A 144,179-nucleotide genomic window follows, 5' to 3' on the forward strand; every position below is an offset into this window, starting at 1 on the left:
CAGGTCTCCCTGCAGCCTCCCAGCCAGCTGTGTTGCAGCAGCAGCAACATCAGTGGCGTCCTCTGCAATTCAGTCGCTGGTGCTCAGCTGTCTCCCACCCAGACAAAATGTAAACAGGCACAAATCCCCGCTGAATGGTCGTGAATGTGACGAACCGGGGACTGTTTGTTAACCTCCGTGAACACGCACGGGAAGAGCTGTAAATGAGCGAATGATTCGATTGACACCTTCGCCACCTCTGATCACTTCACTCAGCCGCATGTATATTCAGGCTGAGCGAATCACCGCGCTTCAAAGCGGGGCTGCTCACGGCGGAGGCATGCTGGGAGTTTGCGCTGCTGCACAGGTGAAGCCGTTTCATCCTGAATGAAAGCGTCTGACTTAAATAAACTAATTAGGAGGAGATGTATCGATCACTGCGCCGAGTGTCGGCAATAAGCAAAGTGGAAGGATCAAGACTTTGCACCAGGGCCTTGCGTAAATACCAATAAAAACGACATTTTTTTGTTTTTTTGTTATGTTTTTTTATGTGTTTCATTATATATATATATATATATATATATATATATATATATATTTTTTTTTTTTTTTTTTTTTTTTTTTTAATATTATTGCACGGATACATAAACAGCATTTCAGATTGCTGGTCTAATTATGTGTTCAGTCTACAGATATAAATCAAAATAATATTTATTCGTTTTGCATATTTATTCATAAAGTTTTGCAGTCCATAATTTGCTGTAATTATCAGCCAGTGGTGGAGGAAGTATTCAGACATTTTACCAAAATAAAAGTAGCAATAGCCTACATCAGCGTGAAAACACTCCATTGCAAGTAAGAGTCATGCATTCAGAATCCGCATACAGCAAACTGTAAGCAAACATACACAACAAACACACTTTAGCCTGGATCACAGGATTATTGTTGATGATGCTTGGAAGTAGCATTGTTCCGCCGAGCTGCAGCTGAATTACAACATCTTTTGCTAATTGGTGAAAGGTTTTTTTTAAATGTCAGTTTCTAAATTGTAGGCCCCAACTACAGCTGTAAGATAAATGATGTGAAGAGGGGAAAAAAAAGTACATTTCACTTAAAAAAAAAAATAAAGTAGCATAATGTCAAGCGTGTACCTATAAGTAAATAGTAAATATAGTAAATGTATAGTAGCCTATATTAGAAAATATGTTGCACCAATCTAATTCGGCAGGTTTTGTGTACATGTCAGTAACATCTTAAAAACAAAGCTATAAATGAAAAAAACAATTGTAGAAAAAAGGATAAAAAAAAAAAAATATCCAAAATGTTTGCATGACTTTATATAGCGCACGAATTTAAACTCAGAGGAACGATTCCTGAGAATTAAGCTTGATCAATCGAAAAGAGCAGAGCGGCTGAGAGGAGGCGGAGCTCCATCCGTGTCCAAAAGCAGAGCCGAGGAAAACTCTCGGGAAGCGTGATTGCATTTGCCGGTTATTAAAAGTTTCAGACGCGATCAAGCCTCTCTCGCTCTCGCTCTCTCTCTCTCTTTCTGTTTTGTCCGTGTGATTGATTGGAGGAGTTCACAGGCTGGCACCCCCACAGTGCTCGCAGCGGCTCGCGCTCCTCATGATTGGTCCGCCTCCTGCAGCCGCAGCCACCAGAAGCGCCTCCTCTCATAAACCTCGTCAGACCGCACCAGCGTTTCCCAGTACTTCCAGGAGAAGCGGCGGCTCACTGTTAGGAACTCTGACTGCGACCTATGGCACATAACTAGCAGGTATGTGGTGAAAAGCGACCGGTGTCTCCTCTTTTACCTTCTGAGTCTCCTGTCTTTTCTCTTGTGCGGCAAACAGCTGGATTGTGGTGGCGAGCGCAGCTGGACCTAACTACTTTCAGGGTATCGTTTTATCGCTCCAGCCTGCCTCTCGGTCCTTATCTGTTTTGGGTCTTATCAAACGGTTATCTCTTTTGCTGTGAAGACATATTGCGTTTTGTTTCCTATCTGTTGTGTGTGTGTGTGTGTGTGCGTGTGCGTGTGCGTGTGTGTGTGTGTGTGTGTGTGTGTGTGTGTGTGGGAGGACAGAGATTTGACACGGATGGATCCATGCTTCTTAAGAGCTCTTGATGGGAGTATGGCAATCACTGTGGACTGGATGCGCTTTATTGGAGTTAGAGATGATGCAGTTAGTCCGCATGCTGTGAGCTAATGTTCAGACTCGGAGTTTACTCTGTTTTTACTGGGGCTGCTACTTTAAGGATGAAAACGCACTGTAAGATCAGAGGTGGATTTGCGCTTTCTATCCAGATGTTTTTGTGGCATATTTTAAACTCAGTTGCCCAGAACTTCACATAGGACCTAAGTGTATTTCCCCCGATTTCCCAACTGTTCCCACTCATTTTCTCTTTTTTTTTTTTTCTCACAGGGTGGACTACTCCCTGACCATTTTTATTAACCCCTACGGTGTATGGAAAGTGCTCCTGGATGGACCTGGGCGAAAACAGCTGGTCCATGGTCAAGCGAGAAGTATCCAGCAGCCCAGGGTCACCGGCTGAGCAGACCTACCTGCCCGGTGACAGCAGGAGGGACGGTCCCACCTCGGACGAGCTGAGGACACCTCCGAGCGAGCTTGACGCACTGGGTCACCGCCGCTCTGACGGCAGATCACTACACTCCTACGTTCACTTCGGACACCATAACAACACCCTGACTACTGCCGAGGACATCCCGCTGTTTACGGATTTAGACCAAGGCAGCAAACTCGTCTTCTCCAGCGGAACGCACAAGGCGAGCTTGCTGGTGGACCCGGCCGACATGTACCAAACAATCGCCATCGCCGCAGCCCCGAGCCAGACTGGATATGATTCCTCCTCTGGTGGTTATATGCACTCCAACCCCAACTCTCCCGTGTACGTGCCTAGCTCCCGGGTGGGCCCCATGATACCCAGCCTTTCTTATCTGCAGGGCAGCGGCTCTGTGCAGCCCAGCCACGCCGTCTCCAGCCACTCGGTCTGGTCGCAGTCCACCCCGGAGAGCCCTTCATACAGCACCGGGAGCCCGCACACCTCCAGCCGGTTCCACTATCCTCCGAGTCCGCCCATGAATAACGGGACACCGAGAGACAGCGGCTACAGTAACACGCTGAATGTGAGCAACAGAGACCAGTACGGCCTCTCTCGACCCCTCGGTGGGACCTACCCGAGTCCATACTCTCCTTATGTTGCACCGCAGCTTTCCCAGCTGCCCTCGCCTTGGACCGGGGGACACTTCGAGAACACGATGCTGCACACCTTGCAGAGCAGAGGCGCGCCCTTGATCCGAGGACCAAACGGAAGTGAGAAAAAATGCGAAGTAGACAGGGGGGTGTGGGGGGGGGGCGGCATAGTGATGGAATAGTTTTCATTCTTACTGTCTGGGATGAAATTAAAAAAAAAGAAAGATTAAAGAAAAAGTCGTTCAATCAAGCATGTGTCCTCTAAAGAGGCTTTAGACAAGGCACCGAAATTGCAGCTCCAAGTATCAAAATTAATTTACCCAAACTAACCTAACTGAAGTAACCACAGAAATATTCCTCCTATGTTGGAAATTGTGCTGGATTCGGCCTGAGGGACCGTGTGTGTGTGTGTGTGTGTGTGTGTGTGTGTGTGTGTCATCCCTGCAAGAAAAATGAGGCCTATTTCTGCGGGCGACTCAACAACTGTCCAAAATACGCAGAAGCATAAAATATAAAAACAAAATCCCAAAGGTATCCGAGCAACATTTTCACAACGGTATAAATAAACTGAAATCTTCTTTTTGATACGATCCAGCTTGTACTATTGAAATAATTATTTCACTCGATGAAATCTGTGGATGTGACTTGATGTACTTCACCTGACATTTGTCCGAGGAACGCGAGCTCTCACGAAAACAACGCCAAACAGGCATGTCCATGTGGCCGATAAAAGTGGTGCCTTCTGTTTCTGATTTTGATTTCACAGTTTCAGATATTCTCGACGACATGGGGGAGAGCAGAGAGTGCGTCAACTGCGGCTCCATCTCCACGCCGCTCTGGAGGCGCGACGGCACAGGCCACTTTCTCTGCAACGCCTGCGGCCTGTACAGCAAAATGAATGGGCTGAGCAGGCCATTAATTAAACCACCGAAACGGACGGTAAGCAGGGGACCACTTATCCGCTCAATTTCCTGCCTAATTGTTTCAAACAATGGCTGGAGGTGGTCGGGCTGATGGGTGATATTCACTGTATCTAACGATTTACCTTCAGGCGACATATCGAGCCTTTCAGATTTGATTTGAATGCTGGGTATTTGTGCCATTTTGTCTGTGATTCATCGTGTGAAATCGCCAGAAGTCACAAAGACTGTGACACAATTTAGCACATTCACCAATAATATTAATAAACCAACAATCATAGAAATGACGCTGATGCAAGATTAGAGGAAAGAGGTGCTGGCCTGTTTCTCATGATTTGGTTTTCAACGGAATCGGAGGAACTGATTTAATTGGATCAAAGCCACCCAAACACAGAGGGCCTTTGTTAATGTAATTAGTTGGGCACTTAATCTGTCACTCAGCCTATTCAGTGGCTCTGTTTGGGTAATTTAATCTAGGTAGTCGACATGAGGGCAACTCTTTTCCTGGTGCCATTACGCGCAGCATTACGCACAGTTTTTACAAGGAAATCAAATGTCACGTATGGACTCCTTGAAAATCAACATCCTGTAGAAATTCGTGCGTAAAAGCCATGTAAACGGAGCTCATAATAGGAGCTGTATTGTTGTTAGGAAATAGCATTTGAATGGACGAATCCTAATTCAATTAGTGGAGCGTGGCTTTTACTTAGGCCTAAAAAAAACTTTTTTTCTTAGCTTGTGAGGAAGACTCCCAAATTATTTCATCTCGACAAATCTGTGAATTTCAGTTTCTTCTTTGAAATGCTCAAATCGGACCATAAAGACTGAATTTATGTTGTGTTTCTATCACCAGTCAACGTCCAGAAGAATCGGCCTGTCCTGTGCTAATTGTCAAACCAGCACGACCACTCTGTGGCGCAGAAATGCCGAGGGAGAGCCGGTGTGCAACGCATGTGGCCTCTACACAAAACTCCACGGGGTGAGTGGAGATTTCAGTTCACATTTATCTTTAATTTCAAACTCGGTTTTATTAATCTGGGCCTCACGAATCAAAAATAATAAATGGTCTCCAAAAATTATCCCACCTGCAGGTACCTCGGCCACTCGCTATGAAGAAAGAGGGAATTCAGACGAGAAAAAGAAAACCGAAAACATTGAATAAAACTAAGGGATCCTCTGGTGAGTTACTGATCATTCTTACTCCTTTGCGTGTGGATGAATGTCATCAGCCCTGGCTTTTTAAAAGACCATCTTAACAACATATTTTATGTTTTTATAGGAAATAGCAACTCTATCTCCATGACTCCCACATCCACTTCTTCATCCAATTCTGAGGATTGCTCAAAAACCAGCTCTCCCTCTGGACAGGTCTCAGGGGTAAGAATTTTATTTACTCATTCATTTTAATATTAAATTCACATTTTTCTGTTCCTTTTGAATTCAAGGCACCACATAAATTATATGTACTGGAACAGGAATTATATTTTTTTTTCAATAAAGCCTGATATAAAATCAGTAATTTGGAAATACTATCCTCACTTATATTTTAGATATCAAACTCTGTTCATGATGTATCCTCAGTGTTGAACATTTTGTAATGAAAGTATTGCAACCTTTGTTACAGCAGGTGTTTTGTTAAAATGGTCACATGTAGTCTGACTGATGCTTTGTGGTGATGACTGCTGTTAACAAATGTGTCACTTATAACATTACAGTAAAATGAGATTATGGTGCTTTTTTCCCCTCACTTGTGTAATGCAAAACCAAAAATGAATCACACTCTGAATCAGGGCCAGTGCATATTTTATACAAGAAACGGCTGCTTTTTGAACACATGCAGGTTAATAATGCAGTTTTATTTTTTTTTTTAATTTCCCCACAGGTGAGTTCATCTGTGCTGTCCAGCTCAGGGGAGGGAACAGGCTCGGGCTCAGCAGTGAAGTTCCCGGCACAGGACGGCCTGTACACCAGCGTGGGCCTGACCCAGCCATCAGATGTAGCTTCAGTGAGGGGTGAACCATGGTGCCCCATGGCTTTAGCTTGAACATTTAAATCTTTTGGGAGGACAGCAATCTCTGGCCCCTTCTGTCTGGATGCTGTGTAATGTGGAAGTATTTGGGGGCAATGTTTGTTTCCTTCCTCGCGGCTGATGCAAGAAGAGTTGGACGGGGGGGGGGGGAGAAGGGTGAAACCACCTTAGGTCATGCTGCAAGCTTGAACCGAGATTGGAATATCTGGGATTTGTTTCCAGATTGGTGTGGGGATCTTGTTGCCTTAAAAAAAAAAAAAAAAAAAAAAAAAGAAAAAAAAAGAAAAAAAGAAACTAAAGGGAAACGCCAGGCCAGACGATCAATCAGGTGGCCTGATGTGGATGGTTTCTGGACCTGCCGTGCACTCGATATCTCTCCCATCCATGGCACAGAATCAGATCTGGGTTCTTCAAAGAAAGCCATCGTGTACATAATGGATTTCCTCTCTGAAGAAAAAAGCTGTTGATTGGATACAGGCGCTTCATGAAGCGCCATACTCTTTAAGGACGTTTAGATTTTCTTTTTCTTTCCACAACTGGAATCATGCCACAAGTGACGAGACAACTTTTATGAATCAAAAGAAAAAAAAATATTTATAAATCTTCCATTGTTGAAAACATGGCTATGATTGTTAATAAAGATATCAATATAGAGTAGAAGTTAAACCATTCTGATGTCTTCTTTTCTAATTTTTTTGTCTTTATAAGTGGTTGTTAGTAGTACGGTAGTGTTGAATCTGCACATGTTTTCCACTGAAAGCTCTTACTGTATTTGACTGATACTAGTTTGGTTTAAACAGGGTATGTCATCTAGTGTTTTTGTTTAATTATTTTACTAAAAAAAAATTGCAAACAATCAACTCCTTCAGACTAATTTTTGATACTGAAACCTTGTCAGCTGTTGGGTAGCATTAAGGTACTTCTCTTGAAGAAGAGCTACAAAAACTGTTTTCCATGTAAAGCAGCTCGTGGCTTGTTTGAACAAAGCACACCCAGAATAGCTGTGAGCCTACTGACCTTTATGTTACAAGACATAAACTGCAAAAGAAGACTGCTGGCTGCACTACCTGACTCACTATAAACTGTATACCTTTCACCATGCAAGCATGTACTGTTGCATCATTTTTATACCAGAATTAGACCAAAGTGGAGGGTGAGGTCACCTCTGGACAAATTCATGTTACTTTGATGACTTTGACTAATCCCAGTGAGGATCAAAAGGAGTGTGACGGCCCAGTTTAACATGATGAGGTGTTAAAGTGGACAATGAGAAAAATAAATGCAGAAGTTTATATGACATTATTATAATATTTTCTTTGAAATGTGCCCTTGTTGTGTTTAAGTATTTGAACTCACAGCAGAATGGGTGGCATGCAGAGTCAAAATTTGAGGTATATTTGATTCTGCACCTTCTGTGTCTCCATGTCCTCCAGCAATTTTGTGGGCGGGGTCTCGAAAAGCCATTTCAGGCCACAAAACAACCATGGAGAGATTCAAACCTGATGAGTTAGGTGTGAAACTTGGCGTAAAGAGAGGTTATTTCTTATTTTTATTTTCAATTTTTTTTTCTTTCACAACTTGCTTCATCCAAAAAAGGGCATGTTATTCATTCTTCTGGACTTATTTATTTTTTGAAATATGAAACATGTTTTGTTTTTTTTTGGAACATTATAAGAAATTATTTTTATTTAATTTCAGTCCAATAAATTGTGCTGGTGATGCAAATGAATTTACAGTCAACCTGTGTTTTAAAGGAAGAGTATTAGTTTTTTGAAGGTGTGGAAAGAATAGTGTTCTTGCATAATATTAATATTACTCAGGCATACTTTTGTATGAGGCAATCGCAGCTATGCTTTAACATCCCACCTCTCCCAGTTCTAAGGAAGACTGAAAAGCCTCTCAGATATTTTCATGCATGGTAGGGGTTGGGGGGGAGGGAATTAAGATCAGCTAATGCACGGTGAGCATTTCCTGGGCAAGGCTGTGCAATGAACAATAAAATCCATGCTTCATTTTCAGAAAGACACATCTCCCACCTAAATGTTTCAAAAGATGACATCTCAAATCAAACTATTTCAGTGTTTTCTGGGTGGTGTGATTCTACATTCTGCTTATGTTTCATTAAAGCGAGTCTTTATTCTTCTTCACAGCTTTTTTTTTTTTTTTACTTAAGAGTTTTGTTCTTTTCTAGCAGCCCCCGAAGGCTCAAAGCACGATCCACTTTCCTGTGTCCTCTTGAACCAGCAGCTCAAAGTACCTGTCACAGTGTTTACTGTACTTAAGCGAATATGGCCTGTGAGTAATAGCACATGAAAAGATTTTTAGAGCTGGTTCAGATTTATGCCCGGGCTTAGAGTTATCTGTCTGTTCTCTGTCGTATTGATTTAGCTGAGTTTATTGAGTGTGGAGGAATGTGCTGCACTGCACAACAGCCACATCCACAGTTGGGACATAAACACTGTTATTGCGCCTATTTACTTCTGTTGCTTTTGCAGACGATCAAACTTTTTGACATTTGGCTGGAATGGTACAGTCGCTGACATTTGTTTCAGCAAAAGATTGTTCATCAGACGCTTTTATTATTTTTTTTTCAGTGTTAGTGTTATCAGTGGGGAAATGTTTGGCATGTGGTCATTTTGTGCTAGGTGTTATATAAAACCCAATTTGTACACCGAGACCACCAGGCATTGAGTCCTCGAGCTTCCAAGCAGATAAATTACAAAACCGCCCTCAGATATGTAAATGCAAACTAGTGTTAAATTAACAACATGAGCAAATATTTATGGGTGTCTTAATTTATGATGTGGTCCTACCTTGGCACTGTCTGACTCGTATCCATGGTGCTGCGAGGGAGGAAATATAAACACAACAGCGCAGAAATCCTCCCTGCGCTCTCATCTGGATAGATGCTCACAAAGCTGAGGGTCACATCATCCACCATGCGATGCAAACTGTGATCTTACGGTTGTTATCTGAGAGAGTGATGGAGAGGGACATGAAGGATGTTTGTCACAGAGTTGCAGCTTTGGAATAGAAAAGGGTTTCTCTGCAAATAGGTGATCATAGGTTGGATAGAGGGGGAAAGAGATAGGACGGCTGAGGCAGGCGTAGACACACAAAGAGGGAGAACGCAGAGATCTTGATGGCTGCGCAGGGTTGAAAGTCCTCCCAAAGTAAACAGTACAGGCAAACCCAACAGCAGCAGCAGACTACAGGCCCCAGGGCTGTTTGGCCATGGGGCAGCAGCACAGTATGGCCCAGTGGCTCCCTCAGGAGATGCCTGTTGATCTTTCCATGTTGCGTTTCAAAGGAGAGCACCGCTGGCCCTGCCTCCGGAAGAGATGGGATCTCTGACTCAGCCCTTTTGGGTTTCCTCGACAGACACGGGGGCACATTCTGGGAGAAAAAACACTTAAAAACATGATAGCTGTGCTACTTGTGGAGTCTTTTTAGATTTGGAGTACCATCAAAAGATCTCTAATGGAAAGTGTGTTTGTGTGTATAAACCTTCCATTCTTCTGGATTATTATTCCTCGCTTTATTCACCCTGTCAGATTCATAGAAAGCCAAACTGTGCTTTCAAAGCTATTTGCCCTCTCAGTTAGCTTTAGTAAACACATCCACAACTGTACAGGAAAGAATAAAGGTGCCTCCTCCACGCTTGTCATAAACCCTCAAAGTCTTTACTCACATGAATTACAGCTATATATATATACATATATTTATTTATAGCTCTGCATAGCCAGTGTTACTTATTACAGAAACAGTGGGAGTGTGTTCAGGGAAGGCAGGGTGTTGGAGCGAATGACACTTCTGGTGGAGAAGAATGAAAATCACAGGGCGGGACACAAGTCCTTGGTCCAACTCTGAGTGTATATGAGTGTGTCTGTGTATGAGTGTGTGTATACACGTGTGTGCGGGAGGATTGCCAGGAAGTTGTCATGGGAGGAAATATTGAAAGCTGGAAGTGGGGTAAAAGACAAAGGGAAAGAGCTGTGTAATGATGAAAAAGGAAAAGTTCCTTGACAAGCTGCAACCCTTTAGCCTGAGAGTGAGTCAGAAGCTGCAGCAGTCCCAGTATACCTGAGAAAAAAAAGTCACACTCAAAGTGTCACATACTGGATTCCTTTAAACCCTCATTTCTCTTATGAAATCAAAGAAATGGCTTCAGATGACATTTTTATATCTTAATTGTTGATATGTTTTGATGCCGTCCTCATAGAATTCAGCTGTTAATAATAAGTTTACAGATTTTACACCATGACATCTATCTAATAACTGTGAATATATAAGGCCAACTGGGCAGTGATGCAATCAATGAACAAACTGTGCTATGATAATATGTAATTTTGGGGGGTTTTTTTCACATCAGTGTCCATATTTGTCAGGTTTTTAAAGTAATGGATTAACCAACCACAGACATTCCTGTCATTCTGTAACATATCATCATATATATCGATAACGCCATATGATAAAGGATTTCATCCCTATCGCCCACTTCTACATGTCACATTGCTGATTTGACCAGCAGACTTCTTTTTTTTTTTTTTACATTTCTCCGACAATAGAACCTCTGTAGCCCACCTGCCCTCCATCATCAAACAATTAAAACTAGATGCTGCAGAGAAGATACGGGGGGAAAAAAAACATCTCTCTACTTGAACATGTCTGCTACTGCAGGCACAGTAAATAAAGCTCTACTCTGATATGCAAACATTCAAGACAAATAAAACAGTGTTGGGATTAAATGCTTGTCCTGCCAGTGAAAAAAAAACGGTCACATATTTTGTTTGTTCAATCTGTTGTTCCTCCTAAAGGTACAAGCCACTGGGAACTTTCTGCTGTGAGTAGTGTGCCAACCGCGCACTTAGGCACACACAAACACTAGTTTCTGAGTTCCTCTGTTTATCAGCTGGTGACAGGGAGTTGCAGAAACTGATTCCTATGAAAATGTCATGAAAATATTATTATTCTGAGAAACTTTGTTGGCAGAGACGTGCGGGTTGAGACTCAATTATGATACAGAATGTTCGAAGCCATGTTGCTACTTCTCTGGGGTTGTTACTGCTCAGCTCTTCAGTAAACTCCTCCTCAACGGCAGAAACGTCTCTTTTCATGCGGTGTGTGGAACGAATCAAATATATGTAATGTCTGTGACAGGCCCGGCGCAATTTGACTATCAAATGAATCCCTGGTTTCTAGACAATGCATTTCCAGTTTTGTCAGGTAAGAGTTCTGTTAATCTCTAATGGAAAAGTTATTTCATTACCAAGCCCTCTGCCCAAAGGAGTCTGGGCTTTGAAACTCAGCCACTAAATCATGTAACTCGTGTAAGTATTTTCTGCTGTGGCGATCCAAGGAGTATGCTGAGATTCTTGTGAGTTCAATTTAAGGTTACAGCTATCTCTCCTCTCCTACTAGCCCAACAGTCAACCTTGGTTCCAAGGCGTTTTGAATTAAGTTCAGCGCGCTCGTGTATGGGAACCCAAGCTCACCGCCAAATGCAATACTTCCCGGAGTATTTCTGTCAGAACCCCAGCCTTTAAAAACAAAACACAATGAAATCACAGCAGGCCTGTTTTAATCAATTAAACATATGTCAACAAGCAATATGCTAATCATTGTCTTGACAGGGAGAGCACATTCTCTCCTGGTGATGTATGATCAGAAGTCAATCATGATTGTGAAAGGACAGCACAGACAAAACTGGGTTCAGACTCAGCTTTTAGTTAGATGACATAGTCACATTTTGTAAAAATATGTGGCATAAATCTTAAAATGCCAAGAAAATGTTATTATCTTTAAGGCATTTTAAGTGGTAACTTTATAGTTCAGGCTGGTGTGAAACAGACAAAACAATACAGTGAGTCAGTGACAGGGTGATTTCCATGCTCGATTTTGTACAGCATGTTGCATGTTTGTGTTTGTGTTTGACTGTGTTTGACTTGGACGAAGAGGGCGGAGGGACCCATTCCTTCCTGGCCAGTATCAGTCACTGAGCTCAAAGTCTCCACGCTTCTAGAGAATCCACATGGAGTCATCGCTTTAGTCATGTGGGTCAGCAGTGGGCTATGAAGTTTTGATGGGATTTTCACAGCCCTCCTACCCAGAATGCAATGCAGCTTCTCAGACTTCAGGACCCGCACTTTCTCAGAATGAGGTATGCTTGTGTAAACACCATTTGGCTCACTGAAGCCCTGAAATGTAATAAATTTTCATCTAGAGCTCAAGATAGCTGCAGCGCCACATATGCTCTATGTGAGGACGGGGGATGGATTGCAGGATGCAGCAGCCTGATGGAGGAGAAAAGTGAGGCTCCTCTCTTGTCTGCTGATTGGGCAGCTCTCCGCTGAGACCTCTTATGAACACCCCTGATAAGCAAATGAGCATCTAAAATAAATAACAGGCTGACGCATGGCAGGCTCCCAAACAGAAGATACAGCAGCCCATTAAAACCTCACCAGTCCTTGTAGTTAAACAACAGGTTATCATAACTTGTTTTTTTTTGTTTTTTTTTTCCATTGCTTCAGCCATCACTTCTGTCACAATTCTGATTACACTGTACTCAAGTCATTGCTGAGATCACTGAACGTGCCGACAGAAATAGGTACAGCAGGGCTACATATGCAAGTGGCCAGACAATCATACAGGTTGTGTACAAATACTCAGCTTAGTCTGATTTAGTTTGAAGAGAAAATGAGAGCAAACAGTTAAATATCAACCCTAATTGTCTGTTGTAAGATCAGCCGCAGCTCAGGGGAAACTCTCAAAGGACTGCTACTTGCTGCAAAGCGAATGCCACATGACCGATGAGGGTAAGTGAGCTAGCGCTGCCACTAGTGAGCTTATCTGCTTGCATGTTTTTTGCAAGTTTTTTTTCAATGTGTTAAAACTTTTATTATCCATTATTATTATTTATCTACGACAATAAAATTGAGCTGTCTTTCTTTTCAGTATCTAATGTTCTTTTAGCCAGACGTTTTGGACAGAGTCCTCTGTTGGATCAAAACCCAACACAGTGAAGAAATGAGGACAGAAATTTCTGAGAATATTGCTGTAATTCAGAAAAGTTTTCAAACCTAGATTTTATGTTTGTATAAATGTTCATATTTTGGAGGCACGTTGGCTTGAAACAAGTCTTTGTTTCTCGCTTTGTTTTTTACATTACATTAACAGTGATAAATTGCTGCGTTGCCAAAAATAAATATAGGTACAGAATAAGGACTCACAGCACATTGATTTTTCAGGGACTTGTGTGTTAGCGTACTTCCTCACTGATAACCTTGTTACAGTACGAGAAGACAAATTAGCACGGCTACCAACAACTAGCCTGCTGATGCCTTCGACTGTCTTTGTTGATCAGTAAGAGTTTTCCTGTGCAGTGTCCGATTTTTAGAGGCATTACATGCTTGCTCACTCTATCACTTTATCAGTGCTACCTTCAAATAAACTGGTAGCCAATCTGGCCAATCTGGTCATCTTGTTTACTTTCTGTAAATTTGAACACATCATAAGTAATAGAACTGATGGCCAGAGCAACAAAAATAACACCCAAGTTGTAATATGCTGTGGTTTTCCTTTTAATAAGATCACAAACATAATTTGTTTTAAGTCTGATGTGAACCCAGTGACTGAGCACAACAACAGAGCTGCTTCCTTGTGCTCCCTTGACCAGGCAGACCCTTCGGCTGAGGCGTCCAATTAATTATAGACGTGACTTTAAAACTTCCTGTTTTTCCCCCCTTAATGAAGCCAATCTGCCCTGCTGCTCTAAAGAGAGGAAATACCTCAAAATAGTTCCCAATTTCAGCACATTCAATTATTTTGTGCCGAGCACAGATTGCATCAGTCGTGTTAATGTACGTACCAACAATGTTTGATCACAGGGAAATTATGTCTGTCATTTCTTCCTGCTTCGCCTCCGAATAATGTGGGAATTGTGGGGAGGGTTGGTGCCCGGGATGGGCACTGCCCGCGCACGGATTAGCAACTACGTGCCCTTAGTCAGGCCCATCCAACATCAATCTCTGCCTGAGATGTTTATTATTACACCAATGTGGTCACTTATTCTGAGGAGGGAGAAAAAAAAAATCCCTGATTTATGCCTCCACTGTTACTCTTTCCTGTCCTCATTTGTAAAAACAAAATTCCAGTGAATTCCTGCAGTATTAACACTAAGCAGTTATGAGGTCAAGCTTTCACTTACACTGCACAATTCAACTGGCCAGCCACAGAGCATGCATGCACATTGTGCTCTTTGGTGCAACTGTAGCTTTGTTTTTGCCCTGTAAGTACACTGAAGGAGTCAGCACACGAACGTACAAACTGACCTTGACAGCAGACACACTCCATATCTCACTCTGCCTTTTTTTTTCTAGTTACACTAAATCTACAGCCGGTGCTCAAGTCAACCCAACTGTTATCACAAATGCACCACACTTGTTGAATACCTGCCAGTGTTTTTCAGAGGTGCCCTTTTAAACTCTGAACTGAAACCCACCTCCAGGCTTAGCCCTCTGCATTTCTCACTTGGAAACAGGAAAAAGGAGAGAAGAGCGAAGACATACATAAATACAAAACCAAGGTTGGAACAGTTTAAAGGGTGGAATTTATGTGGAATATTTGTAGTTCGTCAGAAAAATATGGAGTTTCCCTAATTTAAGAATAGTGGGAAGTGACAAACTCTTTCATTAGCCATAACAGGTGAATTCCAACTATTGTTCTCTGCTGTGGTATCTTTGTGTCAGATCAATGAGCATAAGGATCTATTGCGAGTTTCTGAAGTGAAAAACTTTATACAATATATATGCTCAAGAGAAATATATATAATTATTCTCATAGGTTTACCTCATCAGAGTTTATTTGTGTAATTTACCTGAACAGTATTTAGATTAATAGTGCATATTCCAAATCTCACAGTTTTGAATACAAAGGTATATCAATGTAGTATATCATTACACTGCATATAAATATATTTTGAACATCAGCTTTTAAAAAAGTCCAGTGAGGCCACAGAAAATGAGCTCCACAGATGGCTTTTAAAGAAGCTATATGTAAGTTTTTGTTGTTGCTACATAGCTAACATTAGCATTAACAGCTATTTACTTACCAGTCCAGAAGCAAACTTACTAAGAGCCATCTTGTTGGAAAGCAACAACAATGTTGACTCTTATTTTGCTTCTATTTCTATCACATCTTTCCTTCTATTAACTTTAGCATGCTAACTGGCTAACCATCTGTCTTGTCACTCTTTCACAGATAGCTTGTCGCTCTAGTGTCCAGTCTGTCAGTGGGCGTATTATAACCTCTTGTTGTGAACGCAATCATGGCTGAAGGTCGTTGCAAGCGATCATCATCACCGGCTCCTGGCAAGACACCATGGTTGGCAACCAAGAGAAAACGCACATATAGTATATACATACATATACATACATATAGAAGCCCAGTCATAACACAGGCATCAAAAGATATTTGGATGTATAAAGTTAAACTGGCTGACCCAGATGCTAGATGACGCATCTATATCACCATGTACCGTGTTCATGCAGAGTGCAGGTTTGTTCTTAATGGGACATGACACACACAAAAAATACTGCAGCTAAAATGTGTTGGTTGCACATTGTTCCTCAAGTGGTTGAATTCCTGTCATTCTTCTGAGTATGAAGAAAGTGAAAACATACTGTTGTAATTTTTTCATTTAAACAAAAAGGAAACAGACCTGCTGACTTGTGACTTATTTGGCATGATTAAGAGGATCCTGGCTTTGAATTCAGGGTAAATCTAGGATTGAATAACAGTCATTCAGCATCAACTACGACAATGTATTTCTTCAAAACTGGACCCTTTACACACAACTGTAAAAAGCAATAGCCGACAACTTTACTGAAGAATATTTGCCTTTTAATTTCTTGCATCACCATCTATGCAATACTACACAACTTGCTTTCCATGGGTGCTCTCACATTGTCACACTATTTTATTTATTCAGAATGATTCTTCCAAATTTGGCAATGTATGAGGGCTGATTGGGAGTAAATGGTTGCCTGATTTGGTGGACTGGCCGAATGATATCATCAAAGAGGAAACCCAGGCAGGCCTACTAGCTGTCCCGCTAGAGGCCCCTCAATAAACAGGCTGGTTATCACATCACTAACATTTGCTTAACCCCTCTGCAGAAGGTGTTCTGTTGGAGGGTGTGCAGAGGAGGGAGCTGTTACCAAATCTCTTTGGCTGACCCGTTACCAACCTTAAGTTATATCCTATGTGCTTGCAAACACACAGGCCCATGCAACAAAGCCCTTGAAGATTCATATGTTAAAACATAGTACAGAAACAAAGTTGCTGTCTTCTCTCGGCCATTAAGTGTTTTAGACTGCTTTCAAGACATCCCCCTGCTTCTTTGAACTCCACTTCTCTCCGTCAACCACTTCATCCAGTCCTCCCAAGTTTTGGCTGTCTCTCTTGGACGGCGGACTGAAAACATGACTTCAGCAGAGAGAAAAAAAATGAGAGGATGAGAGCATGAAAGGATGAGGGAATGCTCCTATCCTTGGATACCTCGCACCCACCCCAACCCCCCTGACTCCATTCCTTTCCCGTTTGCAGTGAGATGGTGCATGCAGCTCTCTCCCACACATCTCCACATCCCAGCGCCAGGCCCTGTGTTTTCTTAATTCATTACTTAAAGGAAAGAAATGTAGCCCATACCAAAATAAATACGGCTCTCTTGGATCGGACCATGTGTCATAGTGCGATAGCTCCTATGAAAAGGCTGTTGTTTTAACCGGAGGAGGATGGAACTTTTTGGCTCTGCAGAGCGTCTGTCACTCTGCTCTCTGTCTCCGTCACACAGCACAGCCCAGTGGCATGCAGCCTTATCGTATGATTTAGACCTAAATACATTATTTCAAAGAGGGCTGGCTGCTGTCTCAACACTCAGCAGTGAAACTAGATTCACTGGGTGTCACTGTGGACTTAATGAACTGAGACTGAGCTTTTGGTTTCTATCCTTTATTCAACATTTGGGCCTTACAAGGTTCTAGGGATGGCAATGTCAGCTTGGTCGTCAGTCAGATGGTCAGTCACCACTTTGGTCCGGACTGGAATATCTCAATAACTATTTGATGGATTACCATGAAGTTACATACAAACATTCATGGCCCTCTGAGGATGAAACTTAATAACTTTGAGGTTGATATATGTTTTTTTTTAGCTTGGCAAGCCTTGGCAAGCCCGACTGAATGGTCAGATAGAATGGCTAGCTATGGCACAGACAGTCGTATCCCACTCAAGGATGAACTGCAATAACTTTGGTGGCTCCTTAACTATCACACCTGGTGCCACTATCATGACAAAATTTCTCCCTATTTGTCCAACATTTAGGTTTGATTCATTGTCGATACATGGTAAACAACATACCTGCTGAACATCATCGTGTTAGTATTGTCGAGGTGAGCATGATCCAATGCTTTGTTTTACCATTTGGTTTAAACCATCACCGTGCCACCCAAGTGCAGCCTCACATACTAGCATAGCTGTGGACGCAGTCTTCTCCAAAGGTCATATTCATATGATGCACCATTTTCTCACCCTTCAAGCTTTAATTCTATGAATATTTGGAATACTTGTGTATTTTTATATATTTAGGGATAATTGACCCTGGCACAAGAAGTTTATTCTATATAAAAATGACTTTATTTTCTCTTGATGAATATGGCACAAACTTGTTCTCACACTACAGTGACCTTAGTTTACAGTGCTCGTAAATTCCAAATCTTTGCTTTGAGTTTGCTTAAAATGGCCAAAAATGTATTAAGATCAGGGCTTGAGCAATTACTTTCTCCTATTTACAGTTTCTGGCTGTTTGTTTCAGCCCAATCCAAGCACTTGTCATTAGGAGTCTGTGGCTGTCTTCACCGAGCGTTCACTTCGGGTGAGGTCTGTTAAATGGCCAATTGAATGCTCTGTCAAGCAGAACCTTCCTGTGACCCTAACTCACACACATGCACGCACCCACACACACACACACGCAGATGCACACACAAACATTTACTGCACTGGCACAGTCTAGCACAATCCTTTGCGAGAACATCAATAGTTTGTTTATAATTAGCCCTGGCACCTCTTGACTACTTAGAGAGAGTGATTGTTTTTGAAAATGGCCCCTTGGGTCCTGTTGACTGATTGGCCTGAGGTGGTTGGGGGTGGGGGGGGTGGGGGGGGGGGGGGGGGGGGGGGTTGAGGGTCTGCAGTTGCAGTAGTGGGTCTGTTGGCCCACAGTTGTAAGCTGCATTCCTCTCAAGCTGCTCTGGACCCTGGTCTGACAGCCACTGCGATAATATCCCAGTCAGATAGAGTCGCAGGGCCGGCATGTCTGAGCCCTGTTCTGAATCACTCAATTAGTGCAGCAGAGGGAGGAGGAGGAGAGGGAGGAGGAGGAGGAGGAGGAGGAGGGTAGATCTGAAATCGCTTTGTTCCCCAAAACCCCCACCATACAAAGAGACATACACAAACAGCGTGAGCTTAATTAATAGTAGCAGCGTTTATGCACAGAAATGCGAGGTGTAAATACAGTTTGTGTGGTCTTGTGGCAAACACGCTGTTGGTGGAAAGAGGTGTGAGTGTGTTTGTGTGTGTCTGTGCTGACTCTTGTACTGTTTATATAGAGTAACACCACCTTACTTTACCCCACATGGGTGCCAACACCTGCTGAACTGAAGTGTCAACCCGAATTTGAACACATACCTGCACTTGCATCTTGCATGACCGAAAATATATTTTTGAAAATACGCAATTTACAGCATTTGCAAAGTTGCAAAGAGAACATGGCTTCATGGAGCCAGTTTCCATCTGTAATAGTGTTAAGGTCATTTAAAAAAAAAAATTATCCCATCAACATAGCACAGTGCGAATACTTTGTCACAACGTTAAGCCATAAGAAAATTTGTAAAAATGATGCACTAAATGCTTTCAAACATACAGTATGTTTCATCAGGTAATCTTAACTCAATGATCACTTACTTCCCTGTTACAAAGGTTTCAACTGCATTTCATGGTCTCTGGAGTTGTCGTAGAGCATGTTACTTTAACACAATGCCTCTACCAGAACACCCAAAGCAAATAAATCACTTCAGAGTTTCAAGGAAACGTACACAATAAAAAGATCAGACAAGTTGTAAACAAGCATGATGACTTGATTTTCTAAAGGTAAAACTAAAATTACACCTAAAGGTAAAACAACAATTGCACCTAAAACGTCAGTAATAATTCCTCATTGTACAGGAAAACTGTCTGCACACGACTGCAGCAAGTATGGCGGGGAAAGGTTGAAACAGGAAGTCAGTCTGTAATGTGACGGATGTTTAAAACTGACAGTTTGAAGTTGTTTTACAGTTCGCCTTTGTTTTCTGTTCTGATAGAAATTTGGCTACAGCCTGGAGCTTTGTTTAAAACCTTAAGGGGTGCTCTTTAACTTGACTGCTCTTAATCTTGAACTTGGAAACTATTATCAATAGAATTGATAGCAGGAAGCAAATTCATCAGTTTTTAATTTCCCCAAGTGTCTCTGCGATTCTGCAGAGCATTTCTTTATTACATTGGTGAGTGTGTCTCTTAATGGGTTTCTGTTTTATTTATTTGCTTTGCTTCCCAAAAGTTGCCTATGTGTTGCCAAAGTGGTGAATTTTTTTTTTTTTTCATTTGCATGTGTTATGTCTGTTTGCAGATGTTAACTTTTGTTACAGTACCGGACTGACCGCTGTAAAAAATAAGTTGTAATATGCTGGAATTGTCCTTTGTGATCTATGATTTTGTAAAACTGGATTTTAAAAATTTCACCTGAGGCACCTGTAAATCTAAATTGAGCCACAAAAAAATGAAAAGAAAATGTAATAAAGGACGAACTGGAAAGACGCCACAGCTAAGCAAAGAATTAAGAATAAATAAGTGAACAAATACGCAAAGAATTCCATCTCTGGGATTGTGTGAAACATGCAGGAGAGCTGTGGGAACAAAAACCTCTCTTGGTCTACATGTCTGTTATGTTAGTCTGCGTATTCTTGTCTCTTTTTTTAAATCACAGGCAATTTATATTGATATAGGTTACATACTTTAGGTTACATTCTTCACGTGTAATGTGTATAAGTTACTATAGTGGAGACTTTCTTTCCTCTTGCCCATTAGACAAATAAGTTGCAGGAACAGTGTCTCAACGTGACTGCCTATGTCAGACCGACAGGTTACTCAGCCAGTCCTTTGATGAATACGTCTTGTCCACTTTATCGCGTAATGAGCGGCGGCGTTGTGTGTGAGGGCATTTTTCATCCGGCACATTGGGACTATCTGGTTTTAGAGGGCAACGGTTTAATTTCGGTTGAGGTGGAGGAGGTCTGAATGGTAAAACTACGAACTCCAACCAGCTTTCTCTTTCTTCATCTTGTTGGATTATTTTCTCCGTCATTTTCTCGGCCTGCGACTGACCCCTCACCTCCCACTGACCCCGTTACCTGCAGACACCCTCTGTGGCTGCCTTTGATGTGGTGTTTACTCTTGTGTACAGTAGGGGTTAATCACACACCTTGAGAGAGCAACGTGGAGTTCCATACAATGGGTCCGCTGGCCTGTGTTGTCTGAGGGCTAAAAGAGGGATTAGAGATTAAAGGGCAGCCAGTGTGTGAGGTAAACAGCAGAGGACAATATTTTACCTACTCCACATTTAGTCAGCGGATGTTGATGTCAGCCGACTCTCTTTCTAGATATTGAGCTTTAACTGAAAGGCTGGGGGCTGCCAGGACTGTGTGTATTCAGTTTGTTCTCTCCTTGTTTTCACTTTTGACCTGGAATTTCCTGTAGTTAGAAATAAACTAGCAGCAAAATAAGGAGTATTTTAAGCTCTGCAGAGGAAACTATAAGAATACACATGGCCTAGGTTATGTCACTAATTGTTTTTCATAATTGTTGGCGTCATTATAGGTGTAAGAATTAGAGTGGACCTGACAGATATTGCCTCATATGAATGTATGACAGCTGGACTTAAAGGTGGTGGGAACTTTGAGGTCTGGTTCAGCTTCTTCAACAATATTAATATGGGGCATTCAAGGTTATTTGATTTTGAATTAATTTGATTCACATCATTTAATGTTTATATATTTTAGTCTGGCATTTGCTATGGTTTCATATTCAAATTACACACATAAAAAGGATATTTGTGGCCTGACCTAGCCTGGTCTCAGTGAAAGTAATATTTCAACGCATACATTAGGTTACTTTGTGCTCCAGCTACCATGTTGTGCTGCTTCATAGAGTTGCATGTTTTTCGGGCTATCAACCATTTATGGTAACCTTTTATCCAAATCAAACAAAGATGTATTTTAGTGAAGCTGTAGGACAGCTTAGCCATGACCACAACAAATACGCCATATCTGTCACACTAATGTTCCTCTCCCAGTGTTTTAGGGGAAAAAAAACAACTTTAACATCATTGATCATCTAATCTGGGAAGTGACCCAACATTTTTGTAATATTCATTCAATCTCTTTGCTTTGTTGCAAAAACTTGCTCCTGCTGAAAGATAAGCTCCCAAGAACAGAAAACATATTCCCTGGACCGATGAGCGCCGTGCAAAGGAATGGTGCGTTAATTGTAACAAGACCCTCCCTCAAGAACATGGTCATTCACATGTTAATTGAAACTGAAGCTCGTGAGTTATGGCGTAGCAATTTCTCATGAAAAAAAGCAACATACATTTTTGTGACAGCAGGAAACAAACCAAACTAGCAGTAGATATCTCGCAGGAAGATGTAAAAGACACACAAATTAAGCTTTTCACCCAAAAGACCGAGGTGACACCACATTTATATTTGCATATATGCTGATGACAAAACCATGCTCTGATCCTCAACGCCACCAGAGAACTTAAGAGTTAGAGGGTGAATCACGTTATGACAATATTTACCCTGAATCACAGTCTTTCACATGTTGTGCAATGCAACAGGATAGGGAGTGTGGCTGCACACTACATTACGTCTGCTGTTGTACTTAGACCACAACACCTGATGAGCAACGTCACTGACTTTGTCACCTCCACACGGTGCTTTTCAACTGGACTGATCTGCCCGCGTGACCGACAATAGCACTTTCTTTCTCGTTGAAATGCAGTGGGAATGATGGTGATGTTTGCCAAATAAATAACTCATGACATGAAAAATTCAATTTTCTGGTGATTCAAAATGTTAGTCACTTAAAAAAATAATCATTTGCTTTATGTACACAGATAAATACACTGTATGACCTTTGGATTCACAGACCTGGATTGTGCTGTATGACTTTTTGGAGATGATCATCACTGAGTTATACATTCTTACTGTGACTTAACTTCTTACAACTTCTTAACTGACATGGTGGCCTACATATTGGACCCTGACCAGTCACAGCTTGACATATCTTTAAAGGGTCAAGGGGCAGCTTGCAGTGTTCCACCCCACGGCACCAACAACAAATCTTTACAAATGTACTCTTTAAACCTTTGCTTGTTGGATGCCTTTTACCGGTTGGTGGAAGGTGGTTCATTTGGAATCACAAAAACATGCAGTCAGACATTCAGATGGCTATGAAGCTCTTATGATGTCAGTGTGAAGTGTTGCACAAAATTTGGATAAAGCCCAGCTGAGAAATTACACACCTGGAAGTGACTGCCTTGTGTAGACCATCTGTTTTGTTCTAATGCCGTTCTTATTAATTTTTGGAAATTATGCTTGTTTTCAACACAGCCACATGCGAGGGGTCTGCTTTCAGTTGTTTTTTTCGTTTGTTTTCTTTTTGTTTTTGTCATCACTGTGCTGGAGACAAAGACCATGAGGTCAAGGCTCATTTTGTGGTTGCTGGATGACTTGAATTTGACATTTTGGGAAATACACTTATTTGCTTTCTTTGCCAATAGTTAGATGAGAATATTCACATACTTTTTTATCTGCCCATTCAAAATTAGGCTAGAGCCAGGAGAGGGTTTGCTTAGTGTAACTGCGCTTAAGCTGCACTTTACTGGAACTAGCACTGTAACCCTAACTCTTGCTTATCTTTTCTGTGCCACCGTTTATTGTCTGGACACAAGCAGAATATGCACAGATCAGTCATTCAGTTAGCTTGTTAGAGGTGGCTCTCACACAGCTCACTAGTTAGCAAGTTATTTTAGCAGAGAGGCTAACTGCCTAGCTTAAAGAGTGCGATATGCCAGTTTTTTGAATATTTCAGCAATTAAAAAGTACAGCAACCCACTCGTAACTCTTCTTATAAACATTTCTACAAACCACAGTGCACATATATGTTCATAGGTTTTACATTCGGACATTATTACACGATATTGGCACGCTGAGCTCAGCAACTCACCTCGCGTACATCTCTCATGAACCGGTGTCGTCTTAAAGCTGCCAATGGCGTATAACTACTGCTTCCGAGAGAAGGAGCCATTGATGACTAATAAATCCATACAGATATATAAACATAAAATCATGAAAATTTCAGCAAGTTGAATCGCATACTATATAAACTCTGTTACATTAGCATAGCTTAGCTTAAAGACTGGAAACCTGGGATTACAGCTAGCTCTGGATAGCATCAGAATGCGCCTACTGACACCTCAAAAGCATTATTAATTAACACATTATATCCCATAAGTCTAGAAATCTTCATTTTTATGTGGTTTTATGTGCATTCAGATTTTATGCTAAGTTAAGCTAACTGGCAGCTGGCTGCCTCATATCGACAGATAACTACCTGAGCTATCTAACTAGCAAGAAAGTGAATAAGTGTATTTCCCAAAATGTCCAACATAACCTTTAAAACCGGCTGAATCAGCATTGCCATACACTCAATTTTCTCTGGAGACAAAGCAACAAGAAGAGGAGTGAGAGTACCAGAAGACATGAAGCTGCTGGTTGAAATGGGAATTTCTGATGAGATTTCCTAGAAGAGGTGTCAGTAGGAGTGAGATGTTGCCTGTGAACAGGCCTGGTTGCTCTTTGCACAACGTCTTCATCCCTCCCTCCCACTGGAATCTGATGACAAACTAGGTTTAACCTCTCAGCTATGAGGAGCTGGGTTCAGCTTCTTATTGCTCTGTGTGGAGGAGTTGGTTGTCTGATGAGAGATGAATTCTAGTGGTGGGTTATGATTCAGGGCAGAAGGAAGTATGGATTTCTGCTCCTTCCAGCGTACTGTGATTTCAGTCACAAGCGCCTGTCGTCATCATAACAGATGGGTACATGTTGTTTAAGTGACCGTTCAATTTAAAATGTGATTAGAATGGGAAACAAAAACTGTGTTGCCCTAATTCTCAAATGAAGATGTGTGACTTACTAAATCTACGTGGAGTGCAAGACAAAGTGTTGAGATCCTTGAATGGTTTTTGAAGTTTGACCCGCATTAAATCATTTTTTGTCACTAATTTGAGACAGTGAAAAATAAATTAGCCTAAAGTTACGTAACTATTGCTGCCAAAACCAAGGACGGAAGGTGCAGGCATGTCGCGCAGAGATTCCTAGTTACCTGGAGAGATGGCCATGCCTCAGCATCTTCATACTGCATAGCCAGCAATTCTGATATTACAATGTTATCAAGGATCAGCAGGTAATAGCTGAACACCAGATGATAAGCATTTTTTAGGGCAATTTCTATGTATTGTTAAGGCTTATAATTAAAAGGAATTACGATAGAAAAAATGGAAATACTTGCCATATATAAGTATGTCCCTAGAATGAAAATAATATATAGTGCTCATGTTGATGGTGATGTCTGAGGGAAAGAGAGTGTAACGTTAAATTCACACGTTTTTGGCATGAAGTGGTACTCCAAGACTTTCTTCCAAGGTTGGCAGGTCTGCTATGGTGATTTTTTTGAAAACATGCAAAACCACTGGTATGGTTCTTTAAAATGCACTATACATGATTTGTGTTTACAGAAATCTGGCCACTGGTTTGCTGGCAGCATCTAAATGACGCTGGCCAGTGCTCACTGATGTAAATATAGTCTCAGGAGGAGATAAAAACTAGTGAAAGCTCAATTATCTGTACTTCAAAGCAGCCAAATTGTCAATACTTCCCCGTGGCATTTCAAGTTGTGCCAATTCTTTCATCTCTGCCCACGGTCCTTGAGGGCCAGGCACTTAGATGGAGTCAGGAAGTCATTGGTACTGCTTGGCAATTTGAGATGTAGGGGGACTGGCAAAGCACTGCATAATATAAAGAAACAGTCTTCCTTGTTGGAGCATATATTCAGCTACAGCTTGTTTTTGATCTAGTGGTGTGTCTTTCCTCTCAGCTTCACTGACTCTCTGAATAAATGACTTGCGCCAAAAAGAAATCCTATACTACTGCTGGTGGGAAAAGGCTCTCACTATCACCACTTGGTAGCACCAGCTACACTTTCACATGACAAATCATCCACATTTCCAGCCTAGGTGTTTCCTCTAAAACTATTCCACGGACAAAAGAAACCAAAAAGTGCTGATGTAGCATGAAGGATGGTGTTTTCATAAGTAGTTCAGCGTCTCTGTCACAAAGCCTTCCACACACCACAATCCATTATCTTTCTGTGGGACAGGGGAAGTTATCTCGGGGACCTATTGTGTTGCTTGGTGAAGTTTTGACTGTGTGTGTAAGTGTGTTTTTGGCACCTCTATGGTGCATACAGGAGGTGTCAGGGAGCCTAGGGTTGGAGCCTCAGATCCCAGAGGAAAGTCTTGGCTCCAGGGGGCCTGTCCTCCCCTCTGGCCCCTGCTGGGCTGCTGGGGAAGCCAGGCATGGAGACAGTAGGATGGGGAGGGGGGGCGGGCAGCATGGAAGCAAATGAGCAAAGGAGGTGCTGGGCCGGCTCTTGCCCTCTTACTGACAGGATCTGGTCAATGTCCTGCCGCGTAGGGTCGCGGCCCAGCTTACGCACACAAACTTATCTCCAGTGCATCTGCCGGGCCGCCTGCGCAGTCAGGCTGTCTCCATTGCGGGCCACAAGCGTTTTCCTGCTGAGGGTGAGAGAAGGATGGTGGGAGGATAGAGGGAGGAAGGGAGAAGGGTGGGGGAGATTCGGGGGGGGGGGGGGGGGGGGGAGAGGAGCATGAGGCAGACAGAGACGGGCGGGGGCTTAATGTGAAACTGCCCCTACAGAGGCCTGCCAAGTTGCTGAGCTATATGGAAAACACGAGCCGCCTCCAGGGTAACAGGACCACTTCTGAATTTCTACAAACAAAAATAGCTCTGATGTCTGGCTACGACCTCTCTGTTCTCTGGCCCTCGTCGCTCTCTGCATGTCTGTCACATTCAAATTCCCACACGAAGACCAAGCTCATGTTCAAACCTAAACAACCCTCGAGAACAACTTCATTTTCTGTTGAGCGGAGAGAGAAAAAACAAAGAACGCAGAAATTTAATAATTGTGTGGAGCAGAGTGTATTTGTCATTCCTTCTCTTCTCTCAGATGGAGATGACCTCTTGGTGACCAATTGTGTGGACCTCAGTCGAGGTCCCTTTGGTGAGCCATTTCATCATTTAAACAGCACGAGTTCCAATTCTCATGACCTAATGCGTTGTAGAATGCCTGAAATCTGCTGCTTGTGTTTTCTCTTCTCTCCCTCAACCCTTTCTCATCAACAGCAGCAGGGATCCGTAACAGGAAGAAGTAGTTGACAATTCTGAGCTGCTGGGACAAGGTGGTGAGCTCGCAGTTAAGACAGGACTGAAATTTGTGTTGTCAGAAAAACTTTTTTAATTTGACTATTGCATGATTAGGACTTTTTTTATCATTGTGTTGCCATTTTTGCCTTTACTTGATAGTTGACTGTAAAGATGGAGAGGGGAAAACACGGGGAGAGAAAGCTGTGTGACACGTAACAAAGGTCCTCAGCAGAAATCAAACTGGGGACGTTGCATGGACGTTATATGGTATGCATCTCGGCACCAGGATACCCCATCATTTACATTTTTGGTTATTTTTGGTTATTTTTTTAGTATTGGCCTTTATTTCTATTTGTTATCATAATATACTAAAATAATTGCCGTAATTTGGCAACATGGCAACACTGGTGCAACAAATTTGGGGTAAGAAAAGATTTGTCAGACAGTCAGACAGGTTGTAAACAATCCACCAGTTTTGCCTGAAGCTGGTTTTTAAATTGCAATGGATGCTTAGAATGACAATGTGGGCAACCATTTGATCATTTCCCTTAGTTTCCCCTGGCAAATAACTTTATAACAATTAAAACCCAGTCCTATCACCAAACAAGAGTGCTGGACAATTCTGCAAAATCACACATTACATGCAAACCTTTTCAATCTCTTTCTTTGTTTTAATGCCCAATGTTACCACTTTTAAAATTCTTGCTCTCTACAACATCTGCGCATGAAAATTACAATATAGTTAAAGGAATAGCTCAACATTTTGGGAAAGAGCTGTACATCTGTAACATGAAGCTAGAGCCAGGAGATGGTTAGCTTAGCATAGCTTAGCATAGAGGCTGGAAACTGCAGGAAGGAGCTGGCCCGGCTCTCTCTGTAAATAACAAAATCCACATACCTCGAGAGCTCACTTAGCATAAATTTAAAAACAATAACTTGTGGTTTCATTCAGTTTTTCACAAAATGTTGAACTATTAAGTTTAAGGTTAATAAAAAGATCATTATTATTATTAGATAGATTATTATCTATCTACATTATCTATCATCCATTAACCCCATCTCTAGAGTTGTTCCATTACCAATACTAGTATCAAAAACGCTACTGATACTGCCTAAAATACTGCAGTGGGTATTGGCAAGTATGCAAGTCAGATACACAAGTTCAGGTATCTGCATCAGAATCGGAAGAAAGAAATGGTGTTGGAACATCTCTACCCACCTCCACACCCCTGCAAACGCCATCACTATCCAAAGAGTACACTTCTTCCTGCTTTGGCACTGAATAATGTCATTAGATGTAAATTTTGATGTATTCAATATGGACAAAATTTAAGACTTTTAAGATCATATTCCTTGTCCATATCACACTTGTTTTTCACAACGTCACCATGTTGCCAGATCTCAGCAATGACTTGGGTATGTACAACATTAACATTACCAACAGGAGCGATGACCAAAATTGCAGAAATAAGAATTATAATTTGAAGCAGAAAAAGCAGCTGTTTTCATTCTTTGAAAAATCTTCCTACATTTAAGATAAGTTAAAAACATAACAGAAAAACAAGTCAAAAGTGACCTTTTTGACTTCCTTAGATTTAGATCCCCCTGTGGTCTTTGGGTCATTTACCTCTAAGGATAACATTTCACATTTTGCCTGTAAAAAAGAGCGTTATTCCCCCTGCACTAAAGTCCCAAGACCTGCAATAGATCCTCCAAGTGCAACATGACAGCACACCTGACACTGACACATGCGCACCTATAAACCTTACACACACAACTCCCCTCATCTGCTACTCATTGGGTGCACTGTTAAAGCAGGACCTTTAACACAAAGGTAAAACCCTGCAATGGGTGTTTACAAGGCAAAGTTTAGCCATGTGACCTTCAACGCTAAAACTGTTTGACAGTGACTGAAGGAGGAAGGGAGCAGCAGGGTGAGGGCTTGATTATGGCGTACTGCTCTTCAACCTTTAAACGCTCTTGATGTTAAGAAGCAAACATTGCAGTGAGATGGTAGAAGTGTGAGTTGGGCCACATTTTTTTGATTGCAAAGTCAGTCTGATTGTGAGGCAAATGGGAAGTGACATAAATATGAGGAAGAGCTTGACTCACCCTCCAATCAGAACTTCAGTTTTAGAGATTTTAGTGAACTTTTTTTTACGTGTGGATGGGGGGAGAACTGAGAGAAAGAAGAAGAAGAAGAAGAAGAAGAGGAGGAGAAGAGAGACGACCTTCTTAATGTACATTCTGTTCTGCTTTGGCTGTGATTCACAAGGTTGCCTGTCTAGTGTGTGTGTGTGTTTTTGTGTGTGTGTGTGTGTGTGTGTGTGGTGGTGCCAGGCACAGCGTCTCTTCTGGCTCACACACTGTTGACCCTGCCCTGTACTCTCCTCCTACTATGGGCGAGGCTTGTTGGTGCAGCACGTAGCAACACTGCGCTAATACTGATATGTGCATACAGACAGATAGGCGTGTACGCTCATGGGCCAACAGACAGACAGACACGCACACACACACAAACATACACACCTACATGCACTCAGAGAATAAAGACTGCGATATTTGCTCATTGCACGGGCACATTCAAAGTTCAGAATTTGCAGAAATGAATTCTGCTCTCTTGTTTATTTCTGCAGTACCTCTGCTGTTGGCGTGCAGTAAAAGGCTCCGTTGCGGTCTTTCGTCAAGCTTACTGCTATCTGTGAACTTGACAGCGTCTAGCAGACTGACAATGAAGGCAGCATAGTAGCTTTATTAATGACAAGGTGTAAAAAAAAAAAAAAAGTCAGCACAGGTCACATTTCTTTTTTTTTTTATAACTTCATAGTTATTATGGATCGACTGCTTTAGAAGAACAGAAGAATTCAAATAAAAGTCTTTTTTTCCCCTTCATCTCACTCCACCATTAACATCACCCAACACTCTCTACCACAGATTCTGTAAGTGAGACAAATATTCCCACGTGAAATGAATTGCAAAGTATGCAGAGGTACATTCCTGCAAATGTTTTACCCTGATTTAAGGCATTCTTCTCCGAGTTTTAGCTTGTTTAAAACCTTTATGCTCATGTGAAAGAGTCCATGTCGCCCTAGTTACAGCGCCTGATCGTATCTTGCTACCAGTCCACTTTATGTCTCTCACCCACTCAATTCCAAATGAATATAAATGAGTGTTTTCATTGTGAGACAGAACAAAAACAGCAAAGTATGTTACCAAAAACACTGACTAATACTTGTCTAAAGGAAAACAAAAATAGCAAATTCTTGAAAAAAAAAAAAAAGAAAAAAGTTGTGGACAAATTGTTTTTCATGTCTGCATTTGGCTAATGTGCAAACTGCAGAGGGGCTGGAAAGATGAGGAAGAGTCAAACCCATTTACAGCAAAAAACACATGGTTAATAATTAATGTTCACATTGTAATAGAATTGAAATTCTACTCGTGTTTATTTTTGGCATTTAGTTGCTAATCCAAACCATCTTACAATAAGGGCAGCAGTGAAACAGGCCTGCATTCCTGGACTAAAAACATTACAAAGTGACTAATAGGAGGGAGTGCAAAGGTCAAAGCAACAGGAACAAGTCACTGGATGTGACACAAATTTGCAAAAAGTGGCTCAAATTTTCATGTAAAAGATGAACTGCACATCCTAGCTTACTATTTAAAAGGAAATATGAAAAAAAAAAAAAACTGCCCTAATGTTCCCAAAGAGTGATTTCGTCATTAGTATGGAATCCCGAAAGATGCCAGGAACATGTCAGAAATATAAAGGAGGTTTTGAATCACTTTAACCCTGCCTGCTTCACGGTCTGACACAAAGTATGTGCAAATGTGTTTGTAGTGTTAGATGACATTGCTGGACATTTACAACAATGTGTACACACAGGGGTATCTATTGCAAAATCACATTATTGGATAATTTATCATTTGCAGTGGACAATCATGATATGAGTATCAGCTAGCTAACTGCTAAATGATAACTAACTGTCAGATTTAAGGCAGACGTGACAGAGCCTGAGATGTCTTCTTCTGGGTCTGACGTGAAGGTTGCTTCAGTGTAAATCTCACAGTCCAGGACCTGGGCTGACCCCAGGTTTTAGCCTTTGTTTGGCAGACGCCTTGCCCCCCTTTAATCTTGTGAAGAGATAAATCCTTTGATGGACCTGGCCTGCATCAGTTGAAAGTGCTGCCCAGCCATCTCCATATATCAACATAATACGCCATGTTTGATGTTGGGGGGCTGCGGCACGCGGGTGGGCTCTTTCTCTGTGACCTATAACAGAGTCATCAATCCCAGGCCACAACCCCACCACCTCTCCACGCCTCCTGTCCCCTCCCTCCTTCTTCCTCCACCACAGCCAACCCCCCCTCCTCTGAGCGTGGACCCGACCACAGCCAGTCCTGCCCTCTTGACCACAGAGCACTAACACTCAACCAGGATAAGCATATCTGTCTGTGTCAGGCACAAACAGGCAGACTCTGAGACGACAAGCTTTTGACACAAAGACACATATTCCTGATTTAACATGATCGCCCCTTTAAAGGAATAGTGCAACATTTTGGGAAACTTCTTTTTTACACTTTTGTGTTTTGAGGATTAAGCAAACAACAAATATAAAATCTAAATTAGTGAGCTATAGAGATTCTGGTAGGTTGACTAAGTTACGTTCAGGCCATGCCTCCTCTCCCCCTGTTTCCAGTCTTTGTGCTAAGCTAAGCTAACCTGCTGCTGGCTCCAGCTTCATATTTAATGAATAAGAGAGTTTTATCAATCTCCTTGTGTATATCTGGGCAAGAAAGCAAGTGTATTTCCCCAAATATCAAACTATTCCTTTAAATGCAGTGCAAATTATCATCTCATAATCTTCCTCAGAGATTTGGTGAACTGTTGACTCATCATGTCTCCTGGAATAAATGAAAACAATCTCTCTCTTTTTTCATCTCCTTGTCACCAAACTTATTTCCCATGATCCTCACTCTTGTGAAAGTGAATGGTGCTCACCACAGAGTACATCACAGGGCTATCTAAGTGTCATCCAAAAGCCTGCGATTAAAGTGAGGTGAACTTCAGGGAGCTCTTTAGATTCCTCTGATAAGAGCCCGGCCCCATTAAGATGAGCCGTCCCTGTGTGAGAGCCCAGTGCTGGCCTCACACACTCGCTCTTATCTTAATCCTTCATCAACACACACCTAATCTGACCACGGCTGCTAATGTTGATAGATTTGATTCCTGACTGGGGAATATGGGAGAATTCAGTATCAAAAATCACACAAGAACTTTTCCATTTCACTATCCCAGTTTAGTTAGGATTAAGTCTTATGGCTCTGCTATATTAGAAGTATTGTCTACTGTACTGTACAGTATAGTAGTATGGTATACTGTAGTTTTCTTGCTTGGGTGAAGCAGGTGCTAAGGCACTCTATAGGTGATGCTGTCGTGTTTTTCTAGCGCAATGTGTGTGTGTGTGTGTGTGTGTGTGTATGTGTGTGTGTTATGTATGCACGTAAAGAGTGTGTCCCAGCAAGACCAACTAAGGCAAGCAGTGACATTAGCACCCCTGAAATAGCTTGGCAGGCATTTTAATTGCTTTACCCTGCAATGGCTCAAAAAGTTATTGGTATAAAAAAACAAAAGGGTGAAACCTTTCCCAGGCGTAGGATTACCAGAAACATTAATCATACGTCACTGACAAGGAGTTTCTCCCAGTTCGTCAGTTCTAAATTCCATGATTTAAATAGAACAATAAATACCTGGATGACTGGATTTTATTTCCCTATTGTTGTCTCTGATCTTTGCTCTCTTCCTTCCACAATCTATCCTCTCACCTTAATCCCATTTCTCTTTCAAAACTCTGTCGTCATTATCAAGGCTGTAACTAATGCACTACCGTACAATGCTACCCATTACAACATTAAAGTATAGTTGTGGCTGCAAGGGAAAATTTATAACGCATGCTGGGATGATGTTTGTCTATAATCATTGTAAACGTAATAGCAGAGCCATGCGCACAAAGCCTCACAATGAGGTGCTGAAGTGCTGTATGAGTAGGAAACTTCACACAAACACAGGAAGCTCAGTGTTTCTCACCAAGGGCAGGAGTCTTTACTGCGGCGCTGCAGGGGCTGATGGGACGCTCTGATTAACTGGGGCCAAAGAACCTGCAGTTCCTACACCTCATTGTTACCCGGGCTGTCTACAGAAAGACATCAGAGCACAGATCTGCAGAGCATGGTGTTCTTACCCCATGCTAAATGTTAAATGTAAATATATTGTATGTAGCATTCTGGATTTGAATGTTAACACTTTCCCTGCACGACAAGTACTCGACTGAAAGAACTGAATGCAAGTGAATGAAAATAAAACAAAAAAAGACATGAAGCTGAATCTTCACGAGTGAGGTGTCTGTATTATTACCATAACAATACACGGTGAGTGATTAAAAACATTGAAGAATCAATATCATCACCCAGCTTCAAACCAAACGTGTCGGGAACAGAGTTTCAAAAATAAAACACAGTTCTAGGGGTTTCATGGCACTTATACGCTGAGCACTGATATTGTGATGTACATCCAACCTGGAGGCTTTATAAACATCAGTCACCTATGTGCTCCCTTGTGCAATGCAGACACTAGGAAACATGAAGAACAGTGGAGATTTGAGGTCCAATAGCGACCTCTAGTGGTAAATAAATGTTATGTTGTTCGCAGTCTCCACATGTTTTGTCTGTTCTGTAAGACTTCACTCAGCACTAGTGTGTTGCTGCGGCCGGGAGGAAAGTCTCTATCACCACATATTTCTGTATTACATTTTAGCTGCCCCTGCACTCAGCAGGTTTAAAGATCAGATGAACTGGTATTCTTGACAATTCAGACTCTAGTATTGTGACAGGTTACCTGGAAGTGCCCCTGAGTCTAAATTTACCGGCACGGATGTTAGATTAAGATTTAGAGGAACTAATCATTACCCTGTAATGATTAGTTCTCTATTCTCTAACCAGGTGTGAAAATCACTTACTATACACTTGATCATGCCTTGATGAAACATGGCTGCGAACTACTCTTATATCTGTTCCTCTGGTAGTAGCTATCAATATTATTTCCCTTGGTCAAAGTTATCTGTCGGTTCATGGTAATTTTATCAATTGTAAATCATAATGACTTGCTGTTCCAGCGTTATTACCTAATCACGTAGCCAGTCTTACACACCCTTGTGGCCCCTTGTCTAGTTTACAGTTTTATTATACTTTATATTGTGCTTCCACAGTGTCTAAACCTAAATAAAGGTCTGTTTAATGAGATGTATGTACTGAACATCTGATATAGAAAGAATTTCAAAATGGGAGAACTGTTTTGTTTTTTTTGTGGGTCTACAGTGAAACTCCCTGAAACAACAGGGTACATGTAAGGGGTCAGCGGGGGTCAGTCAGGGTCCTCCCCTAACAGTGTTTGACATCACTTAATTTCAACATCTGGGAGGGCAGAACTGGGCAACAGCAAATGCCTTTTGTCTGTCCTGTAACTTAATTTACCCTTTGTCTTTTCCTCACATCCATTTTACACTTTTCAAAAAAAGTGGTAATTAATTTTAGGAACAAGCAATATCTTCCATAAGACTTAAAATTTGAAACATATATAAATGTATACAACACATGAATACAAAATGGTCAAACTCCTGCCTCTCCTGAGCTCTACATGCAGGAGCTGGTGGCCTACATGCTCCTGCATGTTGACTACTGTGGCATCCAAAAACCACTAGATGGCATCTTTAATTGGGTTGCGGCCAAAAACCAGCAGACGCCTTGCATGTCATGCAGACAGATGGCGCAATTGCCGCAGAGATGCTGAATGGTGCGATTCAGAAAATGATCTATTTTTCTCAAAACAAACGGAGCCAGGCCCCATTCTGTCAGCGCCCATAGATCACGGTGCATACAACTGCGCCTTGTGCGGATTGAGGAAGCAGCAATACCGCAACGTGTTCGCCATGCCCCGGGTGATATGTGTAATGCAGGAAGCTGCTCCAAAAGTTTCTATGCCCGTCATGTGAAAGCTTTTCTCGCAGGAATGCCTTGTGTCCGAACCGATGACATGAATTGAAAGCGGTGATTAGCAGAGTGATATTGTGCAGATCTGACTGTTTCTGCCGGTTCGCCTGGTTTATGTAATTTTGGCATGCACTGTCAGAGGAGCGAGGGACGCTTCAGCAGTCAGGAAAAGGTATTGAAAAAAAAAAAACAAAAAAAACACGTATTCCTGACAGCCCATTGGTCCAAATTTTCCCTGTGCTGCCACAATACTGCACACACGTGACCTCCCTGTTTTCACCCAGTTAAACGCATGTACTTAAAAGACAGGCCACTGCCATTCACCAGCACAAGCACGATTAACACAATATTCATGTCAGCAAGGTAAGATCGCTGCTGCGGGGACTCGGATCACTGGAAAGTGGACCATGGCGGCTGCTACCAGCAGCAACACATCCACGGCCACGCTTCAGATAAAGCACCCCAGTATCGAGCATACGCGGAAACGCATAGACCCGAGGAGGAGGCAAGCGGCGCTGTCTTTTCTCAGCAACATTTCTTTAGATGGGCGACCCGTGCAAGACGATGCAGACAATCAAAACGAAGAGGATAGCTCGCTTGAACCTAGGACTAGACAGAGCCTGGTTTCCCCGGAGCGCTCGGCGTGCGGGGCTGCTGGCGCCGGAGCCGCCGCTGCTGCGGCGGCGGCGGCGGCGGCGGCGACCACGGCCGCCCAGGCGCTCGCCTTTGCAAACCAGGCTCTCCTCGCCAGCAGTCGGGCCAGCTTTGGGACGGGTCCCGCCGCTGCCCCGGCGGCGGGTACAGACACAGAGGGCGACGCTTTCGTGTCCTCGACGTTCAGCTCGCCTTTCTCCGCGGTCCCAGCCTCGACTAGAGGGAGGCTGCAGACGTACACTCAGGGAATCCTTCCTGCCTCCTACTCCAGACAGTCCTCCCAAAGCTACTGCCTGGAGGGCGGACAGATAGCCAACTCTGCCATAGAGCTACAGAGGTCAAGGTAACTGTGTGAACATCGATTTCACTTGGTACACAGGAGAGGGCGCCGGGGGGGGGGGGGGGGGGGCATGTAGTACACAGTGTCTGGTGTTATGATGATGTTTAAGATGCAAGCTTGTCTGCAGGATTCTGCAGCCAGGCCATTGTTTGCTTGCCTGTCATCACAAGCCAACAAAAACTTCGCCATGCATCTCAAAAGTGTGCTAGTGCAAGAGGCGTCCATGGGAGCAGCCAGCCGCTCTGTGTGTTTGGGTAATAGTTAAAAGAAGACTCCACTGACGCTGATTGCATTTTATTCTGTTGGTTTTAATCCCAGCTCACAGCCAACCTATCATAGCAGCCAGATTACCATGTCTTTTGTCAGTTAGTTCATTAAATTAAAGTTGTGAGACTTATTTACACAGCATCCAATGGGTTAACTGTGTTACTTCCTCACTGACCACAACCCTGAATGAATGAACTCCAGGAACATTTTTCTTCCAGATGTTGTTGTTTTTTTTGTTTTGTTTTTTTTTTTACAGTCAGCTGTTTTGAAAAAGGTACTTTTGGTTCCAAGCAAGGCAGTCTGCCTGGACACAACATTGCACAGCAGGAGCAGAAAGTTCAGTTGTTTGTATATTTACTCCATGCAGATGGTTGTAGCCTTATGACTCCCTGGTCTGCACAGGCACAGATACATTCGGTATGATCACAGGTCCAACAGCTGTGGAGGCGTAACCTAGTTTCCCTGGAGAGGGAACTCGGCGGCACACCTCATCAGTTTGTTTCTGTGTTTCTGTTTTGTACATGCTCTCATGCTCTATGTCGAATTCACTGGACCTCAAATTATTTTTAGTGAATGTCATTCCGAAGCCCGTCGCGCACCTGCTGTCTCCTCCTTCTCCTCTGCGTGACGCAAACATCCTGCAACTCTACACCCCTGTTCAAACACACATGCGACGGGGGCTTGCTCCTTCACGTGGATGTCTTTTTATTTGTCCTCTTTGTTTGCTTTGTCTTCACTTGGGAGGCACGAGGAGAGGTTGGAGGGTCTCACCTCGCAGCGGGACAGCTGTCAGTGACAGTCGTCTCATGGCTCTCTCACTGTCAGAACCTGCTGTCATATCCTTTCTGCTCTGCTCTCCATTCAGAGCCCCCTCTCTTACTCTAATCCTCTCCTCCCTCTGGTGACTCTGCCAGACTTCTCAGGAAGCTATGTTTTCTGGTGAAACACTCAGTAAGCATCTAGTTCCCCTTCCTGACCTCATGGAAATTGCACTGCTGAACTAACAGCTTCCGAAAGTCTTAATCTGTACTTTTTTGGTAGAGAAGGAGGTGCACAAGTTACATATCACTCGAGACACCATCAATCATTTTTATACGAGAGACTATTTACATCACCATTACATCACTAACAAAGATTACTGATACACAGGCCCATAATAAAGTTCACGTTCGTTGACAAAACATTCTCACCATAGCCCATCCAGTAGCTGCTTGATCGTATCACACAATTGTAGACGTTTATATTTCCATTTTCCTGAGCACTTTAAGGACCTCCTGTTCAGGTTGGCTTAAAAGTCAAGATTTTAAAAGTTCGTTCTTGACCTTGAAAACAACAGTTCACAACAAATGTGAAAATGTGCCATTCCATGATATCTGGGCAAACTCCATGTGCTGAGGAAAATCTGATAGAAAGCTCCAGATCAAATAGTGAATGAGCCTGTGGTGACATTGGTTTGTCAACTAGTGTTTCCAAGGTCAAGATTGAATTTTCAGTAACAGGAAGTAGTTTGGTCCAGGTGGCCAAATATGGTGGCACTGAATCATACATGCTGCATTTGAAGAATCCACACTGCTGGCTATGTTGACATGATTCACTCCCACCATAGTACTGTTTGAAAATTTTCAGTAATGCTAATTACAATACAGTACCTGAATTTGGTTACCCACACTGCAACAGTACTTTTTTCAGCACGCTTTTCTACAGCACACTTTTTTTCATTTAACAAAATCAAATATCAAACAAAAAAAGTCATGAAAGAACTTTGACTGAAACTAATACAGTGTAGAGATGATAGAGATAGAGATTCAAGTAGCCTATTCACAGCCAGTTGTTAGCGCTGTGGTCTGAGGGCATGTTTCAGTTCAGACCCAGAGAAGTATTGAGGTTCAGTGCCCAGCTGTTGCATGTCTGACATCTGCTTTCTACACGGTTCTGTTGTTGATTTAGTAACTACAGAATGAAATTCTTAAACCCTGACTGTACCCTGCTTTTGGAATGTGTTTGGAGGACATCCACACATGAATTCTAATGTCGAGAGGTAAGCAACCTGTTGATGGAGCGTGGCCATATTCCACCGGAGCGCAGACAGACAAGCGCTGTGCACAGTGCCTGGTTTGTTTTCTGAGGGCAGCTGGTGGAAACGTGTCCAGAGGTCCCTGGCTGGGAGAGGCAGGATGCCCAGGCTTTCTGAGAAACAGCCTGGCTCTCAGCTCTGTATTTTCTGTCCTCCACTTCCTCTCCCAGGGGCATCAGAGACACACTCTCCACTCAGACTTTTTGGCCTTCAGTCCCGCTCTCATTCAGGAAGTTGCAGAGCCTTTGATGTGCCGCCAGAATGGACTCTCCGAGGCCAAAACCGCTTTAGACCATATCCTAATCAGAATCTAATGCATGAAAATTATGGGTGATTTTTCTATTCAGCTTCCCTTCCATTCCCCAGCGTTCATCCATCACGGATCAGCATGCTAAGAGCCGTGCTTTTAAATAGAGCACACAGTACCTATTACCATCTGGTCTTGTCTGCCTAAGGTGTAGAGCTATTTTAATTTCACCCTTTCCCCACTAAGACATATAAAGGTTCCCATCACCATTGGAATCATGTACTTTAACAAGATTTTTTTAGCATGAGGCAGCAGAAACTGTGGCTGGAAAACAAGCAGCACAGGCCGTTATAATGGTCCTGTGGAGTTTTTGTGCGATTGGGTCACATACTTCTGGTTATGATGTTGATTGTTGTTCGCTGAGGTCATGGTTGGCATAATCACAGGCTTACATAAGCATGCTTCATTTTCCTTCACAGAGTCTCTCAATGCCTGAGCTGTCAACAAATGCTTAGAAAAAACCCACAAGATTTGAATGAAAAAAACCCACTGTGTGTAAAGACAGAGTTACAAGGGTCAGCCTGTGTTTTTACCTCGTGCAATTTCAAGTTGGACCCCAGAATTCAATTTCCACATTATGACCTGTTCGGTTTCTCACCCTCAACAGCCAAACTGTGTCATATATTCCTGTTGTACATGGCGGAACTCTTTTATTTGTGTTTCAGTTTCCCCCTTTGTCCTTTTAATTTTCAAATCTGCTGACACATCTCATTTACCCTCCTGGTGTGTGTGAGGATCAGAGAGGCTGAATTGCTCTGACTGTAATTTTTTTTTTTTTTTTTTTTTTTTTTTTTTTTTAATCAGAATAATCACATTTCCGTTTTCCGGGGCTGTGTTTGTATGAAGCAGCCCAGGACATTACATTTATTTCAATTCAGTGACTCTAGAAGCAGAATGACCTGTGGCAAGCTGCCAACAGGGTGTAAGCTGTTTAATCTACACATCTAAATAGTCCACTTGAGTTTTATAGCCTTATGTCATGGCACCGCTGGGCAGGATTATCAATAACTTTTTGAGACATTTTCAATTCCAAAAGGATGTTATTGTGTCGTCAGCAGAAATGGCTTAATGCTGAATGGGTTGCATTTATGAAAAATTCTTAAAGAAAATGACTTGAGGCAACAGTAGCAGGAATTGTTTCAAAGACACTGAGGGATGCTTGTTGTGGCTCCTTTGCCACTGATCTATACTGAGGCTTCTTTGAAGCTTCTGACGGAGCCTTTTTAATGTCAAACTGTATAGAAACTGATCGTTCTAACCCAAGTTGGTGTCATTTGCCTCCAGAGTGAATGAGCGGCTTGGCCCATGTTATTGTTTCCAGCATTTGTACCAGCCTGGATAACATCTTGTGCATTAAAGAGTGTCCTGCTGCAGCTATTCATCTACAGGGTCTGGATCAAAGTCCTCTCAAGCACTGCTCAGTTGATGGACTGGAAACAGGCCCTTCGGCCAAGTGATGAATGATTTTTGAAGGAAAGTAACGATTCACAGAGATTTCGACTGGAAAATTGGCAAAAATGTCACACAGGATGGAGATGGATGGTAACAAGAAAAGGTTATTTCTTCCTAGGCACAGACTACAGTAGTTATAAAGCACTAGTTTTATTCAATTCTCATGCCTCTATGTGTTGAGAGTGTTTAGTCAGTGTAGTCATTTCCTCTGTCCAGTTCTCAATTTTAGCGTGAAATTCTGTTTTTGTTACTCCACTGCAGCTCTGCAAGAAAACACTGTTCGCAGAATGACAGTACTAAAAAGACTGTAGAGTTACTTTAACTTTAACCCACTTAATAGGGCTAGATCAGGCTGAATTTTACAATGCATTTTTACATGGAATCAGAACAGTAAGTTGTGTCCTCCATCTTATCTCATGATTACAGAAAATAATGACTGTTTCAGCGTACGCATTAGCATGTGAGTAATATACTAAGACAGACTTTAAAAAATCCCAAATACTTATAGAATCCTGCATTAATCGACTTAATTGGCCAATTGCGGGATGGCGCAAAAAGGTGTAAACAGCAAATATGACCTTGCTATGTTGCTACAAGTGTTAGCAAACAGTTGCCATTCGCACATCTAGCAAACATGGAAAAACAGTAGCATTCATTTGGTTTTGTGTTTTCAGCTACCTAGTAAACATGAGTCCAGTGTTCACGCTCTGTTTAGCTTTGTTTTGGCCTCCACCAACCCCTCAGGCAAATAAGTTTCTTAAGCTACTAAATGCTCCACTGTGCTCACTGGCTCAACTTTGTCTGTTGTTGCATCCTGTGCAGGTAGTTTACGGTGGGTTTTTAAAGCTGGCCGAGAACGGCTGCCTTTCTCCCTGTAAACAATGCAGATGAGAGCGCTGAGAGTGAACCAAAACAATATGTTTGTGAGCCATAAAACCAAAACAAAGAGCTGAAAAAAAGCTAATGCGCTCCATAGAGCTAAAGAAAGCTGCAGTGTGGGGTGATGATCCTCTGTGAATTCGGTAATAATAGAGACTCCTTTCATGTTACCCATAGTCATTTGACCCCATTGTTCACATGAAAATATTGATTAGTGCAGCTTTAAATTAAGCCTTCAAATAGATACCCATAATTTGAGTCAGTGTTGGATTAAAGGCTAAGAGGAGATGGTTTTTTACTTTCTCATTAGCTACAGACTACTATCCATGTTAAGATCCTGTTTTATCTTTAAATACATAAAAATACACCGTGGAAATGATTTCTTATGACCCAAAGTGGTTTCAGGAATGAAGTGATGCACAATCCGAGCAAATTAGAAGCCTTGTCAGCTTGTTCTTTATCCAGTCATCCATCTTTCAGGGTTGTCACTGAAGGAGGATGATGTAAGACTGAGCATTAATCACATGACCCCCACTCGTCTGACCTTCAGGCAGAGGTCAGGCCCCTTCATTATGACCCTCTCAGCACACAGTAGCAGAGACGGTGTTGATGTCAGCTGCACACTTTTGAAATTGTTTGGACTAAGAAGTGTACTGTTCACGTCCTTTATCGGAGCGTGGTGTTCTTCCTTCCAGTTTATGATCATTAGGATCATAATATACAGTGCAGAGGGTTGGCCGGAATAATGGGCCCTGAATTCTCGTCTGCTTCAACAGTCTGGCTCCTCATGATGTAAACACTTATCTCACCCCATCTCCTCCGGTATACAGAGTTCACTCAGCTCGTGTTGGTTTAAACCCTGGGAGATCCTCAAGTACAGAGTCATCTTTTGTTAATCTGTCCTCATGCTCTGTTGTTTATTAACCAGCCACTCTGCCTTACGCTCCGCTGTCTCACCCTTTTGCTGAGATGTTTAGCGAGGAGGGTCATCAGTGTCAATCAGTTTGTTGTTACGCTGCAGGGTCTTCAGCGTTATTGCACCTTTTGATTTGTTAAAATAATGAGTCCAAGATGATATGCAATATGCCTGGTGTGAACAGCCGTTTGTCTGGGCGTGGCAGAGTAGTAAGACAGCTGCACAGCTGTTTAGGACTTGATGACAGATCGACCCTTTGAGAGAATGTGTCATGTTTTTGTTATTTGACCGTTAATGTGTTAATTTCTACTTTAATTGTAGTCTTTTTGTAAGGCAGGCTAATGAGTTGGATTATGTTGTTATTGTGGTGCTAAACATGCAATTACAGCTTAATTTTGGAACAGCTCAGGCTTTCTTAGCTATCACATGTGGGTTTGTTTCTGACACTGGCAGCTGATCATATAAAAGTGGTCCAGCAGAATTAGCCTGTTGAGTCGTGCAATAAAGTGTGAAATAAAGGCCATCTGTGACAAAATGTGTTACACAAAGTGCTTTCAGAGCCAGATCGTTATCCTCTTAGCAGCTCAGATCCTGGAAAATTCTCTGTGATCTACATAAGACTGAGGAGTGATCATTGACCACAAAAGCACGCAGTGGTGTTGATTGATGGCAGTCATAACTTTACTGTCCAAAACTCGTTTGTATAAATTAACCACAGAACATACAGAAACAGGTGATAATTTAACACTGTTGTTTGACCAGTCACCACAAACGCACTTTGTTCCAGGGCTGGGTATCAAACCTCAATGCTTTTTGAGTACTGAACGAAATGTATCATTAGTATTAAATATCAAAAACAAAGTGGTTTTTTTTTTGGTTTTTTTTTTTTAAGGCAAAATTGATTATTTGGCTCTAATGCACAAAGCAGTTTGACAGGTTCTGTTAAGTTGGAAAAAAAACTTTCAGTTTCTCAGTAGCTGTGTAAAAGTATAGTGGGCTCAATAGGAGCTTATTGATGCATTGCTTTGCAGTAAAATGGTAAATGGAGATTTGGCTTGACATTTGGTAAGTGCTGATATCTTGGTTTACTCTAAAAGTTAGACTGACCTCAATTTGTGTGGAAAATGGCCTCTTATGGATTTCCAGTGCTAACTTTTTCCATTTCAGGTATTACTGTGGAGCAGACTTGCTGTTTTTCCTATGCAGTACCATGTGTCCATATGTTTGCTATGGCAAAAAAAATGTCACAATAAGGATTGTTATAAGTATTGTGCTACAGTTCATTCAGCTAAGAGCTGTTTTGCAGAATGACAGTTGGTCCTGTAAGATTTTGGTGTTGATAATTTCTTCATTTCCCCTAAACTCAAACTTCCCCTCTGTCTGACTTCTCAGGCGAAGACTCATCTCCCAGCGCTCATCGCTTGAAACACTAGAGGACATTGAGGAAAATGCTCCTCTACGCAGGTAGTAAACTGCATAGAATTACCCTTCCCATGCACATTGTCTGCTACTATAATTTGAGTGTCTAAAATGAGACGTTCAGCTCAGTGTAATGTATCCCACTGGCACAGTTTCTCTTTTTTTTTCTGGATACCGATGTTGTGTGTTTGCTTTACATTTTAGATGCCGAACCCTATCAGGTTCACCCCGACCAAAGAGCTTCAAGAAAGTCCACTTCATAAAGAACATGAGGCAACATGATATGCGCAATGGAAGGTATGAAGGCAAACAACGGCATCCTTTAGTCAATACAAGTCCTCTGTGGATAATGGCAGGCTGCCCCAGTCAATGAACTGCAGTTTGGATGTATCTCACATTACAAGCCACATTGCAGGCGAGCAGGCCTGGCCCATTCACAGCATGTTGTTCTGACTTGTAAATATAACAATATAAATCATGTCTATATTGAATTTATTTATTTATTTGATCACTGTTGTAATTATGGAATCACACTATAAAATCACTCGATTTGACTACTAAATGTTAAATCACATATCACTCTGTCACAGTTAAACAAGCATGTATCCAGCACACAAATCCCTAAATACAAACTTTTTGTGCAGTGGTGTTAATGTTGACATTTTACTGGGTGTGAAGGAAGTAACCAAAGGGGAGACGGTTGTTTAATGTAGGCTGGAGGACCAGTAATGCTCTGCTGATTTTTCAGCCTTTGGATTTGAAAGGTAACTTCTTTTAGATTTTTGCCATACACAGTCTAATTTCAGTGCTTTTTGAGTAAAGAATCCTTTTCAAGTTGAATAGTTTTTTTTTTTTTTAAGTATATATTAATTAATTAATTTATTGATATATTTATTCATTTGTGAGTTCTCATGTTCAGCGTTTGATTGACACAGATAAGCAGATCTCATGTGAAAGCTAGTACCTCTGGATTAGACAGTCGCTTTACCATCTTGACAAGTTTGAAGTTCTGCTTGCTAAATTGGTTGATAGATAAAGTTGTTTTTCCTGATATCTAAAACCACATCTGATGTGGGATAATGCTGAGCTGGATTTTCCACATCATTAACGACTGCTTGTTGATTAACTGATGTTGAAACAATTGGCATGTCATGACTCATGACGCTGTTTATGTCCTGATGATGATTTTGGTCTGATAGTCATCATGTGCCTGTTGAGTTGCAGCTATTAGAAGAAGTAATTTTGAGGTTGTTATAGTGTTATTTAAAGTCAAAGACATTCTGTGATGTGGACATCTGGTCACTGGGAAAAATGTCTGATTGCATTCTGTTTACAAGGCAGTTTAGTATAAAAAAATAGCTAAAGTTTTAACTGCAGTTATTAAAGAAATAAGATTTTGTAGCAAAAATGCATCTTTGTTACTCCCAAACCACTGATTACATGGTACTATGCTACAAAACAACACACACTCGTACTGAATTTTCAGTTCATTCTCTCCATTCTAAGTTTTTACTGCACACTTTTTCCAGCTTTAACCTGTGGATCTTGTCAGATAGACATTGATTAGCTTGTTTACCATTTTTGTTTTTATAGGATAGTCCTTATCAGTGGCAGAAGATCCTTCTATAGTGTATTTTCTGTCCTGCCCTATCGAGATTGTAGCCAAGCAGGGTATGTATCCGACAGCATGCCGAACTTTTATAACTTCCTCCAGCCTGTGCTCCCTCTTTCCTTTTGTTTTCTCATCCCTCTTTTCTGTGGATGTACTCTCCTCTGACTGGTGCATACATCGCTAAGGGTTGGTTTTGGTGGATGCATTTTTACCCTTAAAAAAAAAACCAAAACAATGGGCTGAAATGGGCTTTAAAGGCTTAATTTTGCGTATACCTAGACCACATTGTAGCCTAATGCTTGTTGCTTGTATTGCTTTTTTTCCATAATGCCTCTGGTGGCTTTTGGGCACTCATCCTTTTTGTTCAAGTCAACCCATTTTCGTCTGTTGCTGGCTTTGCTGTGTAGCATTTAAGACTCACCTTTCCTGGGGTCCCTGCTCTCCTTGGATTTAGAAATTTTAACCCTTAAATTGAATGTGTTGCTCAGTGGTCTAATCATCCACAATGTTGGCAGACTGGTATATCTATTGTGTGCACACAGGCATGACAGTTTGTTATTAACCATTTTTCTTTATTCTGTGCCTGGGTTTACAGTTTACATTTCTGTTAACTAGAACAGTAAACATCTCTGGTTTATCTGTAGAAGCAACACAAAGCTGTATGTAATAACGAACGCACCTGTCTTGCTCTGACAGCACTGGTACGACCTTGGTCCTGATGCCCCCCCCCCCCCCCCCCACCACCGTCACATGAAACTGTGTTTGGGAGGAAGTGAAAGAGAAAGGAGAGAGATAAACACCAGAAAAAAACAATGCACAGAAAGAAAAGCTCACACTAGGGCTTAGTGAAGAGCATAAAAGGCTCAATCCGTTTGTGGAATTTCCTAAGCCAGCCAATCAGTGCAAGGTCAAGGGTTAATAAGCCCCCAGGGTTTTCCAGTACACCCATTTGACAGCTCATTGCTGCTAATCGACAGTTTACAGTTAGACTTAGTTTGGCACAGTTAAGTGATGTAACAGCAAAACAACTTTTTATCAGATGCCTGGGCTCAAATTATTGATTGCATGTAGTCTTTTCTCTATCTTTCCCCTTCTTTCTTCTGTCTCTCTGTCTTTATATTTACTATAACTACTGTCCCATGAACAAAAATGACAAAATTTTGCACAGCAGACCAGTCCCAAACAACTCGCACTCAGATATTACAACATTTGCTTTTTGCTATGTGCTTTCTTGTCAAGAATTAGAGGAGAGGTGTGATACCACTTTTGCATATGTCTGTTGAATATTAAAATACAACCAGGAGTAGGTAGCGTAGCTTAGCATTACGACTGGAAACAAATGGAAACTGCTAGCCTGGCTCTTTCTAAAAGTAAAAAAATCAGCCTACCAGAACCCGTAAACCTCAAAGTAAAAATGAAATGCTGATAACCATATATTTTTAATGTTTGGCAAGAGTGAAGCTAGCTGTTTCCTGTCTTTATGCTAAGCTACGCTAACTCTCTGCTCTTGATCCCTTCATATTTAACTTACTAACATTAGAGTGGTATGGATCTTCTCATCTAATTGTCAATAAGAAAGCAAATAAGCATGTTATCAAACTTTTTTTAACAATGCTGACGAAAAGTCTGTGTAATTCGACATATGTTTATGGGGGCGACACTGTCTCCTGACAGCCAGATCCTCCTGTGTTCAAAGCCCTCTACAGTCAGCTGTAGCTTTTCTGTGTGGACTTTGCATGTTCTCCTTTTATTGGCATGGGTTTTCTCCATATATACTTCAGTTTTTTTGACCCTAAAAGTCATGCATGTTAGGTAATAGACCTGGCATTGGAGTGTCGTTGAGATTGGCTCCCAATGACAGATTTCCTCACAGCAGGGAACAATAAAGTATAACCAAGTGATGCTCATAAGTTTAGTGTAATGGGTGAAGTCTGGGCGAGACTGTGGGACTGTGTGGAAATATTATTACAAGCCAGTCAACCCAACACTAAAATGTTTATGTGACCTGTGAAGTATTTTCTTGTAAAGTAGCCAGCAGGGGGTCAAGAGTCTTTAAGTCAAGTTGATATTTATTCTTTGTTCGCCTGATGCTAGATTTAGAAACATTTGGCAGGACATGAGGGGCACTGCATAGATTATAATACTACTAACATACATTTGTTTGAAGCCAGTGATTCCTATTCATGCATGTTACTTGGCAATATCAGCTTTTCGTACAATTTCCTTTCATTTCTCCTTATTCTCAGCAGACTGAAGCTCATAGAAAAGCTCTCTGCCTAGAAAGCTTTCTGTCTCTTGTGTTTCCCCTGTTTTTTTTTTTGTTTTTTTTTAAATCTCTACTGTGCTGTAAGATGTCTGCTGCCTTAGGATCTCCATGCCTATGATGCATCTATCAACACTGTGTCCTGATGTGCTTGTCTGCCAGAACACTGTTTTCATTATAACAGATTGGCCCAACATGTCATCAAAACACTGAGAGAGTCATGTGAGGCCCTACTGTGAAATTTCTTTCTATTTATCAGGGAAGCATTTTAATTTAATTTTACATGTGATTGCCCCAGTCTGCCGTATGTTTTCAGCAGCAGACATGAAACAGGAATATTTGGCCCATACAAAATATGTTCAGTCAAGGGCTCTCCACTGTTTGCTCCACTGACACACTTTACTCCCAGCCATCTGTTTTTTTTTTTTTTTGCTTCAGCAGACCATCTGACCTCCTGCAAATCTACCACAGCAGTGAGGCTTTTCAGGCATTTGGTGAGATGGTTTGAAGAGGCTGGTTTGCTAGAACAAAACTATACTCTCCTCCATTCTTGCTCCCAAGGGTGTACTTTATTTCTGATTTCCCTGAGACGCACCCACAGATATGGGCAATCGCAGAAACTAGGCCAGCTGATGAGCACAGATCGATACAGGGCCTATATCTGTGAGGTAGGAGATGAGAAGGTGAGCTAGAGAAGGCCTCAGCAGGAGGAGGTGGGAATTAAACAAGGTGCAGTATTTCTTGTATCATGAAAACTTCAAAGGTTGTGTGCTCATCATCAGGGATGTAAAGCTGGAAGGAGGGCGTCAGCGGCACCCGTCAGGCGGCGTCAGTGCGAAGGAGATGGTGATCGGGCTGGAGGGAGTGGAGTTGGGAGCGGATGGAAAGGTGAGAAATCAGCAGAAAATATAGTTATAACGTCATATTTTTTTAACCTTAATTGTGTAAAAAATACTAGTTGGATGTTACTGTGATGACGGTTGCTCCAACATTACGTGAGTATAATTAGTAGTATGTGCACAAGGGCCTTGATTTACTCACATTCAGAGTTGGGAAAGTTCTCAAAATAAAATGAACAAATCGATTAATTACTCTACACCAGATAAAGCATAGTAACAGCTAGCACTGAGAATAAAGCAGATAACTAAATAAATATGTCTTTAAATAAGAAGCCATTCACAGATTTAGGTGCATATTGGGGAAAAAAAACGAGTTTTGTGCTCAGTGTTGAAAAATAAGTGCATGAACAATTTATAGCACATACATAAAAGGCCGAAAATGGCCAAGGTTTAACTTTTGAACGCTAGTGCTCATTTGCAATTCTTTGAATAATGGATAATACGTATATGAAAAATGTTTGCACTTTTCTGAAATGTTTTTCTTCCAGACTAGTACTAGTACTACTATTTATTGCTGTTGCTTAATCCAAAACCTTCCAAAAGTGTTAGCTAATGGTATTTACAGTGGCTACACCACAAACATGTTAAAATGGTAAAATAATGCTAAAGAATTCTAAGCAACTATTTTCCACAGTATCCTCACAATCATTACTGTGTTGAATGTCTGTACAGTAAATGCAGTCACTCAGTCACACACTAAGTGTCAACACACTAAGCACATTTTAACAAAGCAAGGGACATTTTGTCATTTCATACCAGGATCAGCCCAGGTGTAATTAAACACATTATTAACAACTGCATTCCATTTAGGCAAGTCACACACAGGCTCCTGTTAATGTGCTGATATGGCATGTTGGGACACTTTATGAAACTGAGCCAATGTTAATGTCATTGGTACCACCTGTGCTTTTCCCACCTTGACAAAATGACAAAAAAAAATATAATAATCTAACAGGTTGAACAGATGCAGTATAAAAGCAAACTTTTTTTTGATGCAGACATGACTGTATATACTTGTGTCTACAGACTGTATCCTACACCCAGTTCCTGTATCCCACTAATGTGCTGGGTGGTCGAAGAAACACCATCGACTCCACCTCTTCCTTCTCTCAATCCCGCAACGCCAGCCACCGCAGCCTCAGTTTGGGCCGAGCCAACAGCAACCAGAGCAGCCTAGACACAGGTTAGTCAGCTGTTGATAAATAATAAATGTATGCGTTACAACTGTCGAATATTCCTCGCCCTCAGTTGTTTTTTTCTGTTTTGTTTTTTTTTTTCTTGTCCAGTATATTTTTATTGGAAAAGAAATTGTGCAAGTGTTAACTTCTGGCTCAGCCTCTGTTGTTGTGTTTGTGCTCATGGCAGGGAATGATTTGGGTGACTTTCGCGAGTACGATCCCAATCTGCTGGATGACCCTCAGTGGCCTTGTGGAAAACACAAGAGAGTCCTCATCTTCCCCTCCTACATGGTGAGAAAATACTCTAGCTGCGTCTAACACAGCGCCATCAGCAATAACAACAACAGCAACTGCAGCCTTGTCCTCTTGAGGGTATTATGGAAAGGTTTTTTGTGTATCGGACATAATTCGCTGAAATAGATCCACCTCTGTTTTGACATGATTTGTTGAGATGACAGCAATATATCAGTATTAATGCCCCCCCCCCCCCCAAATCATTCTTTTTATTATTATGGACCCTTTATGCTCAGTTTTCCCACCACAACCAAGAATAATAAAAGATTTGTCTGACTCAAGAGATTCTTTGTCAAAAAGTCCTCCTCAATTTTATCAGATGTTTTTGAAAGGGAGCCAGGAGGATGTTTCAGACAGTTTTAATCAGGAAGGTCACTGGGCCCAGACTCTCTCCCACCTTCTGGGGCCTGCAAGAATATTCATACTTTATCTCCATGTCGAGTGCAGTAGCTGTTAAACTGCCCTTCAACACTGCAACAGCTAGTGTAGTGTTTATGTCTAATCACTCTCACTTTTCCGGAAAAGAACAGATGTTTTATTTTGGTTGGAAAAGGAAAAAAAAACACCCTGACTGGACTCCCGCCTCATTCTTTCCTGGGCTCTGTTTTTGTTACGGAGACTGACAGAATACACAACAAGGACTGACATAGTTGAAATGTTCAGTCAAGGCCAGGCTATGCTTTTTTTTCTGCTCTCTTCCTCCAATTACAAAACCGAGCGTCTCACAACAATGGCTATTGTGTTTGCTACAGGAATGGAACCAGTAAATTCTCAGCATTTCAGGGTTGAAACACAGGCTGTTTGGGAGACACGACTCTCTAACTGAACTTTGAAGTTCAAGCAGGGTTTTAAATCCTCAGCATGCAATTGAGGAAACTCTTGTATGACCTAGAATATGATAATGAAGCGAGGAAAATCACTTCATTATCAGTTAAAGTTTATCAGTTAAAGTTTAGTGGCTTGTTTGTGAGTTGTAACCTCAGGGTAAAAACATGGAATAATGAAATGTTTTTATATATATATATATATATATATATATATATATATATATATATATATATATATATATATTTTTTTTTTTTTTTTTTTTTTTTTACGTGCTGACATAGGTTATTGTGAGAAAGGGTCATAGTTGATAAGTTTTTCTGTTTTGCTGTCAGTGCTGTCCTCAGTCTGTTCATTTCTCAGAGCTCTGACCATCGATAAGCATTCGCTCTCCGTCAAGCTTCATGATCAGTAGCACAGTGTTGAGGGTGAACAACATTATTCACACTCCATGCATTGCCTGCATACATGCATACAGAGGGCCATCGTTATATTTTTAGAACTACTGCATAGTGCGCCCTTAATTTAATTCCTTACACCCAGTGGCCAACTAAAGGATTTTTTTTTACAACCTGAGTCTTGTTTTCGTACATTTGGCCATTTCTGTCAGCTATTAAAAGTGAAGTAGTGAAAAAAATGGTCATTATAATTCCTCAATGGGATTTAATGTCTTGTTTTGTCTGACCAACAGTCCAAACAGTTCATCAGTAATTTTTTTAGGATTATATTATATTAATTTTTGTGGTGTACAAAACGCTGCAGTACAAAAGTTCAAGATGTTTGCTACAGTTGGATTGGAGTGCAGTAACGCTCACTCTGTAGGGTAGGGGGGGTATGTGTAAGGTAGGTTGAGATAAAGAAAATGGGTGTGTATGTGTAATATGCCTGTTTTGATCTGCCAGTATAGTGATATGACAGTTTGTGTGTACATGTGTGCAGCTGAAAAGAGAGAGGAAAAAATGAAAAAATAAAAAAGAGAAGCAGGACAGAAAAAAAATGAAGGAAAAAAACAAACTAGCCAAATAAAGTGGTTTAGATAATCTGGCTAAAGTGTAAGAGGTCAAAGTAAGTGCAGCCAAAAATGTTGGTAATCCTACACACAGCTGTGGTGCGTCAAAGTGAAAGCAAAAAGTTGGTCTGTAAACAGTGATGGATGTTTCCAAAAGACTGTTTGGGTAATTATCTTACTTTTTGGTAACAGTTTTAGTGTTCACCTCCCTTTGTTTATTCTAATATGACTGGCTAATCTGCGAGTTTGTAATGCTTCGTCATTATTATTATTATTATTATTATTATTACTACCAGGAGGAGTGATGGCCAAATGTACGAAAGCAAGTCCCATGTTGTAATAAATCAGAATTATCCTTCATTTTGCCTCCAAAACATCTTGAATTTAAGTTGTGAATTCAACCAAGAGCTAGAAATGCACTTTGTTCTACAGGGATTTTAGCCCCAACTCTCAGCCCCTCATTAAACTGTCCTAATGTGACTCACCCACCTGGTGCTCAAAACATGCTGTAACAAGCTCTTAGGATTGTTCAAGAGAAGCCTGAAGACGGCACGGGAAGCTCGGTAGACAACTGAGTATGTTTTGTGTCCTCTGGGTTTTCAAAGGAAAAGGCTGGTGATAACATGTGTTTTTCTTATTGTCTGCAAATCTCCTAAAAAAATATCAAAAACAAAAATATGTCTGTCTACCTCTCAGTACTTTTCAACACCCATGTTCTGTCTGTGGTGCTCAGACGTGCTGCACTTCTGTGACAGTGTTCTGCAGGATTGACACAAAACAAACTACAGGAGCAGATCCCCCAGTAACTCCAGTGCTCAGCAAGCCTCATTGTGAGACAATGGAATCCAACACTGGTGTGTGAGGATCCAGTCACGGTGCGCAGAGCTGAGAGTGTGGTCACTCTAACACCACCTCTGGTTTTCCTTTTCAGACTACGGTCATTGAATACGTCAAACCCTCTGACCTCAAGAAGGACATGAACGAAACCTTCAAGGAGAAATTCCCCCACATAAGGCTCACACTCAGCAAGATAAGGAGGTAAAATGGACAAAAATGTGTAAAAATGTATAAAATGTGTCAGCAGGTTTTTTTTCCTTAAATAACGATTTAAGTTTTTACTTGAGATGTTTAATGTGTTTTCTTTACTGTCTACTTACTCTCTTTTCCTTCCTCATTCTGTTTTTTTTTTTTTTTTTTTTTTTTTTTTTTCTTCCTGTGCAGCTTGAAAAGGGAGATAAGAAAGCTGGCCCAGGACGAGTGTGGTTACGAGGAACCCACGGTGGCCATGGCTTTCGTCTACTTTGAAAAACTTGTTCTTCAAGGCAAACTAAACAAGCAGAATCGTAAACTCTGTGCTGGAGCTTGTGTCCTTCTGGCGGCCAAGATCGGTGGTGATCTCAAAAAACATGAAGTAAAGCTCCTGATAGACGTGAGTTTTCCTCTCGCACACCGCCCGGAATCAAAACTTTGTGGCCTCATGATGTTTTTGAACGCCCCAGTTCGCCAGATTAAAGGGTCAGTTCACTCAAATCAAAGTCAAACATGTAGTGAAAACTGTCCACAGTGAAGACTCCTGACTAGTCAGACTAACCAGGAAGTTTGTCAATGCTGTGAGCACCACAAAGAAAATTCCATTTTTCTATAGTTGGCAGTAGATAAAATAAAACCACAACTATTAGCATGGCTAGACACCGCTATGAGGAAAGTTAGTTGTGATGACTGTGTTCTCAGAAATTATTAACCAAATATAGAGAATAATAAGTGGGATCATATCATAATAGGCGTTTCAAACAAAACGTTTAGGAGGGCAGCAAAGTGCACTCACAGTCTGAAATAAATAGAGCTACAGTAAGAGAAAGAAGTGTTGACATAGCTTTTCAATATCATGAAAGCTGACCTTAAGAGTCAGATCTAGTATTTACCTGAAAACAGGACCTGATATTGCCAATTGAGTGGTTCCCAAATCCCATAAATGGCAGGCGACTTGCAGGGTCTGGTGTTTCTGACATGTTTTTACCAATCTCACTGCTGAAATCCTAAACTTAATCAAAGTGCAACTTAATCAAACCCCAAAAACTTAATCAAAAACTTTATCAAACCCCCTTCATATTGTCATTGACTTGCAGTGTATGGTAATCGCATTAACAGGCATCACTTTTACTTTTCCTGTCTGCTGTGAGACAGAGCAGGGTCAGTCCTCGTGAAATGCTGGTTGAAAATAACTGGGTGCGGTTCTGAGTAATTGAGCAATAAGGAATGCAGTATTACATGTATCTATTGTTTAATCTTAACTTTTTTTTTTCTTCTGGCAGAAACTGGAGGAGAGGTTCAGAGTGAACCGCAGAGAGCTGATAGCCTTCGAGTTCCCTGTCCTGGTGGCGCTGGAGTTCAACCTGCACCTGCCCGAACACGAGATCATGCCCCACTACAGACGCCTGCTGCAGACCTCCTAGCATTAGTGACCCATCAGGAGCAGGACCATCAGGCTCTCCTCCTGATCTACTCCCCACGGTATCCATCCTCCCACCTCTCTCGGCTCACAGCTTCAAGGTACCGCTGGTTGTCACTTGACTACAGCCGTTCATCACTACCGACAACACTCTCCTTCCTCTCAGAGACCTGGAATCAGCCAAAGGGACACGAGTTTTTAAACAAACTTTTTTCTCCATTTTTTTTCTCTTTTTTTTTTTTTTTTTTTTTTTTTTTTTTTTTTTTTTAAACTTCTACATTCATCGACACTACATGGACTTCTGAAAGAAAGGGTTCAACCGTCTTCAAATAAGTTGTTTTTCTAGTTTGCATGTTTCACATCTCCTCATCTTCACTTTGTATATTTTTGACCTCTCTTGTTGCTTAAGAGAGCTGTTTTTGTTTTTTCTTGTTTGTTTTTTTTTTTTTTTTTGCTTGATTCTGATGGTGAACCAATGATTGTAACATTTTTATCATCTCTTTTCATTAATCTCCTTCTTGTAAACTTCGGTATGATTGGCTGCCTCCTGGCCTGCATAAAATTTTAACAAAAGCCCTTTAAGTGGCTGATTTTGGCTGGACTGTTATTCCTCAGAGTGACTCATCTTTTCGCAAGTCGTCGTCTTCAAAGTGCACTTTTTGAATATTGCAAGACGTGGGCAGAACGGAGAATTTTCTTTTCCCACACTTTTGAAGAGCTTGGCAACGAACCCTGAAAAATAAGCTGTGTTCACAAGCACCACACACAATTCATTTGAACGGACCTTGGATTTGTTTTTCTCTCTTTTGTTTTATTCACTATTTTCTAGCCACAACTTATCCGCATGACAAGAAATGATTGTTTGTACACAGGTACTTGCAGACGAGATGGGACTTCCTATTTTCACTGAAGTATTCCATTCATTTTCTACCAGTCAGATGCTTGCCATGGACCAGACCCACTTTTATCAATGTCGAATTTTCCTGTGCTCTATGTTAGAGTGTATTGCTCGCACATTTTACAGTGCTATAATGGGGTCAAGGTGGTCGCTCTTTGAAGTTGTTCAGGAGTGCAAAAATGCCATTAACCAGTGACAAGGATTAGCAGCAGGGTGGCAGCAGGGTGCTCTAGTTTCGAGAGAGAATGTCCTGTACCTGGTGGATCTGGGTCAAGACCCTGTGCCAGAAATTGTCCTCCTGCTGAGTCCCTTCAGGCTTAAGGGATGCTGCTGTTTAACTCACCCTGACCTCTGAGGAGGTCCCAACAAGGATCAGTGACCGCTCAAACATTTGCATATAACTTGAATAAGCATTTGTTGATTTGAAATCTAAAGATGTTTAAAAAAAAAAAAAAGAAAAAGAAAAAAGAAACACTGAAAATAAAAATAAATAAATAAATAAAAACGTGCCAATGTGACCAATTAAAAAAAAAAAGTATTATTCCATTTATTTGGCATGTCATCAAAACTTGATTTCCTTTTTTTATCACCTTAAAATTGTCTCACATAATACCACGGAGTATTGAGAGGCCACCAAATCAGGCAGGAGGCCTTCTTGAAAATAGTATTTAATGCTGCTCCAAGTATTGATGATATTTGAGCTGAAATGATCACAAGATGAGACCAAATTTTAGTGATTAAAGTTTGGATTGTGCTGATTTTAAGGTGAAAAAAAAAAAAAATACTAAGCTTCTTTTCTGTTTGCAAGCCCAAAGATTTCGCTGTAAGATGCACACTAAATACTCTGTGAGGAAAGACTCATGGGCGACACCCACTACCTGTGTATGTTTGTAAATAAATTGCTTTGCTTGTTCAATCAAAACGAGACTCTGAAGTTGTTGTTGTTGTTGTTGTTGTTTTTGTTGTTATTGCTTTACCTGAATCAAGCCTAATGTGAATCTGGATCCTAATGACTTCTGTGATCCCCTGACTTCTCCTCTAGTGCCACCACAAGGTTGACATTTGTGTTTTTTAGTTAACAACTATTGGATGGATTCCCGTAAAATTTGTTACAGACATTCACGCCCTCCTCAGGATGAAATGTTGTCAGTTTAGTTCATCCTAAACTTTTCATATAGAGCCATCTTCTCGTCAAGTACAGTCTCACAGAGCTGCTAGCGTGGCTGTGGGCTATGGTTTAAAATAAATCTCATCTAGGTTACTATGGAAACGTATTCCCCAGACTAGCAGGCCAGGTTAGTTTTGATTCACTTTAGGTTGTGTTACAATCAATCCGCCAGACTGAAACAAAGTGTTTTCTCCAAAGTTCCTTAATTTAAAAGTTTCTTTAAATGGCGCACTGTGAAAACCTTATGGGACGTGACAATCAACTCGCAAACATGTCACAGTCATGCACCTCGACATGGGCTGCTCTTATTGCCCTTGTATCTTTTTGAGTCTAAAGTTCAGCACAGTATTCTGTGTGCTTTTTTTAAATACACTGCAATCATAACAAAGCCAATGATTAACCCCTGGCTGCAGCCTCGTGTGCATGTGTTCATTTTCATTTAACATTTAAACAGAGGAATCCACCTATGAAAAAGGGGGGCAGACAGGCAGTAGCAAAATCTAACTGACAAATAACCATTTGCAAATGATTTAAAACATTATTTTATTCCCATCTAATAAATTATCTGTCTGGGTCTTACCTGATGCTTCGAAGTTGTGTAATGTCATGCACAATCTTGTATATTAGTTTGCAGCACTAAAGATACAAAGAACATTCCCATTCATCATATGGGACTTGAGCTCACAATGACAAGATTATCAGTAGAACAACAACAAACTGAGTTCATCTGTACTTGCATCAAAATCTGAGCTCACTGCTGCTCTGCACCATGCTGCCAAAAGTTCCCCTTTGTCTTGTCAGTGTCAGTGGTTCTGTTCATTTTTGTTTCACGATTTTATTCCCCGTATTATACAGTTGATTAGTGCTACTCTGTGGGATTGATTTGATTTGTGCTTGATGTCTACAGTCTTTTTCAGAGTCATAAAGCAGCAGTTCTTAAACTAGACATGTCAAGACAAACCTTTCACAATAATTGCAGGCATCTCAATAAAACACCCCTCTGGCTTGCGGATGCCTAACTCATTTTTTCAAACTGTCAGGTCCGATCGTTTCAGTACATTGACTCGGGTGCGACTGCAGAAGCTCTGACTGGAAATGAATTGCACCTGTTGCTCTGATGCAATCTGAGAGGTCTGTTTCTCATCGAGTGGGAACTCTCCTGCCTGACACATATCCAACGTAAACAAGGCCCACAGTCACGCCAGTCTCGTGCTGCCATCAAAACAAACAGGCCCGGCCCGAGCGTGGACACACGGCATACGTGGCTTAGTCCCCTCCATTGACGGCCTAATTCCCCCCTCGCCGCCTCATAAAGGGGTCTATTGACAGCCCTTCCTGAGCCCTGCTCACACATAAGTGACCCTCATTGTGAAAATATGTGTACCATCGTTTGGGGCAAGCTGCGGTCTATTGCCCTTCCCTTTAAAATAACATTTGGCTGAAACAGCATTTTACCCCTTTCCTGTCATGATACTATGACTCAGGGCTTTTCCACCATTTACAGTAGTTTGTAAACATGGAGGTGTAGACACTGAACCTTGTGGCATATTAACAGCTCAAAATAACTGTGTGGGAACCCATTTGATTTCCTCAGTCTTGAGTTTTGCTCAGTAGCAGGACATCACAAGTTTGACTACACATTTTTGTTATTTACGCAAAGTGCAAACAGGTTTCTGATGCGAACAAGTGCATCTATCCAAATCCACCAGCCTCTTTTCTTCAGTAACTGTAAGGTGCTATTTTTTTCCTATCCAAAACTGGTCTGTGGTCAGGAGGGGAAGGCACTGCGGGTGGACCTGAAAATCTGATCCTCTCTTCATGTTGAACAAGGCTACCTAATCCCTTTTGTTCCACCCCAAGAGTCTATTTCAGAGACAACTGAACCCACTGTAACAGAAAACCAGTGACGCAAAGCGGGACATTAAATGCTTTACACTTATTTATTGATGGATCTTTAAAAAAAAAAACACAACACGCAGATCAACTTTTTAAAGGCTAGAAGGCAGACGGATAGGACTTGGTCTGAACACAGGACATTATATTCTTAGGAAAATTAGTTTTAGAAGCAGATGTGATGCACACAACATTTGATAGTAGACCAGTATTAGGAAACATGGCTGTTTCTTGCACTCATAAATATAATGTAATAAATACTATTAGACTGTTCTGAGTAGTTTGGGTTAAGGTGTTCTCTCACTAGACAAAGTCACTGTTTTTATATGTCTCCATGTAATTACTGTACCTGAATTAAACAGTTAGTAATAGTTGTGTTGAAATCACACTAAGGTAAGTAACTCAACACACATTACCATGAGATTTAACATGACTGTTGTAATTGGAGCTCCTGAGCTGTATTAGTTAACAGATTATTGAGAGATTATAATCTAGATTAGTCCTGTTATCTAAGAAAAAAAAAAAGAAATTCTAGGGATTGATAATCCAGGTTACCATCGTTCAAACAGCAAACATTCAGTGGGCAGGAGATGAAAAAAAAAAAACACTTCTTTCATAATATTGTCCTAGGTGACTTTGTCTGCAGGGGATTACACAATATAGTGTACCTTTTTTACATAAATGAAATCTACTGTGAATGAATTCGCTATGAAGAAAGCTAACGGTCACATGATGAAAGAATCTGAGGCTAAACTGTTTTTGTATGCTCATTTAATTATATATTTTAGGAATTACTGCCGAGCAAAATCTGCCTAATATTTAAAGAAGCATAGAAGGGCATTGTAATCCAAATAGGCAGAGCCATTCATGTGTCTGTTCTGCTGTAATTGGTTTTTAGCCAAAAATGTGGGATTCATTTTATTCCATTTACATTTGTCAGCAAAGACAATTTAGTTTCTTTTTCTGCTTCTGTTTTCCCAAGATGTTTCTCACACCCTATTGAACGACAACACCCTTTTTGTACAGTATGTGACTGTCATAATAAAAGATGAGGGCAGGTCAGAGTTTAGTGAGAGGCGAGCCTTGTACATCTTACATAATAGTGCTCTCACAACCTGTATATATTCTCCCCTGCAGACAGCACAGCAGACCTGCAGAGGAAATTAATATTTTAATCTCTCAGCCAGATTCAAAGAACAGTCCCCGCTCTCACAGGGCAGCGGATAAATAAGTCATGAGCTGGAGGTTTGTGTGGCAACAGGGCTGGACAGACATTCACAACAACACACGCTGGGAGGAAGTGCAAGGCTGTGGGTTTGGCAGTGACTTTCGAATGGGATGTGGGTGACTGATGGCCTCTAAAGTTTTAGAATAAATAAACAAAACCTGCCGATTTAGATGCTGAGCAACCAGTTCAATTTCGCTCTGTTGACTCTGCGTTTGAGATAGTGGCACCCGGCACATATTTAATTCACTGACAAGGTAAAAACATTGCAAGGCTGCTTCTCCTCAAGACATGAAAATTAGGTCACTCCCACTACTTTACTGAGAGTGTGATGCAGACAGACATGAATGGATGACGCCACACTGTGGTCAGTCCGAACAGTCTCAGCAAACCGTTACAAGCTGGACAGTAGCAGACGCTACAGTTGTATTCTTTTTAGAGGAATTAAATTACTGCACTAAAAAGTCTTCATCACACGGGAGCTGAAAAGCAAGATTTGACTTGGAGGAAATGTGGCTTCTTATGTTCAACTTATACCTTAAAGTCCTACATAATGTTAAATAAATCAAAAACACTAGGACAGGACATACGTTTGGGGACAAGAAATAAATTCATTGATGTGAATACAATGTAAAATTGTTAAAAACCAAAAACCAGTGCTTGGTTCAGTGTCAGAGATTATTTGTCCATGTCAATGCACAGCACTGTTAACAAGCACAATTCTTCCTTATTCATGTTACAACTTCTTCAGTTGGTTGCTCAAACATGTTTCCACATACAGGTTCTTTTCTCTCACAGTTCTTTCTTACATTCCAAAAAACATTACTGCATCATGGTGGTGAAAAAAAAACAGTGCCAGAAAAATTAAAAACAAGGAATGGTACTGTCCCTTTAAGTTCCCAAGCAGATGTTAACGTCCTCTTCCTCTTCCAGTAATGTCTCAACCCTGTTCAAATTGAATTAGTGAGAGCACACCATCCTCATTAAGGAGCACTGACTGAGCAGCTCCACTAGTCAATACCTCAGACATTTAGGGACAGGATACAAGTTTTTTTTTTGTTTTGTTTTTTTTAATTGGCCACATAAAGTTGTTTTTTTCCCTTGAAAGCCAATTAACTCCTTTGAGGAACTTACTTAAAAGGACAGCAATGAAAGGTAACATAATGTTAATAGTTAACAAAAATAAAAAATAATAACTTAACGTGTAGGAATGATCAAGTCAGGATTGTACCATTATCAAGTCAGTCTACAGGATATCTGTATATCGCACTCGAAATGACTACAGAATAAATCTGAATTAGTCATGTGTATGTTATTTACAGTTAAATGTAAAGCTTTGTCTCTTGGCACAACAAAAAGTTTTGTTCAGTAACTGCAAAGTGTCTCATTCACACTTCAATGTAAAACCATTATTAGCATTACAGTACCCTTTAAAACTGGCATTAACATGTATCTTGACTGATACCACACTCACTGCTGAAGATGAACTAACAATCTAGTCCTGCAAACACCTCAAAAGGACACTTGCGTTACATTAACTAACTCTAAAATGAAATGTGGGGCAGGATAACCTCCATAGCTACCAATGTAGCAATAAAAGACATGGCAGGATGAGGTTGGCTCTGTAGTCCAGTAAACTGAATTTGAAATGAAACAATGGCTGTGTGAGGTTTCAGCTTTCATTTTTTTTTTTTACCTCTGCTCCTTTGGGCGAAAGTGGCCATGATCCCTGCACTGCACTCCCAACACAGATGTGAACAAAGGCAGTGAAAGCCAAAGACACTGTTTCAATCCAAATAATAATCCATATAACATGTACTATTGCTAGGCAAAAATGCTACAACTAGCTGGCCTGTGTCATTATACAGTATGTAGTTATAGCCTCTGAACATGATTCATGTTAATGCCAGGTATAATTGGGGGCCTCTGATATCCGTTAGCTCCAGTGTGGGCTGTGTTCCAGTTATTAAATGGTTCATATCAAAATGTTCTACAAATGTCACACATAAGTAAATGTTTGCAAAAAAAAAAGTCAGCTCTATTTTACATAGTTTTTTTCCTTGTATATATTCTAAAAATACGAAAAAACTGACCGTTTTTACCCTTTTGGATTTTCCCAAATCAAAATATATCATAGCATATAGATCTGACTGAGGATTTGTCTGTAAGCTGATGTTGGGGCTGGTGTCTCTCCTACTTCCACACTGTCAAAGTGATGTTGTTCCATATGTCGCTCATGTTTGTCCTGTAGTGTGAAGAGGGATGATGGGGGGGGTCCAAAGTCTTCTTCAGAAATCAGTATGAATGCAGCTGAGTAAAGGCCTCTGGCACTCCGATTCCAAGTTACTCCTGAGTTAAATCCGTGCATAGTAGTGGCAACGACAATGAGTGTGTCAGTAATCACAGAAACTGCTTGCGCTCATACCCACACAGTCCATCCCAGACAAACAGTTAGTTCATTGTTCATTGTCTCAAACAGCCTGCTAGTAGTTGAGGAGGCGCTCCCTTTCTGTACCAGCGTAGCGCTGATTAGCAGCAAACACCTTTGCTTTGTTCACTGAAGGACCTGTGAAAGGAGTCAGAGCATTTTAAATTTATTTAACAACAGCATTAAATCTTGTATGCTTTATGTCTCTCTCTTTAAATGTGGGACAGGACTGACCTATATAGCTGAGCAGTACAGGGAGGAAGATGAGGCCGTGTGTGGCCCCCAGAAGCACTATGGCCAAGTACATCCTAAAGTAGAAGACCTGGAAGATCTGCGACTTGGAAAATGCCAGTATTATGATCCCTCCAAACTTTGTTAACGTGATCCCGCTGAATACCTGCAAAAAAGGAAAGTGTCAATAAATTACTTATCATTGTGCTAATGGTGAAATTAGACTTAATTTAGATTTCAATTAGAATTTATATCAAAGAAATTTCAAAACTTGACTGTTTTTAGCTAAAGCAGATATTCAATTAAGTTTTCCTTGAAACAAAACATTGTTTCATGCTGTTGTACAAGCTTGTATATGCTGAGATGCTCATAATCAGTATGCAAACATTTTCAACCCAAACATGTCCTTATTTACTTATATTGATAAAACTTACTCTCGTCAGTTTGCTAAGAGAACTGACTAAAGACTTACAGAACTGCCCATGTGAGCCAGGGCCTCTTCAGCTCGCTTCACTCTGTTCTTCTTCACACTGATGGAAAACGCTCGCACAATGTGACTGCAGAACTCCACTGAGATACCACAACTCTGCAACGGAAGGACAGGAAACAACTCAGCACCAGAAACATGGAAATAGTGGAATGAAAGCCAACTTTTTTTTATTTATGGTTGAGATGAAAGAAAAACTATAATCGGTTCCTGTTTCTTGCTGATTATGACAACATTTTACTTGCCAACATAACTGCTGACATTTTGAGACATGGTGACATTGCTAGAGCAAAGTCCCCTAGGGCAACGGGTCAGACAGCCAGACAAAATGTAAACACATCCCCAGTTTAAAGGCACAATCTGTGCCTCAAATACTCAAAAAGTCACAGAACTGATACAATGTAACAGCCTTTCAATTAAGTAAAACAGATGTTCCTGCAAACAAGATCAGTTAGGAAATTATTTTTTTTCCCCATCTAATCTAATTACACTGACAGTGTAATGTTTGACAGTAATAATGAACTGTTCTAGTGATGCTGCCATGTTGGGAATTGGGATTGGGCAAAATGTTGTCACATCTGCGAGGAATTACAGCATAAACTGTAACAACAGGGATGAATGTTGTAAAAAGACGCTTTTTTTTTTTTTCCCCGCTTCCTTGCTTATCTTGTCAATTTAAAACAAGCCTTTATTACTTTACTTAAAACTTACTTGCAAGTTGTTTGTTATTGTGTGAATGTTTGTATGGTAAATGTTAAGTGCGTTTCATGTTGCCTCTCACCATGACCAGGTTCACCAGGGAAATTGCATTGAGGCTGATATCCCACAGCCACATGACGCCGAACATGTTGACCAGGATCATGGCAATAGTAAGGCTGACAAGCACAGCTGACCACAGCTCGAATCCCAACAGCACTGTCGACACCACAAATATGGCTGCCAGTGATACGCTTAGGTTCAGAGCCGTGTCATACGCAATGGTGAGGTACTGCTCGTAAAACACGTAGAAGACGCTGTCAAGGACGGAAAATATGAATTAGTGAACGGTCATTAAGAAAATTGCCAACAGTTCAAATGAACAGAACAGGATGTGACTAGTCTATACTATCTAAACGGATCAATTTTCTTTTACTATTAGTAGAAATACACAATCAGAGTCTTGTTTAATTTCAGTGGAGACTTAGGAGTCAACTTATTTTATCATTGTATGAACGCAGCAAATCTAATTTTGTGCCCGCAAACCACTTATTCATGGAACAGTGGGTTAAACCTCAGTATGTACCGCAGTGGTGGCGTGACTTTTCTGTGATATAAGATACTGAGGACAGGAAGGATAATTCAGTACTGAAGGTCAAACATCAGCTCCATTGCAATTTATAATGTTTTCTTGGCTGTGTGCTTATCTATGACCTACTTTTCCCCTCTGATTCCCTTGAACCTTGAGTTCAAAACAAGCAGAACTTCAGCTACCAGTATTTCATCTTAAAACACATACACAGAAAAGCCACAGGTAGTGGATGTAACTAAACACCTGATTACTGTCAAAAAGACAACAATGATTATTTATATAGCATATTAAGAAAAGCAACAGATTTTACCTGTAGGCGAAAACTTTGTGGTCCATGGACTGACTGATATTATCAGCCAGATTTCGGGCCATTTTCAGAGCATCTATGAAGTCTGGGGATTCCTTCAGGATGGTGTGGTAAGTCATAAAATAAGTGGCTCCCACCCCTGTGTTGTTCAGATAGAGGTCAACTGCTGTGGCGTAGGCTGCATGGCCACTGTAGGAGCATTGTGAGTGAGAGTAAAGAAGGGGCAATTTACAAACTACAACAAAACTGGTTTTCTGTAATGAGATATTTCTTTAACATATGGAAAGCAGCAGTTGAAGTGAAAACATTCAATGGCACGTCATGTGTTTTCAATAAATTTTGACAGAGCTATAAAATTACCCTTTTCCACACTTGACGTTGGGATTGTCTGACAGGAACATGGGGAGAAACCGCATGAAGTCTTCTCCTTCAGGCCTCTGCTTTCCAGAGGGAGTCATGGGCCGACAGTGGACACAAGAGGGGTTTACCACTGGAAAACAACATCAGGAGTAAATTCATCCATTCAACCGATAGGTATTTAAGAAGTATGCAAATTAGCTCTGAGACAAAGCCATGAATGGAAAACAAATGGATAAACAAATAAAATCAAAGCTGCTCTAATTCAAAATATATTAGAAAGTCTTTATTACATAAAGCATCCAACTTCTAGATGTGATATTTAGTTCTGAAAAATGTAATATATGATACTTGAACTATAATGACATTAAGTTTTGCTTTGTATTGCCTTACTTCTCCTTTTCCTTGTGCTGGAATTTGCCCAGTAATGCTGTTTGTATCACTGCATTTTGTGTATGAGAAAAAAATGTTGAACTTTTGACACCCAGATCGTGAGACAAGGGTTCAAGGTATGTTGACACTGGATTAAAATTTACCCGAGGCATTGCAGAAGGCCCCGGTGGTGTTGTAGTATCGACAGCAGGTGGACTGAGGCTTCACCCAGTCAAAGTAGTCATCCAGCCAGGAGGATGGTGTGAAGGCAATGGTTGTGCTGAAAAGTGAAAATTGAAGCGATTATAGAATCACAGGTTAGAGAGCACAAACTTTAGTCCATTAATGAAGTTTGTCTTCATGTAGCTATTTTTTTAATATTCAGTACTGATTATGTCCTGTGCAATTAAACCATCCACGATCTAACTTGTTTATAGCTCAGACTTACTAGTTGCTGATGAGTGAGGCTGCGTAGACCTGCTGGACCAGGGAGTCGTTGTTGCAGCCCACTCCTCCACATACAAAATTTTGGCCCTCCGGGCTGCTGTAGTTGAGACCGTCCTCTACCACAAAGTACACTGGGGCTCCAGTGTGGAGATACTTGTTCAAGTTCTTAAAGTAGTCCAGCACATATGAGTCCTGGTTGGAGAGACAATCCAATTTGATGATGTCATACATAAGAAGACTGTTGCAAAAATGTAATCTTATGATAGTTTAAATAATCACACCACATGATATGCAATTATTTAATCTTCCTGGATGAAAGGAGCATCCAGGAAGATCACAGATGAATATGAATATGTTATTACAAACATTAAAATATAACCATTCTACTTTTCCCACATTTGTTAAAAAGGTTCAAGTGGTGGAGCACCACTGGAAATTCATGAACACACAGATAAGATATAAACTGCAAAGACTTACATCAGGCATGGATAATTTCTGGTCCAGTCCAATCTCTACTTTGTTTACTACAGCAATACTGAAGGAGAGCACTCCAACAAACACTGCCACCTAAAGACGGACAAAACCCTTTATAATGAACAACATGATCATCATACTGAGCAACACATGAAAAAAAATACATGACAGGAAGAGTCTCTCTAGAGATGATATAGACGTGGATGACTGGCAAAGTGTAACTGAGGTACTTACTATGATCGGTCGTACCCACTCTTTGAGGATGAATGGGGCATAGACTTTCTTGAAAAAACAGAAGAGGAAGCCATCCGTCTTGGCTTCCTGACCTTCTGGCAGCTTCACACAGCAGATGATGTCGAGCCGATTCCCCTTTTAAACAGAACAGGAAATGCGACATTTGAGATTTAGTCTGTAACAAATCTGAAGATTGAATGATTAAGAATATGTCCTCAGCCATGTGCCCCTGAGGCCCAAGACCAGGCTTTAACTGCAAACAATCACTGAACTGACAATGCTCTGAAAACAATCAACCTGTAAATAGATCTAATCAGTTAAATTAGCAAGGATCAAAACTTAGTCACTTTCTGTGTATGACATTAAACTGGGGCTAGTAAATCTGTAGGAAAGCCTTTTCACATAAATGTCACAGCCCCTGACAATCTATAACCCCGCCAGCACCATCATGAATGTCATCACAGTTTTCCCTCAGACTCACCTCCTGTCTTCTGGCGTCCAAGCCGAGCAAGCTGACAAAGCAACTGATCTGCAACAGGAAATCAATAAAAACAGCCAAGCCAGCAAACAGAGAGAATGTTCTCACTGCGGGCATGTTGGACAAGGCTCCTGTAGACGGAAAAAGTCAACAGTTTTATCAGCATGTGACTGGCCAGCAAACTATGGCACCTTTTGAGGCAACTGTATAAATCCTGTCCACAAAAACTGTTTTTTCCATTTAAGGTGAAGCGTAGTCATTAAGAATCCAGTGTCCATCCCTGTGTACATGTAATGGAGTGCATTTTATAGATGACTGATTTTACCCAGGAAGAAGGCGACCGTCTCAGAAAATGAGGAGAGGAACATGCTAGGGGCAACGTCTCCAAGAATACGACCAATCTGCTGGTGAAGTTCCTCCTGTGGCATCCGCTCATCCCTCTGTTCAGAAATTAAAATAGAAATCACTTTTAGTTGATTTAACAAATTATTGGCAGCAGAGAAACGGGTAATCTTGTTTCTTTAATCTGTTTTTTTTAAGAGGCTGACAGCTGACATAACTATGAAAAGCAACAAAAAGTCATGCTTCAACTGAATAAATTATAAACACTGATAATTAAAATGCACATAAGCGTTAAACCATTAAACCACAAGACAAATAAATGGGTGATTATATATATATTTTTTTTAAAGACTGGGAGAATAGAGGTTACCTGGTATGTTTGCACTATAATGAAGATGTTGTCCACTCCAACAGCCAGCACCAGGAAGGGAATGACCTCAATTACAATGAGCGTGAGAGGGATACCAGCATAGCTGAAGATCCCCAGTGACGCAGCCACAGAGCTGAGCACAATCAGGATACCCGCTATACCCAGAGAAATCTTAGAGTCCACCTGTGCGGGCCAAAAAGATAGAGGATGAGTCATGTTCTTTCCTTGAGCGCAGGAAGTTGTCCAGCGAGTTGCACTAGTTTTGTTGAACCAAGGCTCTTGCATCACAGGCAGGAAAGAAGAGTGACACTGCATGAGTAGAACTATCTTAGGAATGGATTATGGTGACATACACATCAAACGAAAGCGATTACGACACTGAATTTTGGCTTCGTCTCTTACCATCACTCTCCTGAAGCTGTGGATGTGACCCAGGGCCAGGGAGATGTAGATGAACATAATGGCATAGCTGAGTACTATGGTGCTGATGTCGCTGTTGCTCTCTCTGTCAATTTCATCCTCAACACTCCTCTCTGCACTAAATGCTATAGTCAGGTTGGGGTTTTTGAAGGTCTTCATGAACTCGATGAATCTGAAAGGCGCACATACACAATAAGTACACGCACAGCAAACGCCATTAACAGCGAACTTTTGCTACAGCGATGGAAAAGTAATTTCAGAAATGGATTGATGTCTCACTTTTTCTCCCATGCCAGAGCTTTTTCCAGTCGGACTGTGTCGTTCAGGTAGTTGTTGAGTGGAAAGGTGATCACTAGAGCGGTGGCATTGTTATAGTTGGTGCCTGTAGTGTGGAACATAAGACAGATGCATTAATTGTATAAGTGAGGCCATCACTTGCACGATCCTCACTGATCAACTATATTGATAAAGATGCTTAAACTGGATGTCACAGCTGAGACACTAACAGTCAGATAATAAATTAATTAATTCCCCTGAAAAACAGATGGTTGTGACTGGTTATGCTTGATGATTGGATATGTTGTTTGTTATTGCTATCAGCTCTCATGATAATCAGAGGAAGAAGTGGATATTCCTTTATTCATATTATCATGTCAAAGAGTACAACTGTAATCTGACTGCTGCACAGACTATGTAGGGCAAATGAATAACCTCATCGCTACCTGCATCAACACTGCACAATTAGCAAAGAGCACAATGTCAGGTGTTACTGACAAAGCTTTACATTAAGACTGCCACGTACAGTACATTAATGCAAAAGAAGTTCAGTGACCAGAGGACCATAGATATTTTTTTTCTTAATACAATAAAAGAATCGACAGCAAGTGACAGATTATTTCAGTGTAGTAAATGAAGAGCTACAACTATTTTCTATTTCTCTGTCCATCAACAAGTGTTACTCCAGCTCACCATCATAGCCCCCAAGGGCCAGCCACGGGAAGACGGGACCCCCAAACGTGCCTAAACAAGGGTCATGGAGGAGAGTGGTGTCGTTGAGGGATGCTGGTGCACTGCAGGACAAAAGATGAGCAAAGTTAAAAGCTGGAACAATCATAATCATAAAAAACCAAGAGGCAGCTCATTACAACAAATGAGGAAGTATTACTGTGCTATTTTAAGAAGACACCATCCCCCACAACAATTCTTGCCTACATCTGTAAGCAAATTGATTCTTGTGAGCTGCAGGTGTTGATTTCGACACGGATGTGTTTTCTAGAGATTTTCTGCAACAGATATGTGCTTGTGATTAAGACTAGTGAAAGCCCTATTTTAAAACCACAAGTGCCAGCATCCTGGTATGTGTTTGAACAAGGAAAAGAAACTGACGGAAAAAAAAAAAAAAAAAAAAATCACCTGACACAGTAGAGGAAGTGGCTGTGATAGTCAGCATAGACAAAGAAGTCGTCTCCTATGCTGTGGTCCAACACAGAGTGGCTGTTCTGGAAGTAGTTGAGGACACTCAAGATGGTACAGTTGTTATTGTACGGGGCCAGCGGAGCCAAGCAGATGTCTTTCAGGGTGACATTTTGACCTTCGTATGTGGCCACGAGAGCTTCGATGTCAAGCTGCAAATCCAGCACCTGGTGGTTTATCATTAGAAAAAAAAATGAAAGTAGAAAAGGGAAGAGAACCCATAAAGCATGGTTTCAGAAAAACAGCTGCTCTTATCTGACAACAGTAGCAATACTTCTTTATACAACACACAGTGATGACAGCGAACCGAAACTCTTAATCATCTTCCAAACTGACCCACCTGGTGCAGGATGTCTTTATCCAGTATGGCTCCAAATGGGACATCTGATCCGCCAAAGTATGGGGAGTAGATGAAAGTGTCAGTGAGAGGAGTGGTTATAATGAGCTGTACAGTTCTAAAGAAGGGTCCAAAGTGGCTGTCAAAATAGTCCTTCTCTTGACGGGCCTGGCTAGTGGGAGATGACCACAGCTCAACGGGGTCAGTGGTGATGCGCATATAGACCAGTCCCCCAGAGGAGGCTACCACAAGTATCAGGCTGCCCAGTATGACCAGAGAGGGATGCCGCACACAGAAGGAACCCCAGGAACTGAAGAGGGTCCGCAGCGCGTTCTCGAACCGTTCGCCAATGGTTTCACAGCATGATGCATTTACTAAGAAGAGAAAAAGACTAGGAGTTAGTTTCGATCATGCAGCAAGGACAGAACAATATAATTACCTGTATTACACCTAAAAAGTAAGTTAATTATTTGTCAAACAGATTAGAGAAAGAAGAAAAGTAATCATTATTCTACCTTGGTCAGGATTATCATTGTTAAGAGACAGTGGGTTATTACTGTCCAGTATGGGGCCATATTCAGACATGATTGTCCTTTTCCTGTAAACACAAACAACCACACCAACCAATTAGATATTAACTTTAAATGCCAGCAACAGAACCATAATATTATTGTCACAATGGCTGAGTAGCTGCATGTACAATGTATAATATGGGTCCCAGCAGAACATGGCACAAGCATAAAGTCCTTTACCTGTAACACCACGTTACCAGCACAACTCCAAAAAAGATAAGCAGGAAGGCCATGTAAGATATCCACATGATGACAGTCATGGCATCGACACCAAAGATTGTCCAGGGTGGGGGGAGAGGGGGAGGTACAGGTTTGGGCCCACAGGCATTTGTGCAGTCCTGACAGGAACAAGGACCTGAACCGTCCTCCAAGCCCTCGGTGCATGCATATGTCTTGTTGTTCATGGGAGTGTAATCAGACACCGGGACATCTGGAGTAAAGAAACAACATAACACAGCACGATGGATTAGCCAACCAAAGACAAACGGATGCAAGAAGGGTATTAGGCAGTAAAAATGCTGAACAAACTATTTTCTGCAGGAGGATGATCACCAAACAAGAAAAATTACAACAGAAAGAGTTACCTGAGAATATTGGGATGATAGGGAAGGGAGTCTGTCCATTGTTAATATCGAACATGTATTGGATCCAATTAGTAGCATTGCACTCCTTTGCATCCTTGCCACACAGCAGTGATAAGGCCTTCACATTGCTTGATGGTGCCTGGACATCCTTACAGGCATTGTACATGGCTGAAAAAGTCCAATGTAATTATATTAGGGCACAACTCGTGATTTTCACGAAGTTAAGTTACACATTCCCCTTTTTTGACAGAAAATGTAACAGTTATGGCTGCAAGTTACCCACAGAATTACGCAACTTAGAGCATGACTTCATGTTTAAGTAGGGTCAGAAAGGTTTAATCAGCAGATTTGACATACAAGCCGAATGTGGTCTTTTGAACTTAGCACATTTTTTCTAGTCAAACAAGCCACAAAAAATGAATGTGAAGCTGTTTTTGTATCTTAATCCACGTCTGGATGTGAGCTCACCATTAGCAAATGTTTGTCCAATATAGTACTGCACTTCTACTACACTGGACGCATTGACCTTGGTGGCATTCATGAACTGACTCTGGTGGGGGCTGCATGTCAGCTCACAGAAGAGGTTCATCAGATTGAAGAAACAGGCGGGACACCTGCACACAGATGTAGTGAGTGTCAGAATCAATGCATAACTTACAGATAATAAAACAAGTTCAACTTTATTGAATGTAAAACAGCTGCAAACAAGATAGTAATAAATGTGGAGAAGTAAAAAAATAAAATCTACAAAGATAAGAAAACACGTTGACCTCTGCAAATCATGGCAATTTCGCCTGAGAGCCAGTCTGTCTCTAACCCATTGTTTGGAACATGCAAAGCCAGGGCTTGCATGTTAGAACAACAAAATGTATAGCAACATTTGAGCAGCACATTTACTGATAGACCACTCTGTGTTCAGAAGGGGGATAGTAACGCCCTTCAAAGCATGTCATGTGCTTTATTAGCTAATGTCATAACCACAGTGCATACCTAGACAAGAACTGAAGGGGTAGCTGGAGGCTCCCTTTGAGAGTGTGCAGCTGGTCAACATCACAGCAGAGGCTTCTGTTTCCATAGTCATATCCAGGACAAAGTTCCTGCATGTAAACACAAAATAAATAACAAACATTTGTTTTACCACTGAAAAGCAGAAGTATGTTACAGAACACTGATTTGAGCATTAAACGTCAGCAAGAAAAGGTCAAAAGCATTAAGAAATGTACCGTGAGAAGCTCATAACCCTCAGAGGGCAGCGGGATGGGAGGACCAGTGTAGTTGCAGTTGTACTTTTTTCCGGGCACCTTTTCAGATTCCCCACACTCACCATACCACACACAGTGCTGGGCCTCAACCTGACAGTGAGACAAGAAATACGCAATGATCATCTGTGTAATGTGTTCACAAAGGAAATTCATTTGGCTTTTTGCATCACTATGCTGGACTGCATACAGTATATTTATTTTTTCTATAGAATCTGGTGAAACTTGTGTACCTTTTTACTTATACTTGTTTTTATCTAGTGAGGATGAGGGCAAGGTCTTGCCAACAAATCAAAAAAAGACTGCCCAGAAATACCAAGTTCCTCTAAAGGCAACAGTGGATTACATGACTTTGTTTTGGCTGCTCAAAGGGACTGAAACATTCTGATCTGAAGTTAAATCTTTACTTTGAGGTTTTATATTGGCCAGGTTAAACCTCTAGTCATGTTTCCTTTCCTGTCTTTCTAGTATCTCGTGCTTTGTAAGTCTGAAAATAAAATTTCACTTCTGCAAAAATGTTTCCTTTCAACCCAGCATTTAAAAATTATGCCCTTGTAAAGCAGACAGAGAAGGAGTTTAGTCAGTGTTATTTTGACTAAGCTCACATTTTATGTGAAAAAAGAAGGGAAGAAAAAGGAGAACTGTGGTCAAATTTCTATGGCAACATAACACGTCTACTAATGTTATTTTGTTCAATTTGAACACATTTATTTTAAATCTGATATATCTTGTACACTCCTTAAAATGCAATAACATGATATTACCATTGTTTAAAAATGTTTAACAGATTTTAAAGCCATTTATAGCTTATACCATGATCTGTCTATCACATGCTCGTTGTTGGGAGGGGTGACTTGGGGAAGTTAATTCACTTACTCTACAAACTGTTTTATGAGTAAGCCCAGTGTCACACTCTGTCGTACTTGTGCCTTGTGAGACTAAGTTAAAGACAGATAAAGACATTTAAATGTCATTATTTCCACGTTTGGACTTCTATACAGCTACAAACGAGGCCAATAATCTGAATGTACCAACGATTTGTCCAAAAGTCAACTTGCAAGACTCAGAACTAGGGGTACAAAACCTGTTTATCTAGGGTAAGAGCCAGAACCCTGCATGGATTGTTTGAAGCGGTTCATAGATATAACAGAAATCTGACCCCGACTCCTCAAAAGACACAGGAAAACACATTTCTGTTCAATTTTTCTGCTTATCCACCGTTTTCTCCGTATGATCAATATTTCTGTTCATCCCACATTCTTGTTGTTTTAACCTGGATGCTGATATCTTATCTTGGAACAGTAATGATTAATCTGATCGAGATGTGATGATTTTTAGTTTTGAAGCAGTTTCGTGCATTGCAGTGGACTGACCTAATTACCTCATGAATATAGTTGCAAACAATGCAGTAAAACGAGTCAAGAGGCGACCGATGACAAGTGAGTGACTATCTTCATCTGATTTAATCAAATCGAAAAAACATTAGACCTTTATGTCCTAATTTCTATCATCGATATCATAAAAGGTACACCTCAATGACTGAGTTGTCTTTTCTCTTTTAATGCATTTGTTTTTGAATTATTCATTATTACCATTTAAGGTCTCAATTTTATCATTTAATACAGTTGTTTAACAAAAAGCATTGACAGTCAAGCCTCCTACGTTTTGTCCCAATGAATACATTGTGTCCACTCTTGGTAAATCCAAATGAAGAGACATTTACAGCGTGATTTTTCAGCTTTAATTCAGCTAGCCATCTCCAAACCACCAGATAAATAACTTGCTAACGTTGCAGATATAGTTTTCTTTATTCCAGCTTTGTGAGCCGGGTAAACTGGATTCAAAGTTACATAACCCGGAACACATTTACATTTTAATACCTCCAAGGTGGTGTTTTCGTTTTGTCATGTCACCGGGTTTAAGTCCAGGACACAACCTGCGCCAGCACTCTGTGCAACACCAAAGCTAACATCTTGAGTTGTCCCCTCTCGGTGTTTGCTTTACGAGGCTGGTCCGGTTTTTAAAATAGCACAACTCCTTGCTATTATGTCTGAGCCACTATTAAGCCAATTACTGACTAACGCTGTCTCTACCCTGGTTACACACAGAGGGAGAGCCCTGAAATAGCTAAACAAACCTGGACCCTAGTTTCGTTAGCAGCTTCAGATAAACATCACAATAGCGACTGCAGCTGAGTCACGTTTCAGTCACGGGAGTGGCGTTAAGTTACACTTACCCATCGAAAACATCCCTCTGACAGGACGATAAGGAAGAAAAGTACGCGTAAATTGCTTCTCCCTGGTATGAGTCCCATCCCTCTTACTGAAACGACCGAAACGAAGTGACGGCGCAGGTAAAGTTTCGCATATCTTGTTGACGGTTTCTCCTTCGTCGGACTTTTTCTCTGAAACGGAAACAAGCTGTTGCCTCAGTGCTGCCGCCAAATGCTTCCGGCGACACACTACACCCAGACCTCACACTGATAATACGTTAGCCTACTGCAAATTAAAAAAAAAACCCTATTTCATTTGTCTTTTTTGGTTTGGTTTGCTTAATTAGTAAATCCTTGATTCTTGCAAAAAACAAAAAAAAAAAACAAACAAAAAAAAAAACCTTTGCATATGCCAAATCAAATACATTTGTTTTTCTTTACTTTTCCCTTTGTGCTCAACATGGTAGCCTACACCAACCCTATAAGAACATTACATTAACATATAATAACATTTGTAGAGGAATTTGAATTAGAACAGCAGAATACCCCAGCTTTAAGAAAAATAAAAAAGTGCATTTCAGACTTTCTTGGATAGTTTCCTAAAACATTTCATATGTGGATCTGACTTTCTTTAATAAAAGGCAGTATCTTATTCCAGCCAATGGCACCAGCATACAGAGAGGAAATCTTACCTAGTTTACGCTTGAATACATAAGAGTTTTAGGTTTGCTACGCTGACTATGATGTTATACCCATGAACTTCACCACCCACCTTCTTGAAGTAACAGTCTGTTACATCTAAAATCACATTACCAATATTTTTTTTCATTACATGACTCATATACTATTTTATGCCAAAATTAGAACAACCTTGGTTATTTAACATGAGATATTTCCATATGTGCATTTTGTCTGTGCTTCTCTGGTTTGAAGTGAGCAGGGCTGTGTTGGGAAAGGAGATTACATGTATTTCAATGAATCAGTGTTTAGTAATATCAGAACATTATTAAACTTGATTTGCCATTGCAAGATACATTGGTAATATAGTCTGTGATTGACTGCACCGTTTACATTCAAAAGTTCCTCAATTTATAATATGTTATTATAACAATCGCAAAAAACAACAGGCACAAACCCTTTTTATTAATCATTGCATTAAATTCATCACAATTAATTAAAGCAGCACACTACCACAGTCTTCTCTTCAAACAAGAGGGCTGTTAATGATGGATGTGTGCTCTTGTTTTTTGATGTTTTCACATGAAGACATCCTCCTGCTCTGTGTTATGGTTAATCATTTTTTTGTTTCTCTGAAAAAAGTTTGAGGAAACTATCAATCAAAACAATGATCAAAGCACATTCAAACCATCCTGAGGAAGCAGATTAGCTGAGTGATCAGTTGTTTGTTTTAAACCTTTAATTAATAACAACTAGATTTTATTTCATTTATTCATTTAGGTGGATTTCGTCGCAACTATTCCTGATATAGACAAATACATCATCAATTTTTAAAATCTAAACTCAAAAAACTAAAACCTTGATGTTATAACTTTTAAACCAACAACAAAACTTGAACATATAAACTCTTAATAAAATATAACAATTTGTTACTTAAAGTCAAACATGCTCCAGTCTATACCAGTTAAACCCCAAAAGTATTAAAATTGGAGTGTTTAATATGTTTCTTCCCCTCAGATCAACATCACATTACAATCAGCATTAAAATCAGCAATCTGGGGTCAGATGTAGGGGCATAGACAACATAAGAGGCTTGCTTTGATCTATTTTGATAAATTGTCATTGTGTTATTTTGTGTATATTACATATAATTTATACATTGAGAGGAATTTGTCCTCTAATGCTCAATCAAGCATCTTTTGTCTGCTTGTCAGTGACCGTTTCAAGTCATGTCATGGAGATCAAATTCTGGTGCTCACACTACCACACTGTGAAACATTGAAGCATTAGAGAAGATGCGCCACTCATTCAGCTGATTACCTGCTTATTCATCAAATTATTCCCTGAAGTGCCACAGGCGTCAAGATAAAAAAAGACTGAGTAAATGAGTAAACCCTTGGGATTGTTTTTCTTCTTCCTGTATCTCACCCTTCATTTGTTAAAGCTGTGGAAAAACAACAAACTAAATGTATTTCCATAGAAAAAACAATTTATTCATGTTCACTTTTGAATGAAATAATCACAATTCAGGAATAAGTGTATGTTCACGTATGATGTGACAAAATTGTATACTGATATTATAGTATAAATTATAGGTGACTGTTTTGTGGTATATTACAGCATAATCACTGTTTTCTGTACATGTACCTGTGTAAAATCTGCAAAAGTAGGCTTACAGGTTGCTACAATAGAATATTCCTTTAAAACTAGGAATAATATTTGCAAAGTTAATGCTCTTGCAAGACTACAAGACTTCAAAGCCAGGGGCAAATTCATAGACGTCACCCTGCGTGAAACAACAATCTACACTTTTGAAAAAATAAAACTGGACAAGGAAAAGTCTCTTGGTAATAATATAGACACATTAGACAACAAACATCAGAAAAACTCTTAGTTTCTGATGTGACACAGAGCCATTCAAATTGTCTCTAAAATACATTATGCTTATAAGGAAAATACTACTTTTTTCTTCATGTTACTCACATGACCTAAGACAGTTGAGCCAGCATTTCAAACAAGTGAAAACACTAAAAAACTCTATGGGAATGCGAACTTAGCTAAGCCCTTAGTGCAGTCAGGTGTGTGTAAAAATATAACATTGGTGGGAAGTAATCAGTGACAGGGCCGGAACTAATATAAGACCAATATGACATACTGATACAAAGCACAGAGTTAAGCTAACTCTGTGGGTCCACACAAATAAGTTTCATTCAAGAGTGCTGCAGGTTTTCGGCTACAAAAAGCAGCAGTGTGAATATAACCACAATCACATTTGTGATGTTTACCATCACATTCTCTACATAGTTCGTGTGGTATCACACATCAGGGGACACAGGAAGTTCTACTCTCGTTTCAATCCAGAAGAGATTGTTTGTAGTTTGTAGCACACACAGAACTGTCTTAGAGCATTAAGGTAACATATTTAAGTAATACAATTCACCAGTATTCCCCTTTAAACTGACTATACATTCTATACATTGAAACATCTTGTTTCCTCATTGACTCATTCCTCAGGAAGAGTGTCGTCAGGTCTCTGAGGAGCCCAACAGTCAGGCCAGCATTTTAATACCTTTAATCATCTTCTTGACTTGACTTCATCAGAGATAAAAGTTCTGTGGCGTGACATCAGTGTCGAGTGAATGCACCACTGTGTGATGTCAACCCTTTCAATTCAAACTGATCAATACTTCTTGCTGAACGTGTCTCTTAGCTTTTGATTCTACAACACCATGTACCATAAGTTGTGTTTTGGGTTAAGCTGCCAGTTTCTATTCTTAGCAACAGAGAAAAACGGAGGCGCCTACATCCTTTGAATAGCAATCCTCAACTGACACATCTGGATGGCATACAGCATTTTGTGCACAACATTTAGAGAGAGTTTCACTTCTGGGATTTTCAGCAGAGATTTTCATTTTCTGTCAGGGGTTTCAAGAATAGGATGTCGGATCTGGTCCAGAAACTCTCTGGTCAACTAAGTCATGTATGAATCAGCTTTTGTCCAGCTTTCATCAAGAGAAAGTCATTTGTTGTTTGGTTGTAAGATAAAACTCTTTGGAATGAGACAGGTTTTACATGACAAGTATGACAGCATGCAAACAAAACGGAAAGCTGCACAAAGTGTCACCTGACTTCATTAGACAGGATATAATATATATGATTGATGGTACCACTTAGGTATGCTTTTCCAGCCAAGACATCACTGCTCTGTCTTAATGGAACAGGAAACTGTCTCTTATTTCTTGTCTATATCCATTAAGTCCTCAGTCTGGGCCCAGGTACTCTGTGTTCTCTGCTGCTGGGATGTGTCCATTGGCATGGGTCTTGAAAGTGGGAGTGAAATCCTGTTGGTAATCTGGGTTGTCTATGCTGTTCTGGGGCTGGTATTTCTGAATGCTGTGGACTGTGCCGTTGGAGGTGAGCGGGAGGATGGCAGGGGATGGGACATCGTTGAGGTACTCGGGCCCATTGGTCCCATTCTTAAAGCAGTTCAGGTACTCTGTCTCTGTGTCGTCTGAAGAGATGGTGGGGAGGAGGGTGCGAGGAGGACCGGGGTGCTGGTAGATGGGATTCATCACATCCGAGACTCCGTTCTGGTTCATGTAGTCTGTGAGAAAACCAATTACGTTAACAACTAGACGCTAGATAGGTTCCCATTAAGTGAATTGGGGTTATATGTAAAATGTAATGGCCCATAATGGTTTTGCATGTTTTTATTATTTTTGGGAGACTTATTGCATTTTATTAGATAACTGACAGTAGAGAGATGACAGGATATGAAAGAGGAGAGATGGGGAACAACATACAATAGAGGTCCTAAGCCAGATGCAGCTTGGATGTGTTGTGGTTCATGGTTAGTGCCTTTAACCCTGTCTTTACTTTATTTTCTTCAAAGTTACACTCATGATGTAGTAATGTAGTCTTGGTATGTGTTATGTAAAGTCTTCTCTAGTGATACATAACAACAAGACTAGGGTTTAAGAGTTGGCTGAGTGAAAACTTTCAATTTACGAGCTACAGTCTTTAAAAATGTCAACCTCAAACGCAAGTATAACTCTATAACTCTACTGTTGAAAATCTTAAGGTATTTACTTGAATTTGTGTTGCATTTTATTATTTGGAATGTTTATGCTGTCAGAACGTCATTGTGTTTTTCTCTGATACTAAAATCATTTGGCAGCATTTGTTCTTCACTTGGGGCAATAACTACAGCAGTATGTTCTTGTCCACTAGATGTCCCCCTGCCTCACTGAATCAAACAGAGGGATCAGGGGAGAGATCCACTAAAATTTATTTGAATGATATCAAAGATAAGAGCCACTGGGGGCTTTTGAAGTTGAAGGATACTTGCCTGGAGCTGGCTGGAAGGCATCATCTGAAATCTTGTCTGTGGGATCAGGAATGTACCGGAGAACCACGCTTCCGTCTCTGTTTGGGAACCCATTCTGTAATAAAGGATAGATGTTTTTAGGGCTGTGGCACTCTGAGAAAAACAAATACAAATATTCAAAACAAAGATGAAGGTATGTGCAACTTAAAGGATCTCCACTCACCACTAAGCCATTTCTACTGTGGCATGTCCCGATGCTGCTGTTGAGGCTCTGCAAAACAGATAATTTAAACTTGAGTTAATGTCTCATGGTGACACCAAAGCAAATGCAGAGCCAGATATAGTGTTTTATAGAGCCAGAACACATTCGAATATTCCACTATCATCCATAAAGCAGACATTAAGTGAAGAAGCAGGCATTTTCAGTGCAATACACATACACAAAGCTGGATGGCTGTGCTCATTTTCTGATTAAAGCATAACCTTTAATTTTGTCATCCTTCACTTTGGTTGTCTTTGATTCTAACTTACTTCTTTTATTTATACTTTGTTTGATGTGAGTGTAATTCTTTCAGTCTTTGCAATTTATTTTAAAGCCTCTCTGGGGACAATAAGTTTGTTTTGAATAGTGATAGTAATGTTTTTTCATGGTACCCAGGGAACCATAGCTGTCATCTCAAAACAAGCTGATGAGGATCGAAATAAATGTCCACCAAGCACATTCGTATTCATTCAGGCTAACTGACAAGCTTTGTTCTGTCTGTCAGACTCTCCAGTCAAAGGACTATGAGCGGCGTTAAACCAGTGAAACCGAGCGAATAAAGAGAACAGAGTGACAGCTGTGGCAATGCAATTACTTTCAACAAGAAAAGGAAATTAAACACGCTGAAGGAGCAACCATCTGTAAAAAAAATTCTCGACCTTGAGTGGCCCACGCCCCAACAGTGATATGACAAAAGCAGGCGTAGGTTGAGCTTTTATTGGACAAAGATTTGATAAAGTTTGCCTGGTGGCCTGCAAACGTAATCAAACTTGAAAGCTTGTATGATCTAACCAGGCTGTCAGTGGCCGGCAACTATTCCAGGTAGAAGCCACACCTACGCACGGCCTTCACTGAACCTGAGGTAGAAGAGTTCTCCTCGTTCAGCTTTCATCAATCAAAGGGCACCTGGGAGGAAACGTAGGAGAGGGGATGATGATGAGGACGAGTGGGCAGGGGTCAGGAAGAGGATAAATAGTCCCAGTGGTGAAAGTAAAACAGAATGAGGGCAACCAGGGTCGGAAGGGTTTAGGCCAGGTACGACCGGTCACTCAGGTTCAAGTGAGGAAAATTACTCTCTCTGCTGTATGATCACCCAGATCTAGTTTAACAGCTAGTGTTCTGTATCGGCTGATTGAAGCGAAAGCCAATTGCTTTCAACAAGCTAAAAAAAATGACTCTGCCTTTATTTCCATTCTGACTCACAGGGTAATGATTTATGCAGAAATCCCAATTTCCCAAAACACGGTTAAAATAGCACAATTAAATTTTCAAACAGTTGACCGCATGTTGATGCTCACTGCTGGAGCATGTGCTACAATTTCTTGAATCAATGAATGCTGCTTTTTTTTCTGGAAAATCTTACTCTAAAGCAGCTGGTATTCCTCTTTCACTGTTTGGATGGAGACAGTTAGTGTGACTGAATCTGGCATGTGTGTCTGCAGTAAAAGGTATCTGTGCCTGATTACATGTCCCAATTCACTCTCTTTTCAGTTAGTTCTACACTGGCTGAAAGTTCACAGTATAAAACACTGTGACAATATTCTGGCTTTTTTTCCTAATGTTTTTTTCTTTTTTTTTTTTAATGATTAGAATTACATGCGATGGGCCAGGTGAACAGCCACTGTGGTTTAAACATAACTAACTGTATCCTAGTATTTTCTAATCTAGTGGGCCTTTTGTTGATATGAAAGTCCTATCACGTATGTATATATGTATGTACTGTATAGTAGTGTATACAGTGTATTTTATTTTACTGGACTCTTGGTTGAGTCCAATTAACTTGGTTGATCTTACAGCATTCAGAGCAGTAGTGTCACCTTAGGTAGCACCTTCGAATTGAGCCCTCTAACTACTAATAAACTACTAACTACTTACATCATTAATGACAATTAATGACAGTTAATGATCACTGACAATCATTGATGGTAGTGTTCATAGCGTACTAGGATGCATATTTAGTAAAACTACACCATCTTGTGTAAGTTGCACACACACAGGCAGTTGTCTTTTTCTGTCTTAAATGCCTAACCACAAAGCAGAAATGAGTCACTCCTCCATGTTTTTCTGAAACATCAGCAGTGGTATTGGAGAATCATTTTACTTGTCTATTTATTCTTTATTTGTAGTCTGTGCCAGGATGCCTAATTTTCTCAGCTGTTAACAAAGCTGATTCCTGGTGCCACAAATGTCACCTGAGACAAAAGAAGCAGAGGAGACAGACACACCCGATCCCAAACCTGCAATTTTATCTTTTACATGACATAGCTTACTGTGGAGTGGAGCAGTGGGGTGTGGGAGGTGCTTGGACTGCTGAAGAAGCCATGCTGTGGCACCAGATACTCGTCTGCATCTACAGCATCCTCCATGTCCTCCCCGCTGATCAGGCTGCGGTAGAACTTAGTGTCTGTTGGACTCGGCAAGTGCATGCGGTCATCGCCCTGGAGTAGAAAGAGAATTGACCTCTTACCTCAGCTTTTTGTACCTCATAAGGTATAGCAATTCATCACCAAATAAAATGCAGATTTAAGGAAGTTAACCAAACTTTGGGTAAAATTTTACCTGAATGACAAGATACCGGGAAGGATCCCGTGCCATCTTTGTAAACTCAGCTATTAGTTCCCGGAAACGAGGTCGGCTATCTGCATCAATCATCCAACCTGTACAGACACATCAGCAGATATTATCAAGACAGGTTGACTTAGTGAGATGAAACTTTAATACTCTTTGTGAGGACACTACCAGGAATTAACTGCAACTAGTAAAACAAAAACAAACGCAACTACTTGCTTAAGTACAGTATGTATAAAAGGTACCATATTTTACACTTTCCCAGTGTTCTATTTGGTTCTAGTTTTAATATCCATAAGAGGATACATTTGTAGTACCAAAAACTCAACCCTCTCTCAGAAGAGTGGCTTTAAGCCTCTCTTATGATTGGCTGACTGTTCTCTGAATGATTGAATAAAAATATAGCTGATTTCAGGTAAATACTCAGAGAAACCAAATCCTGCAAGGTTGGATGGTGGATCCGGGCGGCCTGGGCATGGTCTGGTAACTGCTTTGTTGTGACATCACAGTCACAGAGGTCCTGACGGCTTGTTTTAAGGCTCAGTTTCTGAATATGGACTGTGTGCACTTCACTGTGGAGTAAGCACTTTGATACTTTCACAGTATTAATGTAAAATCTAGAACTATTTTAGAAAAAAAAACAACAACACATGGAACATGGAACATTATACACTATGGGACCTTTAAAAAAACAGAAAGCTAATTCGTCAGGTTGCAAAAAAGTATTTTCGTTATTAATTAATCGGCTGTTAACTGTCTCAATTAATCTATTAATTGTTTGATCTATAAAATGTGTGAAGCACTTCTGGCTGCATGTTTGTATGAAATTGCTACATCCATAAAGCTGAGTTGTATTGAATTGAAATATACAAGAAGAATTAAAAAAATGCTTTTCTTTAAATAGTTTGCAAACCACTTTACAGATATCAACACAATACGTACACAGTGTTCCATCATGTACATGTTCTGGTGGGGAAAAGCAGAAACATAGATTATATTATGGAGGTTTCAGCCAGCCTCCCACTGAGCTTACATTTCACCATGATCATGTAGACATCTATGGTACAGATTGGTGGCTGAGGCAGTCGCTCTCCTTTCTCCAGGACCCCAGCTATTTCACTGGCAGGAATTCCATCATACGGCTTGGTGCCAAATGTCATCAGCTCCCAAACTGTTACACCTACAGAAAGAAGGGACAGTTGGTATGTGTCAGTCTGATGAGCTGTCATTCATTTTGTTTTTCTCTCAATAACAGGGAAGAAATGAGAGTGACAGAATGTGAGCTTCTCAAATATCACATGGTATCAAAATAACTATGTTGACAAATTGGCTCTGCCTGCAGAAGTGGGAGTTTGCAGCATGCATCTCTGTGCTGGAGGAGCTGACGAAAGGAAAAGGAGGAAAGGCAGCCTGTCACTTCTGCCAGGGTCTGTTGATGCTTTTGCCATATTGAGTGGAAGGCATGATCAAACCCTCGGGAAAAGATAGAACAATTTGGAGGCTGGCCAACTCAAGAAAGCTGTGCTGAGTTTGGCTTCTATGTCTGTCTGTGTTGGCATCTGCGCATATGTGTGCTCCTAGGCTGGAGGAACTGTCTATGTGGGTTGAGGCAACAATCTTGTCTGATGTGATCGGTCCATCTGAGACTGCTGGTGTGTAGGTGTGTGCTACCTGTGTCCTAAAATCACAGATGCTAGCAAGACATTCTTTTTTTAAATGTTGACAAGCCTCATTAGATCCAAAAACAACATCCTCTGTGAAGCCTCAGAATGACCGTCCACTCTCTGCCTCACTCGCTGTTAAAACACTTAGCAATGAATAAATATTTCTCCTGTGAGACTGTCACCAATACTCAGGAGTACAGAGGCCCAGCTGTTTTACATATCTGATGTTACACAAGGACTCAAGCTCATTCTGGGACACTGCAAGCAGGGGTCCATGCTGGGCTAGAGGCAGATCATGTATTAACAACATTAAGAAAAAAACTTACCATAACTCCATACATCACTCTGATGTGTGTACGTCCTGTTCAGGATAGATTCCAGAGCCATCCATTTTATTGGCACCTGTGAAATGAATGTGTAATAAGTCAAATAATGTAGTCACCCCCAAAAAAGCATCATGCATTTGCATTTAATCTGGCAACATTTCACAATACACAAGTATTGTGGCACTTTCATAGTTTGAAATCTATTAATGTCTTCACAATATTCAGTATACAATGTAACTGCACTGTCACCTAGTGGTGCAGAATCGCAATAGTCACACATGCAAAAATCCACCTTTTATTATTCATTGTCACTGAAAAGTCTAACATTTAACACTGCCTATTTTAAAAATGTTGTTCTTTGTAGTAGAGTTTGTAGTAGAGTTTGCACTTTAAAGGAGATGAAAAGCAGTGTGCTGTCATCGCACAAAGTGCGTCACACAAAGCTTAAAAAATCATTTCTGGGATGGTGTCCTGCACAAGGATTAAGTCCAGTCCCACACTGAAGATATTTTTGTTATGGATGTCTCTACTCAATTTTGCGTTAGTCTAAGACAAGGCTTAATCCCTTTCGGGGAAACTGTCCTGTAATGTTTAATTACCACTGTGTTTCAGAGTAGCAATGCATTTAACGAGAATGAATGAAGGAAATATCAGCAGCTGCAGATGTCGGTGTTTGAGTCCAACTTTGTCCAGATGGATTTCAAAGAACTGAACTTTTCAACATCTGTCCTCCTGTCCTCATGTTTGGATTGAAACTGAATATTCTATCACATGAAATTATTATATCATCACTTCTGAAAACATATCAAGGCAATAACATCAGATAAATACATTACCACCAGGACATTTTGCCATATATAAGGTTACAAAAAAATTGATGTTACTATATTACAGAGAGCATTATTGGCCATTACACAGTTTTCTGTGAGATATATTGTGCTTTCAGTTGTACAAACAAACCTTGATAAGAGAAGGAACTTATCTGATCTTTCATTTCTTAGAAATCTTAACTGACTAAACTATTTATATACCACATCACTTACATAAGATAAAATCTAGAGCAAACCTACAAATGCAAAAAAAAAAACATCTTTCATTCAACTACAGGAAAACATCTGTCTCTCCAGCACCCAATCTGTAACAGGCTATAAATACACAAATAAGGTCTTGGAACTATTTGTGTCTGTGTGCAACAACAAATTGCATTCTGGTGAGAGGCACAACCTTTATCTTAGTGTATTTGTACCAACCTTTCCACCATCTGCGTGGTACTCTTTCTCATCAGCATTGAGGAGCTTGGCCAGACCAAAGTCAGTGATCTTGACATGTTGAGGAGTCTTCACTAGAACGTTTCTGGCAGCCAAGTCACGGTGTACCAAGTGGCGCTCCTCCAGGTAGCTCATACCCTTTTGTCAAACAAACGATGAAGTGCAGGTTATTACGTAAGTGCAGTGCTTTTTGCACTAGCTGTCCAATATGTCAAAACATGGGAACTTTGCTTGATCAGACATGATAAAAGATCTAAAGCTGCTGAAATCTGTTATGATAGACTTGTCAGACTTGTCACCATTACCTGATGTCATTCAAGAACATTTCAAAGCAGTTAAAGGCTTTGTGCACTGTAGCTGTTGTAAAAACAAAAAACAACATAACTTGCAGTGTAGGAATGCACGGTTATAAAAATAATAATTTGTAGCACACCTTTCATACAAGCTCCAAGTGCTTTTCAACAAAGAAATTACATGCACCAAGTGCTTCGCATGAAAAAGGCATCAAAGAAAATAATGTTAAAAACATTAATGTAAAATGAGGTTGTTTTTGTTTTGATCTTATGTCCTGCATTACTTTACTTTTATTAGGTTACTAAAACCTACAAAGATGTTGTATATGTTAAAAAGTTAAACTAAACTAAACGCAGTGCAAGTAGTTGTGGAAATGTTTGTGACTTGGCCCCATACAGGTAGGACCTATCAAACAGACCCTACCATGTAACTTGATGCCTTTACAAGGCTTCGTTCTTACCTTGGCTATCTGCACACACCAGTTGAGCAGGTGCTGGGAGCCGATATTGTCCTTGTTCTCTTTGACATAGTCCAGCAGGCAGCCATAGGGCATCAGCTGGGTGACGAGCTGCACCGTGGAGGTCAGGCAGATGCCAAGCAGACGACACACATGGGGGTGTTCCACACTGGCCATCACATAAGCCTCCTGTAGTTTATGTAGACATACAAAAAAGTTGGGGGTTTTTTTGTTTTCTTTGAGGGGGACACAAGGTGAAACAACCAACAAAACAACTCCCTTCTCTAGTGCATGGTATAAAAAGAACTTAGTCACTGAACCAATATTGATAGAAGTATGCACATGGATCGCAGAAACTGATAGGGTTGGTTTGTGGAAATGTCCATTGTTGGGTGTTAAGTTTTCTTTTTTTTTTTTTTTGAAGCAGACATACTTAGTCAACCATATTTTATGTGGCTCAGCTCAGAGTGGAAACTCTCCGTCGTCATAACAGAAAAAGACTTAGAGAGGAAACCATGGGGATAATCCACACTGACCACCAACAAAAGGCTTCCCACCAGGAGACCCATGCAAACAGCACTTCACACTGAGCTTTCTTTAGTAGGGTTCCTGCCATGAGTTCAATAATTGTATCTCAAATATTTTCCACATCTTTTACAGTATCAGCATTATTCAGTGAATAACCATTTCATTGCTAGGAGCTCTGTAATTCTGAGTCTGAGAAAGAGGCATCAAAACATTAAAAGAAAAAAAAAGAGAGAAAAAAATCTTTCTCCCTTAAAAAACAAGACTCAGCCATTCGGTCATGAAAGGTCACGAGGACGTGCGTGTCCACCACAACATCCGGATGTACTGTGACTGAGCAACACGACCACAAAATCACAGGATCTGAAATGTACGTTCAGCCGTTTGTAAAATGCATTTCAAACACGCTGATTTTTCAGTGTGGCTTCAGGCCTGCATTCCTTTCCAGAACACCTCAGCCTTGAATTGCACACCAACACCCACACACAGCCTTCCACTGAATAAATCCCATTTCCATCAGCCTATAAGATGGTCACCATGTAGAGGCATGACATATTCTCCATTACAAGGAAAATAGGTGGTCACTAGTTTCAAATAAGTTGCATGTGCTGCACACAATGACAGGATACATTAGTGAACTCAACATCTGGCGACCAATAATTGTCGCTCACTCTTCTCAGCCTTTTTACTCTAATCACAATATTGTCATAATTACTATAAAAAAGAAAAGGTGTATAGAGTTTCTAACTTGAATTAACTCTAATTTCCACTTTCATTTCCCACCAGCAGTACACTCCTCACTGAAGTAGTTTGGGAAATAACATTTTAAATGAATCGCTGTTTTAGTTCTGACTCAGTATTACAGTAAGCTCAGAGTCCAAAAAAAATACCACATAAATCAGTGAACCTACGTCCAAGATCTCTTTGTTTGCTTTTGGTGATGTGGCCTCTCTCAAAACCTTTATGGCCACCGGGATCTTCACATCCTCTCCCTCTGGAACCCACAGGCCCTGTATGGACACAAGTGTGTAATTACACCTGAATCATCAAGTGAACACAAGTGCATATATACAAATGTTAGTATATACACAAGATAATTACAAAGGTTGACATCCATATAGTGCACCTAAACATTTTGTATTCCATACTTGTGAGGACCCTAAACCCAGTGGTGGAAAATAACAAAGTACATTTTCTCAAGCACAGCACTTTAAGAACAGTTTTGAGGTACTTTTACTTTCATTCTATGCAATTGACCACTGAATTTTACATAAAAACAAATAGCCAGTTCTAAAACATGTTGCATTGGCTTGGAAAAACCACCAACAGTAATTAAAGTAGTTAAATTAACTCCACCTAAACAAGCTAAAGTGGAGCTTACACCTTAATGCAATGTAATAATGTAATAATAATCCAATAGTGTAACATAACACTCCGACAGGGGCCACTCTGTCATCTAATGAGTACTTTTACGTGTGACACTTTAAGTACATTTTGCTGCTAATATTTTTGTACTTCTCCTTAAATAAAACTAAACAATACAGAATGTTTGCTTATAATAGAGGATTTTTACAGTGTCACATGGTAGTTTGACTTAACTATAGATGTCACTACTTCTTCCACCACTGAAAAAAAACCCCAGCCTTAACCTTCACAGCTAAATACCAAACCCCAACCCTAAGCTGAACTCAAGTCTTAACCCTCAAATAGCCCTTTGGAAAAAATGTCCCTACTTCCCAAAAATGTCCTCACCCTCACGGTCTATAACTGCAGTTGGTCCTCTCAAAGACAGAAATCCAAGAGCACAGACACACACACTTGTTTTTGTACTTTTAGCAAAAACATTGTGTCGACCTACATTCTCTCTCTGTGGAGATTTATCCTAACCTTAATCTAAAACTGACCCTAAAATAAACTTTAAACCTTGTGGAGATCAGTTTTCTGTCCCCATGTATCCCCACAACGACACTGTGTAAACACATATTTGTGATTGTGAAATTGTGATGAATGAATGAATTAAATATACACACAGAGAGGGAGAGAGGGCTCCGAAAGTGAGGGTAAATTCGGTCGTGCGTGATCTGGCAAGTCAAAAATTTAATTGAAAAATTGACAACAGATGTAGATGAGCGAGAACACTGACGGGTGTTGGTCATGTAGACTTGGCGCATACACTAACTCCTGAGCTCCAGCTTGTGTAAAAATCAGCACCGCAGTGCAATTTGGACAAAGGTGTTTTTTAGACACAACCCTAAGGCATGTTATTACCTTATAAACTGTACCAAAAGCCCCTGATCCCAGCACTTTGATTTTCTTAAACTCAGGCTCTTTCAGGATCCGCAGCAGAGCCTGGTTCGGTGCCTCTCCACTTGGAGTCAGAGGTTCGACCAACTGAAAAAAAAAAAAAAAAGGACTGAATGTCTTACATACTGTCTCAAATACAGCACCAGCGATTGGTTAACAGTGCGCTCCAGCAAGTCAATACTCAACACAAAATACAAAAAAATATCAAATATGGAAGAAGATGATAGGATAAGTAGAAACTGTAATCTCTGCATACAGCACACTGGCATCTCTGTAAATGAAATCTAACATCTCGATGTCGTCCTGCAAGCGTGGTAACTCAGTTCCCACATCTTACCTCTCTCTCTTGGAGCAGTCTGCGCATGGTCCTCTTCCTCTTAATGTGGCGTCGGCGTAGCAACACAAAGACAGACAAGCCTGCAATAAGAACAGCCAGCAGCCCACCAACTACACCAGCTGCGATCATGGAGAGACCAGAAGTGCTGAAAGACAGGTGGGAGCTGCTTTAAGAACACAGATAGAAACCAGAGCACGTTTGTGAATTGAATCAACAAGGAGAGATGAGATTAGAGCATCTAACTCAGGCAAAGTCAGTGTATCCTTAAGCATCCATGATCATCATTACTGTATTTACTCACCTTTTAATCTGGCAGCCTCCAAGACCAGGCCCAATGCACCTGTAAACAAATCAATGCAAAGAATCTGATGTAACTATACTGTTACTGTGCCCTCACACTACTAATTCCCCAAACCATCACAAGCCTATTGATTTCCTGCCAGGCTAAAGACTCAGGGAAATGTTTTACAATTGGTGCCAGCATCCACCAATCACTGTTGCCACACTTATTTAATAAAAAACAGTTGCTGGTTTTGGCCAATAAAAACAAGCTCTCTGAACTATGTTATGAGTCTATAAGACTAAATGTATAAATCACTGGTTTCCACTGGGGCCAGTGATGTACTTATGAAACACAACACTCGTTGAACGGGGCACCAGTCTCTGAAGAGACAAAAATCTATGAATCCATAAATTCAATTAATCCATCTAATATCAGAAATCATAACTTCTCGATTAAATGGATCTCCAGTCTCTTCTTCAAAGAAACATAACAGCACAAAACCTACACAACTATTTATAGGGTAAATGCAATGATTAGCAGGATAAAAAATGGAGCAGAAGACCAGTTTTAAGCAATGGTGGGAGAGAATATGTGGTGGCTATTTACAAATATGATATGCAACGAAACTGTAAGTTATGACTGTGTAAAAGCTGGGGCTATAGCCGGATTAAAAGCTGGGCAAAAAGCGTGCAAAGGAGCGAATGGCAAAAAGCCTTGTATGATGTGATCACAGTAGTTTTATCCCCTGGGGGTTGGCACGTTTCATTACCTATCTTCTTTTGTTTCAACTGGAGGAGCGAGTAACTTTCTATATAACTTCTGAATTGTTTGACCATAAAACATTAAAGGACACAACAAACCTAATGACATTAATAATGACAGGCAGAAAACAACACAAACACAGATTTTGTATCAGGTCTCCATCTTGCAAAACCTTAAAGTGGAGAATCTGGTTGACCCTTTGACCCATGGTCGGGACGTATATGTCTCTGTGACCTGCTAAAAGTTGGTCTGTTTGTGGAAGAGGGGTCCTTTTTCTATTTTTCCTTTCAATTTGATAGCCTGATGATGGGGAGAGTAAGAAAGGGTCAGTTTCATGTCCATAACTCTGCATGTCCTTCCTATGAACTTCTTTTAATGTCTTGTGGCTGATGCCACGCCAAGTATGTCCGCTACACAAAACTAGTAAAAAATACATAAAAGTTGCACAAGAGAGTTGCAGAGACCCGTTGCACATTGTCGCTTGCAACAAGGACATGATGGTATCCCTGAACCACTTCCTTCCACAACCATCAACAATCACCATGGCTGACTGTTGATAGTCCATCACTGTGAACACATTAGGTCGGCTTTCATTCCTGTTAAAGTTATTATTGTTCTGCTCTATTACGCAGGGCAGATGTCTATCCATTACAAAACTGAGATGAATGGAAACCAATGGGAGACTACAAAGTGCAAAAAAAAAAGGGAAAAGGAGAAAAGGGCAGAAATAATTTGATTCAGTGGCGCTTAGTCTTTAATACATCTCCTACATCGTCTTATTTCCACATCTCTCTCAGCAAAAATTGCCTCATGTTTAAAACTGATCTCTCTCCAACCTGTGAACCGCAGCTGACCCTACTGGCTTGCATTGCAAACGTTACCGCAGACAAATGTTTGCAACACAAGGACATGTGGGGCCAGTTCTCAGGTCGACAGAATAGTGCTTTTACCCTTGAGTGCAGTTTTTGTGGCATAGCTGGCACACTTTCATCTCATCTGCGTATTTCCACACTAGAGCATCGTCCTCCCCTGGCACGCCTTGGGGACAGCGAGGCACACAGAACAGTCCATCCTGGAAGTTGGCACACTTAGTGCAGTTTCCAGAACCCTGAAAGTAAAAAAATAAAATAAAAAAATAGACTCTTGATGTTTACAACCCTCTTGAGAGGTGTAGTAAATATTATACAAGCTGCACTATCTCTTAGTAGTAATTTCTCAAAGAAAGTTGCATCTCTCTTCCTCATAAAGATGCCAGTATTAAGGCAATGAAATGAAAACTACACATTCATGTTAGAGGCTTCAGTCAACTTATTGCAATCAAAGGCTGTAATTCAATACTTTTTCTAAAACTTCCTCTTTATCAACACTTGGCTACATTGCATTATGGTCTATTAAGGCCACTGCTGATGGAGAAATCAGTAGCACCAACTCTTCTGAAATGGATTTCATGCTGTGTAATTGTTAATCAGTGGTGCTCTTTGATTCTAAGTGACTGACGCAGAAACATGACATTTAATGATGGCATTCAAAGCTGTTTCACAAGACTTCTGGAGGTTTAGGGGGGTTTTTTTGTTTTTTTTTTATGGATGTTTGTACTGATAGTTTAGTTGTTGGTGACAGACATACAGGTGCGCTGCAGGTTGCAGTCCCATTCATGCGCTGACACTCGGGGTGACACTCCATGCAGGTTTTGTTCACAACTGTCTCCCGCGGCTCTCTGCAAAACCAATAACAAAGCACCTCATTTCAAACAGTTACATGCAAAGTGAAATGCTTGATCCCTTCTTTGAGGGCAGGAGTTAAATTGTAAGCATGCCAAGATTCAATGTTTGACAGAGGCCTTGACAGAGATCTGCAAAGATAAACAGTTGTGAGTGAATGTGCCATTTCAGCTACACTGTTTGTCTTATATCTACTGTGGGTTTAACTTCAAATACCTTGGATCATATTTAGTCTCCACATTGCTTTCAATAAATCCCCAAAACTCGTCTAATGTCATTGTCTGGAAATGCTCATAGTATGAAAATAGACTTTAAAGGAGTTAACAGTAGAGCACTGATATTCAGACTGTTTGTTTGTCTAAAATGAGAAACACTGCTTTTCACAGCTTTCACAGCAGCAAAACACAGAATCCTCCCTTACCCCTCAAGGATGTTGCAGGAGTCAACACAGCTCCCATCACGGCTGTAGTCACGGCAGGCGAAACACATGTCCGGGCCTGGACCCCAGCAGCCGTCCTTGGTACACTTCCTGTCACATGTGTTGTTCCTCAGAGCTGAAAACAAACAGATAATCTGAAGAAGAGATCTTTCCCGCATAATTATCCAATTTTGAAATTAGACTCGGTTAATTAAATCTGGCACATTGCATTGGATAATCACATGTTACGCAACAAAATAACAAAAGGATCTGACTGATTTCAGTGTGGGAAACAACATTCATCAGTTTACCACATGTGGCAGCGTCAGCATTTTCCTCTACTGTGGCACTTTGGCTTTCTGATTTGAAGAGCCCCTCCCAGTGGCTTTTATTGGTGAAGCACAGGTTGCGGTTCTTGACAATGACCACGTCTCCATCGCTAATTTCTTTGAGGGAGCGAAGGCCCAGGTAGCTGATACTGAGCTGAGCCATGACCACACTGCGGCTTCCACTACCAGAGGGAAAAAGGTGGAACAGGAAGAGAAGAAAAAAGGAAAGATTTAACAACAACAGTTCTTGGAAAACAAACTTCTTCCTTGTGATCCAGCTGTTATGAATCTACAGGGGGGTCTTTACAAGGGACATACCGCTTAGTTCGTCCTCGAATGATCTCCAGATTCTCAAAAGGACTGAGTGAGTTCATGCTCTCTGGCCATGTTTGAATCCACAAGTATCCTGAGGCAAAAAAACGTTGTTAATTGTGAAACTCTTTAGTGCGCCATTTAGTGTGTCATGCATTACTCAGGTCTTACACAGTCTTACCAGTAATTTCTTTAACTGTCTTAAACACATCAAGCTGGGCAGGATCCATCTTTGGTGTTTTGGTATATGTATCCCTACAAATAAGAAAATATGAGTTATTGGTTATAGGTAAAGGTGCGCAGTGATCCCGTGCAGTTTATACAAGCGATATAGTCCGCAGTGCTGTTAATGTCCTTGACTTACCCATGAATGGATGTGTGGATGATGGCAATGTTACCATTGATTTTCGTGCAGTTTTTAAAGGAGTCAATGTTGGTGGCATTGATGGACAATATCTGAGTCAGGTCTCCTGTCCCAAGTCCATTACACACTGCAAACCATTAAGAAAACAAAAATCAGTACAGAAACTAGTTCAAAGCCCTGGAGATGATTCTTATAGTGGGATTCATTTGAACCAAAGTGAGCAGGGCATTTTAGAGGAGGCAAACTGTGTTTGAAGCACTTTTCAGACCCTTTACCTAAGTAAAAAAAAAAAAAGCAATGCTACAATTTAAAATATGGTTAAAGAACCAATTATTGTCACAAAATGTACTTGAAGTATTCATTATGCCTGCAGTATTTCCCTTGGATTATTATTAGTGATACATTAACATGAAAGAACCATTAGCATGTTGCCAATGGGCAACATGGAGCTAAATCTAACAGTTCTGCATGCTATTCGATAATTTATCCATATAAATGTGTCATATTCAATAACATGATTATATGGTTTTATGTTGCAACTGCCTTTGAATTGTAATGAAGCACAGGACTCAAGTAAATGTGTTTAGCTACATTGTAAACTGTGTTATGCATATGAGTCAGAGATAGTCCCCAGGTTGCACAGAGAGACAGCTTAACCCCCTACCTTTTGGACACAGTCCATCACACTTGGCACACTTCCTGATTCCACCCTCATCCACCTCATATGTGTTCCCACTGCACGTCCGCACACAGGCTCCATGGTCAGTCACAACATAGTTATCTGGAATTATTGAAAAAAATACAAGCGCTCAAATCATATCTAAATGTACTTTTCAGCCATAATAACTTGTATGAATTATACCACCAGTATCACTATCATACATTATAATGCTGCAGGTCATATAGTACAGTATTGACTGAGTAACACTGGGACCGGCCTGTGAAAGTTAAACTGAGAAAGAACAGTTCTTGCATTAACACGCCCTGAAACTCACTCATTTTCTTTCCTTGTTTATACAGTTTATAATTAAACTGTAACTGTGCACAGTAACCACTGAATGTCTAACAACCATGAAGGACGACCTGGGCACTTGTTCAGCATACCACAATGTGAAAAAGCTCGTAATCATGCATGATGAGTTTCATACTGGCCAGTGAGGCCGACAAGTTTTATTTTATTTATCTTGACTGTCGAGGCAACAGCTACAGTGCGGCAATAAATATATCAGTGTCTGAGAGGACTGAAACTTCAGTAACAATCTTGGCTAAAAATACCAAAGAACTGAGAATAAGTTTGTCTGTTTAGTCATTCTTACGTGGGCAGCTCTTGACACAGGTGGCTCCAAAGTTGTACTTTCCATGGGGGTTTGGTACCAGCTGGTGCAGGTTGGGGTCGTAACGCATGAGGCCTGGGCAGGAGTCCTTACAAACCCCGTCATCCTGGAAGTCCCGACAGGCCTGCAGCACAAACAACAGTCATCCAGTACACAGGGACCAAAGCAGAGCCCCACACTAATGATAACACTGCATTCCTCTATCACAGCCTTGGCTAAATCCTCAGAGCTGCACAGAGAAGAGGGAGAGCAGACGCTGATACTCAAGGCATTGCCAAATGAAAGATTTAATCAGGAGTTATATGTCTCAATGGTACTGAAACCAATAATAACACTTCTGATCATAAAAACAGATGCTGTTGAGTGAGGGCTTTGTTTTGTTGGAGCCTTCTCATCCAAATTTAAAACAGGAGTACGAAACATTCAGTTTATTTTGTTGCTCAAGCCTGTCTGTTCCCCAGCTCCTCGATCAAATCGTTAGTCCTGTCCCGCATATGAAGGCGTATTTCTCTCACCAGACAGTCAGTGGGCCGCGGTCCTGTGCAGCCTGCAGCACAATGCTCATTACAACAGTCGCTCGGTGAGGGTCCTTTGCATCTCTTTGAGCACTGCTGTGCACAGTTCAGCTTTGTTACTGAAGATAAGAACAGAACAAAGTCAGTGGAGTGACCAGTAGCAGCAAGTTATTTTATTTTAGAAATTATGGGAAAGCAGTGCAGAATATTTGCAAAGTTATTTCCACTTTCAGTGTTTCACTACACCATATATACTGTACACTAACAATGATAAATTAACTTGAACACATTACAGATTTCAGCTTTAAAAGAACATACATACTTGAGTTCTTCAATGAAATTAAAACACAGATAAGAGCTTACAAGTTTGACAGTTTTCAGGACCAGGTGCCCAGCATGAACCATTGAAGCAGCTTGAGTCGCATTTTTTACCTGAAGAAAAAAAACAGACAACAATAAACAGAGTAAAATGTTTACTTCACACCCTGGAAATTCTTCAGAAATGCACAATGAATTACTTCTGTAGCCTTTGTCTTTTGCTGTAAAATCTGTTACGTACAAAGTGGATTGTTGTTGGCCGCAGGGAGCTCCATGCTCGGTTTGGTGTCAGTGTTGACAATGTCATACCACTGTATTGTATCCACGTTGCACAGCTGGTTGGTCGCAAACTTTACACCTCCTTTAAGAATTTCTGCGAAAGAATGTGAATTTAATAAAATGACAGTTAATTTTACAACACGCCAAGATTCAAATACTGTAATTTGAGTTTTATTATAAGAGATCATAATAGACTCTGTGAAAAAATCAACCATAAAAAACTTCAAAATGGAGAGTTGGACTGACCTGTCAGGCTGGTCAGGAGAAGCTCCTGAGTGCCCTGACCTGTGGTTTTGTCGTAATTGGCAAGAACAGTAAGGGCAAACGCTCCCTCATAGAGGGAATGACCTCGAATGATGCGTAGGTTCTCCAGAGGAATCCTGGGAGCTGTGTTGAGGGCGATCAGGACGTAGCCGCCCACTTCTTCAATTGACTGTGGAAGAAAAAATGAGAGAAAAACAATGCTATTTGTTGTGGAATGAGGTAGCAAATGTGTAATGAGCTGACTTTGCAAATTTAATTAAAGGGTGAATATTTGGTTTTCAGAACTGGGCAGGCCATGAAGCTTTGTAACCAACAAATAAAATTAAATAAAAACTGGACTTAAGTGCATTTGTGAATATCTGCATAAACCTTATGACACAACATGGTGAAACTGGTGACCTCTAATAATCATGTAAAAATGTAAATATAATTATATATTGTCACTTTTAAATAAAAAGAATCAGGTTGCAACTCGATAGCCGAGCGGTTAGGGCACGTACTACATGAACACAGATCCTCTTCGTAGATGAGTTGCCGGTTCGACTTCTGACTAGCCCAAATCTTTCCTGCACATCATTCCCCCTCTCTCTGCCCCTTTCCTGCCACTGACCTGTCTAATATAGGTAAAAAATATCTTCTAAAAAAACAGATAAAAGGAAGTTGTTTTTTTCAGTCCTGACTGTTGTCGGCAGGTCAACAAGCTCCACCAATCAGAGGGCAGTAAGGTGTGGCCTGAGAGGTGAAAGTCAGGGCCAAAAAAACAGCTATTATGACAACTGGACAAGTAGAAAGAAAATATAAAACATATATTTAAAAAAAAGTGAATGGGGAACAAAAATAAGAGAGACATGTCTGATTCATCTGTCACAATGAGTTCTCTCTCTGTGGATTTTAATTTTCTGATCTGGAGCGATAAGAGCAGTGAAGAGCCTGAGCAGATCCAGGATAGAGATAGTCTGGGAAACCGGCTTCAGACCACCAATGACACAACAACAAAAAAAAAAAAGAGATAATAGGAACCTTCTCCAATCTGTTCTGTGCATGTTTAGCCTCCACTGTTAATAGACTGCAGTCTTTACCCTGAGGAAGGACAGGTCATAGTTCTTGTCCATGTAGGTGACTTCCAGATTCTCCAGGACCACGGTGCAGTTGCTGTAGGTCTTCACCATGTTCAGGTAGTGGTCTTCTTTGGAACCCAGAAGGTTTAAACGGTTGGTGATCCCCTGGCATACTGCAGGGAAAGACAAAAAAAAAAAAAGACTTATCTAAATGCTACTTGAAACACACGATGCACACTGTGTGTAAATCATCTGGAATTGACTGCACCGTCACAAAACCAGTTATCCAAAGCCCCATAGTGCTATCAGTCAGAAACATCCACTGCTTATGTAACACATTGGCTCAATTTATGACTTTCTGTCTGTGTGTGTGTGTGTGTGTGTGTGTGCGCGTCTCTGTTTGTAAATGTGGTCCGAGCAGTCATAACTTGGCCAGCTTTCATGTGAAAATAAGCGATCTGGGTAGCATCTACAATAGGAATCGAATCTCTGCAACAACCAGCGAGTTCTGGCTCATGTGTCAAAGTGAGCTGGCTGTATTTACACTGGCAAAGGGCTGAGTCTTTCCACTGCTATCCAGGCTTGTTAAAACAACCACCGCAACCAGCATCTCCAGGCTGTGTCATTTTGGAGAAAAGATTTGGTGTGTCACAGATTCCATAAGATTTGGGAGTGGGTCTCTTTTGGGAACTGTAGATCTTTAAATCTCATAATTATTAATGGTTTCAATAAGTTCAGCCTAGTTTAAGCATATCTGATTTTAGGGCAAGTTCTTGACATGACTAAATAACAACTCAGGGTTTGAATCAAATGTTGATCCCAGTGCGTTCTCTACTTCTCAGCTCCAATAACAACAAAGGTACTGATAGAGAGATTCACTGGACTACAATTGTGGGCTGATAATGTAGCCTATCTGCCGTTATGTAACAAAATGTTTGGATAAAGAAGGCAGTATTACTGATAAGTCCAGCGGATACAAAAGGCTCTTTTTTAATGAAAGCAGTCTTTAAAGGAAGAATGCGTGTCAAGTCGTCTTCCTGTGCTCAGTCGTCTCAAGCTGGTCGGACAGGTTCTGACTGGCACTGAAGCCTAACGTACAGCCATACGTACGCGCACATAAACACTGCGTACGCACGCATAATGAGCACATGCTCGATTTCTCTCCTTCAAGTTAATGAGGTAACGGGTTAACTTGAGCAACAGGTTGAGAAAAACAAAAGAATCATCCTCCTATTTATTACAGAAGAAATTATGGTTCTGGTGTAATGTCTCCTGGGTCACATTCCACAACGTGTCTGTTCTTGACTGCAAAGGAAGCCAAAACACGCGCTCCAAATTCTGAGACACACCTCACGACACAGCATTGTACATAACATGGTTCGTTTAACTAGAAGCTGAAGAGGGGAGGAAAAAAAAAAACGGCATGATATCATCTTTGAGCTCAGTCAAACTCATATCAGAGGCCAACTTTTTTTTTTGTACTTTTCCTCTTCCGCTGGGCATTCCTCACTCAGGTTATTGTGCTGTGTTCACACAAACCGACAGCGAGCGGCACCGAATCAGTGAGAATTAGGCACAAACAGCTGTCTCCCACCCTCCCTCTTCTTCCTCCTCATTAGCTTGTCCCTGAGGGATCTCCCTGACATGAACCCTGTGGTCCAGCAGCCTAACGCCCAGGCAACAGAGGCAGGCTAGCGAAAGCAAGCTGACCGTTTTAATTAGAGGAGCCATGCGAGATGTAATTAGCCCTCCTAATTATTACTGAGACTGAGAAACCACACTGTAATAAACAAAAAAGGTTGTCATGACTCTGCAGCTGTGAATATTAATCAATCTGATTTGGACATCCCCAATGGCAGTTTGCTAACTGGGATGCTAATTATGGTTAAATGGTTTTTATTGCTGTGCCATACACATACAGCACGTGTATGCATACATACAGCCTGTTTCCTGTCTGAATGTTTTGTTCTGTTAATATTTATGATGCTCACTAAAGGCTGCAGGTGACTGGAGTTTAAACAAACTTCCTCCAACTGAAGTTCATACTTAGAAAAAAAAAAAGTCGATTGCTCAAGCAAGCAGCAGTGTAATCACAGTAAACATTCTCCTTGTCCAGTTGCCGATTTCATGACTCTGGTGCAGGTGGTAAATGAGCTGATACTCTGCAACCATAAACCAACTTCCTCATTAGGCTACAGCACATGAGAAAGAAACCAGGTCAGGCTGTATCAACACAGAAGTTATGAATGAAACATGTCTTTGTAATTCTATCCAGACTTTCATTTTCTTCTACCAACACAGCCTTCTACAAATGAAAATCCACTGAGTTGGACGTGTCATAAAAGGTTGCACAACTTGCAAACCACCCTTCTACCTGCACAGACACACACCAGCAGGTGAGTAAAAGAATAAGCAGATCGGAAATTACTGGGAGCCCTGTTTTTTCCACCCCATCTGATTCAAATTTGACTCATCAAACATTAAAAACTCAGTTTACGGTCTGCTTTAATGGAAGGGAGTGGCCTGCAGAGACGTAACTGATACCATGACAAAGACTAATTACCCATTGCTTCACTTCCTCCAGCTGTATTGTCGTCACAAAATGTCCAGAGGAGAACTCTAGGAGCAAGGAGTGGCAGGTCTGCTATACTATATCTCTGTGTCAGTGCTGTATGCATGTGTGTGTGGGCTGTGTGTGACTATGCAACACTTGAGCTGTATAAAACATTCCCTGGATTGCCTTGCGCTGATCAGCACCCAGGCAGAGCTGGACAAAAGACTTGATAAACCCGATCATTAGTCATCTAAGCTTGTTGCTATGTGCGGTTGCATATAGCTCTTTTTATGTTTACTTGGGGACTAGTGTTGGAAGTCAAGGGTGTGTGGGTAGATATTTGTTTCTTGAGGCTATGGGATCTGTGCGACTACAGAAAAAGAAACTGTTTAAGCTTATTATGTGAGATAATTAGCTCATTGGTCAGGTCCAATAGAAGTGTTTGCCAACACAGAAAATAAGATGCATTTCTCTTTGACTTTCAAAATACCACATTGATGTTGAGAGCTCACATGCTACTGTTACAGAGAAGTAGTAGTAGTAGAACCTGTATTTCTCCCCAAGATGGAAAGGTTACACAAATCTTACCATTCAGTGTTTAAAGGTTCCTTTAAAATATAGTGCCTCTCAAAATATGAACTTATAAGCTTTCCAAAAGTAGCATTTATAAAGGGCCCCTGCATTGGATTGCATATATGCTATGTGCATATGTCACTTTATTTATACATCATGTTTTTTTACCTTGCCCTATGTTATATGTTAACTTTATTATTATTTATTATATTGTCTTTGATGCTGCCTTGATTGACATTGTAATTTCGTTGTACTGGCTCTGCTTGTATAATGACAATAAACTGAATTGAACTGAACTGAACTGAATGCAAAGCATTAGTATTATTAAGTCCATCTCCATTATGATGTGAGCACCAAAGTGTAAAATAGAAGCTTCTTTGAACTTTGGAGCTTAAAAACCTATTTGACAGAGAAAAGTGGAGTGAATCCAGGGTAAAAAACCAAAGTCACAGCAGACAAAACTTACAGTAAACACGTTAGACATTTTAACTAAACATGGTAAGATCAAATGTATACTGTTACCAAAACTGCTAAAAACCAACCAAAGCAAAAGGGGTCAAATTCTGCCATAAATTCACATTTTGAGGTCTCATTTACATATTTGGATGAAACTTTGTATTTTTCTTTCCATGGGAGGAAACAGTGAATGTCCACATATGCAAACCAAACTTCCCTGGGACATTGCAACAGCTTCTCAAACCCATCTAATGGTTTCCTTTGGCACACTGAGCCGTCTACTATATGTTTAAATCATCCTGCTTTATACCTTTTTACAGAGAACAGAAATGGCCCTGCCGCATTCGCTTCCTCTCATTCACTACCTGCAATTCAATTTCGCTGTGTCCAGAGTCTGATGATTGCATTATCTGAAAACTTATACATAATTAAAGGGAAGTAACAACGCTAACTGACATGACTTGTTTATTTCTCTCTCCAAGTCAACAGCATTACGGCAAAGTCCCTTATGTAACTCAATCTGCAGTGTTCCTCTGCTGATAACAAATCGATGTCAAGATTAATTCCCTTATTTAGAGGTAAATTATGGTTAACCCCCTCATATGTCTCTGCAGACAGTAAGAGGAGGAAAAAATACCATCAGCTTTCATTGGCCTTGTAGTTTAGAGTAGGGTGCTCCTTGGAGTTGCACATACTCAGATTTCCAGATTTCAGGGAAGCATAAATCTCCCAAAAGCTCACTTGCAGTGACAAAAAAAGCCACTTCCTTGATTCTTTCTGTGCAATCAGCTCATACTTCCTACTCCTATATTTTCTTAGTGGCTGAGGTTCAGGATTAGGGATCAAATGTCATATAAGGGCAAAACCAGCAGTACAAGTAGACATATGTGCATTCTGTGGTGGTGTACTATATTCATATAAACACACTTTGTAGTTCAGACTTTTCCTGATATCCTTCCTTTGCGTGGGAGATGCATCAATCCCTTAGAGAAAACATCTTGGGGCCTCAGAAAAGAAAAAAGGGGCCAGAGGATACCCCCCCACTTTCCCTCCCTATCCCCAGTGAATGCAACAACACAGGCCCCTCTGACATCTCAGGAAGTTGATCTTTGCACAGGGTCAGTTTCATACGGCTACCCCGTGATGCTGAACCAGATGGTAGCTGATTGTCATCTCCAGGGGAGGAGGACAAGGGGATGGTCTAAATCCAGCATAATGTACTATTGGAAAAAGAGAACTGATGGAAAGGAAGTGAGAGAAAAAAAAAAGTTAAAGAGAAGAAAAAAGGAGAGTAAGGAGTGGTTTGCGGTTTAACTAACCAAAGTGGTGGATGTAACAGCCGGCTGTGGGGTCAAACTGTGGAGAGGGGGTGTAAAGCCTCACACTTGATGTATGAACATGTCTGACCTTTCCCTGAAGGCAATAACAAAAGGGGACAAACCTTGAAGCATCCAGCTGTAGAACACAAGCAGATGAGGCGTCCCAATGAATATATCACGTGTCCTCTAAACAGTTCCACCCTCTGTGACGACACAGGCTGGCCCTGCCTTCAGCGCAGTTAGTGAAGTTTAGTCTGTTAAAAGCTCAGCAAAGTGACCAAATAAAGACCAAAAAGGCCCATGTTTACTCTCCCTCCTGAAGAGTGCAGTCAGTGAGACACTCCAGATACCTGCGGCTGGGCCCATCATAATGTTTACTCTCCACCTCAGTGTGAGGAAACTGTGGATTTAGGTTCTGCACAAACACAGGAATACAGTATGTATACTCTCAGTCCTGCATACTGTGATCAGCATTTCTAAGGCGTGTAAATTAGTCCACAACAATGCCACGTCTACGAACCAGAACCAGTGTAGACTTTTAAAGCAATTTAATCCTTAAATTCAAATTAAGAGAGAACATTGTTAAAGTGTCAATTCAACCAAATTACAAAAACAAACATAAAAACACACATTTTTTTCATTTACTTCCAAGGGTATCCAACCATTTTATTAGTTTTGGTTTTATTTGCCCAAGTTTTAAGATATTTGCCAAGATTTCTTTCTGTTGTCTCCACAATACAATTGCAGAGAACTGTTTTTTTTTTAATGTTCACGTAATAAAAAAAAATGATTCAACAGAATCATCTCTAACTGGAAACACTGCCCCTTTTACTCTAGATGATTCACAGACCTTACTGTCAACGCTTTTCATGGGAACTGGTTCTTCGGTAAGAAGCAGTTCCAATAAAAACTGTTATGTAGATTATCCAAATTAACAGACAAAAAAAGTGTTGGTAAAGTAATGTATCACTCAACCCTGAAGTTCACCTTCGCAACAAAGAAGTTCTGATGAACCTATTGCTCACTGCCTGTCCAGCATCACATGGCAGTAAAAGGTGAACATGGTGACGCCTTTTGCTGTCAGGGAATCAGACACTTCCCTCTGGAAGTAAAGGAAACCAATTTGCCAGATAATCTGAAACTCAACATCAAATAAGTACTAATGTTGTTCCTTCTCAACTGCATGTTTAAATAGGCAACAGGCCAACAGGGTAACATGTTTGCAATAACAACTTTATAAAGTGATAACACACACCAGTACACTTTGTGATTCATGTGATTATCCGATCAGCCGGCCATGTGGCAGCAGCACAATGCATTAAATCAAACAGACACAGAGCTTCAGTTGCTGTTCACATCAAACATCAGAATGTAAGCTCAGTGACTTTGGCCGTGGCATGATTGTTGGTGTCAGATGGGCTGGCTTGAGCATTTCTGAAACTGCTGATCTCCTGGCATTTTCATACGTAACAGTATGTAGAGTTCACTCTAGATCTTCACAAATCTGCAGTGATGATGTGATGCAGTCACTTCAACATGTAAGGAAAGTTTCCAACATCTTGTGGAATCGACGCCACAAAGAGTTGAGCCTGTTTTGAGAGTAAAGGGAGGCTTTACCCAATATTAGTATGGTGTTCCGAATAAAGTGCTTTATGGGTATATATGGGCTTATATCATCATATTGGCATTGATTGGCATTTGTCAATGTTGTGTTTACAGTTTGTTGCACTGACTTCAGGTGGCCATTCCATTCATATCTATTGTATTGGCTTGGAGACCGTTACTAATAATACCAAAACTATTTGAATGGCTACCACAGTCAATAAGTAAGAAAATATGTTTTTGTTTTTTTGTAAATTCAAGAACCAACTCTTTAATTTAGAAAGCTATTCATTTGTTACATAGTTAGTGGCTCAGAGAGAGAATTTTTTATCACATTCATTCTGGTTATTGTTTAAGCTTCTGATGTGAATAATCAACATACTGGCCATTTATCTCAATAGTCGATGTATTCATTAGCCAATAGCGATATCCGTGACAGAAGAGACACATAAACCATAAATGATAGAAGATGCATTGGTAAAGGCATAAATTACTGGGCCCCCAGTTGATTTATTGGAGTTAGTTAAACACAGCTGTGCTCCTATTACTCTCCAGCTGTGACCAACACATGAGGGGCCTAACATGATGGCCCAAATAATCAAGCAATACACATCATTAGTCAGACAATTTTCCCACATGCCCTGTTGGAAAGTCCATCAGTGCTCTCTGTAGGGGCACCAAACAATCCCACTCCTGTTACCCAGATCTCACACGACCTCCGTTAGCCCAGGCCCCATTTAAATGCCAATAATGCACCCACCATTCTCCTGAAATGTTCCAACATTCAACCCACTTCCTCTTTAACGTCCAGACATTCTCCCTATTGAAGCCCATTCTAGCCAAGACAACCCCCACCCCACCACCACCTCCCGTCTTTTTTTTTCCTCCTTCTCCTTCCCTGTTAAAACTATACTCCTCTTCAATCCCACAGGAAGCCCAAAAGGAAGACGGGAGAGGGAGTGGGCGGCGAGCACACTGCTGCTAACTCACTTCTCTATGCGTACCCCCCCCCCATCCACCAACCGCCACTGAGCTATGCCTGGACAAGAGGAGCAGAGGAAGAGAGGCAAAGGCAACAACAACCACAAGCGAAGAAACCCACACATTTCACACATCATTCCGGCAGGAGAGAGCAGCTGTGATTCGGGAATCCCCTGTTGGTTTAAGCATTCCCAGCGTAGAGCAGCAGGCCCAGGTTGGAGCACATCAACAGAGAGGACAGATAACTCTCACTCACTGGACTCCTCACTTCATCTAAACAAAGGAGATAGACGCTCTTTGAGGCAGCCTTTCTGCTTAAGGGTTTCTTATTTTTAGCCCAATTGCTGACAGGCTCATTTCTGTGTAGGTCTAACCACGGCTTCACAGCGCTGGCTGCCAACAACTCAGTTACTGCCTTACTCATGTCTCTCCCAACTCTGCCCCACTGAAGTCTTCGGAGAGAGATCCCATAAAAGGAATATTTCCCAAAAGCCCCGGGGTCTGCGTTAGTAAGCTCTACTCTGTTGCTCAGTCCTTACTCACCATTGCAACCTCTGCTTTACACATCAGCAAACCCTTAAATCCACTGATGAGCTGTTTCTTCCTCATCCACACTGGCAGAGGGCAGAAGTCAGGGACAAATGGACCTTGGGGAATTAGTTTGTACAGCCGAGGAGCTCTCATAATTTTCAACACTGTGAAAGGGTATTTTGTTACATGTTGCGTTGTACTCGCCAAAAGCATGACCAATTTAATTAGTGCAAGAAAGCTTAGAAAAATTTAGCTATGTCTTCCTGATGACACATCAAACTGAAATGTCTGAAATGCAACAGGGGTGCCACTGCCAAGTACTTGGGGCCCCCGAGTGCTCGGTTATAATCTTCAGAGTATTTTCAGAACATTTCCGTCTCCACCGTAGTAGTGTGAACAGCAAGGACTGAGAGAAAATGGTGCTAGTTTTTCATCAAACACCTCTCCCACAAGCTCACAGCTCAGATTTCATCCATTGTTAACATGCGTGGCGTTATCCTGTTCCTGACAAGAAAAGCACATCACATATGGTTAACAAAGCTCCACAACAATGCGTTAGCTTGTTTTAGATGATTATGACTGAGGAGGGTGGTTGTTTCAAGGCCGCCCCCTCACTACAGAGACACAGAGGGGCGTTTGCACAACCAAAGGCCTGACTGCTTTGCGTCAGCCATCAAAGGCATTAGACTTGGCAGGCTAGGACCTTTCCTCGCTATCAGCTACACTACTGAACACAAGGACCCTGGCTCAGAATCACTGTGTATGAAATGATGGACTACTACGATGACAACTCCAGAGAGTGGACAATCAGCGTACAAGCAAAACCTCTCCAATATTATGGTTGTTCAATGCCCAACCCTGGGGAAAAAGACAAAAATCAGCTTCCTTCCTTCCTTCCTTCTCATAACTACGTATTGTAGACAGGAAATAAAGCCATCTTTAATGGAATAATTGCCCGACATTACATTACTCAAATATTGTTAGATTGAAAGTTCATTCTTCTTACTGGATGAAACAGTCTCACCACTAGGTCCATTTTGTAGCTGTTGTAGAGCTTTCAATGATGTCATACTATCTTCCTCTCCATGTGGTGATATTGTTTTGTCAGCTTCTTTTTCCAAAGTCAAGAATAAACTTTCAGTCTCAACTTTTGAGGCAAATGGATGCGAAAACCTTCAAGTGCTCAAAAAAAACCCCAACAAAAAAAAACAAACAAATAAAATATAGATCTGGGCAACCATGCAAACTCCAATCTGTGATACAATTGAAAGCTCCAGAACAGCTACTAAATGGACCTTGTGGTGAGATTGTTTTGTAAAATACTATTTAAGAGTCAAAATTTACTTGTAACCATAACTTTTTAAGCCAGCATTGTCACGAGGTCTTTAAAGTGTTCAGAAAGGACATTAAACATTTATAACTAGGAAAATCTTCCATGGAAGATGTGTGATATGATCAAAAGCTCCAAAACTCCCCCCTAAATGGACCTTGTGGTGAGATTGTTTTGCCCATTACAAACATGCTCAGCAGATGTAATGATGTTTCCATCTCCAAATCCTGGATCTCATTTCAGAGGTTTTTCAATCGACCAAGAGGTGCCAAGGATTTATAACCCAGGATAAATCTTGGACAGTTTGGACAGATGCAGAAGACATCACAGCATAAATAGTATCCAAAATGCTGACTTACTAAGCCAGAATAACAATCAGAAGAAAAGGAAAAGGCTGTTTCCGCTGCCAGTCTAACATGCATATTTCAAATACCTCCTGCTTGACTGGGTAAAGAAATCAAATTCAGTGGGCTGTTTACGTGTCCTTTGACCTCAACGGTTTGGTTGGTTTGGCTTAGAGTATTTTTTTAATCTTATGGCAGCCTGATTATTGCAATAATACCTGGATAAAAACCAAACAAGTGGATTCATATTAAAAAATCTCAGTCTGCCTCCTAATCAGCTCAGGAAGAGGTTGTTGATGTAGGGGATATACTGCAGGTCCAGAGGCCTAATCCTTACTGATTGGCACCAGTCCAACTATGCACTCCAGGGTATTTCTACGAGGGAACACATTCTAGCCACATATCTATGAAGCTGAAGTGGTTTGTTATGAAAATGAAATGAGAGAGCAGTAGATACTGATCACTTATCAGTGATGCTTTAAGTGTCATGGGGCTGTAATATGATGCAGAGCATGGGATAATACTTAAAATATATATCTTTCTCTAATGGTAATTGGAAATCTTGCATTAAGAGGGTCAGTTCCACCTTTTTTATGGAAGGAAACATTGCAGTGAAGCAAGCAAAATTCCTTTTTTTTTTCTTTTTACAGGCCTCTGGCTTCAATTATGAAAACATGTGGTAATGAAGATGTTTCGCTCAAAGTCCCACTAGGAAATTAATTCTGAGCTCAACGAAGCATTGGTGTTGTTGAAACTTACTAGGCAATTAGAAAAGGCAGTGCACAAGGGGTGTTGTGTTTAGTGGATGTTACGTTTTAGCGCTCCGGGAGTTAAACAAATCACAGATCATCTCTGTAGCCGAGCCTTGCCACCACTACCATATTATGAACAATGCTGTCATCTTGTCTATAAATGGCCGGGGTGAAATACGTTTTACAACGCTCATGAATCCCTGAGAGGTGATGCTGGCTTGTAAAATGCCGGAACCACGGCAGGAGAGGGGCTGACATCTTTCTTTTTCTTCTCTAACACATCCCAACATAATACACTGCCAGCAGCCCTTTATCATCGTTGTCGTAATTCAGACAGAGATATGCCTCTACTTTACTAGTCTATGAAGAAATGGACCTTTCAGCATGTACAAAACTACAGATTAAACATTTATGAACTATGATTTTAGCCTCACTGGCAGCATATCTCCAGACCGAAATATCTCAACTACTGTAGGACGGATTGCAACAAAATTTGGTACAGATATGCATGGTGTCCAGTGGTTATTGGATAGACTACCATTAAAAATTCATGCCGCTCTCAGCATGAAATGTAATAACTTTGTGGATCGTTTATCATTTCATCTGATACCAACAGGTCAATAATTTGTGACCAAACACCTGCCAAACTAATGACATTTCCCATCAGCCTCACCTGTACTTCGTGTTTGGAGCTAATCAGCAAATGCTTAGCTACTGAGATGATGGCCACAGTGAATAGACAATAGCAATCAGTTTAAAGAAGAATGGTGGCTGAGTACAAAATCCCAGAGGTGCTAGTGTGGCTGAGAGCTTGTGTCTTGTCTTGTCACCATTTCAAAGCATAAAGGTATTTTCCTCCACTCATATTTATATGTAGGATTATTTGCCCTGATTCTATATCATGCTCAAAGATAATGAAATGGATTCTGTTACCCTCAGAGTCTTTATAACCTCTAGCCAACAGGGGTGCTTTTCTCCAAACTGTTGACACAGGGCTGTAAAGTCATGTCTACATGGCAAGTTAAGGTCAAGGAAGACAGATAAGCCTGTGTCAAAGAAGTCCCAAATAAAGAACCTTTTGTCCAAAGACTTAGCGGCTTCTGTGGAAAGAAGAGAAAGTTTGGTCTACACATGAGCCACAGGGGCTGGATGTGAATTCATTTGTCTCATGCACTTTTCCTTTTCTTTGTATATACTTCTCACTTGTGTCTGTTCTCCCATTATCTTATTTGGAGCCCCACCGCCCACTCATGCATATTGGCTAATTTTCCGCCTTTCAAACATTTTCTGTGGGAGACACTCCTATTAGGGAGCCCAAGGAAACCTACCACAATAGGCACTACTGTACGCAGAGAATTCAAGCTTTGCACTCTGCAACTTGTCAATACCAGGCCCATTCAAAGATGTGACAAGGGGTCTAGACTAGAATAAACCTGCAGGCAGTACAGGTTTCAGTTAACAAATGATTCTGCATGTCTGCATGTGTTTGCTTTGCTTGTGAGAAACTTTGCTCTCTGAAAGTAAATTCCTAGTTTAATAAGCTATTTTACTCTTCATGCTGACATCCAAGTGCTGTTGAATGCACAATAAAAGCCTACAAACTCACTGGAGTTGTGTTTCTTTTCCTTGAAGGGGATACAGTAAATAGCAGAGTTTTTGAAGACCAAACTAGACAAACCTCCTTCTGTTTCTATTTGACTAGTTATTACTCGCCACTACTACCTTTTCAATAAACACTGGAAAGTTATATATAGGCTTGACTGACACTCCAACACGCCCTTGCAATGAAGCATGTAATGCCTTAATAACATTGGCAAAGAAAACACTTTTTCATCGGTAGCTGAGCACTGAAAAATATCAGACAAGCCTGATCAGGATCCCCTTGAAAGGCATAAATGATTATGTATAATTATCTATCTATAAGTAGATGTAGTTTTTGAAGTTAACATTGTCACCCACACCCTAAGTGATGTAGTCAGCTGCAGTAAATTCAAGTCAAGTGAACCTGAACATTTTACATCGGTGACCCTTACACGTTCTCCATTGTTTACAGATGAGAGCATGGAGTAAAACCTTTAGACCAATAGACTGGAGCCAATACAATCTAATGGCAAATAGCCTAATGCTTCAGGTTAAGGCTGTTAAAGAGCTCCGACATCCTTTTAATCAGGATGTGAGGCAGGAAGGCCCCCCTCTTTACACAGCAAAGGGGATTTGAAATTAAACATCCTGGATTTCCATCTCAATCGCCTTTGACAAATGCAGGAATTCATTTACAAAAATTGGATAAATTAACCATCATGCACCACAAGGTCCAAACCACTAACAGTGACTCACAGCTTAAAATGCACCATTTAGTTTACTAGGGCAAATGGACCACACAGGAAGAGGCTAAATGTATTAGGGAAGTGAGCTTCAGAGATCAGCCACCACCCTTCAACCAATGCTTTCTTCAGAAATATTCTGAGATGGAGACTTGCTGGTGAAGCTATTGTTCTCATCCCTGTGGGGGATTCCTCTTTTGGGCGAGTACTGTTTGAAGCATTGCTCCTCAGAATGACCTGGAGGTCATTAGAGAAGATGCCACACCTACAGGAGTTCTTCGGGATAATTGTGAGAGACGCTCAAGCGAAGCAGCAGCAACTAGAGGGAACAGCTCGAGGCCTCTTTGATGAACGATTAAGAGAGGGCACAAGCTCTCAAAGATCTTACTCCATGCTTCTGATGTTTGTTTGTGTATCCTTGACTTTCCTGTTTTTCTCCCCTGCTTTGATTTCCTTTGATCCGTGCAACACCCCGTCCAAGTCGTCTACATCTTTAACATCTGATATGTGACATGAGGATCCATACAGCTCAGAGCTGAATACAAATAAAGCAGCTATTTGCCCCGAAGAAAAAAAGGCCTCAGACAGTCTGTTCACTGTCCCTCTGAACTGAAATTAGTTGAGCTGCAAATTTCTCTTGAGCAGGGTTTGCAGTGTGTTGAGCCATGGTTTTCATCCAAGCTGAAAGCCTCCGGGATGGAAACATGTTCGGTGCCCACTTTCCATCTTTACCTTCACTACTGGAGCTGACTTACTGTTTCAGCCTGTTCCAGCCTGACAAGACACATTCAAAAGCTGCTTTGTCAAACATATGAAAAACATGAAATTCCCTCATAAAAGAAATTCATTGGTAAGAAATGTTTCAGTGTACAATACATGATACACAATAAAATATGATGCCAAATATATCCCTGCCAATGAAAAGACAAAATTATTTCCTGTATTTTAACCCATAAATTGAGCTAAAACTATTTTTACACTATTTTTCCTAAGTTATCTGTCCAGTGTGAACCTGACTTCAAAAAACTACTGTTAAAATAAAGTTCATACAGCAATAACAGGTTTCTTTTAATTTGCTTAATATACTATATCCAGTATATCTTGTTTTTGTTCTAATCTTCGTATAAATACATGTACCAAAACACATTTATAGAACATAAACTTTTCAACACACCAACTGTATCTTAATACAAGTTAATTAGGGTTTCAACTAACATTTTTTTATATTATCAATTAATCTCCAAAGTATTTGTTATTCATTGTTCATTCATTGCTCATCCACTGTATTCATTATTTGTCGCATCTGCATCAGGCTCAGCCCCGGCCACACCCCCTGCAAACGCTAACACAGATCTCCCTCTCCTGAGTATTGATCACCTGCATCTGGAGCTCATTATCTCCTGCACCTGTTGCACTACCCTATATACACCGGCTCCCTTCCCTTCACTCCTTGTCTGGCCGTGTCGGTGTTCACTTCGAACAACAGACTCACCCTCCGCTCCTAGATCTCCAGTGTTTGCTCCTGTGTCTGATTTTTGGACCTTGTTTCCTGAATTTCTAGTGTTTGCTCCCGTGTTTGTTTTTTTGGACACTAGTTACCTGTATCTCCTGTGTTTGACCCTGTGCCTGTTTTCGTTTTGGACTCTTAATAAACACTTTGCCTGCTGGTCCCTCTACTTGTGTCTGTGCCTAGAGTCTGTGACCTTATTCAAATATTCATCATATTTTCATTGGTTGGCCAATAAAATATCAGAAAAAATTGTATCGTCAAACCAACAGTGCAAAACCCAAAGATATTGAATTTACTGAGACAGATAATTACAGCCGAGAAGCTGGAGTGTTGTGTATTTTTTTTTTTAATGAATTTAAAGATGACAATCTACTTTAAAAAATGACAATTAATGGTTTCCTTAAATAGTCTCAGATTTATTTTTTGTTGATCAACTAACTGAATAATTCTTTAGTTCTCCCTGAAGCTATGTGTCACTTACACAAAAATGTATGTTGTTTCATTCGGTTGCCCATTTGACAGATATATTAAGCCCATCCCTTACTCATAAACACTACTAATGAACTGTCAATATATTCTGCATCCCTAACAAAATCAGAATTATTAGCGATTATAAGTTCATGTGTTTTCACAAAGCAGGGCTAAAACTTTGCCCTGAAGGCAAAATAAGAAAATCAGACAAACTTCTGACGGCAACACCCCCTCAAGTAAGATCGGCTTCAAGAGATAGACATACTTAGGCTCAATTACTTCACTGGAGCTGTGGCCTCTTTCCCCTTTTAACACGACAATGCGCCTGATGAGATGGGAAGATATCAGAGGGCCTTTTTTCCAACTTGAATTCCTGGGTCTCTTTCCACTGGAGACTCCATGCACAGCCAGTGGATCATGGAAAGGCCATAAATGCAGTGGATGACTTTGTCACCATGTACAAAGAAAGAACGCCAATCTGCTCAATGAGTAACCACATTCACTCACTTATTCCATGCTGTGTTCTCAGTGGATGTATACAAACTACAGAATGGAAATGAGTAGCTGCAGCAACAACACTACAAACACTGGTTTACTTCGAATGGGAGGCCAGATGAAGAGCTTTTCATAATGAATGTCAGTCACGTAGCAGGCAGCATTTCTTAACACATTTAATACTTTAGAACACTAATGCACAATAGATTTACTGTATGCAGATTGTTAAAAGTAAGAAGAAGAAGGAGAAGAAGAACAAAGCTGCTTCACTTCTGTGTTCCCTCACGATGACACACGTCTAGCCTCCGGTGCGTCTGCTGCATGCCACAGAGCTCGGCCACTCTACAAAAGTATCAGTGCAGCCAGATAACCTGCTCGCTACAGAGGCACTATTGTCCCCGAGTGAAACCAAAATCCTGCACCTCGCCAGCAGCTCTCTAAAATCTCTACCGCTCAGACACGGTGCAGTTTATCAAAGCGGGGAGGGAGGGTTTCGAGAAATTATCCTCCAACTCCCACGGCCTGAACTTGAAAAAAGCCATATTTCCAACAATGCCTGCAGCAGATGGAAGTCTGGGAAGGTCGTCAGAGGACCAGCAAGACTCAGCAGCAGCAGCAGCAGTAGTAACAACAGGGCCACTCTGAACCCTAAAACGCAGACTGGAGATTCTAAGATTACACAGGATCATAACCTATATTTCACTACCGACATCCATCTAATCCCAGAGAGTGGGCTTTAATGAAAAGAAAAGGCATGGTTTTCTGAAAGTGATGGAAAAAAACAGATGACTGATGAGGGAATCTGGCTTGTTAGAATCCAACACAACGCAGAGGGAAAAGCACTTACTCAGAATGCTGAAATGCACTGCAGGAGTAAAAATTTTGTCATGATTCAGCTCAACTTTTGCAGGTGTGCGAGCACATTTAGGAGCCGGACTTCACCTACATATACAGTATATTATCTTTCAATCCCATTCTGTTGAGAACTTGAATAACCCATTACCTCTGGAAAACCATATTGGTATAAGCGGGTTATCCTGTGCCCAAAGTCATCTGGGGAGCCTCGTATTAGGGATTAAGGATTTGGCCGTCAACATGCCCCTGAGATTAGTTGGATCTTTCACAGGTTAACTCACAACCCAGTTAAAGAGGCTCTCAGGCAGGTTCGCCTCATATCTGCACACTACCACTAAAGGTAGAAGAGTTTAGAAATATTTCAGCATGCAATTAAAATATTCATCATCACCTCTCCAGTACAAAACAAAGCAGTCAAATTGATTCTCAGAGCATTTAACATTTCATCTGGGAAATAAATCAGCAGAGTTATTGCTTGTGGTTGGCTGCTGGCTGAAGCTGTGGGCATTATTTACAACCTTTCTGCAGATGATGACAGTTAATAAACTGAGCATGGCAGCAGATGGGACAAAGAGCTTTTCTATTATTCAGCAGGTCCTGTCTGACTCCCACAGAAGCCATCACACCTTGCTCGGCTGTCGCTGAGCGGAGTCAAGTGACAGGTGGGCTTCCTGTGGGACAGGCTGATATCACTGCTGGGTTCGTTATCAAAACTCAAATTCATTTCTTTCCCATAAAAGAACTGCAGCTTAAAATGGGCTGTTCGATGTGGTAAAATGACCACCTGGTTGTTTATTCCACAAATATGATTATCATTTATTAACTTTGGGCAGATGTAACACTATGAAGAGCAGGAAAAATCTGCAAATTTTACACTAAACTCTGATATTGTAGCATCATGGATAGACGTCCACTTTTTTAACCCCACAAACTAATGTAGTTATTCGGTAATGTCCCTGCAGACATGCAGCTGGCCACTAATGTTGCTAAACACTGACATTTGGTTGAATGAAGGTTAATGGTATTGATATTTTATTGGTTTTAAGTTGTGTTTTAAAATATCCAAAATTCAACGTCTTCCTAATGTTTCTTGCCCACAGCATTGTGAGCAAACCCAATGTCTGCTAAATGTCACAATGTCACTTAGCCAACGGTGGGTTTGAGGTCAACCCTATTATAATTTCCAACCCAAATTTAACATATGCCCGATGTTAGAGTCGTTAGAATCCAACGTCTTTCTGATGTTACATTGACGTCTGGTGATTGCTGCTTCTTGGCCTTGGAAGTAATACTTGATTACCACTGTAGGTTGTGAACTAGTGAGCCGGACATGCCAGTCCTTACACTTTTTTGAGTAAGGACTGGCAAACACAGGTTTTGAAAGAAAAAAGATGAAGACTATAGTTTTTGATTGGACAATCACTCTGTAGACGAGGGATTAATTGAACTGCCAATTGAAAAATGATGAATTACTGAGTGTGTTAATGTGTGTACATATTTCTCTCCACTAATGGTTTTGTAACTGTATCTGTGAGTAACACTGTTAATGCGACCATGAGGCGTTCTCTCTCTTCAGCTCATTAATCCATCAATGGTGAAAGTGTTTCTACTTTTCAGACAAATGTACAGTATATGGAACAAAGGTTTATTTTCCATCCAATGCTCACATCAATTTCAAGTTTTTCTCAACTTGAAAATCTTTTGCCACTTCCAAGTGTAAACAGCTGGCCAGATGTTCTCATTTACCTCCTAGCAACACAAACACTTGTGGGTCAAACAGAGTTTGCTAAATTAGATTGAACAGTCAGCCTGAAAACCATGTATCTTCCCATTTGGTGATTTTAAAATAAGTCAAAGGATTACATGCTCCTTTGTGGGCTGAGAAAATTATCCGTCTTCTTAAGGCTCATAAAACCCTTAGAAACCCCTTTGGATTATCTCAGAAATGTATTGCCACTAAGCTCAGAACAAGCTTGTATTTATTCTTGTTTTGACATTTTAACTACTTGTAAATTTTTTTGTTGACTTTAAAACTTTAAGAAAATTAAATATAACTTATTCATACGTCTATATTTAGGTGGCCAGACAGCTGACATCATGTAGGCACGTACACTCAGCATCTACAATCTTTAATTATCCTGCCAGACAGGAAAATAACACCTCTGATTTTCAAAATAAAAGCAATGTCATTTTCCAAATCCAGTCTCAATAGACTTACAATTATTGTTGTGTTTTTACAGATAAGGCTCCAAATGCCACTAAGACATGATCAGTCCATCCAACAATTGTGTTCAGGCCCCTTTCAGACAGTCATACAGTTTATCTCAATCATCAAACCGACACTCAAAAAAAAAAAAAAAAAACTATTTCAAGAAGTCAATGTATAATCATTAAGGAATACCCTCTGCTATACTGGGTTTCATTTTGAGTTAATGGATAAACCTACAGCAAACTGGATGGTACAATTCCAACAACACATGGTGCCACCCTCCAGCAACTCTTTCTTTAATCAATGACAAAAATGAATTCATGTGTTAATCGTGTTCATCAAGATACAAAACAACCCACGTCTCCATGCAATTGTTATTTGGCTTTTTTTAGTTTGTAGATTTGATGCCAGAAGAACATAACTGGAATTTGACATCTTGTTCAAATCAAGTTGGACTGTTATGGACACTGTGTGCTAGCAAAACCTGGTGTGCCACAAACAGAACATCTGTCTCAGCCCCTGGCCCAAAACAAAACAAAAACCAACAACAATGACAACAACAACAACAACTACTCCGACTGTCAGACCATATGGTGGAGCTCACATTTCCCTGGAAATGAAAACTGGATCAGTCGCAAAAATGTAACAGTTATTAAACCAAATTGAACTGCATACCATAACTGTCATTACAGCTGCTCATTTCTAATCTTCTCGGGTCTTAATAAAATTCCCAGTTCCTTATTTACTGTGGGAGACTTGCTGCTGCATGAAATGTGTGCTTGTCTAGTTTGTTTAGAAGCCCAGAAATATTTAGGGACTCTGTCTTTTTGGCTCACAAACACTTTTGATTTGTTATGGTTCTGAGAAAAGCAGCACTGGCTGTTATTTGTCGGAGCAGACGGGAAAGATGCAACTTGCACGTGCGCTGCTCGCAACAAACGCACTGCGCTTATCTGCTTATAAGGAGGAACAACAGTGCAACGAGTGTGGACAATGATGATTCATGAGAATAGGAAGTTAAAGTGATTAGGGAGTAAAGTGATACTCCTGGTCACTTTCTCTCCTGACATCTGGCCTTTGTAAAGTCCGAGTCAGTCAAACTGTCTGTGAATATTTTCAAGCTTTTACTTTTACACTAACATTATAATTTCACCACTGAGATACAGGATCTTTTCTGGGTTTGTTTTTCTGTCATATCTACGTTAAATATTGATATGGGCTGTACCGGGGAGTCCATTTAAAGAGTCTAAAATTTCAGCTATTAAAACAAAAAGACATCATTTGTGAAAGATTTGGGAAAACAGCATTGCAGTAACAGTCAAAACACAGCCATGTCATTAAAAGCTACGAGTTGTTTGACCTTAACGTCAGGGCCAAAAGAAAAAAGAATCCAGGAACCTGTTCGTGCTGCTTTCATACTCTCAGCAGTCCGCACCACACTTTCCAGACTCTCTGCTTTGTGCATATCTGCATCATTTGTGTGGGTCAAATGAAGTGACCGTCCTCGCGTTTTGATCTAATTTTCCTTCGAGGACCAGATGCGAGAGCTGCACACATGCACCAGTCTCCTGTGATGCCAGAGGATGCTTAAAATACATAGAAATACATGTGAACAGCTGAGAGGGCTACAGAGGTGGAGGCGGTTCTCAGATGAGAAAATATGGCAATGTCAGTGACTGCTGTAAAGTTTTGAGTATATGAGGAAAAGTTACAAAATGCATCAAATGTGCTTTTAGTGTGTTTCAAGGTGACAGCATGCCCCAGTTTTAATTCTATTTTTCGCCTGCTGACAGATCACACACTTGCACGGAGCACCCACGACAGAAATCCTGACACAATCTTCACCAAAAAAAAAAATTACATCAAGGGACAAGAAAATCAAGCACGCCAATGAATTGCACAATCCACATCCCCTCCCTTGCATCATCATCATTATCATCATCATCATCTTCAATGTGGTGCAAATTTGCGTACTTGGGTCATCTCTTCCCGCACAGGATGCGTCAGAGCTGCGTATTTGCGCAGTTCACTGATTAGCCGATCGACTGTTCCTCACCTGTACTTGGTTATCAATAACTATCCCAACATCGCTAGTGAAGGCTTCACTTTCCCGGAGCCTCTGTCTGTCTGTCTGTGTGTGTGTGTGTGTGTGTGTAGCTCTAACCGGGAGGTCACAGGCTGAACAGCGAGACTGTGAGAAACTTTTCTCCCACGCCGGATCAAGTTTCTCTGCGGTTTTGGTTATTTGTGAGCGGGTCTGAGATTTCTTTTCTGCGACATTTACGTAAAACGCTGGACCAGCAAAGCGGAAAACGAAAGCCTTCTCACCATTACAGCCCAGCGACGTAGCCTACATGTTGTAATAGCTCCCTGACATACCTTTCCTTTCCGCCAGAACGCAGGAGCCCAGGCAGAGCAGAGAGGTGAGACTGATCCACTTCAGAAAACGGGTTGCCATCGTGGTTTTGAAGCTCCTGGTGAGAAGGTGTCATTCCATGCCAACGGGACGCGATATTCCGCTTTTATGAAACTTCAGGTTTTTCTCGTTTGGTGAGAGACTCTTCCTCGTCTGGGAAAGTCAAACTTTGACTGCTCCTCCTCCTCGCAGATATCTCCAGCAGTCCGAGCCCAAGCGGAGAGGACAAACTACTGGCTGCTCTGACGTCAGTAGGAGGGAGGATAGATGCGCCTCTCAGAGCGCTCAGGTAGAGGAGAGGAGACTCATCCGGGGGGGGGGGGGGGGGGTCATAGTATCCTTCAGGAAACGGTCTGCTGTATGGAAAAGTAGGCTACACACAATCTGGCTCAAAAACATGGTAAAGGTTAAGTTCTTCAGTTTTCTGTCCTCCCCAAAGCAGTTGCTCTCAGTTTTGCAGTGACAGATGAAAGCTGGAACAACTTCCAAAAACAAACAAAAATCTATCTTTTTTTTTTGTTTGTTTGTTTGTTTTGCTTTTTTTTTTTTTTTTGCAGAGAAGCACGAGTTTATGCACTTTAGATACAGTAAATTGGGAGATGGGAAGAGAAGGGTTAGGGTGCAAGTTTTTCCTCCTGAGAAGTATTGAGGCAGTGTTTGAGAGTTTGAAAAATCTGATAACAATATGATGATTCTTTCTTTCTTTCTTTCTTTCTTTCTTTCTTTCTTTCTTTCTTTCTTTCTTTCTTTCTTAACATGAACACGTAAACAAGTATCCACGACAAGTAGGTACAGGCCAGGTTGAGTTGACTGTGTAAAACTATGTTTTCTCAGATCTCTCTTGTGGATTAACACTTGGAATCACTGTTTTTAAATGGCCTGAAACATAGAGTATCTTTGGTATTTGTGGTATTTCATATTACTTATCAACTGACATTTGCACAAGCTACTATCAGATGAACAATAAACTAAAAAACCGAAAATATGAATGTTGTATTTTTTTTTTGTTTAAGGTGCTTTTTCTGTAATTAAAATGTTTGATAAAATGTGTTTAACTGATTTCCCTTCTCTCTTTTTGCCTTTGGCATTCTTAAAATGCCATTTGCATAAAGCTGTAATGATATTTCTACAGCAAATTAGGCTTTTGTTAAGATAAGCACATGTTTAACTGATGACATTAATAATGGCCCCGTTCCATTTAGGTGTCTCAGGAAGCCATTCAAGTAAGTGACAATATCTGGACCCTGGAACTGACACGTCTACATTTTTTTACACAAAACCTGATGTGAGTGCCCCTGGAGTTATTTTAGGTGGACACCTACATTTAGAAAGTTAAAGAAAAGGTTGATGTTGGCTCATTCAAGATGTCAAACCTAACTTCTAAAGGTTTCCTTGAGTTTGGTCCAATAAAAAGGGCTGACAGTTACCTCTGACCTCCTAAAGTCACACTTTCACCCTGATTTAGTTGTTGATGTGTGTGTATGAGAGACAGCCCTTATATCAGTGTCATACAGGGGTTGAATGGACAAAATGTCTAGACCGTTGACGGAGTGTCTGTCTGATCGGAGCCGAATCTAATTGGATGTAAGGCTGCTTAAATGTGTTTGTTGTTGTACACAGATCAGACTCTATGGGGACAGGAGCGATAGAAATCATTTTTCACACTGGTGTTTATTTCATTACCGCAGCTTAATGGCTCAGCAAATCGTCTTTGGTTGTATTGTTAGAGGAGGAGGTTATTGTGTTGGGTGAAATTATGACCATTCTCCTCGAGGAGAAATTACCTAATGTGAGGCTAACGTTTCACATGAGACAGCACAGTAAGCTATTTCCAGTGAGCTGTGGATGTGGTGTAACTGTCAGTTGGACTGTTCTAGGTACTGTCATTGGGAAACAGAAGAAAAACCTCCATGGCCTTGGTCATTTCAGTAAATCAAGGAGAAAATGTTAACTGAGGGAGCCCCATTAAGTGAGAAAGTTATTCCCTTCGCAAGGTTGCACACTTTTAAATGGTCCAAGTCTCAAGAAGAGAATAAAGAGAAAATATTGCAGTTTTACTTTCAGTGAAAATCAAATTTCAGCTTCATTCCAGGGTCATACATTACAATTTGACTCAAAGGTTATTTGTGAACCCTTTGAAACCAAAGTTCATCACATACTGAAACCACAATGGGGGCTCATTAAACAGGAAAAAAAAAAAAGCAAGAAAAAAAATCACTTTGGCTTCTTAGCAGCGACTGATTTCTACACCACTGGCCAATGTCTCAATTATGAAATGTTCCACATAGAAAAAAGAGGTCCCAGTTGTTTCAGCGTTTCATATCACCATTCTGTTCCTGTCCTGAGACTCTCTGTGCTTTTGGCACAAGTTTACTCAGACCACAGCTGTCTGTCAGCCAAGCACAAACACCAAACAAACACAGAATAATGGCCACACCACTGGGGATTCAAAAGAGAGAGTAAGGGAAAAAAAAACAACAGCGAAAGAACCCGAGAGAGGGAAGAAGAAAGTGTGTGAAAGAGCGAGAGGAGCAATGACAGCTACTGACATTCAAATACATGTCCCACCTTGGATGATTCTCACATTTTCCATCTGTTATCATCAATAAGCAATGATTATTAACCTTTTTTTTTTTTTTTTTTTTTTTTTTTTTGGCATTTTGTCTTTATTGGACAATTGACAGTTTAGATAGAGACAGAAAACGAGAGAGAGATAGAGAGAGAGAGAGACTGGGTTGTGACATGCAACAAAGGTCCTTAAGCAATCAAATTGTGGACATTGTGGTTATGTGGTTTGCGCCTCAACTATTAGGACACTGTATGCCCCTAAGCTCTGGTATTCTGTGCCTGATTAGCAGTGCGCAGTCATAAATGCAGCGTAGACATATCTGAGACTTCCACATTCTTTTAAGTACAGTAAAAGCCAAACAATATAAGACGCAACTTTTCGTCAACTCGTGTTTACACGAGGAGTCTTATTAGGTGGTTCAGTGAGGCGGAAAGGTTATGTGACCGTGCTGTGAGGGGAGATGAGCTGTTATCCTCAAAGTCTGAAGTGTGATCTGCATGACGGGGCCCAGATGGACCAGCAACAACAGAGAGTACCCGCCCCCACCCCACCCACCACCCAGAAAATCTGCATTATACAGCGTAAATCTCCTGAACGATAATAAGTAGAAATACTGAACAAAATCAACGATGAGTTATATGAAGACATTTCCAAGATTGGTGTGTAAAATATATAAAATTGCCTCTTCAATTTTGGATTACTGAGAGCTTCCTGTGAATCTCTGCACTATTTTAAGCGCTCGTCATGGCTGCTGTAATGCTAACATATGAGATAAGACTTGGATTAGATGTGACTGAATCCATAAAAGCTTTAATAATAGCCTTGTAAATTCAGTTTTCAGTGGTATGGTTGAAAAGCCTCAGGCATTCAGAACAAACTGTCAGGTACCAATTAATTAGGTTTAATTAGAGAAGCCAGTGAGATTACCTTGTATCCTTGTATCTCACCATCTGCCCCCCTAAAGGAACATTTCCTTAAGACGAACTGAAATAGTGAAGGCAAATATTTGAATGCACGTATGGATTGTTTTGTAATAGTGAGAACACTCACACACGCACACACACACACACACACACACAGACACACACACACACACACACACACACACACATTGTTTTCTCTTCCTATGAAGAGCAATAAAAGTGTGTGCATGAGTCTCATTGCTGTGTTTTACCGTTTCCTGACGAGGCCCCTGGCTTCGAGCCGTGTTCACTTGCCAGAGCATGTGGTCTCCATGGCAGCCCGGTGGGTTACACAGTAAACACCTCAAAGTAAATGAATGAACCTGTTTTAATCCAATAGGAATCCCTTTCTCAACTTCGCAACCAGTCACATCCTGTTTCAAAACACATGGAACACCTTGTTCGCGGTCGTGAGTAATGTGAATAATTGCGTGAAGTTTCTGTGTGTTCAGTTTTCAAAGGTAAGGTCTGATGTGTGTGCCATGCATATAGTAACACTAATAAAGTTTATTTATATAGCACTTGTCAAAGTCGGTGAGTTCTTTATGAAAGCCATCAAGTCAAATAGCAAAAAGGACTGTACAGTATACACATACACACATACCGTATATGCACACAGGCGCACAAATGTTAGCTAGTGAAATGTCTTAAAATTAAAATATAATGAAAATGGGTTTTCAGAAGTGATTTCAAATTAGGTTTTGCAGGTTCATCAGGCCGGTCATTCCACATTTATTCTTATAGATGAAGCGTTATTACAGACAAAAAAGCAATCATGAGGGTTTATCTAATCTTTCCTCAGTGCTGGGAGAAGCACTCTGGAAGAAGATCTTTCACTTAACTAAAAGTACCAAAGTGTCGATATTCTATGTTAGTAAACTAAAAGTCATGCTTTCAAAAATTTACTGAAGTAAAAATACAAACTTATTGGTTTCAAAATAAATTTAAGGTAACATAAGTAAAAGCTGAACGGTCCAATTCTGAATAATATTATTGGATTATATTCATCGATGCATTAATGTATACATCACTGTGGTGTCGCTGCTTGAGCTCATTTTTTTGTCTCTTTATACTGATGATAGGTTTGTGAATTTCCTGCCAGGGATCAAAAAAGTCTTCACTTAGCTTATAATAACACAATAATAATTTATTTAACAGTGGAGTAGAAATATAAAGTAGCAGAAAATCAAAAGCAAAGTATTTCATAACTACACTTAAATGTACTCCACTGCTGCCTGAGGATTTTTAAAGATTCTCTGTCTGTCTTGTAGGTGCAGCAACATACTCCATGGACATTTAGTGAAAATGTTTATATCAGACAAAATTGAGCCTTTTTATGACGTTCTTAGGCAGGAGAATAATCCACAGTAGAGGTCAGGGGAGTTTTCAGTTTGATCTCGTTAAACAGACGTTTCTACTCACTGATTCAGGCAGTTTGGTTCATGGGGCTTTGATTGCCAGTGTGCACTGAAGTGGTTTGGAGCTGGCTGTGGTACAGTCAGGCTGAAGGTCTGCATTCCCAGAGCTGATGCCATGGTTCTCTTCCTGTAAAAGTGGGCCAGGCTCATTCAAATCAGTGATGAGAAAGCGCGTCTAACTGCATGAGTCATACAATCTGAATAGAGAGGATCAAAAAACTGACCGTTAGACAAACTGGTTTTCAGCAGAGCACATTTTGCACTGGATCGTGGTCATAAAAAAAAAAACAAAACTGCGGTGCTTCAAATGTGTCAGCTTGGCAGATGACACCCATTTCAAATTTGTCTTGTACAAGTGCCAAAGAGAGAGAGAGAGAGAGAGAGAGAGAGAGAGAGAGAGAGATGTCAGATTCAGAGACAGGAGCCACTGCTCCTAGATGAGACCACAGAACAAACCCAGGATGCACTGAGGGCTTAAACCTCACCCAGACAACCACACACAGTTTTCCTTGATGCCTCCTCATTATGCACAGACAAATGGTTTGATAATGGAAGGTTTGATGGAGAATCCTCCTTTGTAATTTATCGCTCATATGTTATCAATTCCTGGTACATAACATTGCCTGTGATATTAAATCAAGCTCAGATCAATTTCTCAGCTCATTAGTTTGTGTGATGTTGATTCAGGTTCCAGAGAGTCTCCTATGTCCTCCGAGGTTTTCTAGCAAATAGCTGGAGGCCCCATTACTCAATGAAACACCGCCATCTGGTGGCTTGTTTGCTTGAGGCAGGTTGTTGTTGGACCATATCTGGGCTATAAAGAGCTGTAGGCGCTATAAATGTCTTGGGAAGATGTCAGGTCGTCTGTTCTGGGTCTGCAGGCCACAGATCGGGGTAAATTGTGGGACAAATATTTTAGGATAAGTGAGAATAATGAGGCTAATGCCCTGCTGATGCCCTCCTGTCCTGATTGTGCATATAGCCCTACATGCTAATGATGATTATGATTGGACGATTGGTCAATTTATCAGTTATTGGCAATACCCTGGCTACATTTTGTTTATTACAGGGCTATTACCCGGTTTTTGTCAGAGCGCATATGATCTGGCTTAGCTTTATCAAAGAATCAGCAGAGGAATGCAGGCTGCAGCAGTCCATTATCTGGATCTAGGCCTCTGTTTACTATAATGAATTTAAGGTTAAATTATCTGACTGCACATGTTCAAATTGCTCAGAGCTGTGGCCTGTACAGTGTACGAGTCAAACGCACAGGCAGCTCTGAGGAATGATATTTCATCTCTCATGCACTCTGTAGGGCAGCTCTCAGGATGCTGCCAAGCAGCGCTGCGCTGTGTGAGAAATCAAAGCGCAGGCGTCGACTCGGGAGGGAGCCTATCTTGCGCAGATTGGGTACTGTACATGGCCATTGATGCTGCTGGATAGATGTAGCCCCTGATGTAAATAAGAATGGCGAGGGCAGCGGGTCTAACATGCCGCGTTATCTCTGCTTGACATCGGAACATTTTTATGCCACCGTCGGGATTTTTTATAAAACGCGGGGTCCTTTTCTCGTTTTCATCCGAATCTGCCTTGACAGCTCGCCCGATGGTTTTCATTTGACACAAGAGCCAAAGCAGACGGGCGGCTTCTTCTAATAAACACTCGGGAAAAACAGGTCATTATGACCTTAGTATCCTCCAGTAAAAGAAAACCATCGGATTGCTTTTACGCGGCAGCTTTCTGCTTGCATTTTTTGCTTTGGATTTCGTGTGCCGTGTCCGGAGAGGAGGATCATCAGTTCAGCGTTGAGGTAAGATAAATGGCCTTCCCTCCCTGGTTATCATAAATGACCGTGCTATCTCCTCCACATCATCTGCCTCGGCGTGAAAAACATACATATGGACTCTCCCCCACGCTATCCGTGGACACAATTGCCATCACGCATAACATAGAGACATTGTAAGCCTGTCAGCACAGCTCATGTGCTGAACAGCGAAAATATCGCACATTCCTCATTCGCAGGGTTCAATGAAACAGAAGGATGCTCATTTGAGGTTATTACACTGCGGTGCATGAGCTGAGCTGATCCAGCCCACCGATCCCGAATGTGCAACCCAGATATGATTGCACGTAGAGCGGTCCATTTTAGCAGAGAAGCCCCCACAGCCTTAGGTTGTCATATAGTTTTGTGACAAGCCAACATAAAGTCAGACATGCTTTTTGGCAGCATCATAGTGTTGGAGGAGAATAAACATTTGCAGACACAAGTTGCATAATAGGATTTGCTTTTTTTTTGTACCTTGTTAATTGATGTCATTTCCATCCTCACCACAGGCTCCCCTCCCACCAGTCTGAAGAAATTAAATGCTGAGGCTTTCAGTCACACATACACATCATTATTCAATTTTATGGCTCACTGAAATCTGCCTGATGTCTCTCTGAGATGTGTGCCGTTGAACAAACACAACACACACACACAGGAAGCACACCCACAGGAAAGAGGGAAGAAGGGGATAAACAAGGCGTTTAGCTCAGCAGAAAGAGGGATAGAGGCAGAAGCGGGAGAATTTCTCATAGGCTGTGTAGTGATGGGGAAGCAGCTGGTTGTGGCGTGTGGACAGCTGTGGATAGCGTGGGCACCTCGTGGCCCCTCAGCATCAGGGTTGAGTCTGGCAATGACCCCTGGATGATGCTCTGTCTCACCTCTCTCCTCAGTATCGAGCTGCACTCTGGCTTTGTAGGGCAAGAGGAGGCAGGGCCACAGCTCTGCACATCTACACTGGCCGGCAGCCACAAGAGACAAACTCTGACTAAGGTCAGAAGTAGGGATTCAAATGCAAATCATACCTAAACCTAACCTGGTTAGATGATTTAAAGAAACAGTAGACTATTGACATGCAATTTCTATTGAGTATCTCATTAAAGCTTCTAAATATTTCATCCACATTGTGGTGTTCCATGTAAATACAATGACAGCGACTCAGTCTCAGTTCTTGCAATAATGAAAAAATATTGTAGCAATTGTTAGTCATCTCACAGCCTCTAGTGAGATGCAAAATGAATGATGTGCAGCCATATTCATATTGATTTTTATTCTGGGCTTGGCAGTGGACGAGAGGTTAAAGAAGTAGCCTTGTAGCTGGGATCTTGCCAGTTACTCTACCCTAGTTTTTCCCTATAGCAAATTTGATTTACTGGAAAACATAAGGTAAATAAACAAGCAATACTTTGTCCTCAGCTCCGGTTGTGGTGCCGTTGAGCAAGGTACCTCATGGTGCAGGAATATCTGTGGTCTGTGTTTGTACTAGACAACCAACCAGCATTAATACAGTTCTTAAAAAAGAGAATATACTAAACGTTGGACCACATCTAATCAAAATGATGAAGATTCAAGTTCATAACTGCAGCTAACACTTTCTTTTAATCACTTTTGATTATTTTGCACACAATGTCCAGTTGACACATGTACATTATAGTAGATGATTAACTTATTCATTATGTAAACAATTTTGGGCATCACGGCTGTTTGGTGGAAAAATCCAAATGTGTAACATCCTGGATGTTATACAACCCAGGATGTAATCTCCTACTCCGTCTTCATATTGTTCCTACTTGTTTCCCTTGACTTTGAGTTTTCTAATGAAGCGTCTGAAACAAGTCGTAAAATAGCCACAATAGAGAGGCCCAAATCTCTTCCCTTCTTCCCCCTCACAGGGATGGCTCCAGAGGTATGGCTACCTTCCCCGCACAGAACCGGGAATGTCCGTCCTGCGCTCGGCACAAACCATGCACTCAGCCATCGCTGCCATGCAGCGCGTCTACGGTCTCAATGTCACAGGGACACTGGATGAGAAAACCAAGGAGTGAGTATACACACATGCAGCAGACGTGCAAAGCTGTGGTGCACATGCACTTCCACTGGGCTGCTGATGTTACATTAATGCAAAATGCTCCACTCATTCATTTAAAATGCAGGAGGAATGGCTATCAATATTTCAATGAATTAGTGAAGAACAGAAATAGAGGTGTTTATTTCACTCCCCACCACCTCGCCTGAAACAACCTCAGATGAAGGTTTTAATCCTTTTCCTTCTTCTCATTTTGCATGATGATGCAGTGATATCACGCTGAGGTGAGAATTCATGTTTTGCCTACGTCTTGTGTGTGTGTGTGTGTGTGCGTTGTACCTGTGATAATCTGTTGTGGTATGAATGAGAAAAGTAGTTAGTAGTTTGGAGTAGTGTAGTTGTGGTTTTGCACAAACACCCCGTTATCCTGCTGATGTAATTATGTGGCATCTGTCAGGAAGACAACTTCTGAGTATCCTTCACTGCTGTTCTGTTGTCTTATGTCTTATGTGTCTCCTCTCCTCTCCTCTCCTCTCCTCTCCTCTCCTCTCCTCTCCTCTCCTCTCCTCTCCTCTTTTAGTTGGATGCAAAAGCCTCGCTGTGGAGTTCCGGACAAATTTAAAAGTGCTTCGAGATCACGGACGCGGAGATACGCGCTGACAGGACAGAGGTGGCAGCGTACGCACATCACCTACAGGTGAGAGACAGTTGAGGCAGTTGTCATAGCGACTATTGAGTTCAACAGTGCTTATTGTGGAGTTCAGATGTGCCAGTGTTAATTTTCTCAGCTCTCCTCTGTCTCTCCTGTCCTCCTGGGATCACATGCTCTGTGTTGTCATAGAGACTGCACAAGTACGTCACGTATGTGGGGGCATACACATGCACAAATAGTCACAATCACACATTGAGAAACACATAGATTAACACGTAAATTTGCCCATGTGTGCTGTGAGTATGTTTATTTTCCAGTGTATAAATAGCTTGCTGGCAAAATGAAAAATGGGATCAGGCTGTTTTTCTTTTAACCCTCTTCAATCTATTTTCCCCTTTTCAAAACAAAACAAACAATTTCAGCTGAGTAGCATGAAAATTGAAGGCTTTCCGCTCCCTCATATGAAATTGTTTGAAAATCCTGAGAGTAAATTGTCCGTAATCTCAGCAGAAATATTCATACTCTCATCTTATCTTGCTTGATTAAGCTCCAGCTTTTAATAGGTTCTGAGGAGAACCGATAAACGGGTCTCTGGCACAACTGCAAATTGACAGGTTACAGCAGTAATAGACGATAACACTGTCAATTTATTCAAATCCTTCCTTCCTCCCCGAATTTGAATTGATGAGCCACCTCTCCTAATGGAATGTCAATCAGTGCTGAGCCAGTGCTGCTGCTGACTGCACTTTATTCATGAAAATGAGTGGAGAGGAAGGGAGAAGATTTCCCATTCCTCTCTGCCTGCCAGCGACTGATAACGACTGCTGTGTTAAAAGTTCAGTGAAAGCTGCCAGGCTTGAAATAGTTGTCAAGTAAAACTTTATTTTTTTTTTTCGTGTGTCACCTCCTTTGGAAAAGTAAGAAAGTTCACAGGAAATTAATGGCGTAACAAAGCACAGGGTGGATGCAGTATGGGTTTTGTTTACTCGTCTCTTGAATGTACTGTGCTGTGTAGTATCACTACACCTTTCACATCCGTGTCTTAGACTGCTACAAACCACAACTTGCAGGGCATTTTCTCAGCCCGATAGCCTCCATCTATCAGCAACCCGTTCAGTTGGTGTACTTGTTTTTCTTCTTACAGCATAAAAAATGTCACGCCAAAGGTGGGTGCCCGAGAGACTCATGACGCCATTCGGCGGGCATTTGACGTCTGGCAGGGTGTGACTCCCTTACGCTTTGAGGCCGTTCCATACAGTGCCCTGGAGACTGGCAGGCGTGATGTTGACATCACCATCATCTTCGCTTCGGGTTTTCATGGTGACAGCTCACCCTTCGACGGGGAGGGGGGATTCCTCGCCCACGCCTATTTCCCTGGTCCAGGCATAGGAGGGGACACACACTTTGACTCAGATGAGCCCTGGACTCTGGGGAACCCCAACCACGATGGTAAGTGGACGAGAAAAAATGGGTGTAAACCCCAAATCAGGAGAGAGAGAAAGTGGTGGGGGTGAGGAGTAAGACCAGGTGACAAGGAGACGCAAATAGGGGAGTGAGTAAAGCAGAAGTAAGGAAAGGCTACAGTGAGGAAGAGCAAGAAAACTATTAATGGAAGAGATTAAGATTAGGAAAAAGTAAGGAGAGAAGAAAATGAAAGGTTGTTGGGTGCTGAATGTTGGCAGTGAGGCAAAACAGTAAAGGATGTGGAAGAAGTGAAGAACGCAGGGAGACACAGAAAAAAAGACCCAATCATCAAGAAAGAAAGATAAGGACTGATGGAAAACAAATAATGGAAAAACAGATGGCCAGGCAGCAGGGCAATAGGACAGAGATGCTATCACGGGGCAGGGTATGAAGGATGCTTAACCAAAAACAAAAAATGCAGAGATGTCTTTGATGGCTGTGCTCTGTAAAGACGCATCACCCCATCTGTCAGGATTTTGATGTGTTTTTTTTTCTGCATAATAAGCTCTTCAGATGACAGGATAGAAAGCTCTGCTATTTTAAGACATCGGTTGCTGGCACATGATTATGGCTATTCTGTTTTTAGTGAATTTGATGTCGCTCAGTGGTTTGCCTCAAAAGAGCTCGACACAAAAGTACCAGATAAACATCCATACCATTTCTTTTACAAAATTCAAAGACAATGTTGTGTTGCATAGTGTTGTATTGTGTTGTGTTGCGTTGTGTTGTGTTGAGGACACCTTAAATTAGGTCAGGTTATTATTATCACATTATGTTACGTAACTGTGGGTACATTAGGTGAAGTGAGGTTATTACATTATGGGTTATCATGTTGCTGTATGTCATGTTTTGTTGTGTGATGTTATGCCGTGTTGTGTCATATTATGTGTTATTATCGGTGTCATGTTAAATTAGGTTATTATGGATTATGTTGTGTCATTTCTATTATGTTATGTCATGATTTCATGTGTTGTGTCTTGTCATGTCATTATGCAGTTTTACTTACTACAGTTTTATATATATATATTATGTAGGTTATGTTAGGTTAGGTTAAATTAGGTTATTATGGGTTATTTCATGTATGGTCATGTTATGTTAATACTGTATCGTACTGTATGTTATTTTATTATAGGTGTACTACATGAAGTTATATCATATTTAATTACGTTATGTGTCAGCTCAGAGAGGAAACTAAGCCATGCTACCAAACACATTTTAATTACTGTACCTGCCTATATACATACATATACATACATACATATATATACACATACAGTATATGTATATTAGGTATATATACGTATGTATTAGATATGTATATGTATACATGTATACATATACATACCTAATACCCATGTGCCATACGTTGTTCTTTACACTCTACCATCCTATTCGCGTGAGTGGATGGTTACAGCTCACGTTGTGTTTGTTCTGGGAAACTGCTTGCCACCCTTCAGCTCCCCTCCCTCTCTCGCTTTTGTTCTCATACTCCAGTGGCAATTGTTTCCGACTTCCAAGTCAAATTCATGTTCAGCCTTGCGCAGTGTCCCATGGTTATCCATGTGGAGTGCTGAGGCTCATTCTGAAAAGCTCCTGTCTCAGCTTATGTGTCTGGAAAGCGACGCAGCCTTTAATGGGCTTTCACAGTGGTGTAATTGTAAATGTTGCATGTTGACATGTGCGCTAATGGTAGCTCCGGCCTGTCTCCTGGGAGTCCTTATGGGATAGTATTGGTTAGGTGGAGGAGGCTGGTTGTGTTAGATAAATGGGGGAGGGGGAGGTGTAACCTTTTAGCTGCTGGCTGATGGTCAGTGGTTGTTCTTTGCAGCACTGCTGGCAGGAGTGGATATCATGTTTTAAAGGGCAACAATCTCCTGGGGACAGCTTCAGTCAGAAGCTGTACATAAACGGTGTACTTCTTTTTAAATCTGGTTGACACTAAGAGCTGAGTGCTGACCATAGACACTGACCGTGACTTTTTTCTTTTTTCATTTGTGTGTGTGTGTTTGAACATGATTCATATGAGACCCACAATGTTTGCTCGTGCTAGGCCGACATTTGTACGTGTTCAGTATGTATGTGTTCATATGAACGTGTGTTTGTGTTTTCACTGTTCTCTGTTGCCCTGGGCAGCAACGTGAGTGTGTGTCCCTCTGCTCGTGGTGGGCTGTGGCTCACATGTGGCTTATCTTCTCTTATAAAGCAAAAGAGAGAAAGTGCTCATGCTTGGCAGTTTACTTTCAGTAATCCTTACTTGCACTACATTGCACCACACTAGCTCAGTGGAGGTTAACTCTGGATCATAGGGCTGTAAGTCATGATTATTGTTGATTTATCAACCGGTTATTTGTCAATCACATTTAAGGGTTGGCCATTTAAAAAAATGACATCGCCTAGAGCACAAATAATGTCTTAGAGTTTTGTCCAACCACCAGTCCAAAACTATAGATATTTAGTTTACAATGACATAAAACTATAAAATAAATTGCTGTTGATTTATTTTCTGATGATAGACTAATCAAGTCTGTAATTGTATAAATGTGTGATTTTCATATGAATCTCCTATTTCTCACTTTAGTTTTCAGTGTATTTACTGGGCTTGTCACTATGTCTATGTCTCTGTATGCTTTCTTCCTCTGTGTCATCACACATATAGTCACATTCATTCTTCACCTCCTGTATCTACTGTATATGTCACATTTGTGATGTGTGTTTGCATTGTCAATGCAGGTTTTCCTCTTGCTCTCTCCAGGTAACGACCTGTTCTTGGTTGCGGTTCACGAGCTGGGCCATGCCCTCGGTCTGGAGCACTCTAATGACCCCACTGCTATTATGGCTCCTTTCTACCAGTACATGGACACAGAGAACTTCAAACTACCTCACGATGACCTACAGGGCATCCAGAAAATCTATGGTAACCCTCTACTTGATACACTAGTCGCTCTCTTTAGTCTGCACATCAGAGATTGTGTGGAAATTGAACAAAGTAACTTTTTTTTGTGTAACTCCAGTTGTTAGAAAGTACTTAAAAAGGCACTTTAGAGTAATGATGCATGTGTACATTGTTCCAACACTTTACTGAAGCTCTGAAGTAGCCTAATCGCAATTACAAATGCATCAGTCATACTGGCTGGATGTAACAAGCATTTGTCAGCTGTAAAATAGGCCAGCCAATTTTCATTTTCAAAACAACATGAGTCAGCTAACAGTGCTCCAAAGAGGCCAAATCATCTGTGCTAAAATTAAAGGTACATTGGTAACAGTGTAAACAGGAACAGTTTAGAAGGAGGATGAAATATTTTATGTTGTTTTCTTTTTAGGTCCACCAGACAGAGCACCGCAGCCCACCAGGCCCCCACCCACGGTCCCTCCGCCTCGCTTCCACCCTCCCTCAGACCCCCGCAAGCATGACCGCCATGCCAGACCCCACCGCCCTCCACAGGGGGCTAAGCCCTCCAACCCCAACTCCAAACCCAACATCTGTGATGGTGGCTTCAACACCTTGGCCATCCTCCGCCAGGAGCTTTTTGTGTTCAAGGTAGAATAGTCAGTTTGAGTAAAGTGGTCTGGGATGATAATAATGAAGATGATGATGATTGTACTTTATTTATCTATTTCAATAGGACCAGTGGTTCTGGAGGGTACGGGATAACTCGGTGGTCCCTGGCTACCCAATGCAGATCAACTACTTCTGGAAAGGATTGCCTCCCAAAATTGATGCCGTCTATGAAAATAGTGAAGGGAAATTTGTCTTTTTCAAAGGTAATAAAAATTAGATTTTTTTGTTCCATTTTGGATCTTTTTTTTTTTTTTATCTATTTTTATTAACTAAAGGTACCTTGTGGAGTTTTTAACCACTGGCAGCACTATGGTGGAATGTTTTTATGAGAAGGTCCCTGTTTTGTTAGGAATGTGCAAACACATTAGGACGCACACACGAGAGCACGCAGGCTACATGACACGCATTTCTGCCAGATGTTTTATGGTATTTCACTGATTGACAGCTGGTGGTTATGAAATGCCAGAAATGTAGCAATGTAGTGCTAGCAAGTGAACATGAGCGTAGACAATACATGGTTTAAAATATATATATATATATATTTAAAAACAGCTATACAAATGTTTAACATGGAAGGAAATGCAGACACACAATTCATTTTGTTGAGAAACACTAAATGTAAACAACTTTTATATTTATTTATAACAAAAGAATTACACAGGGCAAATTATTTTTTTATCAGATTTTTTCTTCCCAGATTAAATTTACAGATGTAAAATAAATCAAGTTTATCAATAAAAGTGTTTTTATTCACAAAATACACTTTAACCCTATAACATTAGTGATAAATTAGTAGTATAAAGAGCAAGTATTTTACCACTGAACCACAATGATGTAATAACTGACAAATGAAAAAAAGAAAGTAATCTTTTACTGTTTACCACCACTGTGAGTGCATCTGACAGTGTGACAGAAATATTTTATTTGTTCATTAGAAATGATTTTCATTGAATACCGACATCACAAGTACACATTTATAGTAGTAGACTTGGCGACTGTGACTGTGAGGTTGTTTTGTGTTCTGTACGATAACAGAACGGGTGCTCGTCCGGTGCAGACATCCGTCCATCAGGCAGATTAACATGACATCTGTCACCCAGTGGGATCAGAGTGCCTCATGCTTTATTTATTCTCACATGGGGACTTAACTGTGTGTGTGTGTGTGTGTGTATGTGTGTGTATGTGTGTATGTGTGTGTATATGTGTGTGTGAATGCCTAGCTACTTACTGCAAGCACACCACCACAGCAGTTCTCCTCACTCTGCCTCGGGCACTTATGATCAAACTGAATTAAATGCAACAATAGCTTCAATAAAACTCAAAACAACAAGTCTCGGTGGAGTTGCCTTGAGAGCATCATCTTGCTGTTTATTGTATTATAGATAACACTGCATAGATTTTCTGCTGCAAAGGTATTTTGAAAATGAGATGATACATCTGACCTTTGAAATCACATGAATAGAAATAAATAAGCTCACAGACAGAATTTTAAAAAAGCCACACAGAATGGCTTGAATGAGCTGAGATCTGGCAGTGTTTTTGTCTTGCGCAATGAGGTCATCTTTATGATAATGTCTTTGTCCCAGAGCCCTGACCGTCCCTAACTGTGAGTGTGTATTTTAGGAAACCGTTTCTGGGTCTTCAAGGACACAACTCTCCAGCCTTCATACCCTCAAGACATCTCGCTGTTCGGGAGCGGCATGCCCACTCAGAGTATCGAGACAGCTGTGTGGTGGGAGGACGTCGCCAAAACCTACTTCTTCAAGGGAGACAGGTCTGTGTGGAACGATTATTAGTGCTGTTATGAAGTCAAGCAGTCAGGCAGAACTGGAATCTCTTGGAGCAAAAACAAGTACTATGCGGACCACTGATGGCTTAAATCTCTATTCAAGTAAATTAACTGTGTTACCAAATGCCATATACAATCATTACATATTTTAATTAGTTTTTTATAAGCATAATGCACTATGTTGAGGAGAGGACCCTACAGACAAAAGAAAAGTATGTCAGCACCTTCTCTTCTGTTCCTCTCTATTAATGCAGTGTTTGTCTGTGTTTGGAACATTAAATGATTTTTGGGGCTGTTACCCATGAGATGTTAAATCATGTCTCAGGTGTGTTGATCAGTGGCTCTTTAATTTTGACAGAAATAATTTAATAATTTTCCGTCCTTGAAGCGCTGCATGGTGAAACAACTGATTGGCCTCTTTGACAGCTGACAATGCTGCTTATTGGCATCCAACTCATAATGACCCAGTGTTAGACCAACATTTGTAACCGTGATTATCCTTTTGTGTGAAATATTGATTTAGATTTATGCTACTTTATTGATTTATAGTAGTTAGATACCTGCAGGTGGAAGTGACATGAAACCTGGAAGACTTACCAAAACAACCAAATCAGAGAATCTGTTGTTTATCGATGAGCGTTTCAAGCATGCTGGTGTGACTCACATGTTTGCTCAGCTGTCATGATACATCACATCCTCAGAGGTCAGAAGACCCTGTGGTAAAAGCTGACAAAATGCTTGATACTGTCATCCCCCGACCGGCTGCCGCACATCGTGACACACATGAATTTGTCTCTCTTTCTCTCTGTAACAGGCTGGTGTTTGTTCTAATTTTTAAAAATGACCTTTTGAGGCAAGATATATGTGTGTGGGCGCCAGTGTGTAAGAAGCAGATCAATCACAACAAACTATGAAACAAATGTGCACTGTAGATAAACACAGTATAGATGATTGATTCACCACTGTCTCCGGTCATGTGAATTAAGTCAGTTGCCGATCATTACATGGCCAGATAGAGACTGAAGACTGTTGTTTCAGTTCTGCCCACAATTTACCAACAAAAGACACATTCAGTGAAGGCTGCTATAATATCAAGCTATGCACCTTTGATATTGCATTTTCCCGGTAGTTAAGTAGACTTAACTAGACTTTTGTAACAGTGTAAAGTAAACAAAAACATTCCCACTTGCTTGGTTACTGTATTCAGTGTGGAGTTCAGTCAATCACTTCAGAATTTTCTTGTGTGTAAGTGAAGTTTAAGTAGTTATTCCATAAATATCACCACATTACCACAACTGAGGTATTGGGAAATATTATTTGATATATGTCACTATCACTCAGCCCTAGTTTTATGATGGAAAAACAATTTAGCAACAGTAAACCTCTGTATTGACTGCTTTGTTGTTTCTGTCTGTAGATACTGGAGGTACAATGAGGAAATGAGGACCATGGACCCGGGTTATCCCAAACCCATCACCATCTGGAAAGGCATCCCTGACTCTCCACAGGGGGCTTTTGTGGACAAGGCCAACGGTATGTCCGCTTTACTTAAAATTAGCTAGTGGTGGTGCCCTGGTGGCTCACCTGGTAGACCGCATATCATTAAGGCTTGGTCCTTATCGCGCCTGCGTTCATGTCCGGCATGTTGCCCTTTGCAGCGTCTCATCCCCTCTCTCTCTACCTGACTTTTCGGTCTCTCTCTCTCATCAACCATCGCAATAAGGCAAAAACTGCCCAAAAAATATCTTTAAACCTTTAAACACAAAGAAAATCAATATTTTATAAAGCTCTTTGCCAAATAGTCATATTTTTCAGAGGATGTTATTGGTAATGTGTCACTATAGTTTGTGAAGCCCTGAATGCAACAAGGTGTAAGTAGGAAAACAGGAAGTTGACGGAACAAAGTTTTCAATGACCTCTGCTTTAACTGTCCAGTTTCATTTCATGGTTCTCTAGAGTAAATGTTTAAACCAGTGTAAAATCTTCATATCAGTTATTATGACTACTCTCTGTACTATAATGTGTTACAAGCAACTAAAGAATACTTTGTGCCTTTGTAAAATGTATGTGTATGAGTTAATATGTCTCCCATAATCCCTCTGTCCAGGGTTTACCTACTTTTACAAGGGAAAGGAGTATTGGAAATTCAACAACCAGCTTCTTCGTGTGGAGCCCGGCTACCCAAGGTCCATCCTGAGAGACTTCATGGGTTGTGATGGCCTCCCTGCAGACCCCGACTGGGACTGGAGCCCCCCGGTGGCAGAGGAGCGCCACTACGACAACGGCGACGTGGACGTTGTCATCAAACTGGACAGCACAGGGGGCACGGAGAAAGCAGTGGCCATCGCTATCCCTTGTGTCTTGGCGCTGTGCATGATGGTCCTCCTCTACACTGTTTTCCAGTTCAGGAGGAAGAGCACACAGCGCCACATACTGTACTGCAAGCGCTCCATGCAGGAGTGGGTCTGAGGGATTGTTACTGCACTGTATAGAGAGGGATGTGAAGCTCTGATAAAGGTCTAGTTAGTGCTTGAAGCCCTAAGTACAGTAATTGGAAGCACTGTAAAGGGTACAGTACATAAGGATTGCCATGTTGGCAGATTTTAAAACTGCTTGAACTCACAACGTGCAGGCTGCAAGGAAGCCGAACTCAAGGGGAGGGAGCCACATCTCCTATGTCCAGCTAATATGTATGTATCTGCTTTGACTTTTTTCTGTATCTTGGAATGAACTCAATTAAGTGAGACAGAGTTAAGCTTCTGTAAGTGGGACCTTTGTCTATCCTCGTCTCTGCACGTCGCTTAAAAAGCCCCCAGCACTAACTTCAGTGGACAAATTAGATATAGGCTTCTACTTTACTTTCTTTTCTTAATTAAATTGCCCTGAGCTGTGCTTTTTTAAATTTTTTTTTTTTTTTTTTTTTAAATTTAGGGTCCCTGTAAAAGATTATTCATTGCGTGGAGAACTGATACACAAACCAAATATGACCTTTTCTTCCAAAGAGGATTACTGCTCGATGTTGTTTTTGATGGGATATTTTTCCTTCACGGATCGAACATTGTGGCATCATACTCAGATTTTCTTTTTGCCATTTCTATTCATATCCCCCTGTCTGCTCTGTAATCTGTGGGGATAGGAAGCAGCCGTTAGTAAGAGCTAGGAACTCAAGACTGTTGTGGCGGTCTATCTCCAAAACAGGGGCCAAAAACCTCTCTGCAATATTTATGAGACTGCCTTAATCACAGATTGCTTAAACTTCCTTCTCTCTCTCTCTCTGTTTGTCTGGTAACTGGGTACGAACACAGTGTATGTACTTTTTGTGGCATTGATTAGTGCCCATGATGCAACTTCAAAACCAGTAGTTAAGGACAGTCTGATCCACAGTGGGTCCATTGCTCTTGAAAATGTGCTAAGCTGTGCTAAATACCTGATGGCAAGTAGGCTATCAGCTTTCATTTACTGACTCATCGGAGGGTATGAGAGAGACAGCGAAGGTTAGTTGTGTGTGAGTGAGAGAGAATAATTACCCACACAATATGTGTACTGTACTGTAGTGTCAGTTACTGAACAGCTAACAGTTACTGAGCAGCTTCCTGCCAACTTGGGACACTAACACTCCAAACCTGTGTCAGTCCATAGATTTTAAACAGCTTAACTAATCCACTGTTTTTTTTCCAACTTTTTGTACAAGGTTTGTAAGTTTACGTATTATTTCACATAGCACAGGACAGAGAGAGGGAGGGAAGAAAAGAGAAAGGAGGGGAAAAAACCTACATGTACCCATTTTTAAAGTGAGACGCACATTTCATAAGAAAAGAAAATCATCTCTACATCTCTAGTTAACGGCAGCCGGTGCTCTTGCTCAGTTGCTCCATCTTTTCACCAAGTTATTGCAAAGAATTTTTGAGGAAATGGAAAGCAAAACCATTGTTGTGAAAAAAAAGAAAGAAAAAAGAAAACATGTCTAAACAATAGGAGGAATTAATCAGCAGGGATAAAGAAACTGAAGAAGTTGAGCTAGTAGTGAAGGTGTTCAGTTATGGAACCAGGTTGTTTTATGCACTGTAATTGTAATTAACCACCATACTAAAAACTACACTTATGTTACATTAATAAATTACTAATAAATGTTTATAGAACTCCTCTAACATTGCTGGTATTTAGAGGCATATTGGAAAACGAAAAACCAGCAAAATGAAACTGATGACAAATATTTCACATATATATCATGGTCTATGATGTTACAGATACATATAACATCATACATACAGCATATATGTTTCAAAACACTTTCATCAGGGAAGTATGAAAAACAAAAAGATGAAGATCTGATGTGAGATGGAACTAAACTGAGTGGAGGCTTTTTCTCTCCCCATGTATTGTACTATAAATGCAATGCACAGCCTGGATCCTAATGAAATATTTTGTCTCGCAGTTGCCTTTGGTTGCCTGCCATACGTTTAACAATGTGGTTGTGTGGTGCAGCATTTCTCAGAATTTGCCAGATGACCTGTCTGTGAGCACTCATAGCGTGACATGTTTTATATTTGTGCTCACAGTTTTTGTTACTCTTTTACTTGAAATGGTCATCAACATCATCTGTGCAAGGAAGTCTGACGTAATCTTCCGCTGATCGAGGCAACGGCATTTTATAACATATCAGAAAAGGAATTTGAGATTTTAGAATATACTTTATCATAAAAAAGGATAAATGGATTGTGCAAGGATTGATGGGTCGAACCCTGATTAGCTGTTGTTTTCTCTCATTGTCATTTGTTAGGAGTAAAAACCTAAAAAGTAAATAAGGGCAATGCATGCCATTGTTTAACTACGATGTCATTTTTGGACGCTATTGTACTATTCAGTCTTTCCCTTTATGGTCAAATAAAGTGACTGATCAGCATTGCAGGTTTCTGCAGGATGCATTGACGGATTCAAACCTGTCATCTTTTAAAAACCATGTAACCATGAAATTACTAGCTAATGAGGGAGCAGAGTGGACACATTTTAAAGAAAGGAACATCTTTTCTTTCCTAATGCAATGCTGAACTGCCGTGCATATCAGTCTATGTCAATCCATGACCACTGTAACGTAAGGTGGAAACGAAAACCTTTGGCTCAGTGTTGTGTGTGATGTCTTCTCAGTTTGTGTGTTTGTGGTGAGGCTCTGATGGCTCCAGTGAGTGTGAATTAAAGATGGCCAGTGAGACGAGTCGGTACTGTATTTATTGCCATATTTATTCCTCTGTGCTCAGCACAGCTTCAAATCTTGCATTGCATTGTACTGAGGGCAAGAAGCTGTCAATAAAGTGGGTTTGAAATGCAATGATTTTTTTTTTCTCTCACTGCTACAAAGTAATCATCCTCCTTCTGTTACTGCCTCAACAGTAAACAGTTCATTTGGTTTTAATGTTTTCTCATCACTAAGCGGTAAATCACAAACTTTAAAAATTTACACTGGTGTTTTTAGTTTGACTTGAAATTTCTGGTATTTTAGACATGTCCTAAGGCTCTGACCTGTCGCTGGCTCTGACCTGTCGCTGTTTATCTCCAGACTCTTCAATGCTTTTTTTTTTTTTTGTTTGCCTTGATACATGCTGCTAAGCATTAGGGCTAATCTGGAGTGTCATTAAAGGAAGTAGATGGGGCTGATTAGACAGCAGTCAATACAGCAGAGAGGCAAGGGTGCGGAAGAACGAGAAGCATTTTGCAATCACTGCAGTCGAGAAGTTATATACAGATACATGCCGTGAACACTCCAAGGCATAGTGTATGAAAAGTAAATATAATATGTACATAAACACAGAGTGTATACTGTCTGCTTGAGAGAATTTTGTTTTTCCGTTTCATGGATAAAGAAAAATGCTGTGTGTTGTAAATAAAACAAGTGCATAATGAGAGTGTCCTGTATCGTGTTCTCACACACAAACATTCAAATCAGACACTGGTGAAACGTTTTATAGTTCATCACCCTGAAGATAAGACAAGTATGTTTAGATGCAACATTAAAGGAAATTTATTTCGAAAACTTGGATTAATTACAATGAGAAAGAATGATAGAGAACATCATATTATTCAGAAAAAAAGATTATAAGAGGAAAGACATATTTCCATGAGCAGTTGCACAATAAACAATAAAGTTCAATATTTTTTCTAGGCCTTGATTTTAGAAAGATAGGAAAGGTCATGTGTCTATATAGTGAGGAAACTAGAGATAAATCCTTGATAATGAGACCTACGCAATGGACAACTCTGTGTGCAAGACTTATTCTTCACTGATGCAAGTTGCAAATTCCTTTGAGGGGCACATTGCCTCGCTGCAGATCTCTCTATAGCCTTCAGTTTGGGTCAGTCCACTTCCTGTTTAAGTAACAAGAGATACGAAAGTGCACAAAAAGGGATCAAGAACACAACAAAGTCTGAGTCCGTCACTCAGTCATCAGGAGAACTAATGCAGCCTTGACTCAGCAGTGCTGGACACAAAACGCAGTTTCTGCAGTTTCTATTTTGATTTATTTCTGAAACAGTGCTGTGAGTATGTAAGCAAAACAAATCCCATACCATCTATGAGATTATAGAGGAGGCAGTACTCATTTGAGGTGAAATTCTGAGATGAAGTGGAAGTGGCCTGTGTAGGAACAACATGCAGCACTATATTAAAAGAGAATATGTACAGTGACATTATTTGTTGTGCAACAGAAGCAGTGGTATGTAGTTGTCAAAAAGGCAAACTTACCCTCACTTTGCAAAAAAAGGGTGCTGCTGGGGGGTAAAAGTTCAAGGTGATTTCAGTGATGTCGCCCATCCAAGGGGATGTGTGCTTAATTTCAAGGTATGAGGGGAATTCCTTTATCATCTAAAAGAAAAATCACCTGACACATCAGTATTATCTGCGTGGCTTGTGTTTACGACAAAACAGCTCCAGAACTTGTTAAGCTACAAACACTTCTCATTTCAAATACTGTATTCAATGACACAGACACTAAGGTTCAGTTCTCGTTGTTGATATGATCTGTATGTATTCACAGAAGCAAATGTCAGGATATTTACTTAAACCTAGCGAGATGTAAAAAAAAAAATTCATATGAATGAAATATATTTTAATCACACTAAAGTGTTTTATTACCTCATACATGCACTTCTCTTGGTCATCAAAACACATCCCTGCACTCCAAGCCGTCACCTGCGCCGCGAGAGCACTGATTGGTTGAGTGCAGGGCAACTTAAAAATCCTGGAAGGAAGAAGAAAATTCTATTTTACAATATAAAATAAAGTGAAAATCAAAGTATCACAAATAGAAATTTATAAAGAATTTAAGCCATAAAACTCTTCATAATACTTCACCATATAGCTTTGCATGTTAACAGGTCTGCAGTCGAGGAGGCAACCAGCAGCAGATGTAGACATAAAGTTGAGGAAAGCAGAGCTCGGACACTCGTCATGGTCTTAGCTCTTTGCCCTATATCTTTGGGTAAAATAGCATCCAGACAGTGTGAAGCCTTTACATTCTTGTAAAACTACTGCTTCTTGGAAAACAATGGACCTTTTCATACATGGCTAATATGTGTAAAAGAGACGTCCAGTAAAATGTCACATGAAACAACTGATGGTAAGAACTGACACATTGGACACTGAAAGCTGTCAAGTCATGATGACATTTTTTTTGGGTCGACCATTGACTGGCAGACCCCATTCAAACAGCTGATTCTCACTGATGAGTTGATTATGTCAAATTCACAGCCCATAATATACATATACAGCATAATTAATCAGGGGTTCATCTTTATAAGCTTTCCCAGTTTATTGGCAACAAAATCTTAAGTTATGAAATAAGGAGGTAACCCTTCAAGATCTTAAAAAGAATTTACACTGTAGTTATTTTTAACTACAGGGGATGTATGACCTGCTGAGCAAAGATCTGGACGTTTGGAAAATGTTTAAATTGTAGCTATTTTTTAACAACTGGGTATCTATTCTAAATCTGAGCAAACCTCTGATTTTCAGGGACGTTGGGTGGATGGCTTTAGCATCACTTCATAATTCTATTGTTGTTTTATTTCAAAATAACCTTAGTACCAAAAGAAAAAAAAAATAGGCAAATTAAATTGTTCCTACACAGGCCGTTTCCACTTTGTCTCAGAATTTCACCTCAAATGAGTACAGCCTCCTCTACAATCTCATAGATGGTATGGGATTTGTTTTGCTTACATACTCACAGCACTGTTTCAGAAATAAATCACAATAATCTGCAGAAACTGTGTTGTGTATCCTGAACTGCTGAGTCGAGGCTTCATCCAAAAGTCCTCTGCAGTTCTCCGGTCATACTTGACTTAACGCTTCTGCATAGACCATGAACTACTGACTGAGTGACAGACTCAAACTTTGTTGTGTACCTAATCCCATTTTTTGCGCTTTTGCATCACTTGTTACTTTAAAAGAGAAAGGGACTGACCCATGCAGATGGCTCACAGAGGATTTATCTCTAGTTTCCTCACTATATAAACACATAATATTATAATATAAAATCAAGACCTGCTAAAAATAATAAACTTTATTGTTTGTGATTATTGTGCCACTGCTCATGGAAATGTGCCTAACTTCTATCTATCTTGGACAGTAATTAATCCAGGTTTCCTAAATTACTTTTCCTGTAATGTTGCATCTAAACATACTTGTCTCAGTGCATCTTCAGGCTGTCACTTTATTGAATGTTTGTGTGTGAGAACACGATTAAGGACACTCTTATTATGCACTTGTTTTCTTTACAACAGAAAGCATTTCTTAAAAACAAAATTGTCTCAAGCGGACAGTATACACTCTGTGACTGCAGTGATTGCAAAATGCTCCTCGTTCCTCCATACCCTTTCCCCTGGTAGATCGACTGCTGTCTAATCAGCCCTATACTTACTTTAATGACACTCCAAATCAGCCCTAATGCTTAGCAGCATGACATGCAAAGGCATGCCAACCAAGTCAGCCTAACAATGTTCATTTTCTCAGCATCTCAGGGTGTATCTCATCCATTCTGTTTTGGTGTTTTTAAAGTTTTAGTAAAGTAACTGGTAGAGTGGAATTTAGGGGGTATTGTGTCTGAAGGACGTCACACCAACTTTAATGTGTTGGACCAGATGACTGTTATGGCCCAGATCATCAGATGTGTTCAATAAATGCATTCATTCTGACATTGTTTACCATGCTTTGTGCGTACTTTCCCGTGTCATATAAGCAAAAAAATCTTGCTAAAAGTATTGGTCACAGTGAACACTATGTACATGGTTGATGTCATCCTTCATTAACACAACACACTACTCATGGTCATTCACAAGTCAAATGAATAATTATTCCTATAATGAGTTGGACATGTGGACTGGTGAGCCAGAAGAGGGTCAAATACTTTTTAAAGGGTTGGTTCACCCAACTTTAAAAAGATAAGTAAGGATAATGAACAATTAGCTCTTGTGTTATCAAGCCAGGTAGATACAGTGGTTAAATCTGCCGAGCTTTTCAGATAGTTTTCTCTTTCCCTGTCTTTATTTATGATTAGGATTAACTGTCCTTCAATTAGATGTTTGCTCATCTTCTCTCAAACCTGTCCTGCTGAATCTGTGATGGTGCAATCTCTGATATTGATGAAGTGAGTTTTGACTATAAAAGAGCCTAATTATAAACAGGGCACATATGCATGTAAGCTTCACTTTTGGTCAGACATGAATGAGAGTCTGTGATTGGACTACTAGCCGATCGCTGCATCACTACTGTCTGTACAGTGATTGAAATGTCCACAAGTGGACTGAGGGTCAGAAACATGGAACCAAGACCACATGATGTCGAGGAAGGCCCTAGATGAGGCCAAGAAAACTGAAATCCTAGTAGATCAAAGCACAAAGCAGCACAATACAGTACAGTGTAATACAGTCTAATATGAGACACAACAATTTCAGGTTTTTACAACAGTCCCACCACAGGTGTGTTTTGCACATTGGCATTATGTGGTCTAGCCATATACTAGGTTTTGACCTATTCTTATTCAAAGCAACTCAAGATAACCATTCTCTCAACACTTTTTCCTATGACCATACAGACATGAGGGCAGAATTCCTTATATTCTGTAACATTTAGTCATTCCCAGATACAAAAATATCAACAAATGAACCAATTTATAGTTGGTTAGTTAAAATGAGAATCATTTCTTGTGTAATTAGATCAGCACAAGACCACCATTCAGAAAATTAGCACAAGACCCTCAAGTCATACCCATAACCAATTGATTTGAAGCATCATTACTGACCCTCATGATGAGCTGGATATTTTGCATAAATGGGCTTGCAAGGGGATCAGCAACCAGCACACTCTCATCAGTTACACTGCACTACAGGAGAAGGAAACCTACTTCACTGTCACCATGAAGACTCTGCTGCTGGCTTCTGCTTTCTTTGCAGTACTGTTTGGCTCTTCAGCTGCTGTCCCTGTACCATTCCCTGTTCCTATTCCTTACCATGCCTTCTGCAGAACACTGTGGTGAGTTAGGATTGCTCATCTGAATCAGAGTCTGTCATCTTGTGTCTTTGTATTTTAATGTGAGGATGTTTTGTCTCACATTCAAAACTTAAATGTGTCCAAACTGTGTTATTTCTCCTCTCCTCTAGGCTCTTTGCAACACCTTGTGCTGAAATCAGCACCAAAATGTTGCAA

At 40.8% G+C, this 144,179-nt stretch overlaps 5 protein-coding genes and 2 long non-coding RNA genes across 11 annotated transcripts; 3 read left to right on the plus strand and 4 right to left on the minus strand.

Annotated features, from left to right (window-relative positions):
* Positions 1-1,560: 1,560 nt before the first annotated feature.
* gata6 (GATA binding protein 6) lies at positions 1,561-8,282 on the plus strand. Of its 3 annotated transcripts, none has more exons than XM_071491283.1 (7): positions 1,561-1,756; positions 2,403-3,311; positions 3,958-4,130; positions 4,965-5,090; positions 5,203-5,290; positions 5,391-5,488; positions 5,994-8,282. In XM_071491283.1, exons 2-7 carry the CDS (start codon positions 2,462-2,464, stop codon positions 6,153-6,155), a joined length of 1,497 nt encoding a protein of 498 aa, XP_071347384.1. In that variant the 5' UTR covers positions 1,561-1,756; positions 2,403-2,461; the 3' UTR covers positions 6,156-8,282. The 3 variants fall into 3 exon arrangements, with proteins under 3 accessions (XP_071347384.1, XP_071347385.1, XP_071347386.1); XM_071491284.1 differs by lacking the exon at positions 1,561-1,756 and adding an exon at positions 1,999-2,261; XM_071491285.1 differs by lacking the exon at positions 1,561-1,756 and adding an exon at positions 2,114-2,249.
* Positions 8,283-9,448: 1,166 nt separating this feature from the next.
* Positions 9,449-26,015, minus strand: LOC139628988 (uncharacterized). Its single transcript, XR_011692888.1, has 3 exons — positions 23,523-26,015; positions 20,716-20,774; positions 9,449-16,625 (listed from the first exon to the last, which is right to left on the minus strand). It is a non-coding gene; the product is annotated as an uncharacterized lncRNA (long non-coding RNA).
* Positions 26,016-35,109: 9,094 nt separating this feature from the next.
* Positions 35,110-55,179, plus strand: cables1 (Cdk5 and Abl enzyme substrate 1). 2 transcript variants are annotated; one of them, XM_071491691.1, is made up of 10 exons: positions 35,110-35,840; positions 43,125-43,196; positions 43,356-43,448; positions 44,745-44,822; positions 47,809-47,914; positions 48,952-49,108; positions 49,291-49,394; positions 52,163-52,269; positions 52,453-52,660; positions 53,544-55,179. In XM_071491691.1, the coding sequence occupies exons 1-10, from the start codon at positions 35,251-35,253 to the stop codon at positions 53,682-53,684; spliced, it is 1,656 nt and encodes a 551-aa protein (XP_071347792.1). In that variant the 5' UTR covers positions 35,110-35,250; the 3' UTR covers positions 53,685-55,179. The 2 variants fall into 2 exon arrangements, with proteins under 2 accessions (XP_071347792.1, XP_071347793.1); XM_071491692.1 differs by lacking the exon at positions 44,745-44,822.
* Positions 55,180-59,451: 4,272 nt separating this feature from the next.
* npc1 (Niemann-Pick disease, type C1) lies at positions 59,452-73,732 on the minus strand. The gene is made up of 25 exons (XM_071491166.1): positions 73,561-73,732; positions 71,289-71,417; positions 71,056-71,162; positions 70,534-70,679; positions 70,066-70,233; positions 69,662-69,911; positions 69,425-69,507; positions 68,913-69,283; positions 68,513-68,739; positions 68,069-68,169; positions 67,379-67,481; positions 67,082-67,271; positions 66,680-66,862; positions 66,293-66,407; positions 65,971-66,098; positions 65,490-65,624; positions 65,259-65,348; positions 64,783-64,973; positions 64,499-64,614; positions 63,966-64,095; positions 63,609-63,794; positions 62,792-63,023; positions 61,996-62,109; positions 61,527-61,689; positions 59,452-61,430 (listed from the first exon to the last, which is right to left on the minus strand). The coding sequence occupies exons 1-25, from the start codon at positions 73,636-73,638 to the stop codon at positions 61,348-61,350; spliced, it is 3,819 nt and encodes a 1,272-aa protein (XP_071347267.1). The 5' UTR covers positions 73,639-73,732; the 3' UTR covers positions 59,452-61,347.
* Positions 73,733-74,657: 925 nt separating this feature from the next.
* Positions 74,658-117,538, minus strand: egfra (epidermal growth factor receptor a (erythroblastic leukemia viral (v-erb-b) oncogene homolog, avian)). The gene is made up of 28 exons (XM_071490821.1): positions 117,189-117,538; positions 96,525-96,676; positions 95,428-95,614; positions 95,144-95,275; positions 94,948-95,016; positions 94,585-94,703; positions 94,052-94,193; positions 93,400-93,516; positions 92,736-92,862; positions 92,553-92,626; positions 92,378-92,465; positions 92,042-92,241; positions 91,734-91,866; positions 91,218-91,308; positions 90,542-90,699; positions 88,848-88,886; positions 88,547-88,691; positions 88,174-88,296; positions 86,817-86,915; positions 85,384-85,569; positions 84,612-84,767; positions 83,362-83,437; positions 82,405-82,551; positions 81,363-81,460; positions 81,074-81,241; positions 78,765-78,812; positions 78,563-78,656; positions 74,658-77,818 (listed from the first exon to the last, which is right to left on the minus strand). The coding sequence occupies exons 1-28, from the start codon at positions 117,265-117,267 to the stop codon at positions 77,475-77,477; spliced, it is 3,591 nt and encodes a 1,196-aa protein (XP_071346922.1). The 5' UTR covers positions 117,268-117,538; the 3' UTR covers positions 74,658-77,474.
* Positions 117,539-123,529: 5,991 nt separating this feature from the next.
* mmp16b (matrix metallopeptidase 16b (membrane-inserted)) lies at positions 123,530-137,445 on the plus strand. Of its 2 annotated transcripts, XM_071492135.1 has the most exons (11): positions 123,530-123,984; positions 125,889-126,037; positions 126,292-126,306; positions 126,603-126,719; positions 127,819-128,123; positions 130,891-131,052; positions 131,459-131,676; positions 131,762-131,900; positions 133,321-133,471; positions 134,904-135,019; positions 135,594-137,445. In XM_071492135.1, exons 1-11 carry the CDS (start codon positions 123,856-123,858, stop codon positions 135,953-135,955), a joined length of 1,863 nt encoding a protein of 620 aa, XP_071348236.1. In that variant the 5' UTR covers positions 123,530-123,855; the 3' UTR covers positions 135,956-137,445. The 2 variants fall into 2 exon arrangements, with proteins under 2 accessions (XP_071348236.1, XP_071348237.1); XM_071492136.1 differs by lacking the exon at positions 126,292-126,306.
* Positions 137,446-139,987: 2,542 nt separating this feature from the next.
* Positions 139,988-140,875, minus strand: LOC139628822 (uncharacterized). The gene is made up of 3 exons (XR_011692866.1): positions 140,613-140,875; positions 140,223-140,342; positions 139,988-140,114 (listed from the first exon to the last, which is right to left on the minus strand). It is a non-coding gene; the product is annotated as an uncharacterized lncRNA (long non-coding RNA).
* Between the last annotated feature and the right edge of the window lie 3,304 nt (positions 140,876-144,179).

The sequence above is a fragment of the Trachinotus anak genome, unplaced genomic scaffold, assembly GCF_046630095.1.
Source record: "Trachinotus anak isolate AG129_WGS33_773 ecotype Australia unplaced genomic scaffold, CSIRO_AGI_Tana_v1 ptg000012l, whole genome shotgun sequence".
In the NCBI taxonomy this organism is placed as follows: domain Eukaryota; kingdom Metazoa; phylum Chordata; class Actinopteri; order Carangiformes; family Carangidae; genus Trachinotus; species Trachinotus anak.

What these genes read in the sequence shown, in the direction of transcription:
- egfra (XM_071490821.1), bottom strand. Translation starts at nt 117,267, where the DNA reads ATGGCAACCCGTTTTCTGAAGTGGATCAGTCTCACCTCTCTGCTCTGC. An exon ending in CTGTGTCAAGAGCTGCCCAC is followed by an intron (nt 93,517 to 94,051) that starts GTAAGAATGACT and finishes CAATAATTCCAG; the next exon opens with ATAACTATGTTGTGACTGAC. An exon ending in GACAGTTAAAGAAATTACTG is followed by an intron (nt 92,466 to 92,552) that starts GTAAGACTGTGT and finishes TTTTTGCCTCAG; the next exon opens with GATACTTGTGGATTCAAACA.
- npc1 (XM_071491166.1), bottom strand. Translation starts at nt 73,638, where the DNA reads ATGGGACTCATACCAGGGAGAAGCAATTTACGCGTACTTTTCTTCCTT. An exon ending in TGGACAAACATTTGCTAATG is followed by an intron (nt 70,234 to 70,533) that starts GTGAGCTCACAT and finishes GGACTTTTTCAG; the next exon opens with CCATGTACAATGCCTGTAAG. An exon ending in GGCCCTTGGGGGCTATGATG is followed by an intron (nt 67,482 to 68,068) that starts GTGAGCTGGAGT and finishes TCCACACTACAG; the next exon opens with GCACCAACTATAACAATGCC.
- cables1 (XM_071491691.1), top strand. Translation starts at nt 35,251, where the DNA reads ATGGCGGCTGCTACCAGCAGCAACACATCCACGGCCACGCTTCAGATA. An exon ending in CCAGAGCAGCCTAGACACAG is followed by an intron (nt 49,109 to 49,290) that starts GTTAGTCAGCTG and finishes TGCTCATGGCAG; the next exon opens with GGAATGATTTGGGTGACTTT. An exon ending in AAGTAAAGCTCCTGATAGAC is followed by an intron (nt 52,661 to 53,543) that starts GTGAGTTTTCCT and finishes TTCTTCTGGCAG; the next exon opens with AAACTGGAGGAGAGGTTCAG.
- gata6 (XM_071491283.1), top strand. Translation starts at nt 2,462, where the DNA reads ATGGACCTGGGCGAAAACAGCTGGTCCATGGTCAAGCGAGAAGTATCC. An exon ending in GATCCGAGGACCAAACGGAA is followed by an intron (nt 3,312 to 3,957) that starts GTGAGAAAAAAT and finishes TTGATTTCACAG; the next exon opens with TTTCAGATATTCTCGACGAC. An exon ending in TTAAACCACCGAAACGGACG is followed by an intron (nt 4,131 to 4,964) that starts GTAAGCAGGGGA and finishes TTCTATCACCAG; the next exon opens with TCAACGTCCAGAAGAATCGG.
- mmp16b (XM_071492135.1), top strand. Translation starts at nt 123,856, where the DNA reads ATGACCTTAGTATCCTCCAGTAAAAGAAAACCATCGGATTGCTTTTAC. An exon ending in GAAATTTGTCTTTTTCAAAG is followed by an intron (nt 131,901 to 133,320) that starts GTAATAAAAATT and finishes TGTGTATTTTAG; the next exon opens with GAAACCGTTTCTGGGTCTTC. An exon ending in TACTTCTTCAAGGGAGACAG is followed by an intron (nt 133,472 to 134,903) that starts GTCTGTGTGGAA and finishes TTCTGTCTGTAG; the next exon opens with ATACTGGAGGTACAATGAGG.